A 144,179-nucleotide genomic window follows, 5' to 3' on the forward strand; every position below is an offset into this window, starting at 1 on the left:
TAATTTAAACTAAAGTGGGTTCAAAGAAGGGCTACTAAGACGGTTAAAGGAATGGAGAACTTTTTTTATGAAAGCAGATTAAAGGAGCTCGGCTTGTTTAGCTTAAAACAGAGGCAGAGAAGAGATATGATCACCCTTCACAAGTACACTCCTGGGATGAATATTAGGGAAGAATGAGAGATCTTTTTTTAGGTGGGATAAACAGCATTGGCACAAAATCAAGCAGCTACAAACTGGCTATGGATAAATGCCTATTTCTTTCAACTTCTCCTCATACAACTTACCTTTCAAGTGCATTATCATTTTGTAACCTGCCTCTGCACCCTCTGTAACTTCTCTAAATCCTTTTTAAAATGTGTAGCCCCAAACTGCACACATTACTCTAGCTGAGGCCTGACCAGTGGTGAATACAGAGGCACTATTACCTCCTGTCTTGCACCTAATGCTTCTGGTGCATTAGAATCATGGAATCATAGGAAGTTAGAGTTGGAAGGGACCTCAGGAGGTCATCTAGTCCAACTCCCTGTTCAAAGCCAGAGCATCCCAATTTAGATCATCCCAGCCAAAGCTTTGTCTAGCTGGGTTTTGAAAACTTCCAAGAGTGGAGCTGGCACAATCTCTCTGGGTAACCTGTTCCAGTGTTTTACTACCCTCCTAGTGAGAAAATTCTTCCTAATATCTACCCTAAACTTCCCTTGCTGCAACTTGAGACCATTGCTCCTTGCTTTGTCATCTGCTACAACTGAGAACAATCTAGGTCCATCCTCTTTCAAACCCTGCTTCAGGTAGTTTGAAGGCTGCTATTAAGTCTCCTCTCAGTCTTCTCTTCTCTAGACTAAATAAGTCCAGTTCCCTCAGTGTTTCCTCATAAGTCACATCCCCCAGCCCCCTCTCCATTTTTGTTGCCTTCTGCTGGACTTTCTCCAGTTTGTCCACATCCATTCTGTAGTGGGGGCCCAAAACTGAACACAGTATTCCACATGTGGCCTCACCAGTGCTGAATAGAGGGGAATAATCACTTCCCTTGACCTCCTAGCAATACACCTACCAAGGCAGCCCAGTATACCATTAGCCTTCTTGGCAACAAGGGCACACTGCTGGATTGTATTCAGCTTATTGTTCACTGTAACCCCCAGGTCCTTTTCTGCAGAGCTTCTGCCCAGCCAGTAAGCCCCCAGCCTATCCTGATGCATGGGATTGTTCTGTCCTGAGTGCAGGACTTTGCATTTGTTGAACCCCATGAGATTTCTTTTGGCCCAATCCTCCAATTTGCATTCCAAGACTGCATTTACCTCTTGAGCAGCTATATCACACTGCAGACTCCTTTTGAGGCTGTGATTAACCAAGACTCCCAGTTCCTTCTCTGTAATGCTTCCATCCAGCCAAGTGTCATCTAGGTCTTTGTATTTTTGATTCTTCTTTTTGAGGTGGAGCACCTTGCATTTTCAGCGTAGAACTTCATCCAGATAGCTCCAACTCACCTTTCCAACCTGTCAAGATCCTCCTGAATTGCATTCCTGTCTTCCAACACATTTTTTGCCCTTCCCTGTTTTGTGTTGTCTGCAAATTTGCTCATGAAGCTCTCTATTCCAGCTTCTGAATAATTAATTAACACATTGAATAGCACTGGGCTCAGGACAGACCCTTGTGGGACTCCACTTGAAACCTCCTGCCATTCTGACATGAATCCAGTTATAACTACCCTTTGTCTGTGGCTATATATGGACATAGAAATGGTTCCTGGCTAAAAAGTCTTGCTCTTCTGCTCAGGTTCATACCAATTACCAAATTGGAATTAAGGAGTAAATCTTTCCCTGAGGTCAGATTGACAAGGACTGTGAGAGTTTGATCTTCTTCTGTAGTGTGGGACGTCCTTTTCATAGAATCTTCTGGGGGTATATTAACCAAGTACTTCCCAGTCACTTCAGTGGCAGGATAATGGCAGTGTCTTTGCCACTCCTGCTTTAATCTATGGCATGGTATAGGGTGCTGTTTGTGTTCTGAGTAGTGTACCTTATAGATATATGCAGGTTAGAAGTGGTGATTTTCAGGGATTTGTGCTGAGACTCAAGGGTCCAGGAGGCCCTTTCCCATTCTGTGTTCCTTATGTTTATTTTCTGCCTCAATCACAGTTAGCTTACCAAAAAATACAGCCACTCAGAAGCACATGCTGTTACTTGTGCTGGGTTAACCACCAGAGGGGGCTATTAAAGTGACAGGAGTGAAATAGAAAAATACTATCAACAGCAAAAATCATAAAAACAGTTTATATATAAACTAAAGTATTAGCATTTACTATACTCCCTATAACTCAGACCAGTACTAGACATATTCATCTTACCATAAAAATAACACTTATTTTATTTTAAGATCATATTTTAAGAAATCCATGTGTGTTGCAGTGGTTACCAAGGGTGTTGCATGTACTAAGGTACGTCAGAGTCTGAAAAAGCTGCTTTTATTCATTTAAGTAATTCTTACCTAGGATAAAAGTCCCATTGACGTCAGTGCATTACTCATTCAAATCCAAACTACAAAGAAGAGTAAAGCTTGCATGATTGCCCCCTCAGAACTAAATCAATATAATTCCAATGTTTGGAATTGTCATGGGAATACCCAAGATTTCCCATCAAGTCAAATCTTGCATAGATAGATAGCTATGATCGTCTTTTTTTTTTTTTTAATATGGCTACAGTCACTCCCTTCTCTCTTGACTTGTTCAGGTGTAATTATAATCTGCCTGCAGAAATCCTATTAAATGTCTTTAGCTTTTGTTTGTAAATTATATGTATCATACACCTTATATACAGATGTGCTAAAACTGACAGTAGAATTCCACAATAAGAGCTAAGGCATCTCAGAATACTCTTTTAAATGACTAAAGATACAGTAAATGGCAGACGCGTCAGTCTTTTAAACTGAAGAAATGGATTCTTTACTCCAGCTCCATAGATACTGTATTTCAGATATCGTCAGGGATATAGGAGCACTGCCAAGGGGTTGTCAGTTTCCCAGCAAAGCAGCTGGCATGTGGTTTATGTATCTGGGGTTCAAGAGGTACCCCATGCAATCACACATCTTGCCTAGATTTAAAATCAACAATGAAACTATGGACCTGCAGTTCCTGATCTGATCCTAATGGTAGTTCTGATCTGTACTTAATGTACTGCTATTTTGCGACCAAAGCTGATTTACTGTACAAACTAACAGAAGAAGGAGCAAGAGTATTTGGAATTGCAGAGAATAAATAAGAGGTGAAAATGCAGTAAGGAGACAAAAAGTGTGTAAAATTCCTTTACTTTGTGGAATATTTAGCAACTAGGCTGCCTTAGCAATCTCTGCTGTTTTCTTGTATCACTGAGAGTGTATATCATTCCTCTGCACACTTCTTGTTCGGAAGGGGAGGATGAGTATTGGTTACAAGTTGTATAGCACCCAACCATTCAGCCTGTCCAGACTGCCTCTGGCTAAAATCTGGTTGATGCAGTTTTCAACTATGAATGCATTTAGGGAAGACTTGACACAGTGTTGTTTAGCATCTTGCAATGAAAAGTAATATATACCATCTCTCTAAATCAGGGCCGGGCAAAATATGGCCCGCAAGCTGAATCCGTCTCACCAGGCAAGTCCATCTGGCCCGCGGGGCCACTTGTAAGACCCTGTGAGCCCTGGCTCTCGCTGCCCCTCTGCAAGCCAGGAGGTCCCTGCAGGAGGTTGGCTCCAGTTGCTAAGCAATCACCCCCCACCCCAGCCTGGCCTGACCTGCTCCAGCCCCGAGCCAAGGAGCCTCCACCTGGCCGAGCTTGTTCCTGGCTGCCCCAGGGCTGTTTCCAGCTCCCCTGCCTGTGAGAGCGGGAATGCAGGTACGGCTCCACTGGGCCAGGGCCAGGGCCAGGGCCAGGGCCAGGACCTCCCACTGGGGAAAAGGGGCGGGAGCGCAGGGAGCCATGTGCTGTGGGGCCAGGCTGAGCTGGCCCTGCACGCTGCTACCATGTGCACCTGAGGACTGGGGTGGGAGTGTGGGAGCTGCAGCTGTGGGGCTGGCCCCGTATCCTGCCACCATGTGCAGCTGGGGACTTGGGTTGGGGGGCTGGGATGCTAGGGGGCTGGATTGGGCTGCCCCACATGCTGCCATCACTTATGGCCGGGGACTCGGGCAGAAGCTGCATGTTGTGGGGCTGGGCCCGCACCCTGCCACCATGTGTGACCGAGGACTAGGGTGGGAGTGCATGGAGCTGCAAGCTATGGGGCTGGGCAGGGCTGTCCCCACTTGCTTCCACCACATGCAGATCCAAGGCCTGGCACACTTCAAGGACTCTGAGGATCCCCCTCTCCTCTCATAAACCCACCCACCCCCTTCCACCCCCCATCATAACTCCAAATACACCCACACTCCCACCCCTCCCATAACCCCACAACCTTCCACACACACTCTCACACTTCCCCACCATACACCCAAATGCCCCCACCCCCCACCTCCCCCACCACACACACACACCTGGTCCCCAACCACCCCCTCCCCACATAAACCCCTTTACCCTCCCACACACAATATACAAGAGTAAGACTGTATTTTGAGCTATCATGTACTTGCGTCTAGCTATACTATTCAAACGCACATAAATCGGGACAAAAATATTTTTTTAAATAAAATTAAAATAAGTTCTAGCAGATGTTTGATTTTTAAATTTTTTTTTTTAAGTATATGATTTGTGTTTTTCCCAGTTTCAAGATGGCAGCACCCTCCCTCCCTCTCAAAAGGAGTACTTTCAGGACAAGGGGAGGGACTTCCGGTGGCAAAAGTCAGGGAATTAGGGGTGGGTCTTTCGGTCCCAAAATGGTGACCGGGTGGGGCACGTGTCAAGGGGTGGGGCTACACTTGCAGCCCTCGCCAGCTTGCCAAAACACATTAAGCGGCCCTCCAGCAGAAATAATTGCCCGCCCCCACTATAAATCCTAAACATTATAATCCTTAACATTATAATCCTTAACATTATATAGTGTTTACGCTGCACTGTTGCCAAGATACTCCGATCAAGATCAGTGTCGTGACATGCTAGGTACAAATACACAGGAACTCAGAGCCCTGGTCCTGAGTATTTTGTGTTCTGAACTTTTGGAATCTTGTCACTTCTTATTTAAATGCTAAATCCTTCAGGGCAGAGAACATATCTGTATTTGTAGAGTGTTGTATAAATTCATGTAATCTTTTAAGAATCAGGCCCAATAACTCTCAGAAATTTTAAAGCTGTCATCTGATGAAGGTCTGGATGCAATAAAGTACTTAAACTCACATGAAACTTTAAGAATGTGAGTGGTCCCACTGGAGTCAACATGATTATTCCCATGCTTAAAGTTATACAAATGCTTAAGTGCTTTGCTGGATCAGGGCCTAAGATTTAGAAACTTCCTTTAAACTTTGACTATGCGGAGAAATTCGAACAGGTTATTTATCAGCAGCACAATGAAATGTTGGACATAAATGTTACAGGTGACACATTACTAGATCTATTTGTAATACGAAATGGAATAAAAAAGAATGTGTTTTTTTTGCACTGAGTCTTCTTAGATTCTGCTTTGAAGCAATGATCTAAGGACTGAAGATGTCATTAGAGATGTTATGCCAGGAGTAGTTATTATATTTTTAACTTCTGGCAAGGTTTTAAATCTGAGCAGTTTGAAAGCCAAAAAAACTTCCACAAAAGGAACTTATATCTAAGGTTCTTTATGCTGATGCCTGCTCTTGTTGAACACATTCCATTAGAACTCTAAATTATCACCTAAAATTTTGCTGAGGCAACTAAAATTTATGGACCTTTACCTTCAGTCTAAAGACAATGAAGATAATATTGAAATCCACATCTTTTAAAGCATATGCCACATCTAATATGGCAATCAGTAGTGTTGAATGCTCTAAATTTCATCTACCTCAGAAGAAGAGTTTGTCTAGTGGAGCTTGGAACACTGGATCTAAGTCTCTCCCATCCACCAGTTTTAAATCACAGTAGGTCAATTAACTTCTGTGGATTTTCACTGATTTAAATAGGAAAGAGAACTGGGTTAACCGAATCTGGAACAAACGTGATATCATCCAAAAGACCAAAGTCTAACTCTACCATGGTGTGCCGCTTTCTACCTTGCTCTGTGGCTGAGAAACAGTGAAATGCTAGTGCTGGCACATCAAAGCACTGGAACATTTTCATCAACAGTAGCTTTGAGCTATTTTGCATATCAAGTGGCAAGATAAAATCACAAATAACAAAGTTCTGCAAAAAGGTTGCACAAACAGCATTGAAGCAATCCTGTAAAACCACAGCTTTACTGGACTGGACATGTCCTCTGCATAAAGGACACCAGACTCCCAAAGAAAAAAAATCATAGTAAAATTTTAATGTGTGGAAGACTGAGAAACTAACAGAGGCAGAAGTGTAAAGATGCCCCGAAAAAAAATAACCTCATCCATTGTGACACAGATAGCAGCATGCCTGTAGTTGTGGGAAAAAAAATCATTCTGGTGAGCCACAGTAACACCTGCTGCAGAAAAGTTAGAAGCTGGGCCAATATAAGATGTTAACAGGGAAGCAGAAAGAGCTCAAGAACTGCAAATGCAACCACCACCCAACCACTAGAGACAATAGCCAACAATGACAACTCAACAATGGGGCCTAAATCTAAGCAGCAGCAGCAACTCATATTATTCTCAAAACTGTACAGATTCTGGCTGATATAATCTACTGCATGACCAGAGATGTAACCTAAAAGCATTGGGTTCATTTCAGTTCTATGTAAAAAATGTAAGTGGGGGGAGGAGAGAGGAGCTGGGAGGGTTATATGAAAGAGACCTGCAATAAAGAAAACATAGGGTTATTCCATTCATTCTTCTAAGAGGAAACTAGCAATAATTGATTGCATTTCTTTAAAGAAAGGCAATTTCTAATAGATTAGGTATATTATGTATACCCAACGTTCAAAGCCATCAATGTTTGTAAAAGAAATATGTAGTCTGATTTTTTTTTTTTGCATTTTCTCCTTTTCTTCTGGCAAAGTCAATTCCATTTGTCTGTGGTGTTGCATATGAGAACTTCTCTGAATTGTATAGAAGACACACAAGAAGGACATCTCGTTCACATCATATCTGTGACCATGTTGCCATGTCAACAAGCAATACTTTGTGGTTTAATTATTGATTGACTCATGTTCCTTTAGGACATAACACAAGCAGTAACAGCACTCTGAGCAGCGTTCCTAATGTAGATACCTATTTCTGCCATACAAAAGGTGGGGCAGTTTTAACCTAAGCTTAGGTGCGGCATATGTTTAAGTTTTTCTACAAGACCCTATTGTGGGTATCGTGCACAAAACATTATCATTTTCACTGTTATTTAGATGAAGACTGTGGTTTGATTCTACAGTTTTCCCTTTACATCAGGAATAATAGTGCTTGTTGGTTATACTTTGCACATAAACTGATATGTAACAAATCCCTAGTCTTCAGACAGCAGACACCATTTTTGCATAAATCACACAAACACAGAATCAGGATTAGAGCCATTGTCCTTTATGTTAAAAAATATTTACTTTTATTATGCAAGCTAAGAACTAAGTCCACTGACTACATTTGTATAGTGCAAGGCTGTCCAGCCAGGGTTGCCATCTCTCTGTAAATGTATGGCCAGTACTCAGGCTAAAAATGCTTGTCCATAAACAAACTTGAGCCACCTGTACAAACTAAGCAGAAGGAGCTTCAGGGGTGGGAAAATTAGATGCAGTGTTGAAGAACTGAGCACAGCAGCAGCAGGGAGCTCCTTTCACATCTGTATAGACCTCTACCCCTAGCCATGTGATGCTGCTGCTGCTGTTGCTGCTGGTGTTGAGTCCCTTTGTCTAGCTATAACATTGGTGGGTTGCAGGTCAGCATCTTTGAGGATCTGTGCTGGGATGGGGGGAGTGGGGCCAGCAGTAGTAAGGCTCGGGGGTGAGGTGGGCTGGGGGGAACAGCATGGTGCAGGCTGTGGTTGGAGGCATCAGGGTACAGGGGTGAGTAGAAACCTGGGGTGGGGGGCTTATATAAAACCATTGCTGCATCAAACAGGGTTGCCAGCCCAAGGAAAACTTTTTTTACTGCAATTTTTTTATTGACAACCAAACATTTTTACTATGGTTGCAGCATCACTCAATAGCCCATAAACAGTGCTCAAACAGCTTGCATATTATAGTTAGGCAGGAAACACAGCAGTGTCCAACAGTTAGCACAAGTCTCAGGAATATGAGGCAAGACAAATGTAACAGAAATACGTGGAAGACTTCTGAACACAATAGATCTGATTGTGATAGTGTTAGTGTTCAATTAAAGATACTGGCTTCATTTTTCAAAGGTGTTTAAAATGCATACAGCAAAGACACCTTTAAGGTGCCTGTACACATGTATGATGCCTGCTCTGACACATTAGAGCAGACTTGATTAATCTGGAGCGTTCTAATTAGAATGCTCCATCAGCCTCACCATCATGTGTATTCACCATCCCCGTGTTTCAAAATGGCGCAGGGGTGCTTTAACTAAAGCTGATTGAATAAGCTTTAGTTAAGGTGCTCCCAACCACAATTTTAAAGCATGGGCCACTGATTACCTGAGATGCCGTGGGCATTTTAATTAGAATGGGTCCCAAGATATGCTCTAATTAAAACATCCCCCACCTCCACCCCAGAGCATGTGTAGAGACATCCTTAGGCATGTAAAAAACTCTCTTTAAGCCTAAAAAGTCCACTTTTCTGTGCATATATACAGTCTGTATACATTCATTAGGCAGCAATTTTTTGGCCCTCCAGTTTAGATTTTAAGCATAGTATGCAAGAAATTAGGTGTATAAAAGGGAGAGTAAAAGTTTTGGATTATCCTTTAGGTGTGTTCTGTCACATTCACATCTTGCATAGTTGGAAATATCAAACCCAAGTTGTAGACCTGTCTGTTCTCACACATGGTCACAGTTGTACCATCATCTATACTCTGGGCCAAAAGAAGCAATGTGCAGTTTGCTTCTTGTATTGTAAAATGGTTACATAAAAAACCATGAAATTTAAGACAAGGCTTCAGGTTATGTATTAGTCATAGATGTTCCCAAGCTAGATTTAATTAGGAAGGTTGTGCTTTTTGCAACATCAGGGACAGCCAGCTCATAATGTGCTTTTCTCAAGTTATTTACGGGCAAAAACATTCAAGCATATTGGGGTTACACTGAGAAATACCCTTTGTTTACAACAAGTCTTTCTTTATTCTCCTTCCAAGTTAGAATGTTAATATGTATTTGCATGGATGGGAAATGCATTTGATATCTGCTGAACTGGGAATATTTGCCCATGACTTTACTGTTCTTTGGAATATATTGTTGCTCCGTATGAAGTGTCATTGGCACTTCAGAGGCAGTACAATCTTGTGACTAAGAAACTGGATTGGAACTGAGAAAAGCTGAGTTCTCTTTCCACCTTTGCCAATTATACTGTGTGGCATTTGGACAAGTCATTTACTCTCTACTTCAGATCCTTCCTTGTAAAATGAGAAGAATAATACTTTCCTTTTCCTCCACTTGCTCTGTATTCTCTACTGAGACCAGGGCCATCCCTAGTGGGGCGAATTGGGGCAACCGCCCTGGGCCCTGCGCTTTGGGGGGCCCTGCAGAGTCGGATGGAGCGGCCGTGGCCCCTCTTGCAGGGCCCGCCTAGTGCTGGTGACTGTGCCGTGTCCGACCACTCACCCCCCCCACCGGCTTCTTCGCGTCCGGGCCCCGCACCCTGCTAAGATCGTCTCTGACTGAGACACTAATCTCTTTAGAGCAGGGTATGTGTATGCATATATACACTGCACCACACAATGAGGCCACAATTTCAGTTGGATAGTCTAGACAATACTAGTTCATCTATTTTGGTTTCAGTTTTTTACTTCCATCACGTAATTATGTAAATAAGATGTTAACTCAGCACAGATATATGTTGCATCCTCCCTTTTTCCCCCTACCCGGTGAGATATAATTTTTAGCTACTAATTGTTCTTGCTTTAGAAGTACTTCTCAAATTAATGAGCCAAATTTTCTTCTGCTCCTTCACTCCTCTCTCCTTAAACATGAATCTCCATGGTAAAGTATTGTCAAATGCGTTCTGAAAATCTAACAGTATAATGTCCAGTGTATACCCTATCTTGGCAGTTTTATCTTCAAAGAGTTCCAAAAAGTTAGTGAAGCATTACTTTCTTTTCCTGAACCATGTTGTATATCCTTAATCAAGCTGAAGGATGCTTTTACTAGATACTCCTCCTCTTAATCTGTTAAAATCCTTTCTAATATCTTCCCTACAGCTGAAATTAAAATAACTGGCCTGTAATTTCAAATGTTAAGCTATTAAACAAGACTCAAAGTGAAAGAAAATAATGATACGGAAGTAGAATCAGAACAGTCCTGGTTTGCCTCAAAAACATTAGACAAGTCAGTATGTCACGGTGACTCAGACTTTCTTGCTTGTTTTTTAAGTACTGGAATTACACTGATCACCAGCTGGCCTTGAGGGACAGGCAGTGGGAGGTAGCCCTAATGTTGGTGGGCAGAGAAGAGACTTCAAGGAGTCTCTCTCCTTTTGCATTGCCTGAAGAAGGCAGAATTCCAAATTCTGGAATTTGGCGCACAGATCCCAGTGGGTATGTGGATCTACCCCTCTCAGCACAAGCCAGGATACCCTGGGGACAGTGTGCTGTACACCATGGGTGTTTATGCACGTGCTCCACAAGTGTGTGTGTTGGGGGGGGGAGCGGGTGTCTTTAATTAAAGCGTCTCTGAGAGTGTCTTGTGTATCAGTATCCCTGCACTGAAAAATGGCAGCAGGGGCGCTTTAACTAAACCTCCTTCAATGAGCTTTAGTTAAAAATTACCGCGTTCCAGTGGACTCAATTAACTGAGTCTGTTCCAATGCGCTGTAATTGCAGTGGGTCAGAGCAGCCTTGCTGCTTGTGTATAGGCACCCCATAAGGCTAGGAGCACACAGCATGCCTCCTGATCATTCTTCTAGGTCACTGCTCCACCTTTTTGCCTCTCATGCTTCATAAGTGGCATAGGGCCAGTCTGCAGGCCAGATCTGTGGGGTTGGCATCCAGATCAGGCATCACATGCCTAGATTTTGCCTTGTGCCACCCCAATTGGGCCCCATATATTTTGATCCCATCTCACACTGCCCAGATCCCACCTCATGCCTCCCCACCCTATCTACCCAGATTAGGCCCTGCACTGCCCCAGCCCTACATGACAGAAGTAATGAGCAGGGCCACACTATCTGGCCCACAGGGCTCTACAGAGGTCTGGAAATTTGGGAGCATGGGGATGGCAATTAATGCTACCACTGCTTTTCTGCCACCAAATTTCTGGACCTGGGGGAGCCCTGCAGGCCAAATTACGTGTCTCTGTCAGCTGGATCTGGCCCACAGGCCAGGAGTTGAACATCCTTGTTCTAGGTCAGTGAAGTTTAATATTGCCCACAATTCAGGGAACATCCCAACAAAATACAGTCAACTAGAGGTGGATCCAGGATTTGGCAAAGCAGAGGGTGTGCAGGAGCAGACAACCCCACTGTAGGGGTGGTTACACCCCTGCTCCTGGCCTCCCCCCACAAAACTGGTAGGGATACCCTGCCACAACAGTTTCTGGGGACTGTTTTAAAGTCCCCAAAACACATAAGATTTCCCCCCCTCCCCTCCATGCTCAGAAGCCTATCACCTTCCCTTCCCTTCCACCTCTTCACCTCCTGCTGCTACTGCTTTGCTCTGTGTCCCTAGGCCTGGTGGAAGCTTCAAAGCTGCTCCTGCCTACTGCAGCTCCTGGGTTAGGACCAGTACCAGCTGTAACAGTGAAATGGGCAGTGGGGTGAGTTTGATCACCCTGTCTGGTCCCCTGGGGTGCAGGAAAGGGGGACCCCCTGCCCATCGACTCTTCTGCTTTCACTATTCCCAGCTGAGCCCACTGTAGGAGCAACTTTGAAACTTCATCCTGCCCCAGACTGGGGGGAAAGCAGAAGCAATGTTGGGGGGAAGGAAGGGTAGAGAAGGGGACATGCTTGAGCATGAAGGCAAAGGATGGGGATTCTTATGTCCATTGGAGACTTAAAAAAAATATCTCAGAGGCCCCCAGGCTGGATCCAGTCTGAAAGGGGAGTGCAGGTACACCACTGCACTCCCTTTGGATCCACCCCTGCAGGCAACCCTGTAGTAAATCCAGACTAAGGTTTTTCCTGTTTTACCACTCCCTTTCTGTCCTCTGTGTCACACAAGGTGATCTAACCACTTATCAATGTGAATGGACAGGAGTCACTAACCAGTCATGTTATAACAAACCAAGATTGGATAGTCACACATAAAACCTGATTCTTCCATTATCACTCATGTTCAGAATCTCAGAGTGAAGAACAGCTTGAGTAAGGGTGGCAGAATGAAGCCCCTGGCTAAGCTGGCATCAGTAGCAATAGCTTAGCTGAGGGTCATCATCACAGCCCTGCAAGTTGGGACTTATAATAAGGGTACAAGAAGAAACAAGAGCCAGAAATGAAACTGAACCATCTTATTTTCAGCAGTATGATTAGACTTTTTAAATTTTGTGACTGGACATGTATCCTACGTTTTTGTTAGCTTCAGGGTCAGTTAAAATGCAAAGCGCACAGTACATAATCATGTGTGAGATAAGACACTGTGGCACTCAATACATTTCTTTTTATTCCTTTAAGTCATTCTTGATTCTGATTAATTTATAGTCTATGTTAAAACCATATACAAATTCTTCTAGTAGAGACTGGTAGGTTCTTTTATAAAGACAGCAAGGGTTTTACAATTCTATGCACCTGGCAGGACCATCTGATCATTTCACGGTGGTTAGATCAGGACCTACCACTTCTGTTCATAACTGCTTTATTCCAAATAGTTTGAATATAAATGATATAAAAAATGTATATAAGAAGCGATGACATTATTATTTGGTAAGGTTAGGTCTGCTTACTAAGTGATCCGATATTGTATGCAGCTTGGATAACACCATAATGGTCTCTTCCCCTAAAAATAAATAAATACATACATACATACATACATACATAAAATAAATTGCATGGCATGCCAAAGAAATTATGAGTCAATTGCTGCTCCCTGTTACAGTCCCCTGTGCAGTGTTGTGGTATCCGAGAACTTCTGAGTTGTTGAAGTTGCTTTAGCTTAGAGCAGGTCTGAATTTATCACTCTAGAATGGGAGGCACAGAAAAAAAAAATTGCTTCAGGGATTCAGTTGGCCTCCCTGGGCACTGGGACTTGAACTGGAAGCAGGTTATTGGAGTTAATAATGGATTGCTGCATCAAATTTAGGGGCCCATTATATGCCAGGAGCCAGATAAGATGATCTAATGGTCTTTTCTGGTCTTGTATCTAAGAATTTATGAATGTTCCCATTGTATGTGTTTTGTCTAGTTTTCACTCAAGATCAAGGGGTCTAACAGATGTCCATGTAATTCAATATCTGAGTTCTACCCAGTCAGTACGCTGTCAGATCAGTCTTTGTACCATCTAATGCCCATTTCCAACTGGCTTGCAAGGGCCTCTTAAAGGTGCAGTTCCCCACCTTCCTTCCCTAGCAAAATGTAACAACAGTTAACATCTGACATTAGCATAACAGAGAATTTCAAATATATATCAGCAACTTACTAATAATGTTCAGTTAGTCAAGAAATCATCCCACTGTTGTCATTTGATACTAAATCGTTTAGTTCTAGTTGTATTATGTGCTGGGGCTCAGGCATCTCAACCTGCTGTGACTGTTGCCTAAGATCTTTTCAGGCAAGGTGGCCCACTAACTTTTACTTCCCTTCCTTCCTGGGTTTAGAGATGGTGACATCAATTCCTTTGTGGTATGCATCAGTCTGGGATGATTCCTTCGTATGACCACAGAGCTACCTCTTGTGCTATCACTGCCACTGTCCTCATCTTAGGCATTCATTTAATTAAAAGTAGCATTTCCCATGATCTCAAATGATCTCCCAGGACCCTATCTCTTTCCTTATACGGGTTACTTAGTGGCTATTAAGTAGTTTACTACTTAATGAAAGCAGCAACCATGAAGAAATCCACTTCCAACCAATACCATAGAATAGTAAAGATACAGCCTGTGTGGATTCCAGAGACAAGAGCACTCCTGTGCCCAGGAACTATTTGCTCTCTTCTCCAGTTGCAGTAAGGAGTGTAGAGACAAGGCCATGACTTCACCTCTTAGACATCAGCCTGCACGCTGAAAGGAACAAACTGTCATCACAGCTCTACGACCATATAGTACACTAAACTCTTGTACTCCAAGCAGCTTGGACCATTCAATAACCGTCTGAGCCAAGGAGCATGGTGGAGTTCTGCCTCATTCAGTGTTAGTGTCCTATGTAATAGCCACCATGCAAAAGCAATCCAGTTTAAACAGGCTGTTGTAATAAGTGGGAAACAGCTCAGTATCTCCACATATTGCTTGTCTGCTTTATTAACTGGTGCATTTTGGAGGTCAAAGCCATGGTCCGGCTGCCTCTCTATCCGATTTAGGACCTCAGGCACCCCCAGAAAAGTAGAAAGAATTAGAAAAATGTTTGTTACTGCAACAGTCATGGAAGGACTGTGCCCTTCTCACAAGCAAATGCCTGCATAAGGCTGAATCCTACCCTGTTTGTGCACATTTTATAACTAGGTAAGTGTTCAGCAGACACACATCCGTCCACATCTTTCTATTAACTTTGAGAAGTCAGAGACGAACATGATTAAAAACAGATACAAACCAGGGAGGGCAAAAGAATGAAAATGAGTATACCAAACATTCCCTTTTGCTTTGGGTTTTCTGTTGGTGGAGCTCGGTCATGTGAGCTCACGAACTCACTGTGCTCAAGGGGGATACCACCTGTTAGTGCTGCACATTGTGAAGAAGGAAAGTTGCTTCAATCTGCAGCCCTCCACACAAGAACTGCACATGCTCATGCCAGAACTGAATTCAACTCCTGTCTAGCTTCTCATGCATGTAAGTCCTGGCAGCTCTAGACCTAGTAAGAGTCCTTACTTGTCAACTGCTTTGTACAGTGATATTCCTGTGATGTACAGTATGCCTGTTCCATGTGATTTCAAAATTTTTATTTTATGAATGTGGGTAGGTGCAAAGGTAGCATTCTGTCTATCTCCCAGAACAGTACATCATAATCTCTTGACACTTTCTTCACTTCTGGAAGAATCTCATAGATCTTTTTCCACCTGTGTTCCAGGACGCACAGTGTATGTGATATCCTCAAAGAACAAGATACCCTCCCTATATTTAAATACATTTATCATTGCTGTCCACAGTCCTTCTATACAAGATCATCCTGTATAGAAACAACTATAAGCCATTTAACTGTTTCAGTCCATGAGCCTACCCAGGAGTCCCCTGCAAACTAGCCATGATGGACAGTAATTCCCCTCCTGATTTACACGAATGTAAAAACAGAATCAGGCTGGAGTGTGGCAAGCTTTGAATGTGGTGCAGAGGACACAGCCGGTCCAGCAGACTGATACATCTATGTGATACACATGGGGTCTTGAACAAAAGCACACAAGGAAACAGTTAGTCCCTGTTTCATGTGACCCTGTCTGGGTAATCAAGGTGTAGGCCCCCTCTTTTTTTAGACGGGACTATTAAAGAGTCCCAAGAGCTCTGCTGCTGGTGCACAACTAAAGCAGTAACAAGGGCCCGAGCGAGGGTCAGAGGCTAATAACAAGTGCTCCAAGGTGGACACGGAGCACAGCACACCTGCCAGTGCCCACTGGCCCTCGAACAAGTACAAGGAGCCAGTGGACACTGCCCGGTGAAACCCTGCCAAGCGACCTGGCCAGACGAGGCACAGAGCCTCCTTCCTGGTCATACAGCTCAGACCAGCAGGGGGTCGACCAGGAGGCCCAAGGGCTTAACGGGGCCATGGATAGGGAGCAGGTAGGCAAAAAGGAGGGGGCGGCCCTGCAGCAAGAGGCTCTGGAGGAGGTGGTGAAGGGCAGGAGGCGGACAGGAAAGGTGCTGGGTGATGGCCCGGTCCCTACCTCAGCAAAGGGGCTGGTGCCCGAGGCGCGGTCTTTGCGGAGGAAGGGAGACGGGTGCCCAGGAGCCTTTCCCAGCAGCGCTCGGAGCTCCGGGCCTCGTGGCACTTCCCCACGAGCTGGAGGAGCCCTGGGCACTGGCTTGCCGGCCCGCAGCAGGCAGGGAGCTGGTGGCCGGCACGGGGCGGCCGCGCGCGAGATGAGCCCAGGTGCGGCCGGCCCGGGGCCCCGTCCCCAGCGGTGCAAAGCGCGCCCAGGTGCGGCCGGCCGAGGGCGGGGCCGGCAGGGGACAGGTGGCCCGCGGCGTGCGGGGGTCCGTCCCCCCCTCCCCACCCCGCCGGCCGCAGCGTCTCACCGCCACGGGGCGGCCCCGCGCACCCTCGCCCTGGGGCGGCGGCGGCGGCTCGCCGGGGACCCGCGGGCCATGAGCGCGGTAAGTCCCGCGGCACTGTTGAGCCGCTTGGGGTTTGCAATGGCAGCGGGGTAGGATTTGGCCCCGAGGGTCGGAGCCCTCGCGCTGTCGGGGGGCGAGGGGGGCTCTTGCCGGACCCCGTGCTTTGGAACAAGGAAACAACCTTGCCGGCCTGCAGGGGCATCCTTGAACCCCTTCGCAGGCTTTTGAAATCGTTCAGCAGCAATTCCAGCAGTTTACCAACAGCGATAATCCGCAGTGATCCTCGACATCTATGTTTTTATTAGCTGGCTGCTGTTTCAGATAAATCCTGAGATTAGCTTTTGGCGTGCAGTTCAAACCGGTCGTTGTCACAGCAAAGGCCTCGGTGTTGTGAGTTACTGGGAAGCTGCTCCCTTCCTGCCCTACCAAGACCTGCCTTCTTGCCTGTTGGGAATCCCCCCCCCCCCGCTTCTTTTTGTTGTTGTTGCAATTACAGGGAGTCTGGGACTAGGATGAGCTCCATTTTACCAACACACTTTCTGATTATATTTATTACTCATAGCTTCATATGATGTTTCTCTGTACAGAGGTCTCAGTCCAGAACTGGAAGGGGTGGCACTAGAGGAAGTAAGCATAGATTTGGAAAAAAAAAAACTTTTATCCTCTTTTTGCTTTACTTTCCAACATAATTTCTCCTGGAACTCCCTTTGCAGCCAAATCAACACATACATTAGGCATCCAAAAAAAAAAAAAGACTGGGCTGCTTATCTCTGAAACAGGTTGTCTTAATTTCAGTATTTTCCTTTTGATGGGTGTTTCAGTTGATTACTTCTTCAGTTGCTGTGTAACTGCTTTGAGGGGTAGTTTTGAATTAATGACTTTTTATGACGTGGGGTTGGTTGCTGCTTCTTTTCTTTAAACCACTTTTACCCTCTGGCTCTCTTAGTCTTGTGAACATACAGACAAATGTATTTTAAGGTATTTACAAACTGTCAGAGTTCATACTGGCAATATTTAAAAAAAAAAGAAAAAGGGGAAAAATACAAATAAGCATCCATTGCACAGGAACCAGAGAATAGCCACAGGACACCATTGTGTTTCGAGAGAGAGTCCAATTCCACAGGACAGATTCTAAGAGAATCTTCTGAGAATCAGGTTCCGACATGCATGCCTGTAATTGAGGAAGAAGGCTGGGGTTTAATTATGTACTCAATAAGCTTTGAGTCACTTGCAGTCTGCTTTGAAGACTGTGACTGGTGGGTGCTTGGCAATATGCCACCAAATTGGCATTGCACATAAAAGCTTATGTTCATATACCTTTCAGCGTATGGTCCCATGCCTTATTTACTACAGTATGCTGTTCAACCTCCTAACTTGAGTTCTTCCCTTTTACACATAAGTCAAAGTTGAAATTAAGCGTTATTTTTTTCAAAATGCTTAGCATTTTTGTAACCCAAAAACAATTTTGTACGTTGAACAGTTGTGGGGGGAGAGTGCTCTTCACTTCTGAAAAAAATCAGCTCCCAAGTTAGGCACTCAGAAAACAAAGGACCCACAGCGGCTGCATGAATGATGAGACTTGCCTGTAACCACCAAGGAGGTTTTTGGGAGATGCTTGGATAGAATCCCGTTCTCCAGGGTGACATTCAACTGCCTTAAGCACAAGCCTGCACTCTTTCTCCCTGCAGTCTCCTGGCTCATGCAATGTACACCTTCCAACTTTTGCAGTGAGGCCCATAACTGTACTGGGTACACAGTCCAGATTAATTCCCTATGCACAGAATGAGGTAGGGCCTCAGAGGGGAAAAACTATTATGAAAGTATATTTGTCTACACAATACATCATAATATACACATAAGAGGAAGCCAAATTAAAGTGGTACAGGTCAGCTTCCAGAATTTCCCAATTTGGGAGTGCTCATTCTTGCAACCTTAATGTTCTTTTAACAGATTTCTTAATGTTGTTTCCTACCTTTAAAAAAATGCAAATTAAAAACCAGCTATTCTGCTAATAGAATCATATTGATCTCCTAGGCCGTGTGTAGATGAAATGAGGGGGGGGTGTGCATGACACTTTAAAGCGGGCTAAGTGCTTTTGCACCACTCTAATAATGTCGGTGTTTGCACACCTCACTGGTGTATTAAGCATTAATTCCAGCCACTGTAGGAAATTTGGCAGTGTAATGCGCCTCAAATAACATGGGGCGCAGCAAACTAAAACTCCTCAGAGGCGTTTTATTTTGCTGCCCCTACAGCTGTGGACTGAAGCACTGGTCTGTGTGCAGCCCAGGGGCTCTGCAGGAAGCCCTGTAGCAGCTTGGGGAAGACAGGCTCCACCCAAGAAAAGCCACAAGCCTGATCTCCCTTGCCCCCCCCCCCCCCCGAGCCTGCCTGAGCTGCACAGGGGCCCAGTGCTTCCCCCTATGGCTGCGGTGCCCCCCAGAACTGCCTGAGCTGGGTGCCTGCGGGCAGGTGCCACCGGGGGGAGGGAGGTGTGCACCACTGCCACAGAGCAAAGCACCAGCCCCTCTCCCACAGCTTAGGGACTGCTCCGTCTGCTGGCAGCTCGCCCTCCCCTCCCCACTGCCAGAGAGGCAGGTAAGTGCAGAGTTTGTATGTGACACAGGGGTTTTAAGGGCCTTAAATTGAAGCGTCCCGCCCCGCCCCACCCCCATTTCATCTACACACAGGGTTAATTTCATCTGCAGGGTTGTAGCCTTGAGAACCATATGCAGCATTCACTGTTACCATTTGGGCTAGGGACAGAAATTACACAAACTGGTTAGACATGCACCAATACATCAGTCTAATATTGGATCAGTACCAATATAAAGAAAATTGTCTGTATCAGAAATTGGCCTGAAGCAGCCAATAATTTGGCTGATAAATACCCATGTGTGCTTGTAGCTGCAGCGCAAGACATAAGCGATGAGGGGCAGGGCCTGGCAGCATGGAGAGTTGCATGCAGCTGGTAAGTCTGTTGTGGTGGAAGGGGAGGGAAGGGGTGTGGGGGGCAGATCAATGCCCCCTGTGGTGAGGGTGGGAGGGGCAGGTGCTGCCCAGCCAGGGTGGGGTGGGGTGGGGTGTGGGACAGAGCCATGGCTCATCGGGGGGTGGCCCCTGTTGCTGCGAGCACCCCAGGAGGTCATGGGGGGGCATGTGCCCCCAGATCTGTGAGGGGTGGGGTGGGGTGGGCAAGCTGGAGCCAGGGCTGCCCTGACCTCTTCTCAGTGAGGGCTGGGCTCGGGGCAGGCAGTGGCAGTGCTGGGAGAGGGGTACAGCAACCCCAAATTTTGCCATAGCCTCCCCATAGCACCCCACTCCCAGCGCTGCCACTACCTGCCCAGCACAGTCCTGGCTCAGCACCCCGCCTCCACCCATGCGCTGGGAAGAGCTGGGGCTGTGCCGGCCAGGCAGTGATGGTGCTGGGAGGGGGGGCTATAGGGAAGCTATGGCAAAATTTGGGGTGGCTGCAGCCCCCTCTGTAGCCCCCCCTCCCAGTGCTGCTGCTGCATGCCCTGAGCCAGGTCTCTGCCAAGAAGAGCCCAGCTTCAGCCCACAGCTGCAGCATGGCCGCCCGATCTGCCCTGCCCCACCCCACCCCACCCCACACAGATCCAGGGGCACATGTCTTCCCCTCCACCCTGTGCCCCCCCAGGATGTGCACGGTGGCGGGAGCTGCCTCCCCAGACGAGCCGGGGCTCAGTCCCAGTCCTCACCCCACCCCAGCTGGGCAGCGCCTCCCCTTGCCCCCCTCCCTCCTTCACCACAGGGGATGTTGATCTGCCCCCCCATGCCCCTTCCCCCCCCTCTTCCACCACAACGGACTTACCAGTCGCATGCAGCTGCATTGGAAATTGGATCAGTATTGGCTAATATGTCTCCTTTGGTGCACCCCTAAAACCAGTATAAGTGATCAGCAACCAGTTCAGATCTGTAACACAACAGAAGTTCAGTGCAAATAAGCCACTTTCAACATGGCCAAAACCAGTTTAAGACAAGCTTTGGTGGATGCAGTATCAGACTTACCTGATTTAGATTAAATCGGTTTATTGAACTTCTGTCCCAGATCCTCTCCAGATACAAGATAGCTCACAATCCCCCAGCATCCTAGGATGCTCTACAGCTCCCTTGCAAACTCCTCTGCACAGGGTGGGCAGTCTGGGCTTGGCCCAAGCTGTCTGCTCCAGCGAAGCAGGAAGGTGTACTGTAGTGCCCTCCGGCTTTTGGCCTGAGCCACCTCAGGCATGTGGCTGCATTTCTGGAATCAAAATGAATGTCTGTTCACTTGCTTATCAGTCTAATCTATGCAGTTTAGATTAATCTGCAAAAATTGAATCAAGTCAGCCTTGGGCTTTTTGACCGTACTTAGCCACTGTCCTCCAGCATCCCACAATGTTTTGCACCTCTCCCACAAACCCTCCCCTTTCAGGGTGGACAGGTTAACCTTGGCCCAAGCATCTGCTCCAGCTAGTCAGGGAAGCAGGTTCTAATTTCTGGCCTGAGCCACTGCAGGCATGTGGCTGTATTTCCAGAATCAAAAGTGAATGTCTGTTCACTTGTGTATCGGTTCAGTCTACGCAGTTTAAACTAACCTGCAAAGATTGAATCGATTCAGCCTCAGGCTTTGACTGTTTGCATTGTTGTTTGTTTATAGCAGAACTAGGCTCTTTTCCTCTCCATAGACCAGCTACTCGAGGGAGGTTTAGAGCTATTTGCTGACAGCAGAGAAATACTGGGGACTTGCAACTTCTGGTTTCTTTACCCTTCTGTCTGTCCCCTTGTACCCCTGTCCCCTGCAGTCTATCCCTGTTCTCCCAACCTGCATTCCCTAAGCCTCCCTCAAACAAGTCAGGATGCTTCTTCCTTCACACTGCCTAGATGCCAGTAGCGTAGGAGAGCACAGGAGAGACGCTTTCTCTTGTTCTGGTACCTGGTACTACAGTGAAGGAGGGAAAAAGGAGCTGTCCTACTTGAAAGAAATCCTGCAGTTTCATACCTATATGACTGAATCAAGCCTTTGTATTTTAAAATTGCTTTACATGAGACTATTAGCATCCTCAAGTACATAGCTACAAAAGCAAGTAATGTGATTCCATAAATATCCACAAAGTGCATTAGCATAGGTCATGTACAGCATGAGGGGTTTTTTCCAAGTTAAGAGGAAATTGAATGGAGTCCAAAGTTTTCATAATTCACTCTCCTACTGTTTTGCAAAATTGGTATAAAATGTTGGCAAGATTACTTTCCAATCATTTTTACATTTTTTGAATGACTCTGCAAACAGCTTTCAGTGTCTCCGATAACAAAAAATCCTAGTACACAACAGTAACATTTTATATATTGTGTAACATGGCTTATATAGATTTATTCAAGTCATAAATCAGGCTTCTTGTAATGCTGAAAAAGAAACTAAAGTGTCATTACCCTCTTACACCCAAAGGATGCTGGAACACATGCATATAAATACATATCTGTCAAAGCAGAATGTATTTTAAATGAGGATCTAAGAGTTTTGTGACTAGAAGTGACAACTCCCTCCCACACTCCTATTCTTCCAGCAAACAGGAGAAGTCCACTCACACTAAGCACAGACACAATTTGCTGCATAGTAGTTAAATATCTTGCTTCTTACCTAACTTAATGCTGCCTGAGCAGCTTATCTGTATATTACTGGTAAATACAATTTCAACTTTTTTTTTTGCTTCATAGTCTTCCTATTCCTATTACTTTATTGTAATCTTAAAAGAAAACTCTTGGTATTGGACCATACAAGTGTTTATTCCTTTTGCCTCATCTCATATACTGGTAATCTGCAAATAAAATTGTGACCAGTATTTTTTTAAGGTTCAAGGTAATGGGTGCATATATATTTACTATTTATGATCAGCTTTTTTAGCGAACACTAAATATAATTTTAATTTCCTGGTATATTCCGTATTGCTTTACGTCACCAAAGAAAGGTCTTATGCTATGACTGGAACCAAATGTTACTTCTTAATGAAAAGTAATGCATGATACATGAAGTGTCAGGCAATTCATCAGGAGTAAGAAGATGGCCCTAAGGCAAACAGTTTGCTCTTTAGAATATAATAGTTACTTAACCCTTTAGCATGAAATAGCATGTTCTTAAAGTGATATATTTTAAAATATATTTTTCTCTCAAAATACGAACTTGCTGCAGAACATACAAAGTAATATATATTCTGAATCTTAAAATGCGCACAGTCTACTTGGATATTAAACTAGTCTTGAACCCAGTATTTTTGGGACAGTTGATTTAATTATAACAAATTTCAGTTTAAGCTGTCTGCATTTTGTAGATGAAGTTAAATTTGAGAGCCTTTTTAAGGAGTGTTAGTGACATGCTGAACTTAAAAATAGTTATTTTTTTATTACAAAGTTATTTTTGCTTTCCGTTATAGAATGTTTTTAAAACTCTGTCTCTCAATATAATTACTTCCACAAATGGTAGAAAATGGAATCTTTGCAGTTGTCAAAAGGGATATTGCCAACTCTATCTAAGAAATTTTTAAAAAGCAACTTAAAAGTAATTTCAGGAAGTACCCTATTCAGGACACTGCTTCTTAGTATTGTAATACTGTTTTCATTCATTAATTTTTTCTGACTTGTTGCTTCATAAAGAAGCCAAGACAAACTGAAGAGACCAACAACATATACAAGAGACATTGAATTGGATTAGATAAAATGTCAAGTACAAATACACCAAATTAACTAAATTAAAAGAGAAAATTTCCCCGTAATAGTCATCATTTTGAATGTTACTTTTACTAACAAAATTGGGTGAAAAGATTTTAGACAGCTGATTTTTCAGATGTTGCTTATTTTGCACCAAGATAAAATTTCAAGGGAACGTCTACTTTCATTTCAATATAGCTGTGTCCAGAGTATTTAACACTGTGTAACTTTAAGCCAATATAGATACTTACAAACTTTAAATCATGCACAAGTTTAAGAACCTTGGAACCTGATTGAAAGCCCAGTATAGTTCATGTGGGAGTCTTTTCAGTAACTTCAGTGGGTGTTGGATTTAGTTGCAAAACTGGGATTCTTTCCATTGACTTTGGATTGAGCCCAACCTCTCTGTCTTAAGGTCAATCAGAAGGAGTTTTGGTTACACATGGGACATAAAATTGGACCCTAAATGTAATAATCCTAATGTAAACCTATTTGCTTTTTTAATAGCTTACAGTCATACCTATATCTAATAGCCATAACTTTTTATGGAAATCATATGCTAACACTAAGATGCATGTGTGCACGTGCATGCACGCATGTGCGCGCACACACACACTATTTATTCTTTCACATTAACAGGTAACTTCTGTGTTTGTTAAGGAAAACTTGTCCTGGTATTTTATGCAGTTCTGTAGAATTTAAACCTATAGACAACACAAGGGCAGGGACTTAACTGATTGTTTTCACTGTTTGCACAGCCTTGCTGAATTAACTAGGATCATAACAGGCTCATTCTATTTAAGAAACCTCGCTTAATAAAAGTGCACGATGAGAAGAACATTACTTCTTCCTGAAGGGGTTAACACCACAGAGCTCTTAAAGACATCTGGCAGAAGCTGTGGGTGTTGGCTGTGGCAGATCCCAGGTCCGTACCAGTCTCTACAAGGGAGCTGTCATGCTTGCTGATTTATCCTTCCCTAATGTCACGGGGTATGGGATGTTGAAACTGTGGCTAGAATGTGAAATACGAAAAACATGAAGATTATGATTTAGTGTCTGGGGAAGCTCATTGTTGGCCTGTTCACAACTTGTAAGCATTGGAGGCAGTTCTGCACAGTTTACAAAGATCTGGTATGCAGCACAAAAAAAAAAAGGCTACAGCATTTTGGCATTTGGAATACTACATGTGTGTATGCACAATGCTGAGTTATGGCTACACCTTAAATCAAATGGTATATTATATTGGAGACAGTATGGAAGTACATGGAATATATTTCTAAATATCATACGAACTTGCCTAAAGTCTGCACTGTTTCCCTGGAAACCACGTATAAGATACAGTTTAATACATGGAATTATTTTTCCTCCACCACTGGTTAATATAATTACTGATACTTTAATTAAGTTTAGCGATAAATATATAGTTTTTTATAGCTTAACATCTTCTTTTTGGTCTTAATCTTATGGGAAATTACATTTCTGCATTGTAGAAAGATAGAAAACATCTTGCACCAAATTTTTCCTTATAATCCTTTTTCCCCCCACTTTGTTACAGTAAGGTACACCAAAAATAGCTGGTTATGCTATTATACTGAAATGTCAAAGATTTTTATCAGAGGATCCTTGCATAGTAAGTTATCTAGCTGGCTAAAGAAAGCCATTCATGGTTTTTTTTCTCTGATAGAATGGCTTAAGTGACACTTTGTTTGAAATAGTTCACTGAATAGTCTTTTATTTGCCCCCAATATATTTTGCTATCTCTCAGGACTAAAAGAACAAAAAGGCGGCATAACCCTCTAACTGCCAGAAGTTTGTTGTAAAAGCAGCTGTAATGTTGCTCTGCTATTGCGTCATAACACAGTTGCAGTATATTGTTTTACCTTCTGTTGCTTTCTTTAAGGATCCTGTAAGCATTCATAATGGTGGCACTGAATGTTTATTGATAGGAACTTAATATTTGCAAATGTCTATTTTTTGTTCGGCACCTGAAGCTCTTCTGATGTGGTGTTATACTAGTTTTACACACAGGTTCTATTCTCTTTCTCCATCCTTAAGAGTAACTATGCACATTGGTCTAGGTATCTATACATACTACTTCACTTGGAACAAGTTTTATAAAATATTTCTTGCATTTTAAGTATTACTAACCTTAAAGACTAAATATTGCTTTCATTTAGCCTTGAATAAATGACAGTTTCAGCTGATGTAACCAAATCTGATTGTTAGAGTTCCAAATAAGGACTCTGCCTCAATAGACTCAAAGGCAAATTCAAGACCAGACTGTGCCAACCTATCAGTATAAATCATGGATTCAGGGAGTTAGGAAAATTGTCTAGGTTTGCACTAGTGTAAATGGGAGTGAAAATGAGACCTAAGAAACAAATCCCATTTCACTTGACAATAAAATGGTGATTGATGAAAGAGGAGCTTCTTTCCTCAATTTGCAAGCAAAATAATGTGCCAATCCACCAGTAGTTGCCAGACCCACAAACTCACCCAAGGTCCTGATAGTCAAACTAGCTTCTTTCCATCTTGGACATCAATATGAGTAATTCTGAAGGCCACTTTATACCTTGTCTACACCTGTGAAACTATTGCCATTAGTGATCCCTTTCCAAGCTTATTTAGGGCTAATGTGTTTGCCTAACTATCAATTAAAACATAACCTGAAGATTACACAGGCATTAGCTGAGGTCACATTTGAAGGTAGGATTGCCACTTAAGACATGGGTGTCCATCTTATTTCATACTTGCCTTTAGAACCACACGTGAATTCTACTTTAGACAGGGATGGAGCAGTTACCATTTAGCAAATTTTGTGGTATAGTTCTTTTGAACCTGAATTCTGGGATGCTTTTAGTTCTGGAGACTGGTAATAGAATATTTGGAATTGAAACATGAAGGACTTCTTTTGCCTGATCATCGCTTGCACCTGATTGTGGAAGATGAATGTAAAATGTTGCTACTTGATTTGAAAACACTTTGTATCACCTGCACAGTACAGGTGACAACACAAGGGGCAAAGCAGTAAAGAATTGCCCACTAAATATTTGTTATTTAGTTCATTGTCTTTCTATTATGTTACTACTTTGCAGTCTGAATCACAGCATTTGGATTACCAGCTAGATGGCTAACATAATCTCTGTTTCTCTGGGTCATCACACTGCCATAACTCTAAGAACATACAGTAAAACTGTCTTGGACAGTGGTGCCTGGATCATATAAAACTGAATTAAAGCAACACCCAAATAGTAAAAAAGAGGACCAGTCTCATCATCATGGACTTTCTCTCTCAGAGCCACATAGGTCTGCACCAGTAGTGTAAGGAGGAGTGAGTTACTGAGGAATTAGTACCAAGAGCCCATTGGGAAGGGGGCACAAGAACAGCAGCCACTGCCACAGCCAGCCCAGCATCTGCTGCTGCCACCCAGGGTACAGACCCTAGTAGTTATACCCTGGACAGTAAGAGGCTTGGAGGCAGCCCAGAGCTAAATATGACATGGATAGACAACCTAATAATTGGGCTATATAATTTATTAGATGCATGAAACAGGACATTGATAGATGCATACTATATTTAAAGATCATAGTGACATACCAATAAATAATGTCTGTGTACAGTCACTAGCTTGGCATGGCTTATCATTCAAAAAAACAGAGCTAAGCCAAACTCTCTGACTTCCTTAACTCTGATTTCCTCCTTTCTCTGTACATGGGTATATGAAAATAGATTTGAAAAGCATGTACTTTTCAAGGGACCCTTTTATTGCTTATTCTTTTTACCTGTGCATGTTAATGGAATTGCTGTGCTTATGTCTTACATTCTTGATATCTTGTCAGGCAGTGGTCCTTTTAACATCTAACACAGTGGTCCCCAAGTAATGGCTTGTTGTCATAGATAAGCAAAGCTGGAAGGGACCTCAATAGATCGTCTAGTCGAACCAGGGAATTGAACCTGCAACCTTGCTTGTTAACACCATGTTTGTTATCAACAAGTTGCTTACAGGACCCTGACGTTGCTCATGTCCACAAGAAATTTAAAAAGTTTAAGCTGATGTTTACAGGGAAAGCAGCATGTCATGTTGGCTGGAGTGTTCTTGCCTACATGCCAGCCAAAGTTGGGGACCACTTGCCTAAATATCGGTTACACTCCTTTACCAGTATTTACAAACTACTCTTTAGCTATGCCCTTTTGCATCATATCTGCCTACAAGAATGAGATTTAATTCTTTCATTTATAGAAGGTAGGTGATATGCCAGCTCTGAAGATCTTCTCTGAGCAAAAGGATCATTCTTCCCTTAGTTCTACTAATGACAGATGCTTACCATTCTGAAGGCCTTAGACCTATAGGATGGTATGTAGGCATACACCTAGGTTCACAGACAGTTGAGTTTTGTGTTTTACCGATCACTTCTTTCATGCCACCTGGGGTAGAGGTAGAGCCGTAGAGGGGATCCTTGCCCCAGTCATCTTCGGGACTAGATATCCCTCTCCCTCCCTGACCTTAATGTCTGCAGGGTCAGGCAGTTAATTTAAGATCAGGTATAAGAGCTGGGTAAAAAAAAACAAAACCAAATGGGAGAAGAGCAAAGATTGGGCATTGGAACTATTTTCTCTGTACTTTTTACATAAGCAGCATCTCTGTTCTGAGTGGAAAATACAGTACTTCACAATTGCAGCAACATTTGCATAGTTGGAAAGCCATATTTAAAATGAGCGTGATGCTAGCTTTCACTGGACCTCCCTTGTTGTGGATGCAAATAACTGTTGTTGCTGCATACAATTATTTGTTCACAGACTTTTAGTTTACTACATCTTTTTGCTTCAAAGTTAAGGAATTAAATATTATGACACCTAAACTATAAGCACTATTAAGTGCACCATTAAATGCTTGCCCCTGAATGCCCATCTCTTTTCAAGTTCTAGGTCAGGATGATGAATATAGAAAATGCAGTAGGGGTAAGGAGAGAATTGGTAAATACTGTACCTTTCTAAATATTGTTCTCACACAGAATATAGATCATCTGGTTTATTTGGGTAAAAAGGAAGGGGGGGGGGGGGAAAAGAACAGACCTTCTAAGAGCATCACTGTAGTCTGATTCAAGTCAATAGGATTCTTTTTGCTGACTTCAAAGAACCTTGGATCAATCCTTCTTATAGGATTTTTCCTTATAAATTAGCACTGTTTAGCTTTTTTTAGCTCGTTTAAATTGTTAAACAAGACTTAGGATCTGATTCACCTGTTTAATTAGATTGGCTACCAGATGTTTTCTTTTTATAGTAATGCTAAAAACAAATAATTTGTTTTTTGCTGATTAGATTAAATCTGTGGGAAAATACACATGAACATATAGTGTATAGCATATTTCAAGTCTTGACATGATTGCCAGCTTATGTATGAGATTTAAATATGACCCATCAGTTGGTTGCCACATTGTGATAACTCAAAATTGGTCTCTCTCATTGGGGTAATTATTGTGAAATTAAGCTTGGTACAAGATGTAGCACTTGATACTTTTTCATTTCATTAGCTTAACTTTCACTTTGCTTCTTTTATAGAAGCGGCACAATTCCAGTTGTATACTTAAATAACATTTTTGCTGCCACAAAATACAGCCTTTCAAGAATCTAAATGATCTTAGTCTTGACCATTATTATAGCTTTTATACCAATTAATTTACTTTACATATACCAATATCCTGTTCTTTGAATATTTACTAACCAGCGTGGCTGAGATTCACGCTCATCTTTTCCAAGAACAAACATTATTAGTGTCAGATATCTCAAGTAGTTACCTTATGCCAAGCTGAATCCCTCTGCAGTTTAAGTGGTGTATGACATTCCTTGCTTTCTGCCCTAAAATGTTGTGTAGGATTGCTGTCAGCTGTTCAATAGCTATCACTCTCCACCCAGATAGAGTTGCATTTCAATGAAGAGTGAAGTGATTCCTGTATTTCTTTTAACTGGCTTACCTCACAAGGGTGCTGTGAGACTTAATGATTTGGTTGTAAAAGTTGTTTGTAATGCTCAGATGAAATACACTTCTGTAGTAGGACAGGATTATTTACTTAATAATCTACTAATCTTAATAGGAATAAAGAGATGATTTGAACAATTTGGCTAATATACAGGACATTAACTCTCAGGAAGGTACTGTACAAATCAGTTGAAATCACACAACCCTTCATTCTATTTTCAGTTTATAGCAATATTAAGGTCTACAGATGCTTTTCCTGGGAATTAAGGACCAGCTGGGGTAAACAGACTTCTAACTATCCTCTTAGCCAGTCATTAATCTTCAGTGAAAGCCTTGTGCTTTGATCATTATGGTTAAAATACGCCTACTGCAGCCTGGTCTCAAAAACAGTAAAAGCAAAACAATAGTTTGCCTAAATAAATCAGTTATTTTGCCTTTTGAGCATCCCCATGCAGAAACAGTGGGGTTGTGGGTCGCTAGTTATGAGTCAGATTCTGTAATCATTTACTCCAGATTTACACCAAAGTAAATGAATTAGTTTTATCTTTGTATTCCTTAATTTAGGGTATGTGAAAAGCCTGATCAAGTATACTATATTTAGAAAATGCATTAAGAAATAATTTACCTATAAATAAAATAAACAGGGCTTACTTTAAATGATGCCACCTGCTATGGGCTGAAGCATCCATTGCACCAAGTAGAGATCAGGCAGAGTGACTTGCACTCTACCCACTACCCATACCACCTGAACATGTGCAGGGAGGAAAATCAGGGAGTATGGAACTAGTTATGATGGCAAAGTAGTTGCAAAGAAGATGAAACTCATGCTGAACCATCTAGCCATTAGAAATCAGGATTTTGCTATATTCATGATAGCAATCTGTTTCAAGACAATATTCATATCTAACAAAAATTGCTTTTGTTAAATGTGACAAGCCCCCAGTAATTTATAACTAATGATTTTTTTGATTATTGCTTTGAAAATATAATTTTGATATCAGCATACAAAACACATTAAAATACAGCACCCATTGCACATAGGCATATTAATACCACTTGAGTTTTCATCTTAATTTCGCAGTCAGCTATGTATTAAAAATTAGATCTAGGGCTCTGACACATGGACCATAAAGTTGCTTATCTAACAAAACAATAAGTCTTCCCAAACTCGGAGACATTACCTTCCCTAAAGTATTTAAAAAAAAATTCTAGTAATATGAATGTCACTTTTTTCTTCAATTATTTTTTTGTCTTGGGTAGCAGAAAATTGATTATATTACTTTTAAAATATTGAAAACTGTCGAACCAACAGACGAGCTCCATTCTTTGTCTTATTGTCAATTTAGGCTCTGCTTTAGGAAAGCACTGAAGTACATACATGTTTAGTTTTAATCGTATGCTTAAGTCTCATTGATTTTTGGTGATGACTGTTACCTTCTGTGGGATTTGAGCATATGCCTAATAGGGCTGTGTGAAGCCTTGGGTGGTGATTTGACTCGGAGGAGATCTGGCCTGATTCAGTGGCCGAATCTCTGAATCCGAATCAAATCAGGGGACCAATAAAAAGGTCTGAATCAATTCGAAGCTCTCCGAATCTTTGGAAAAGATTCAGAAAGCGTTGATGATTCGGGCAGTCCCCACTCGCTGCAGCAGGGAGCTGGAGCCAGACTCGGAGCTGGGGCTGGAGGAGAGGGGAGCAGACCATAGGGGAGACACCTGCCAGGCCCTGTCCCCTGCCTGCTCCCCCAGTCCCCGCATGGCTGCCCCACCTGCCCCAGCTCTGGCCCCTTAAGAAAAAAAAGAAAACTGAAAAAAAACCAGAACTCACAGGCTTTTTCAGTGGCCTTGGGGCTTCGGGGGGCTTGGGAAGTGCCCCCTACATGGTGGGGGGCACTGGGGATTGCCCCCCGCTGGGCAGGAACCGGGGAATTCAGGGGGGGGTTTCTGAAAGGGCCAGAGCTGGGGCGGGTGGTGCAGACATGGGGGGGGGCTGGGACAGTGGGAGGGGTGGGGGGCACGTGCAGAGCCCCCCATGCAGTGGGGGGCAGCGGGGATTGCCCCCCTGCCTGGGCAGCACCCGGTGAGTTTGGGGGGTGAGGGGGGTTCAAAGTGCTGGGAGCTGGGGTGGACGGGGCAGCCATTGCCGGGGCTGGGAGAGTGGGTGGGGGATGGGCCTGGCTGATTCGGAGATTTGGCTGCAGCCAAATGTCCAAATCAGATTTGGCCGAATTGATTCAGGACAGTGATTGGAGTCACCGAATCGAATCACTGTCCCCTGAATCGGCTGAATCTGAAGCGAATACTAGCTGCTTTGCACAGGCCTAAATTGCCTAAGTGCTTTCCTGCATCGGTGTGCATTCCTTAACTGGAGCCAAAGATTGGTAACTCTTTGGAACAGTTACCTAGGCATCGTTGTTGTGATATCTCCCACATGGAAATGTCTACCATGGTTTCTGATATTGTGGAAACATAGGAAATTAAAGCCTATGCCTGAGGAGTTTGCAGTCTAATTACATCACAGATTCAGAACTAAAGAGTTTACGGCTACAGTTTGTGCCTCTGATCATTTGAAGGCCAAGAAAAACCTGTTGTTCTTTTCTTGTACGCATAGTTTTTTTATGTGCATCTTGGTGCACAACAAGAAGCAGTAGTTGGGAAGTGGAGGAAATTAGTTCCATATTTCTTTCCCACCATCATCAGCATCTTTGCTCAACTAAGAATAAACACTATGGAGGGGACTGAGAGGGCAGAAAAATCCTGAAGATTCCCTATGGCCGCTTTATTACCAAACACTCTTAACGGTGATTTTGAGGAGATTGTGTGACCTTATGGCCACCCCTGAAGGTGCTCAAGGGAGTTACCAATCAACTGGGCCTTCTCAAATAAAAAAAAAAGGATGTAGGAAAAAGCAAAAACTGTGGCAGACAGAGGGCTTGTATAACTCATTTTTCTACATGATATTATAACGGGCATAGATAGAGCGTCTCATCTGGTACAGTCTCTTGCTGATGCAGACAACAGAACACAGACACCTAACAAGTAGCTAATGCCAAGCAATCAAGTTCAAATTATATATTTCAAAATGGCAAGGTTTTGCACTTGGTACAGTTGTGATTAGAGCTGTAATGATGTAGCTGGGCACCCATGACAGCTGCCACACACATGGACTGGGCAGCAGGGACTGTTGCTTACTGCCGTGCAGCTGGCATGAATGTGTGGCTGTGGCAGCAGCCTATTTTTCTCTGCTCCCTTCCCCCAAGGTGGTGCCCAGGGTGTCTACCCTTGTCACCCCGCCCTAATTACACCACTAGTTGTGGTATGTTGCTTAGCTTGAATGGACAAGGGATGAGCCCAGAGTGCTGTTAAAATTTGCTACAAAATGAAGTTGCTCATCTTCTGCATGGCTGTATTAATAAAATCTTTAAAAAAAATCTCTTCTGGCATTACTAAATCTTGTTTCCTGATCAATTTTGTACTTTTGGTGAAATCTATTAAACTGATACAGCCAGGACCACTGCTTTTAAAATGAAATTAAACTTCTAGCTTTCCAGATTTCTAACAAATTTAGTCATTTGAGGACAGGGTGACTTATTCAACCCTAAAGCAACCAGAGACAACTCTTCCATTTAATCCCACAAATAAATCAGCTGTTTGACCCTACCAGGTTCTGGCTGCAGTGCATGCAGAAAGATATGTCGGATCTGGAATGACTTTGTAAAGTATACTAACAGTTCAGTCTCTAATGGATTTTTATTGAAATTATGTATCATCATTTCTTGCTCATCCTGAGCTGAGATGAATACTTCCCATTCTCAAACTTCACTTCCTCTATGTAGCTAGTGGACTCAATAACACAGTGCTTAACCAGCCTGATGCATTCATAGGAATTTCAGCTGTTCAGGTAAATACATCAGGGTGTCCATTTGAAATTAACTGCAGAAGCAGCAAGCAGCCCACGTTGTCAGCATTCTCATTCTTCAGCCCACTCCATCATTTTCAACCTTGCAGTTACTTAATCTTTTCATTTTAATTGGCATCCCCTGCCTGGAAATCCATTTGTGAATTCCTGCATGTTTCCTATGTTACAAGAGAATTACTTACATGTTCCTCAATGCTTCAAAACCATTAACAGCACTTTCTTTGTGCTTCCTAGCAACTGCCAGGATGGCAAAAATGTGTGTGGGAGCATGAACTTCCCTGGCTGCATGTACTGCAGGAACAAGGAGTAGCCTACAGACTCATTCTTTAAAATATTTTCAGTAAATACTTAAAAGTATTTAGTAATGAGTACTCAAGAGTATTTAGTAATGAGTATTCAAGTAAGTCCATCTCCTAGCAAACAGGAGTCCATAATACCAGAGTATCAGTAAGAAAGATTAAAAAGTGAATTTTCATGGAAAATAAATGTTTTTTTCCTGATTAGGGATGGTATCTGTTGATGAGGATACAGGAGATGCACAGGGCAGCTTGAAAAGGCTACAAGTTGTGCAATATCATTTTCTGGTATCTAATTCTTCTAGGGTACATCTACACTATAGTCACAGGTATAAATGCAGCTTATATATACATCTAGCAAAACTAACTTTAAATTAGTCTGCTTGGGTATTGAAAACACCATAGTAGCAGCAGCATAGAGCTTGTTGTGGGCTAATCACCCAAGTATTGGATGAGTTTTACAGCACACACTGACCTCTCTGAGACTACACCATTAGAAGTACCCAAGATAGCTTGTTTAAGCAATATTAAGTATGCCAATGCATTCTTCAGCCCTGCTTCTGACTGTAGACTGTTCAACCTGTGACTCCTCCCTCATCTGGATGTACACTCCATCCTCCAATCCCAGGATTTAATCTGTGACCCCTCCCTCACCCTGCCTGGGGCTTGCTTGCTTGCTTTTTTGTAGTTTCTGCCTAACCATCAACTCTGCTAACACTTTTCAAAAGATATAAGTTCAAGATTTTTATATCTCAGGAATTTTCCCCTCTAAGATTTTCTTCATAGATTTTTTTTTTTTGAGGAAAAAGCAAGCTGCCCACCCTGCATTGAGGGTATATAACCAGAATTTCTTCTTTGCTTCATTTGCACACTTCAAATATAGCACTTGAAGCTTCTGATTAATTTTTCTTTTAAAATCCTGGGTTCAGATTCACTCCCCAGCTGAGAAGTTGTACGAAACATTTCAGCTCACAGCAAGTTTTTGTTTTTTGTTTTTGTTTTTTGTTAACTGAAGTTTTACTAAATATTCAAAAATAGGTTTATAATTTAAGTGTCTGCACAACTCTAATTGTAGCAATGCTCACAGACCTCTGTAATCAAAAGCACACATTTGTTCAATTTTCAGAAATAAAGCTGATCTCTCGTTTGCTAACCCATGGCTTTTATACTTTCTCTGATTTTTCAAGTTATAGTTTTGGGGTCTTTTTCCTATAAAAATTTGAAAAGGTTAATATTTTTGATTAAGTTGTGATGAATAGTCTATCTCTGCAGCTGGTGTAAATCAGCATAACTCTATCAGAGTCAATACAGCTATGCTGATTTGTACCAGCTGAGAATTTGACATGATAAATTTAGAGAGTATCTTGAGTATGTAGTAGTGCTGGTGTTCTCCAAAGCATAATGTATGTCGATTTCTGTAACTCACCTGGTTGAATTTGATATAAGCTATCAATATTTGATGTGGCTGAAATCCCTTTATCCTTCATTTGAAGTCTTAACCAGGGCTTTACCTGCCACTTAAGCCTTATTTTGGCTCTGCATGTGGGTGAATTTCACTTTGCATGAGTTTCCCTCATAGGAAGACAATGCAGCTCCCATAATCATATCTGGTTTTATGCAAATATCCATCTTTATGATCAATGAGGATGTGCTCATAACACTAAAACATATATCTTGTTAGCTGTTACATGCATTTTTCTGGGAAGTCTCAGAAGAGTAGCCCAAGGACTAACTTATAAAAACCTAACAACTGTTCTTCCCTAGAAAGGGTATCTTCTAATCTTGGCTGAGGTCATTTTAGTATGAGGAATAGAAACCTGCATTGTGAATGGTGTTTCTTGTGTTGCATCTGTTGTGCTGATTGATAAGTATTTGCCTCTAAATGTTTGTCAATCTGGCACACTTCACAAGCATTAAATTCCCTTAAAAATGTAAACAAATGGGGAAAAAAGCAAACCTGTTTCATTCGTGATGTAAGCTTACATGTATTTGGAGTACTTTGTAACTGATAATTTAAGGTTCTGCCATCCTTGATTGAACAGTACTGTACTCCCCAGGTGGTCCTTAAGTGGGCTGTACCTGTATTTGCTAAAACCTATAATGTGTGAGTCTCCCTTTAAAGAATAGGTTTTAAAAAAAAATCCTATCCATAGACATTTCTTACTGCATCATTTCTAGCAGCAGTTCTCACTTGTGTTATCTTAGATTCTTAAACTAACTTTTGGTAACCATCATGCAACATCATGACTAATAATCTGTTGTTAACACGCTGTCCATCAGAAATGTTTACTTGCAGAGTGACAGCTAACACATCTGGACTACATACTGTGTTTGATCTGAAATACCAGATGCAGTCTACTGGTAAAAATGACAAAACCATGCTCTAACTGAACTGTTCAAAGCACGAAATCTAAAGAACATTCTGATACACAATTTGATTTTTTAGTCAACAGTGTCTGCAAGCAAAAATACAGCCTGTACAACATGTACTTACCTAGCAATCATTTTAATGCACAATTAAAGCAAATTGGAATATTTCAGAGTTAAATTAGGAAAGCTTTTCTTCATAAAGATCTAAATATTTTTGTAACAGAAGTATTGTTTACGGAGTGTATAATTTGCACAGAATAAGGTAGAAAATTAATGTGCAGTGTATTTGAGACTAATTATGTTCACTTTTGAATTTAGGGCCTCTCTACTTCGGCCTCAATGTAATATTATATCAGTATAAATTGGAAATAACTAAATTGGAAATAGTGATATAACTAGTATTATATCCTCCTGATCCCAGCAAGAGTCTTCTGTGCATGAATTATGCCTTCCACACAAAAAAGAGCAAGCAGCCCCCTCCATGACAAATACTGCCTATTTGTCTTGTATGGGCCTCTCAAATGCTGTTCTGTGGGCCCATACAGTGCAGAAGGACCGGTGGGACAGACCAGTTGGTAATACCCAAAATGTTTCTTGCCTCCATTACTTCAGAATTGAGAGACAAATGATAAGCTAGCCCCAACCTGCATTGCTTTTCCAGTGGAGAATCATGGGGGCAGACTTCCCTGCCAATACACCTCCAGTAGAGTTGTACTTCAGGTGGAAGTGGGGCTTGCTAAGCTAGAGGCTCTGGGTTGCATAGGAAGAACTTTTTCTTACCACAAATGCTTCATTTGTGGATCATTCCTTCATGGCCTATTTTCTGTGTCAGCAAACGCCATCCCCCCCTCTCCCCCACCAGGACATGTGAGTAACTCTGAAAGGAAAAAACAGTGTGAGATTTCCTTCCATTTATTCTCTGCCTGTGGCTTTTCCAGTCAAAGGCAAATGTCAGGCATACATTGGAAGTTGGGATTTAGGACTCTTTCACAGTACTTTGTCTTGTAGCTGGACACTTAAATGCTTTAACATACTTGCAACAAATGCTATTTAATTTATATGTTGAGGTTCCAGTCTCTAGTTGACCTATTCAGATTTGGCCAAGAAAGTTACATAATTTTCTGCATATTAATTTTCCCTCCACAAACTATCCTACACTTTCTCACCTTTGTGAAATAAGTTCAAAGACCACTTGACTGCAAAATTACCTAAGCCTCTAAATTAGCATTAGCAGGTATACTGTATAATAAATTCTGTGCAGGTTGGAGAAACATCAATGATGCATACATTTCTTATGTATGATGAGTGAAAGAGGTAAACAGTTCTCAGTGTTCATTTTGTATAGTGCTAAAAGGCAAGACAATATTTTCAAGTGCCACATGGAAAATGATCACATACAAACTACATGACTGAAAAATATGCCATAACGTGGTTTGTAAGACAAGAAAAGATAATTACATAGATTTATTTTTGTTCATGGTTTCTCAATTCCACACTAAATGATCTTCCTGTTCTCTAGAAGAGCTCCACCTTCAGGCAAAAATGATAACTGAAAGGAGGTGTTCGCTATAGAGTAGATTTGTAGCTTCTCTCTTTTCGAAGTATTGTTTCCTGTAAACCGCAAAGTGGGTTTCAGTGGTAATTTCTCCTTTTAGATAAAATTTCAGGAATATTTTTTTAATTCAATCTCTTGCATGAAGTGGTAGAGAGGGTCAATGGAAAGATCCTATTAAAGAGGAAAACATAGTAGTCTATTGGAAAAATAAATCTGGGGTAGAAATAGAAAACCAAGCACAATTTTCCACTTAGTGTTGAATTAATAAATGACGCAATAAGCAAATGTTGCAAACAGAAGAGATGTGTGTAAATTTTCTGACAAGCAGCTGAATTAATTTCCATGGAGTAACTGGGGACCTTGACAAAACTGTGAGCCTGGTTCTGAAATCCTCTTTCAGAAAAACTTGTGCATTTTCCTTGGTTAGTGGTATAGACTGGGATGAATCACAACCCCTGGGTCATGATGAGATGGTGGGCAAGGCTTAGCATCTACCCTGCACTTTCATATCCTTAAAGAGAAGCAGTTCCTAGTATGGAAAAGGCTGAGAACTACTGGACTGAACTAAGGTGTGGGGGCCTTGTACCAGCCTGATTTTCACCACCTGGTACACAAGTGCAAGCACTGTTAGGGAGCAGTCACGGCTACTCCTGTGTGCACTCCCCTAGGCTTTTTGACAGAGGTGACAGTTTTTGAGCAATCTGCCCCCTGAAAGCACTCTACAGCTGTATCTACATGTGCATGACTGCAGAGCACTTTTAAAATGGCCAGTTGTACAGAAATTAACCCTGATTAAATCTGGTATGACATAAAAGTGTTTGGAAGCAGAGTGCCTTAGGGAGCTTGTGTTCCCTTCAGGGTTAATTTTTTACATGGGGGGGGCATGGCAGGGTGGGGCTGGTGTGGAGAATGTGGGGAATGGGTTCCCTTCATCTTGTGCCCCCACCCCCAGCTGGGGTATTGGGGGGAGCTGGGTTGGACTTCCAAGGGGAGGGGGTCCATTTCCCCCGCTTTGGCTGTTCAGCAGCCTGGAGCAGCCAGCATGGAGCTGCCAGCTGCCGAATGTCCCGGGGGAGGGAGCAGGAGGCGGGGAAGTGGAGTCCCCACACCTTGGGGGCCTGACCTGGCTCCCCACAATATTCCAGCTGGAGAGGGGATCCTGTTCCATGCCTCCCCAGTTCTGAGAGCTTCCTCCTCTCCCCCCACCTTCAATAACAGCCCTGGAGCTAGGGAGAGGGGTAGCACCCCCAACCCAACAGGAGAACGTCTGTTGAGTGGATGTTAGAGCAGGGCCCTAACATCTGTCTGTACCCAAACTGTCTGGAAATTGCAGCACTTCTCCCTTCAATCCCCTAAACTACTGTTACCTTGAAACTAGCTGACCATATGTCTCTTATCATGTCTAATTTCAAGAAATGGCCATGCATGAGGAAAGTAGAAAAACTTTCAATGACCATGAGGCTGAATCTATCCAGCATCTTGTGTGGTGCATAATACTGCCATTCTGCTTTAGTAGCATCCACTGTTCACTTGCCGTGGATGGTGATGACTAAACCCAGTGCATAATGGTGGAAAATCAGGCACTTCCTCTATAAAATGACCTCCCTCCTTTTGTAAAAGTAAATAATTGGGTGCAAATTAGCTGAACTGATATTCATTATTAAAGATATGCACTTGATAAGCATAGCCAAGGAGTTGGGAATGACAGGTCACCATGAAATGTCCAAGCTAACAAGAGTTCCTTTTTGTGTGTGTGTGTGGGGTGGGGAGGGGTATTTCCATTTTTTATTATAAACCCAGCTGTCACAGTTGGTTTCATAGCCTTTGCTGTCGCTGGAAAATGCATATGTCTTGGCATCAGTCTCCTATGGAATATCTTGTCAAATGAATAGAATATCAGGACATTCCAATAAAGGCCAGCCACATTCGACTATAGCCATTGCCAAACATACCTGATAGGTCATTAAGAGGGAACCAGTGCCCAATCTTGGCACCTATTTAGTCATAATCAGGCTTCAAAGTTTGCACCTCATTCATGTAAATGGAAAAAAGGAAAATTTCTGTTGATGTTACGGCAGTTTATCTGACTGCAGGATCCACCAGGCATCAGATTGCCATCAGATCTGCAAGGCCTGTTTTTATAACTACAAGGGCTAGAATGAAACATAGTCTCAGAAACATAGTCATAGAATTTAACATAGTTAAAACTGAAAATTACTGGCTGATTCCTGAGACAACCACAACGTCCAGAGATCACTACTGAATTTATAGATCATCCTCCCCCTAAAATAACTTCCAACAAAGACATTATGAAATAACTCCTCTGCTAGGATGTAGTGGTAAAGCAGTTAGGGCTCTTGCTACAGCTCCAGACACAAGTTTAAGTCCTACTTTGGACCCCTTTGAAGTCTGCCCCAAGTTCACCCAGCTCCTAATGGTGCTTGTTGATTCAGGCTACAGTATCAAAGATGGAGTGATGTACCAGCTCATCAGATTGTCTTCAATATGAGGGTAAGTCTTCCAGTAAATAATTATCAGGGAGTCCCTACTGAGATTGCATCTGTTGGGGACATGCTGGGTCCAGAACAAAGCGATATCCCAGAAGAGCTCTAGAGCAAGGAGGAGCAAATAGCTTTATGCCGTTCTATCACTAAGCCTGTTGGCTGTTGTCGTTTGGCAATAAGGCTTTTGGCATGCTGTATCTAGCAACATCCAGGGTTAGGTAGCATACCTGGGGAAAAAAAACTAAGGTTCAGTTCCTGTCCTTTGAAGTGCATAGGGGTTATAATTATGCCTAGGTCATGTGTAGGGGATTGAGAGTAACCTAAGAGTGTAGGTATTGTCTTTGCTTTCCACTCCACACTCTTGAGCAAATGCCATTAGACTGGCCCCAAACTGGGCTTGAGCACCCGAAAGGTAACTGAACCACAAGAACAATCAGATCTCAGCAGAAAAATATATCTCGGTCTTAAAAGATAGAATTAAAAAACTAAGCACCACCCTGGAACCACATGTTCAGAGGAGTCTTCTATATTGGTAAGAATATCCTCACTGAAGTCAGTGAAGCTATTTAGGAACATAACGGTTACTCGTCTGAGTAAAGGTTTTGCAGGATCAAGCTGCAGGGAAGAAAAGAACACAGTGCATTCAGAGTGTCACATAGAAGCTGTATTGAGAGAGACTAGCTTGGAGAAAAACCCTTAAAATGGAGTATAAAGGGTATTTCTGCCCTGGCAAAGGTGTGGACTAGATGACTTCAGCCAGCTATGACTAGTCTTTTTTTTTTTTTTTTTTTACTATAGACACGTGTAATCTCCAGATATAAATCATACAATCGATTTCCATATGGGTGAAATGGGAATTTTGTCACATTTAGATCTGATATCTGCAGGCAGCCATGTATTTTGCCAAAGTTCAAATAACAGTACTTGCCTAAGGAGAAGTCTTTAATTTTCTACCTGGACTCTGACCTGTTTGGAGACAAAGGATCCATGGCAAAAAATTGAGTATGTTGGTATTTTTATTGTTTTAAAATGACATAGTCTACACCCTTCATTTCATAAGATCAACAACTCACTTCAGATTTGTTGTAGATAACAATTACAGAAAGCAGTTCGCCCACACATATAGTAGTTTAACTCTTTAAGAACAGCATCTTTTAAGGGGGAAACAAAAAGAATTCCTATTACTTAGTGTATCTGTTGGAAAATCTCTTATTTCCTTAAAATCCAAAGGTATGTAATCTGAGGCATTTGGATCCTGATAGCACCACCACCGTGTTAGGAACCATCCACACGTTGCAAGATACAGTTCTTGTGCCACAGCTCCCAGCTTTTTTCGTCTCTGCTGACCTGGTAGACTAGGGAAATACGTGTTGCTCTCTGTAGTACAGGATTCAACAGAAAGTTGGCAGGTATCTTACAAATAAGGGGTAATTGGAATATTGGCCTAAGAAAATTACCGCAGTATATAAACTCATAAACATAAAGGCTGTGGTTACTATGGCAGCTAGATAGTAAGACCACCTTTTAGAAGTCAAACTAGAACTTAAAAGATAGAACATCCCTTTTTGTCTGCTGCTTTTTGACTGTAACCTTGTCCTTCCCTACCCCTGTCTACAGTGCTAGTTGTTCTCACAAATTTCACTCGGTCCCTGCTGAAACTAGTTTCCCCATAATGCAAGAAGCACCAGTCTTCAAGCAATTTTATGGACTGTTCAGAGGAAAACCCCCTTCTGATCAGATGCCTTCCCTACTCCCCAGCTCCTGGGGATTAACCAGCTGAATGGAGCGCCTAGAGTAGGACTCTCCCTTCCCTCTTGTTAGGAGTGAAAGCATTTTTGTATGGGGAGAGGGAGTACCCAAAGCTACTTTTTGCTACCTCCTCCTCTTTCCTTTCTTGGGAAGGAGCCCAGAAAATCAGGGTGGCTCTTTCCCCTCCCTATCCTCTCCTGTGAGAAATAGGCCAATTTGTGCTTCCTTCTCCTCTCTGTAATGCCCCAAGACCATGCATAACAAGATGAAGAGGGAAGCGCCTTTTGCACTGTCTCCATCCCATGCCACAGAGAGGGAAGAGCTCTGCTCTTCTACCTGCAAGAAGGGCAGAGCTGTGCAAGGGACAGATGGTGGGTCTGAGAGACGGTGGGAGTGCAGAGTTGCTGGTGGGATAAGGGACAAAAAAACTAATCAGTGTACGGGTGCAGAAATACAGTAGTGTAACCCTGGTCACCACCTTTGTGTGGGGCCACAAAAATTGCCACTGCTGATAACATCAGTTCCATGGCAGCTGGCTACTCAGGGCATGGATCTGCTCTGCTATGCCTCTGCGGTGACCCTGTAAATTGGTAAAAATAATTGTCACATGCACACTGCATATGTGCAGGGGGCATTCCAAATCAGAAGAAAGCCGAAAAAGGACATTCTTTAACCTAAAAACAAAGAAAAAAGTCAATGTCAGTGGAACTCGCTCATGATTTTTGAGCGTTTGTGGTTGACGATACGAGATCTGTGTTGTATCTCCCTGTTGTCTCTTGTTATGAGCTCTGGACACAGAATCTTCTTTTAATCATAAGTGAGTATCGTAACCAGGACAGTTTGGCCCTGTTCCCTGCCTGGGGCCACTAGGTGTTAATGCAGTGCAAATGCTAAGTAGCCACAGTGTGCTGTGTTTTAAATTAAAAGAATAGGGAGGCATGGGGGAGGGGTGGAGCTAGGAAGGATCCCTGTGGCACAGTGATTTTTTTTCACACTTATTCTAGGAAATATATCTCTACTACCTTAAATCTTACATAGTTTGTTAGTACAGAAGCTAGTTTTTAAATCACCAGGTATCGCTTCAAAAAGAACTTGTTGCAAGGCAGCCTTTCTGAAAGCAGGAGAGCCCTGTTTATGATTTGAGTTTGAAGTAATTGAAGTAAATTTGCCTTTTGTGGCCTTTTGGGCATAAGTGAAACAGGTGTGCACTTGCCACAGGCTATAGCACAGGCAAACCATGTCAAAGCACAAAGAAGTCATTGTGAAACATCAATATTCTTCCAAAGTCCTGGGTATTTACAGACAGAAACACTTAAGAAAGCTCTCCGTGAACTGGATACCAGGTGATGGATAGAAAAGACTCCTTTTTTTAGCAACAAAGTTTTACATCTGCCTAATTGTGTTTGCCCGTTGAGAACTACATCTGCCCCCTTATGTCTGAACAACCTATTTGGAACAGTTGCAGCTGACAGTGAACTGTCCCTGCCCACATGTACTGTGGCATGTTGGTCCTTGAAGAGCTTTGATCTCTTTAAAGCAATCCCGCTGCCACTGGAAAAAGTACATGTTTCAGCTGTAAAAATGTATCCTGTACTTCTGACTGTGTCAGAGAAATGCTGTTCCTGGTAAATGATTATTAAATGGAAAAGAAGGAGAAGCTTCTAGGCAGACGTTGCTGCATCCTGCTGCCTGGCTCTTACCTGACACCAACAGCACTGCTGGGAGTGAAAGAACATCTTGTATAACTCACTGGTTCTACCAAGCACATGGTGGTACTCCACAAATAAACTTTCTGTTCAGGTATTTTTGGAGTTGTGCCTCCAACCAAGTGGATAAGGAGCATTTATGGCTCTCACAGTAAAATTTTGCAGATGTTCTTTGTGTGTGTGAGAGATGCTATAAAAAGGAAAGCCATGTTATGCTTTGATCAGCCTGAGTCTGCATAGGTACAACTATAGCTCCAGGTCAGTATTTGTGCTTCCACAATAATATATCTTTTCAAGCTTAAACACTGAAAACCTTGGAAGAAAGTCCCATATTAAGCCCCCCAAAGTGACAATAATATGGTTTTCTTTGTACATTTTGAATGTGTGGATTAGGTCACTTAGCTCTTTTATAGCTTTAACCAGCCTCAACTTGTACTGTGGTGACACACATCTGCTGACTCGATGGATCAGTGCATTAAGCTTCAGGCTGACTGGTGGGCCATGCTTGAAAGACTTTTGGCATGTGCTGGTGCCTGCATTTTTCACCCTTGACTGAAAGCATATGCTTCACACAATTGAGACAGTGTTAGCATGTGGGTCTCAGGCAGCCTCCTACACATCTGGCAGAGCCTGGCCCTCCTTCCAGGTGAATCATCTCTCCTGGGAGGGTGGCTTGCAGCAGTGTGGCATCTGCAGAGTGGCAGGAAGTGTCTGAATTCATCTGAGAGTGATTTTTATCTCCACATGCTTTTCCAATTTCATCAGACCCCTCATGCTACATTCCAAGTGACATGATTAAACCTGCCAAAGACAAAAGGAGGCTGAGTGATAAAAATTCTCTTTGACCCTTTGCAATCTGTCATAGTTTAAAGTAGAGGTAGTGGTGGTAATAGTAGTACTGGATAATACTAACTGGATTAAATAAGTTTTATCTAAAGTGAACCCGTGTATTCTCTGAATAATGACCTACATGACTGTTTATTCAACCTCTTTTGAAACAGGATTGTTTCCTTGCTTTTTGTTTCCATTTATCCACCTAAATTAACTTGTCATGAGCATCACAGATTATATTATACTGGATTATAAATTTGTCACCGAGTTCTTTAAAGTGGCACTTTCAGACATTCTGATTTCTGTTGCTTCAGTTTTACTTTTAACCAGTTAACCCTTAAGGTATTGTGGAGTCACAGGCTGAGAGCTAAGGATCAGGTTTTTTTCACAAAGAAATTGAGTTATTTTAAGAGAATACTTTCATATTAACAAGGTGCATGTAGATCTGTTTTTCTTAATCGGAAAAGAAAATCCGTGTGAGACGGCTCTCCACATACTGTAATAGATATCGCACTAAGTGCAGGACATACATAAAAATATATTCATGTCTCACTTTGGTGTATTAGTCCATGCATTTGGATTGTATTTCCTCTCAACCAAGCATCTGGCCTAGTAGAAAAGATCTACAAGAAATAAATTAACTCTTTGTACTCTCGTGTATACAGCGTGCTGCAAGTCCCTTTCACTGGGCTGACTTTACAGGCAGTGATACCAAGGACAAAAATGAAAAGTATAATGGAAAGGTGTTCTCAGTCTTTCATTCACTTGTACCACCTGCAGTCTTGTTGCGGCTCAGAGAAAGCTGTGTATTTACCCAAGAAGGAAAAATATTAGCCCATAAAGCGTTTAGAAATTTAAAGGGCAAAAGTGCCATGTTAGTAGTGGCCACAGGCTATACTGAAAAGTTACTTGACCATATTCTCTTCTTGGTTACCCCACTGTTTATCCTGTAATTCAGTTGACTTTGGAGTTTCTCTGGACTAGTGTAAATGTAATGAGGGCAAGATCTAAGCCACCATGCTTTGAAGTGTGCTTGGGATACTTCTGCTTTGTCAGCAACTGCCAAATTCTTTTGAAAGGATGTGCATATTCTTCTGAGTTACAAGGTCATTAGAAAGATCAAGACGACCAAACCTGTGTTGTTCAGATAACTTGAGACAGCCGTAGTTTTCTTGTACTTGGGAGTGGATTCTCTGTGAACTTTCCCTCGGAGACTAGCTGTGTGTGGGAGCATGCTGTATCCTGACCAGTGCCAAACCCTGATGGCTGGGTGTGTGACAGGCAGAGATTACATGCATTTGTCATTTTCTGGGAAAGTGAAGGATTCCCACCTACAGTGCAGGAGAAATCCACTCTGCAGATTGTGTTACACAGACTGGGAAAAACTTGCTTGTTGTTCCAGGAGAGGCAAGGCAGCAAGTAAGTGTTTGCTTTGGTGTAAAGTTTCTGGACTGACGGAGGCTGGGTGGTAAGCACAGGCCTTTGCAGAGGCAAAACACATGAACACCAAGCAGTTGACTTAATGCTGTTATCCTACAGGTCCTCTTTCAGATATTGGACAAAGAATCAGTATAAGCTAGCATAGTAAGAGGTATTTAAGTACTCTGAACTCCAGGTGTCCACCTGAACCAGGAAATAATGTTGCTCGTCTAATAAGAGGCATCTTTGGCATTCTTCTTGTCAAGAGAACAGTTAGATTTTACTTGGAACGAAATGTTTCATTCCACCCACTCATCTCTTGTTGTTTTAACTTCTCAGACAAGTTGGTATCTCTAGCATTGACTATTAAATATGGTAGGCCAGATCGATAGATCTACACCAGAGATGCATTTGTTCATTGCGTGTTCTTTGTTTTTAATTAAAAACACTTATTGGACATGCTCAAAGCTACTCTGTGTACAGTTATAGTCAGAAAAAAAATCTATATCTGAAAGTACCTTATTTCTCAATCCAGATTAAGTTCTGTTTGGCTGAATATGACCCTGAGTATTGAATACTTTAAATGAGAGATTAATTAAACCACTAAGGTGGTTTTAATTTTATTTCCCTTTGTGCAGCTAGCTGGCAGCTTTCTAGCCACCTAGGTGGCATTTTTGGCATTTAAATGCAGCAACGATTCTACTTTCCCTGCAGTGGGAATGCTATGCATTGGCCAAGCAGGTTCAAAACTGTATATACACACCCATTCTGGATATCTCCATGCATCCCCAAAATAAAGCTGACTGAAAGCCTGTAATTAGTAGCCATTAGACTTGAGAGGAGAAAACCCTCCCCCATCCTTTAGCCCCAGTAGCTGAGTGGCGGTGGCCTGCACCAGGAAGCCAAAGGAAGCTTCAACCTTCATCTCTGTGGGTGCATCTACCTGAGATAAGCTGCCTAATTAGCTCAGCGGTAAAGTCTACATGTGCAGACCTATTAAAATAAAATAATAAACTCTGCCATAGAATAGTACTTGTAAATGCAAATACTATCCTACTGAGGAGTTCTTTACTGCACAGCAGCACACATGTAGATACTGATGGTGCTGGCTGGGGCACAAGGATGCTTCAGTGTGGGAGCTGCCTGCTGACTAACCCCTCACTGAAGCACCCTCATGCCTCAGGCAGCCCCTCCATGGCACATTGACCCAGGTTGGAGCATCTCCAGGCTGGCAGGCTGACCCCCTGGATCGCTGCCAGCCAGGGCTTATCCAACCTGGCTCAACATGCCGCAGTCCTGTGTGCACTTTCAAACGCAGCACTTGGAAATAATAAACTCCGGCACAATATGTGTCAGAGTTTATTGCTTCAAATTAATTGCACCTGTAGACGTGTCCTCTGACTTCCCAGCACAATGTGTTAATCACACACAACAGGTTAGGCTTATCCAGACCACCTCCATTGGTTGTTTTGAAGCCAATCCCCTGGGCAGCCAAGTAAAGGAAATATTTGGTATCAGCAAGATAAGAACAAGCTGGAAAGTGTAGCTCAGTGAGATGGCTGCTGCTGTTACCGTAGGAAGAAGCAGGTCGTGGGTTCTAGCTTAGGGCCCTTGTCCCATAGAAACTTTCCACTGCACTGCCCTCCATTCACTGAGACTATTAAATGCAATGTGTGTAGCTTATGTTCAAAAGGAGGGCTGGAGGAGGCTTTGGGTAATGCCTGACCTATGGAGTGGTAGTTGGAGCATAGTGCTAGAAAGTCAGAGTAATGCTAGTTCTACACTCTCTTGGGTGAGGGAGGTGCAGTGTCTAGAACTGGGCTTGAGAGCTCTAACGGCTGAGCTATTGAAGCTAAAGTATAGGAGGGTCCTTTCCTCCCTTGCTTCCACCCTCCCCAACCCTATGCCCTTGTCTATGCCAGGACAAGAAATCTAAAACCTGCCAACACATCTCCACCAGTCATACAATAACTACACCCCACAACAGAACCATCACCGTTCCTGGATCTTACACCTGCACCTCCAGTAATGTAATATCTCATCCAGTGCATCAGATGCCCTGATGGAAAACGTAGGAGAAACCAAACAACAACTGCATACCAGAATGAGCACACACTGAAAATCCATTAAAGAGAAAAATATCCAATCATCTGTGAGTGCCTGCTTCTCAAAAGACAATCACTCTGTCTCCAATCTCTCAGTTCTAATCCTCAAAGGGAATTTACAAAACACCTTTCGTAGACAAGCCTACAAACTTCACTTCATAAATATATAGGATACAAAAAATCATGGACTTAATATAGACATTGGATTTATGACACATTACAACCTGCCTGACATCTTACACCCGAAGTAATGGTACCTCCAACTGACCACTTGTATCACTTCACACACTTCCTTCCCTTCCCCCCCCCCCACTTATTGTCTTCCTAACTTCTACCCATTTTCATTTTCACAGACATGCTTGTTATAAATTTGCTTCTTTTCTACCTTGGAGAACACATAACATCAGTAGAATCTCCCGATGTCTAACAAAGGGTGTTTGTGCCCAAAAGCTTGCAAAGAACTTTTTTCAACTTTTTAGTTGGTCTAATAAAAGATATCACGTCTACCCAAAGAACCTGGCCTGCCAGAATTGCTCCCAGAATATCTAAAAGCCACTGTAAATTTGGGGCCTGATCATGCAGTACTTCCTGATTCAAAAGTTCTGTTGGCCTTGGTGGGAGTTTGCCTCTGGACTACAGGACTAGTCCCGCGGGAATTGAGAGAATGCTGTAATAAGGAAGACAGGCCACTCTTAAAGAGCTGCTGTAGGCTCTTGTGAGATGCTAAGTGAGAGTTGTTTTAAAGGCATTTGGACTCATCCATTTTTCCAGAGACCTTTGTGGGATGGGGGGGAGAAGGGTAATGTAAATTAGTGCTATTTGATCCTCCTGTTGGTAAACCTCTTTCATTAGGGAGTTGCTGATAGGAGCTGTCATTTGCTAGCTATAAAGCCTATGGCTTATAGATAGGCCACCTGGAAAGATTAGCTCAAACTAAATTTGTACTTCACTGAGTTTGGGAGGGGAGACCCAGGTATAGAAAGGAACATACTGCAGACCTGACATAGTAGGAGGATTCTGCTGAGGGCTTAGATGTAACAAGCAAATTAATAATAAATTAAAATAAGGTGGTAGAACAGTGACATACCTTGTCCAAACTTGTCTAATCTACACCCAGAGTGATACAACTCTTTAGGTTGGATCTGTGGAAATGTTAAAGGAACAAACACTTACAGGAAATCAGGCATATAGTGATCAACATCTTATTTTTTTAAGACTGCACTGATATATAGTGTTAATTGCAATGCATCTGTTTGTAACTACAAAAAACGAGCACGGCATTCACTATATGGAATGTCTATATAGACATCTGTAATCAAGGACATAGGGTTATCCTCCATGTATAAAAGAATTCCCTGCCCAAAAAATAAAGTAAATGTAGTTATAAAGACCACCTGTCTCAGTTTTCCCTATTATATTCTTATACTAACAGAGCTACAGTTAAGGTTGTGTCAGTATTTCCTCTTTACAATATTCCTGTCCCAGCTGTAAATTTCACTCTAAACTGAAACCCAGCTTACATTTCAGTCTAGGAGATTTATAATATCTAATGGGGGTGGAAAAGACCTTATACTTTAAGATAGCATGGTTAAAATATTAAAGTCAAGAAATGCCACAGCTGAGGCCTTCAGAAGCACCATCAACACAAGAGGTGTTGCATGTAGGTAGTATTTTCTCTAGTCTGTTTCTAGCTAAGTGCATAGCTTGTTCTAACTATAGTTTTGAAATGAGACTGAATAGCAAACAGTACAAAATGTGCAGTGTGGGTTAGTATTGGAAAATTTACCATTGCCACAGTGTTTCATGACATCTAATTTTAACTATAACATTAAATACATTAATCTGGGGATGCCAAACTCATTTGGCCCAAAGGGCTTTGCGTGGGCTGGATAAGCCACCTCTAACAGCAGGGCAAGCAGAAGCAGCATTAACCCCCCGGGCTCTGGTGCCACCGACACAGCAGCTCTGCAAGCTGCAAGAATCAGTGTTGGTACTACTTGCCCACTGCCTTAGCACTGATAGGGTCTTGACCTGGGAATTCAGTAGTGAGGTGAGCAGTGGCAGCATTTCTCTCCCCTGGGGTAGATCCAGAGGGGGTGTGGTGGCATAGTTGCATGTGTGCTGCATGAACTGTGAACTGTCTGAGCAAACCAGCATGTCAGTGCAGTTCCTGGGGGCTCCTTATATGCTATGAGCTGTCTGAGCTTGGTGGCTGGTTGTCACAGGGTCTACCTGGAGTGCCAGCTTTTGCAGGGATCTCAAGCCCAGGGGGTGAGTGCCGCTGCAGTTTGTGCCCCCCCCCCCCCCCTTCCCAGCCCGACTTCAGCAGCAGGGGAAAAGGAGATAAGCAGTGCCAATGGTGCTCAGTCCCTGTTTTCACACAGCTCCAGAGCCTGTGGGCTGAGCACTGTTGCTGCTCATCCCCTCTTTCCCCTGCTGCTGAATTCAGGGGGAGGGAAGGAGGGATGAACTGTAGCAGTGCCTATCCCCTGGGCTCCAGAGCTATATGCAAGCAAGGGCTTTGGGCAGACCCTGTGCCAACCAGTTGGTGAGCTCAGAGAGCCCATGGCACATAAGAGGCCTCCAGCAGGAGCTCACTGGCACCCAGGATCACAGAGGGGTGGGGGGGTGTCCAGTCACATCCCGTTCAGCAGTGGTGTATGCTCAGTGAGTTCTCTTGACTGCACATGCACGACTGCTCCCCTCACCACCTACAGCCCCCTGGTCCTGCTGGTGCCCCTCACTACCCGCCCACAGCCCACTGCTCCCCCGCCCTGCTGGTGCTCCTCACTCCCCCCTTCATAGCCCCACCCCAGCCCTGCTTGTGCCCCTGACCCACAGCCCTGCCAGGGACCCAAGTCCATAGCCCCCTGCCCCCCACTTGATTTTCTAATGAAGTGAAAAAACAGCTTATGTAGAGTAGTGGTAATATTTAACTGTTTATCATTAAGCTTTGCAGTACACATAGCATTTAAATGAGACAGAGGAAGGGCGCAGATGAACAGTGTACAGCTGGGGAAGATTGCAACCTCTGCTTCTAGTGTTCATCTGGAAATGGATTTCTACAAAATTGAACTGCTAGTGCAGTGGTCCTACCTGTTCATACTGAGCTATATTCTTCCTTCATTGATTTCAGTAAGCACATGTTCAAGCCCATCATTTTCACTGCAGATGAGCATTAAAATGTGGCTTTTTAAATAATGGGAAATTAGAATTAGCAGGAGGTGGTAGAATACATTTTGTAGAGAAACTTTCAACTTGTGGTTCTATACTTTTTTTCTTTTTCCTGATGTTAAGGCAATGTTTTTTTATCCATAATATTGTTTGATTTAGGTATATTATAACTTACACAATGTTGTTTCAACTGCTTGGCACCAGCTTTCTGTCCTAGTACCCACCTGAATTGCCTTGTTTGGGAAGGAATCAAGACTATGTAGTGAGCTTGAAGCCCTGCCCGCTGTGTATAAGACGAAGGCACTCTTAGGCAATCAATAGCACATCTGAAAGTAAATTTTCAGTCACTTCAATAGCTTTGGCCATAATTTAGACACCAAAAGTGGCACTTATTCAAGATTGAGGCACCTATTTCCAAAACGGTTGTCATGAAAACCCCTGCTCAGTTGCCGCCTAACCCTGGGGGTGCCTAACCTTCAGGAGCGTCTCACTCACTGTTTTGACTTTAAAGTTCCCCAGGTGCCTGCAGTTGTGACTCTGCACATGTCCAGAACTGTCTCAGTCTTGACAGGACTGAGCCTTTGGCACCTAGTTCATGTCTCAACCCTGGTATCCAGAAACTGGGCGTTCCTCCACGTAAGTCCCCTGAGGGGCTCAATCCAGCAAGCGTTCTCAGAGCACACCTAATATGCTACAGGATTGGGCTCCCTCCAAATGCAGTGGCAGCCACTGCTTTCTTTTACCAGACATCTAGAGGAGACAGTGATGACGGTGCCCCTCTTTTATATAACAGTATTGGAGCATTTGCCTAGGAAGTGAGAAAAGTAGTAGTAACTTCTCTCCTCTGCTTGAAGAGCTACAAACCCCTGCTCCCCTAACTAGGACAGTGCCCTAGCCCTAGTTAGAGGTTATCCTGTGTGGAAGAAGCGGCACTCTTCACCCTTCATCGTTGTACAGGGGCGCAGATTTAAAAGGGATTTCAAGATTAATTAAGCCAGGGAGGGAGAGCCCATTAGGAAGCAGGACTATGTACCATGCTTCTCAGGGCATTCATGTGGGAGATGGAAGTCCTTGGGTTCTGGTCCCTGCTCCTGAGACTGTTTTCTGTCTTTTATATTCAACACTTGTTGGATAAAAGGCAATCCTAGTTGCAGGAAGTAGAACCCAGGAATTCCTATTCTCTTCACACTTGACCCATATTCCTAATTAAGCTGTCACAGCTCCCTCTTTTAAAATTATTACAAGGTCTATTACATTTGCACTGTAGAGGTGCTAGTAATGTCTGTCATCTATTTCCAACTCTCAATTATTTTTCCCCTAAGACAACTGCTGTCCTTCCAAGAAATGACCCCTATGCACACACTGTGGCATGAGGCCAGCCTTCTTTTGGGCAAGGAGGTCTGCAGAATTGATAAAATGCCATGTCTGTGAGTGGGATTGTGCATTTTTACTTCCATTTGGAGCCATTAAAACTTGCTCTTGTAAGGTGCTGAACACTTTCATTCCTCACTGGCTACAAGATCATCTTATAAGAAGCATTTGTCCCCTTACTCAAACCCTTGAATTGCAAAGAAAAAGCTTCATAATCCTGAACACTAACAATAATCCTTATTTCCATCTGTGCATGATATTACTATCACAGAATGCCTGGCACCTATCAGACTGGAGAAAGTCTGGTATAAAATGTGGGTGTATACAAGTGTGTTTTATGCACTGCTGCCCTTTACTGAAGGGATTATCTGACCTGTTTTGAGTATTTCAGTTGGATGACTTAAAAGTGGTATCTGTGGAAGAGTCTCCATTAGCTCCGACAATAAAGATTGCATGGCTCTGAATACCATTGTGGATTGTTTAAACTGAAACAAGAATTTGCATGCAGTCCTTTTAGAGGTAATGCAAAGTACTACTTTATAAAGGAAGTGCTCTTGAGTTAAAAAAAAATCCTAATTTAAAATTGTAACACAAAAGTAAATCAATTTCTCTCCTTCACCATCTTCTATTCTTAACTCCTTCTTTGTACCATTGTATTTGAGGCCTTTCAAATCAGTGTTTGAAGTTTATATTTAGATTTAGGAAATTCATAACCACTGCAAGCACCAGTCAAAGGAAAATGTAAGACAGCCATTAAGTCAGATGAAGATCCAGAAATATTCCTTTTAATTTTTCATGCAGTTCTCCTGTCTGTATAAAATGATTTAAGGGCGCACTAAGCTAGGGCCAGTTGTAACTTTTAATTTCTTTGCTTTAGACAGTTAATGTTGGAATCTGTTTGTTAAGGACTTGGGGATAGGTTTCATAGACATTAGGACTGGAAGGGACCTTGGAAGATCATCAAGTCTAGCCCCCTGCCCCAGGGGCAGAAAGTCAGCAGGGATCATAGGATCCCAGCAAGATAAACATTCAAATGTCTCTTCAAGGCGTTCATAGTAGGTGCTTGAACCACCTCCGGCGGCAGTCTATTCCAAACCTTCGGGGCTCGGACAGTAAAGAAGTTCTTCCTTATGTCCAGCCTGAAACGGTCATGGAGGAGTTTGTGACCATTCAACCTTGTCATCCCTTGGGGCGCTCTGGTGAACAGACGTTCCCCCAGATCCTGGTGAGCACCCCTGATAAACTTATATGTGGCCACCAGATCGCCCCTGAGCCTGCGCTTTTCCAGGCTGAAGAGTCCCATGGCTCTCAGCCTATCATCATAAGGTCTGTTTTCCTGATCCTTGATCATGCGTGTGACTCTCCTCTGGGCTCTCTCAAGTTTCTCCACATCCTTTTTGAATTGTGGAGCCCAAAAGTGGACGCAGTACTCCAGCTGTAGCCTCACCAAGGCCAAGTACAACAGGAGAATAACGCCCTGGGATTTGCTTGAGAAGCATCTATGGATGCAAGCCAGCATTTTGCTTGCTTTACTAGCTGCAGCATCACATTTAAAGCTCATGTTCATCTTGTGGTCAATCATGATCCCCAAGTCGCTTTTGTCCGTAGTGCTTACCAGCATAGCACTGCCGAGCCTATAAGCATGCTGCGGGTTTTTCCTCCCAAGGTGAAGAACCTTGCATTTTTCGGTGTTAAACACCATCAGGTTCTCATCTGCCCATTTCCTGAGCCTGTCAAGGTCAGCCTGGCTCGCCTTCCTGTCCTCAGGTGTGAACGCTTTACCCCAGAGTTTGGTGTTGTCGGCGAACTTGGCCAGTGACTTCATTCAAAGTTCATGAAAGTCAGAGCGTGGTACAGGGGCGTGAGTTGGGCACTGTCCCAGTGTTCCCCCCATAACTTGTGAAGAACTCTCTCAATCTGGGCTGGATTCTTGTTTTAATAGGTTCTGCATTGATTGCAAAAAAGGAACACGGTTTCAGGACATATTAAGAGTCCCTTCTTCACCAGGCCCTCTAAATAACATGAAAGACTGCCTCAGCCTTTCTGTCTCTTGTTAATCTAAACACCAACTTCATTGTCTCACTTCATTTTTCCCTTGCGGGAACACTTAGCCTTTCCAAACACTGCTTAGTCTTACAGGTACATTCCCACCAATTAAAGAGGAGGGGTTCCTTACAAGTGCTGCCAATGAACCCACCTAGCTTGAGCAGAGGTTGCCAACTATAGTAAACCATGCCAGAATGTGTGGTGGTTTTGGGATCTGCTCCAGTGGGGACCATTCTCCATTAAATTATGGCTGTATGTATTCCCGTGAAATAAATGTGGGGCTATATGCCTCAAATTCATGGAGCTGCACCTGGGATACTTATGACATGGAATTTATAGACGAACTTTCCCACTGTTATGCTGTTATAGGCCTAGTGTTTAGACCTATGGTTTAATTCAGGGGTTCTGCTTCAGGTTTGAAAGTGAATTAGACTGAGGGTTCAGACTTGGTGGCACTAAAACTACACAAACATTGCTCACAAAATGTTATCTGCAAATAGCAGGAGTTTAATAGATCTTGCCAAAAGTCAGATACATCTGAACCACCAAATAGGTGCCATCCTGTCAGGAACTGAACCTAGAAGATTAAGTTTGGATGAAGATTTGGAAGGGTTTAGATTCAGTTTTGTGGTTTGGGACCACCTCTAGTGGCAGTAGATGAATGATCTTTACTGCTAAAAGCACAGCAAAACCTCATTGCTATTACTATATTTACCAATCTCCTTTTTAGTATTTTACCAAATAAGTGCCACGTCACTGCAGTGTTACAGTTGGCATCATGGAGCTCCAGGAGTGTTTTTCCCACTCTGCAATCACAGAGGAATGAAGACAGCTTGCTGTACGCACCACTCTTATTTACTTCAAAACCTTTTGAGTCAGACAGCTGTTTCCTGGTTGAATAGCAGGTTTTCTGCTTAATCTGATTGTTTAGTAAGCAGTAAAATGTAACACAGCCTGGGAAAACCTCAGGTAATGTTATGAACATAAAACATGTAAGATGGATAGTCTCCATAGAACTGGATTCATTCCAGCTCGTGCAACTTCCTTTACGAGGAAAACCCTCATGTCGTTAAAGGGTTTTCTTTCCCTTGCTCAGGGAAGATCCTGGCAATAAGAACTTTAAAATCTTCTTGGAACTCGAGATGATTTCTGCCAGAGGAGGCCGTAATGGCTGATGCCTGAGTCAGATCAGCAGGTGCTGCCTCAGCCATGAAGTGTGTGTGGCCAAAGCTGCTCACTCTTGGTGCTCCACTGGCCCCCACAAAGGTAACGGGTATGGGTGCTTTCCAGGACTGCAGCTTCTCCCTCCCTCGTTGGCAAAAGTGCTGTGTCCTGGTTTACTTTGGCAGAAACCAGCATTGCTCAGGGGTGAATTTAGCCCTTTGCTTTCTTTGGAGAGCTGACTCAGAAGAGTGCACATGAAAACTACAAACTGGTTTCCTTTTTTTTTTTCCAGTCTCCCAGATGTTCAAAGTTGCATCCCATTTTTCTGTGAAGCTACTCTTGTGAAGAATGGAGGAGTTTACTGTTAGGTTTCCTGTGATGGTCTGATGCTGTGACCAGAGAGGAAGTATAATAATATTATGGCACTGGCCTCAAACTCCTTTAGAAAACCATTATGACTCAAAGCATCCCTGCAAGATGGGTAAGGCTGTCATATATATCCATCTTGTATATGGGCAAACTAAGACACAGAGAAGTCATGTGATGTCCCCAAGGTTACAAGGCAAGTCCATGACAGGAGCAAGGATAGGCCCCAGGCAACCCTAGGTGGCAAATTCTTCGTCTGATAAGTAGCAGTGCATAAGAGAGTCTAAACTGCTGCTTGTTTGACAGTCACAGGCCACACAGGGTGATATGGATGGGGAAATACCATGCATAATTATCTCAGAATACAAAGTCTCATTAAAAGAGAGAGAGACTTCCTAGTCCTCATGGTTATGAAAAAAGCTTGAAATCACAACCCAAGTGAAACACTGCTGCATTTGCCTGAGTCTTCAGACAACCTGAAACAATAGCTATGGTGATGGGTGAGAATACCCATGCCTCTCAGTGGGGTATTAGCTTCAAGATTTAGTGCTTCTAGGAGCTCTGCCAGCCCTACTTGGTGTGCACTAGCTGGAAAGCTGAGCAGCAGGTTCAACCAACCCAGCCAAGCAAATACAGTCTGGCTTCTGAAATGTATACTGAAAATCCCCCCTTCCCTCCAATGCTGCTATGTCTTGCAGGAAGGAAGCAGGACCCCCTGATGGCACACTATAGGCAAAAGGGGGGTACCATGCCAACCTTGCCTCTGGAAGACCAAGTTGGACAGAGCCCATAGGGCCGTGTGTGATAGCGAGCCTAAGGCCTTGTTTGTCTTAATACAGCGTTGGGGTTGTACAGACCCACACAGTCCCCTTGAATTAGCTGAGGGCTAGATCAGTGATCAAATGCAGCTCCTACACAGAAGTTCATGAAGAGAAAGGCTTTCTTGTACTATCCACTTGGATGTCTGCAGCGGGCAGCATGTTTAGGATCCTTACCAGCATTTGGAGGTTACAAAAAATAACTTCTGTAGAGAAAAATAGGAGCAAATCTTTTCATACTATGGAAGTAGATTGTCCCTAAAAGTGAGGCTTTGAAAAGGATGGATTGGGGTAGGAGGGAGGAAACAGGGTAAATATATATATTTTTAATAACAGTCATCCCCCCCTTCATAAAATAGGCCTGGCTGGCTGGCGCACACAGTCACCAGCTCCATCCATGCCATCTGCCTGTGAAACCACTTCCTGCTGACTCTGTGCCTGACATAATTTATATCGGAAGCAGAATTCGTTGGGGCAAGTTTGTGATTGTGGCTGGCATTTCTGCCATGTCTCACGCTGACTGCACAGCCTCTCCCTGCATCCCTGGTGTCTGAACACATTAGATACATTGCAAGGAGGAGGGCCTCAGAAGTCAATACTAAAGGATGAGAGCCACAGGGCAGACAACTGTACAAACTGAATGAAAACAGGGAGTCACAGTCTGTTCTAGTCTGATTAGAAAAGAGGCGGGGGTGGGGGGGTAGAGTTGGGAATGGAGGAGATGAGAAAGGGGGAATGGACTTGCTCCATCATGTAGAAACTGCAGTGTAAATGCTGTCTGGCAGAGCAGTCTGATCAGAGGTAACATTAGCAAAATAGAGCTGCTGATGTCTGGTTCCCGCAGAACTACAATATGCTTTGTTTCATAATGGTGGTGCTGTCAACAACATGTGAACTGATGCATGGATGTTGTTGTAACAGCTCACCTGTTCATGTGAGTATAGGAAACTTGAAGAGGCTGAGGCATTTTAGCTGTTAATGCCACTAATAACACTTGGCTGTAGTGCCACCCAGCAATCTGAACTTCCTTTTTTCCCTTCTAATTGTCCCATTACTGGCCTTTGTTTAAGCATTGGCTTTTCTTCTCTGTCCACACTGCACAGAGTGGAACTCTCCCATATACCATATTACTACAAAAATATGAAAACAAGCAAGGCACCTTCTCGCAGAGTTGGAAGGGAAAGAAATGTTCAGCTAGTCCAATAATTTGATTGATATAAGTACTTCACTTATTTCAGTGGAGTTATGCCAGCAAATAATTTGTCCCCTTATTAGTAAAGCAAATAGACTGCAAATAATCGCAAGACCCTGTGTATAACCCTGTTTCTGTCTGTAGTCAGACAGGGTTTTGCCACTGACTTAAGTGTCAGCAGGTTCAGATTCATTATTGTGCCTTTCTTAGTGGGGAGAACAAAGTTGGACACAGAACTGGTCAGATACCAGAATTTCCATTTAATGGGAAATTCCAGTCTTTTATCTCTTCCTAAACTGGAATTAAAAACCCAAAATGTATGTTTTCTGTGGGGAAAAAGAAATCAGTTGGGGACCAGTGGATCATTTTGATAATGTCAAATAATGTTTTATGTTCAAACGTTTTTACATTCAAATTGCAATATTAGATATTATTGGAAAGTCTAAGTGGATACATAGACAAAACAGAGCATTTTTCCCTTATCAAAATGAAATGTTTTGATATTAAAACAAAAGTCAAAATAATTTATTTCAACTCATTCAAGTGAAAAATGTTGAAATAGACATATTCCTCAAAAAAGTTCAGTTTTGACTAAATTGTATTTTTCAAAGAAAAACTTTTCTGATAATATTTTTTTGACCAGTTATATTCAGATACTTGAAAATATATAAGCACTTGGACTGAGTTTTATTGCTAATGAAAGTAAGAACAAATGACAGCAGCTTGGTTCAAGTCAAAACACTGCCAAATTGTGCACATATTTCCATGCAGCCCTTTTAAGTTCTGGTCTGATACCATTCACATGGGTAAAACAGCTTGCACTGACTTCCATGGACTTTGCTTCAGGCTCTCCTTGTGTCTCAGTTGAGGCTGGCAACAACTTTGCTAACCTTTGACTGAGCTTATTTAAACAAAATTGCTCACTGTGAAATTGGCCCAGACACTGGTGATTTTGTGATGTGGGCAAATACCCGCTAGGAACTAACATGAGTTAATCAGGTTCACATCTCATGTGATCCAAGCTTCCAAAATGTGATGGTTTAGTATATTATTCCATTGGGCCACCAACCACTCCTTATGGCATACCTGGCTCACTGGAGTAGGTATTTACAATATGATGCTGGTATAAGAGTTCTCTGAAGAACTAGTCCGAAGTTCCACGACTAAATCACAAGCAAAATAGAAGGGTGTTTGACTGTCAAGCAGCTGCAGAAGACAAAATTGCAGCTTCAGTATTCTATCTTTTATTGAATTCAACCACAGGAACATGTTTTCTAATGCTGCAGGATTCTTGCTGCCTTTATGCTAGATGAGACTCCTGAGATAAGAAAACAGAGGTTACATCTGACATTAGTAGCCTCATTTAAAGGAGATGGTTTGTTGGGGGAAGTAGGGGGTGGAGGGGAGGAGAGGAGGAACTTTAGGGAGCTCTCCAGTATTGCTTGCAACTCCAGGCATATCTCCAGGCATGTTACCTTTTTATCTTGGAGAATCTGAAGAGCACAAATGGCAACCAAAAAATGGCACATTTTACAGTTGTGAAGACAAAGTTTGTGAAGGCAGTTTTTTAAAAAGCATTGATATGACTTACGCCATTTACTTCATAAATAATTAGTTGTTTAGTATACATTTATGTTCTAAAACCCTGTTAAGCAGCTGGGAACTTAGCTTTTTGATATGGTGCAGAAGTAGATTAGGTTATTGTAAGATGAGAGGACCAGGTCATTGGGCCACAGGTTTCCTTTAATTTCTTCCTTTGAGAATAGATGAGCCTTTTAGAGGGTGTTAGGAGAAAGAAGGTTTTATAAGTGAGTAAATCTGACTTCTGTAACAAGACTTATTTCATGTCACCTGTCTTTTTTTATTACATCTTTCACTTTTCAAGTAGCATTATATATATTAAAAAAAAAACAACCCTTGAAGAGGACCCTTGCCTGTAGCAGGAAGCATAATCTCCCTCTCTGTTTCGCTCTCTCTCTTGCTCATTATTATATGCTGGCATGAGCACACTGACATTGCTAATTGCCTCCACATTACACTGGCTGAGTTCCAACGTAGTGGCATAAAAATTAATGAACAAGACAGAGCTCACACATAAGGAACATATGGTGCAATACCGGTCAATTGCATTTTAGTTTAAAATAATGTCTTGAGAGAGTCGTGATCAAAGCAGTTTCACAAAATGAAAAGGACCAAATTCTGCTTGCCTACCTTATATGAGAAGTCTCATTGCCCTCTGTGAGAGTGTGCATTTTAGTAAATAAAATTTTGCCCCAAATGGTAAGTACAGAGAACACAACAGGTTGTGGTTTTATATACATTTGTCACTTTCATTGGGAGAGAGATTTTAATTTACTACTGTGAAGTATGTGACTGGAGGAAAAAGTGTTGAATTCTTTAACATATTAATACATTCATTAAAAATATTGTTATTGTCTTCATTAAACTGGATCACTTACCCTTCAACTGTGTTGTTTACAGAAAAAAGGCATAAATATTTCCCATCATAAAATGCACAGCCAAGTCTTCATCTGGATTGTTTTAATCTATATAGATACTTTGTGGAAAATCCAGAGTTAGAAGCAATGAATTAATTTCAAGTTGAAAGCTAAATGAATGGTAGAGTTTGGGTTCCTATTTTCTTGCCAAACACACTAGGTAACATTATTAACATTAGTGAAAGTTAAATCTTTTTCACTAAGAACAGATCCCAATTGTGATTGGGTTTTTTAATACAGAAATGATCAGACATTCCTACCTAATATCCTCTGCCACTATATAAGTGAATTGTTGCTACAATACTGCAAAGACCTCCTGATTCAATAGAAACTATTGATTTTTCTCCCATGCTAGTGATTTCCTATTGTTATAAATACAAGAAGTGCTCTTGACCTGACAGTCGTAGAACATCTACATCTCCCATTATTTTTCTGTGGGCTCCACCCTGCATCACTGAACTCGGTGGCCCAAATGAATCCCCATAAAAGTACTAGGTTCTGTGCAGTGTTTCAGAACAGAGGAAGGCAGCACCACATCACCTTTGTGCTTCTGGTCCCTGATACAAGTTAGAGGGGTCTCCCAAGCCCATGTCTGTCTAGTACCAGTTCCTCTGGGTCATCATGATGATTGTGACTCTGTCCCCAGCATGTCTCCTGCTACTCAGGAGAATTCTCGGGGAGCTGTCAGGCTGGGTTATAGCCCTCTTCATTGATTCTGACAGGATAAAGAATCTATAGGACAAACATGAACTGAGACCAGTGGGAATTTAATGGGGTGACTCTTCACATTTTTGGCTGAACATTTTAATTGCTAGTTTCATCTACTTTAAGGAGATCGATCTTGAAGAAGAGTAAAATCTCCTTTAATAAATGTATTTTGTTTCTTCATCCAGTATTTCCCCATATAATTAAGCTGTTGTTTGCTTATTTTGTGACTCTACAAATTGATTGTGTAAGTGCTGTTTTTCAATTTTAAAAGCTCTGAAAAGGTAATCTGGACATACAGTGTTTGAGAGAAGGTAAACAATAGCTGAGAACACCATATGAAGAATGCAATATAATGGTATCAAAACAACCCTTCTTTGGCATACAATTAGACACATTCTGTAGCAGTCAATGGGCCAAAATCCACTCCCAGTTTTACATTAGTGTAAATCTTACGGGGAGAAATGACTCCCCTCAGTTAATGCTAATGGACTTGTTTGTGTTTTACACTAATATAACCGAGAGATAGCTGAACAAATTGGTGGACTCACCCTGTGTTCGCAGGACTGTTTGAGAGCAGTATTTGGCCCATCATGTCCAGGTCTAAATATGTAGAAGCCATTTTTTCCCCATAAAAAACAGGCCCAAGGTACCAGATGATGGCATGTTACAGAGCTTTTCCTTCTAGTGCAGAATTTATTTCCAAGACATAGAATTGTGAGGATTCCTTAAGTCATCCCCCTAGAGTCACAGGTTTGGTATCTCGCCAGTGGCACGTAAAACACTTCCTGGCACACAATGTGGGAAGTAAAATTAGTTCACAACTTCTCTTCACAGTCAAGGGAGGGGTTTTTTTTCACTATGTTCTTCTGGCAAATGATTAGTCGTTAGGTTTTCAGTAACTCTTTCATTTCTGAGTAACACGGTAGCCTTACTGCTTTGGTCAATTTTGAAATATATCTCAATTATCTCTTAGTGCTTGTCACCATGGGCAAGTATCATGCAGACAGTGTCCTGGTATCTGGTAAAGCATGTGTGAGTGAGAGGACAGAAAGCAGTAGTATTTTGGAAAATATATATATTTTAAGATTTCCTTACAGAAAATATTGCTGTCCATTTTTTCCAGGAAGAAGGGCTTTGGGATGAACTTTCAGGGTTGTTTTTGTAGCTACAAAGGAAAGAAAACTTAATGATTAGTAAATCTAAGGGATCACTTATTCTAGGCTATTTCCTTTGAGGAAAAACAATTGTAACAAATATAATTTGTATTAAAAAAAGATACATTTTGTTTTACAGATTTTAATGGTTAATTAACTGGGTGTCAGAAGACAGTCTTTCTCCAGGGTGTACCAGTAGTCCCTAGAAGTACTTACACTGAAGATATTGTGCTTGAGTATTACCCTACAACACAGGTGCTTGAGAGTAATAGCCAATGGATACTGCAGATACTACATTTAAATCAACCTAACAGGAGTTAGGTCCATCTAAGTGAGGATCTGTGCAGACATTTGGGGAGGTTAAATTGGGCAAAAAAAATGGCCAGCCTGATCTTAATTAGTTCACCTGGAATGGTGGAATAAGTTTAGATAAGGAATGGGTAAGCACACATTGGGAGCACAGCCCCGAGGCTGGGAAAACCCAGCTGCTTGCCCCAGCCCTGGGGCTACACTCTTCCTACCCCTCTGCCCCTAACCATGACCGGGCTATTTTTAGCCCCCCTATCCTCTTCCTCCCTGGATGGAAAACCTCCCCCACAGACCTGCCAGTACCCCCCCAATCCCACCAGTGCCCCCAGACCTTCCCTTTCCTCTCCTCCCCAACCCACTAGTTTCCCCTGCTTTATTTGGATCGGGTTGTTGGAGCAGCTCCCAACACTGGCAAACGTGTGCACAAAGCTGCTCCTGAGCTATGAGCATGTGGCTTAAGCTGCATAATCCTTAAGTCAGGTGCGGCAAATGTCTGCACATACCTAATGACTAGTATTGTTTGAGTTCCTCCACAGATTTGAATGAATAATTTAATTATAATTTTATTGCTTTTCTGTCTGTAGAAGTTGTTGGGGACATGTACAGTTAGTGCTCTGTTAATCTAAATTATTTGTTTCTTTATTGCGTTTATTCTTTAGCAGAAGTTAGCCTGCATTCTCAACACTTTTTAAGGAGATGTCTATGAGTCATATTGCATAGAGAGGGGTTCCCTTTCCCATTTTTATTTGGTGTTGTGGGGGTAGAGACGTTCCTACGCTGCACTGTTTTTTAATTTTTTTCCCCGTCCCTTTCTCCTGCCGTAATTTCTCCTGCTCTGCTGTCTTTGGGGTCTGATGTGCTATCGTCTGAAGAATACAAGGGTTTGGACATGTTGCTTCTGGTATGTCATTGTGTTAGGTCAGTGCATATTTCTGTACCTTGGAAAGAAAATTGTTTCTATATATTTAGACGTGCTGTAATCCATGTTTCTACAATTCCTTCAGTGTCTTTAATTGTTTTGAACTCCAAAGCTAGATGACTTCTTGAGAAAATGAACTTTCAGCTCTGTCCTCTTGTGACAGATTCCAGAGCATCTCTACCTTGAGGCAAGCTTGGTCACCATTTTGCCTTTGTGACCCTTCCTAACCTGTACCACTCAGCAGGCTAGCACTAATGTCAGTACTGTTTACTCGGGCAAGACTGATAGCATCCAGGTGGAGCTCCAGTCTCTCTCTCTGTTTTATTTTTATAAAGCCATGGAATGCATATGCTAACCTAAGAGTTAAACAGCAAAGTCCTTAGCAGATCAGCCAGGTCTTTACTTTCCAACCTAATTAGCTCTAATTACTTTCCTTAGACATTTCATGGGGCCAGGTCCTCAGTGAGTATGAACTGCCATAGCCCTATTCACTTCAATGGTGTTAAATCAGTGTCCACCTACTAAGGCTATGGCTCACAGTTTCCAGTTTTTGCTTCTTATACTGTGTTACTACTTCCTTAGTACAGTTTTCCTTGCAATTTGTAAGGTGCTTAAAATGACCCCACCTGCTTACTAAAGCAATAACATCATTGCATATCTTTTACTCCGTTAGGCAATCTCAGAGTCGGTTTAATAATTTGTATGCTGGTTTCAGGACACAGGGTTGCTGAAATGTCCTTTCTCTGTTTTCCTTCCATTATCTACAACATTTTCCCCTTGATGAACAAGGCTTTGCAGATTAATATAAATCAGTCCATTTACTACTTCTGACTCTTATGATTTAAGCACTGAACTACTTCTGACAGCTGCAGGCTGTACAATTTCACTCCCTTCTGAATGTTAGAATGACTACAATGTAATTCTTAGCAATTAATAACAGATCATTAGAGATACTTTGAGAATATTTTGGATTAAATTATAAAAAATGATCTGACTCAGCCAGAACCCTGCACAGTACTAGGGGAATGCCAGCCAGCAAAGGGGCATATTACAGGGTGCAGTGTATACTTACCAGTCTATGCTAAATCTAACTGCTCTGGTCATCATAAAAGGGGAGTAGGACCAGCCCTCGAGCATGCTTTTGGGGCCCATTCCTGCAGTGCTGAGTGCATGTTACAGCAGGGTAAACTGTGCTTAACACATTGCAAGATCAAGTCCCAGAAGTCTAGGTGTGTACCCACTGTTCAGGGTGGGCTACATATATCTTTCTTTGGACCTTATAGAGGATACAGGTCTGCCTCTGCTGCCAAGTGGGGCCCTCTATCTTTTAGCCCAGGCTCTAGAGGTTTGTGTTCATTTTCAGGTGAGTTCAGTTGAGTTACTATTAGGGGGAGGATCCAGAGGGGGTTGTGATGGCACGGTTGCACCCTGTTTTTGGACTGGACCACACTACAGGAGCCTCCAGGGATGTTTTAAAGTTCCTGAAGCAAGTGAAAATACCCTTCTCCCTTCCCCTTCCTGCTCAAAGAAACACCATGTCCACGGCCCTCCTCCCCCTCTTCCTTTCCCCAGTGTCCTAAGGTCAGAGAAGCACCAGAACCATTCCTGCCTGCTGCATAGGGCTGGGCTTAGCTGGGAATGGGGACAGCAGCAGCAGGGATGGACAGGATTCCCCTTCCCTGTGCTGTGACTGGGCAGGGTAGGAGAACTCTCCAGTTGCCCATCTTCTTCCCAGCTCAGCCCAGCCCCTTCTGAGCCTGGCTGGCTCTTCCCTCCCCCCAAACTGTGACGAATGCAGCAGGGACAGGCAGGAGAGTGGAGGGGGTGGGAAAGAGAGAGAAAGGGAGAAGAGGGGGTATTTTCACTTGCTTTCGGACTTTAAAAATTCCCCAGAAGCTCCCGTAGCATGGTCTGCCTATGCTGGTGGGGCTGAGGAGGCTGAGAGCAGGGGTTGCAGCCACCTGTGCAGTGGGGGTTGCTGCATCTACATCCCCTTTTAGGAAATCCTGGATCCACCCCTGGTTGCTATGCAGGGATGGGGTTCTAGTAGGTGTTGGTCCCCATACACACACTTCTTGATCTTCTGCATGATCTAATGAGACACTAAGCTGAATGGACTATCCAGTTTTTCAAACACAGTGGCCTTTTGTAGCAATTGAAATTCCCCAGGGTAGTGGTTTTCAACCTTTTTATCATTTGTGGACCCCTAGAATATTTCAGCTGGAGGTGCTGACCCCTTTGGAAATTTCAAATGGAGGTGAGGACCCCTTTGAATTGTAAGTGTGAGTATTCACATACTTTTAATTGCTCAGTCATCTTTCACAGACCCCTTAAATATAGTCCTGCGGACCCTCAGGGGTCCACAGACCACAGGTTGAAAACCACTGCCCTAGATTTTTTTCAGTATGTTTTGTTTCATGATAGTGGCACTGAAAGTCCTGTGCCATCATTTTTTCCCCTCTTATGGGAAAGAGAGAAGAATTTTCTCTTACTCCTAACTTTTCTGGCTGCCATTAGAGCATCTTTCTTAACACTGGTATGAAAGGTTCCTGTGATGATGGGCCAAAGCTAGGGTGAAAACCCTGCAGGTATCTGTGCATCTGCAGTTCAGAAACAGACATATAACAATTAAAAGCCAGTGTCTTACATTTTCACAGAGGAAGAACCTTTCTATATGTTAGAAGTTAGACACAGGAGAATCCTCCATGTGTATATTTTGGCCTCTATATGTATGATCTGGCCCCTACCTCATGGGTAACTGTAGCATCTACAAGTTCAAATTCCCTATAGCATAGCACCATCCTATTTATTGTTACTTCTGTTTTCTTTTGACAGCTAGAAGTAAATTGATGTGTCCTTGCTTACATTTTTGCCTTATAAAATACTTACTAGACTCTTTTATAGCAATATTAAATTGCTTTATTTGTAACATCATTTCCTGCAGATCACTTTCTAGGGTCTGAGTCTAAATATACTTGGGTGGGAATTTAACATGACACTTATATTGAAGAAAACGTTACTAACTTAGTTCTTGTCAAGGAAATATGAAAAAATAAAGAACATATGGACATTTGCTAAACTATCAAGATCAGTTAAGAAACAGTTCATTTAGAAAGCTGCTTTAACTCTTTTACTGTTTCATTTAAAGTTCAGTGTTAATGGTCTACATGAGGGTGAACTAGTAGGCTGATCCAAGGCCAAAGAACAGGGCCACCAAACATGGGGCTGATGCTGTGTCCTTCAGTCCTCTAATGTATCCGGCTGCCAACCAGAATTTCTTTTACCTTATCTAAGTTGAGTTACAGCTAAATTGGTTTTCTCCTATCTAGGCTAGGCACCAGTGAGAAGACCCACATATGAGTATCATCAGCATATCAGTATGACACTGGAGCCTGAATATGACACTCCTAAAGCAGGGGCAGGCAAAATACGGCCCACAGTCCAGATCTAGTCTCCCAGACCATTTTATCTGGTCTGTAGGGCTCCTAAAAAAATTAGAAAATTAATATTTATCTGCCCCTGGCTGCCTGTCAAAGATGACAGGAGCCAGGAGCAACAGGACTCGGGGAAAGCCGCCGGCAGGACCAAGCAGCTGGAGAAGCAAGGCCTGGCTGGCTCTGCTCCCCCACCCTCAACCAGAAGCCCAGTGCTGAGAAGAAGGTTCTGGCCTGGAGCCCTGGAACTGTCCCTACCTCCCTGCACCGGAGGAAAATACAGATAAGAAGGTGGGGAGGCAGGACAGGACTGTGAGTCCTCAGGGTCGGGCCGAGCCAGCTGCTGTGATCCCACCCTGCAGCTGGGAACCACATGGTGACAGAGCGACCAGTGTGGGGTGGAGAGGAGTGGCGGCAGCTGCAGGCAGGGAAGCACTGAAAGTAGCAGCAGGTGTGGGGGAAGGGGCAGTGAGTGGGCACGCAGACTGCAGCCGTAGCTGGGTGGGAGTGTGGGGCCTGTACAGTGCGCCAGTGCCAGAGCTGGTGGGGCCCAGAGCGGAGAAGCAGGAGTGCGGGGCCCGGGCCGGCAGGGGCTCTGGAGCCGGGCTGGCTCCCCTTCTCCCTGCTGGCACAGCCTGGCCTGGCTCCACAGAGCCCTGCCAGCCCATACCCCATGTTCCCACTGCCCTGCTCTGGGCCCCACCAGTTCTGGCCCCAGAGCACTGCATGGACCTCACGCTCCTGCCCAGCTGTCATTGCACTCTGCACGCCTGCTTGCTCCCACTCGCCATCTGCCTGCCGCAGCCGTTTGCCCACCACTTCCACTGCTCCCTTCCACCCCCCTGCTGGTTGCTGCAGCACCACATGGTTCCCGGCTGCAAAGCTGGGCTGTAGGATGCAGCAGGAGCTGCCCTGGTCCATGCAATTCTCAGCTGGCTCCGTGTAGTGCCGGCCAGGCTGGCCCAGTTCCTGCTGTGTCCTGCAGTCTCTGCTGTGCAGCTGGGACATGGTATAGGAGCAGTAAGCTGCGGGGGAGGGGAGTGGCAGCAGTGGCAGATGAGGGGGGAGTGGCAGCGAGTGGCAGAACTGGGCCACGTTGGTGCTTCAGGGGCAGGAGTGGCAGAAGCAAGGAGCCTGGGCATGAAGGAGCGCTGAGGCAGAGCTCTGCCTGCTGCAGGGAGACTGTGGGCAAATCTTCCCCCTCCATACCTGCCACAACCCTCCCCAGCCACCCTCCCCCACACACTCAGCACCCCACAAACCCATACCCACACACACACAAACATGCTCCTCCACCCCACATACACATACCTACACCCTCCCCCACATACCCACACACCACAAACCAATACCAACCCACCTATACCCCCCCACAATATGCAAGAGTAAGACTTCATTTTAAGCTATTATACAATACTCTCTATGTACACTGCACAAACACATGTAGATCAGGACAAATTATTTTTTAAAATCAAAATAATGAATATTGTAGTAGATGTTTGACATTTAGAATATAATTTGGTATTTGTCTGGTTCTGAGATTGCAAATCCTTGCTGAAAGGAGTATTTCTGGGGAGGGACTTTTGGTGGGAAAGGTCAGGGGTTAGAGGGACTTCTGGCCCCTAGATGGTGATCTGAAGGTGGGGCACCTGCTAAGCAGTGGGGCTACCCTTGCGGCCCTCAGTGGTTCACTAGAATTCGGTAAGCAGCCCTCCACCTGAAATAATTACCTGCCACTGCTCTAAGGAGACTCATAAACCTCCCAAAGGGGATAGATGATGAGATACAACCTTGATAAGCTTATGGGGGATGAACAATTGCCCAGGACTCTACTCCAAGAAAAGAGCCCCTTCATTTACTCCCACAAGATCCAGAATGTGTACAGGTTACACTCCTCATGCCTGTGATCTTGCCAAAAAAGACCATGAAACAAATCCATCCCTGATGTAAATTGGGCTGCCTTCAGTAGAGTTATATGAGGACTAAATCTGATATTCTCTCTTTCCCCTCTTCCTCACCCCTCCCCTGCCTCTGCAATGTACCTCTCTCCCTCACTGCACACCTCAGCGAGGCTGTCGCCAAATAAGGTATGAATTAGCATGGATCACAAACCTGACAATTTGGTATCTACCTTTACTGATGGTAATGTGAGATAAAACAATAAAGGTGGTTAGATGCCTGTGTTTCTTTGCAGATGGCAATATAAGTTACTATAAACATATAATGTGCTGTTAAGCCAAATTCTGTACTTTGCTCATGTTTACGTTCATTCTTATTTTGTCCCAATCTGTCCTGAAAAGACAAAGACCTAGCATACTTTGAGCACAAAAAGGGACCTAATCATCCTTAAGAAAGACACTTGTAGTTAATCTACTTGCATGGTTATCTATCCATGCTAAGAAATGTGACAGTGGCTAGGGACAGATATTTAAAAAAGCTGAAGCCTGAATTGGTTCAGTCTTTGCAGGTTAGTCTAACCTGCGTAGAGTGAACCAATTTGCAAGTGAATAGACATTCACTTTTGACTCTGGAAATGCAGGCACATGCCTACAGTGGCTCAGGCCAGAAGCTGGGGGGGCACTAGAGCAAGCCCTTGGCTGGAGGGAAGCTAAGCTGAGGAAAGGGGCATGGCCAGGACCAGGCAGGCCTGAGTACAACTGGAGAGGGGTTTAAACACCCACCCTGGCCTACAGGGACCCCAGCCAGGGTCTGCCTGGAGGGGGAGGGGGGAAGCAGCCCCTGTCAGGAGTCCTCAGCCCCCCACCCCTGATCACTCATGGGCTGCCAGTAGGGTGGGGTGGGGAGAAAGGGGCAGACCCCAGTAGCCTGAAGGGAAGTGAGGGTTTAATCCCCCCATTGCAAGGCAGGGGCGGCGCAGGCACAGATAGGCTCTGCTTATGCATCTGGGGCTGCAGTGGCCAGATACCAGTAGCCTGAGGGGAAGGGGGAGGTTTAATCCCCCCATTGCAGGAAGTAACGGCATAGACACTGACATGGTGCCCTGGGCTGAGTCTCTTGGAGGAGTGGGCAGCTGGCCATAGGGAGGGGGTGGGGAGTGGGGATGTGACCTGGCTGCTGGGGGGTGGGGGAAGCCAAGGCTAGTTATGGAACCTGACTCATCACTGCCTCCCTCTGCGGGCCTGGGCTAGGGCGGCCCCATGGAGCGGGGGCCGCTGTTTGCAGGTGGGCTGCAACTGTAGTGTGGCTCCCCACCCTCCTGTCTCTTCCAGCAGCAGCAGCAGTGGAGCAAACTATCGTGGTGGATGGAGGTGAGGCAGAGTCCATTGTCTCCCCACATTGCTGCCCATGCCCCTGGCCCGCAGCAGCCATTCCTGAGCACTTGGTGCTGTCGCCAGCAGGAGGCAGGTGACTGTTGTTTCACCTCTGCCTGCTGTGATAGTTTACTCTGCTGCCGCTGCCGGGAGAGGCAAGGGGGCACGGAGACGCACTGCAGCTGCAGCCCACCTGCAAACCATGGCCCCTGTGTGGGGCTGGAGGTGGGAGACAGCAGACACTGCCTTCTGCCCCCTGGGGCCACCCCAGCCCAGGCTACACTGTCGCAGTGGGAAGCAGCAGTGAGTTGAGCGCCACAGCTAATCTCAGCTCCCTGCAACCAGGTCACATCATTCCTCCCTGTCCTCTCCCTGTAGCCAGCTGGCTGCTCCTCAGAGGGACTTGGCCCAGGGCACCATGTTGGTGCCCAAACCACTACTGCCTGCAATGGGGGGATTAAACCCCTTGCTTCTCCTCAGGTTACTGTTGTCTGGCCACCACGGCCCTGGGTACAGAGTGGAGCCTATTGGTGCCCTCACCTCCCCACACTGCAATCGGTCGGGGGGGAGGTGCCTCTCACCTCCCCCCACACTCCCTCACCTCCCCCCCCCGCTTCCCCTCAGGCTACTTAGATCCAGACCCACCCCCGCTGCTTCCGCTGGACCAGTGAGGGAGGTAGGGGGGCTGGGGATGCCTGGCAAGGGCTGCTGCCCCCTTTCCAGGCAGACCCAGCAGCCCTCCAGTGTAAGGTTTCTCACCCTCACCCCTTTCTCAGCCGGCCAGAGCAGTGATAGTGCTCCAGCTAGGGAAGAGAGGGGCAGGGCCAGCCCTGCTTGGCTGGAACAGACAGCCCAGCCCAGGGATGCAGAGTGTGCTGGGATGCTGGAGGACTCTGATTTAACTTAAACCAGGGATGGGTCTGGGACACAAGTTCCATAAACCGGATTGACTTCAATTGGTTACATCTGATGCTACATTCAACCAGGTTTATCTCAAACTGGTTTCGGCCATGTTGAAACTGGTTTATGTGCACTGAACTTCTGTTCTGTTACAGGTTTAAACCAGTTTCTGATCACTTAAACTGGTTTATGTGTAACTTTGGTCCCTAGCTGGTGAGAACAAAACCCTCTAGGTTGCTGTATTTGGTGAGAAAAATACATCTCTTGCAAATGGAAGTCACCATTTCCCCATGGGAAAAAATGTGGCTTTTTGTGAGCGATAGGTAGATCATTACTGTTCTACATGAGATGCTTTCATAGCAGAATTACATTTCACAAGTTTTAATAGGTTCATCTGAAAAGGGAACAGTTTTCTGTGCCTCGCTTGCACTTTCATAATATTTTCCTTAATCTGGTTCATATTAGAAGTGACTAGAGATTGTTTCTGTCTATGCAAGTGATAGTTTGTGGGTCTCAGTTTAGCATATGGGTCCATGCCACAGAAATCTATCAGCCTTTAGTAAATCAGATGGAATTTAGCAGTGTTAAGGAGGCCAAGGATTTGACTGAATCATGGAGACAGATCCATCCTTTCATGTGTTTTCTGAATTGGTCCCACCTGATTTGGTTTTAGGACTATAAGTAGGATGATGTAGGAAAGTTCACACTGTCATTGCACAATGCTGTGATTAAGAGAGTACTTCGTCCCCCAGAATTGTTTATTTGATAGAAAGCATAAAATCCAGGCTAAAATATAATCTTAGAAAATGAACTGCTACTTCACCCTGCCTGGGCCATGTCAGGAGTTCCAGCAGTCGATGAGCTTAGTGAATTAGATCTTTAAAATTAGTGTGTGGTAAAAGTTCTAGGCCAGAATTGTTTCAGCAAAACTGCAGATTTGACAGTTCACCAAACCTTTTGCAAATATACCATTTTGCTAAACTTTTTTGTGTTGAGAAGTGAAACATTGCATTTTTGATATTTTAAAAACAAACTATTTAACATTATTTTATTCAAATCAGCTTTTTATTTAGAAACTTATTTCAATTTCATTTTTATTTACATATAAACAGTATAAGTCTTTCAATACTCACTCAACTCTGAAATTAAAATTTCATTTAAAAAAAGAATAAAAATGTTTCATTTGACTTGATACAATTTTTTCCCCCCAAAATTGATAGTGAACTGAAAAAAATCATTTATTCATGCAGTTCTAATTCTAACTGGATTTTTAAGAGGAACCTGATAATTTTTTTATTATTAACAAACATTTTGATAATTGTTATTTTAAACAAAATGCAGTAAGGTAAACTAAGGGAAAGGTAATGAACCTTATCATCCATGGACCACTGCCAAGGTCAGACATACCATTTGGCACTGCCTGTTTGGCAAGGTTTAGTATTGTTGACAATGGGGTGTATTTACCACAAACATATCAGCCATAGACATAGATGGATTTAGGATTTTGGAAAGGGCTGTATGGGAGCCAAATCCAAAGAGTCAATGCTGATTCGGACATAGACACAGCTTTAAATGTTTTTTTCTACATACCACTTCCAGGTCTGCTGGGGAGCACACTGGGGGGCTCCCCCACACCCCCTCAGCTCAGCAATTGGCCACAGGGGAACCCTGGTTGCCCCCCCAGACCCAGGAGGCACCAGTAGCTGAGCTGGGGGGGTGGGGTTCAGGGTGAGGGCCCCCTGCATGCTCCCCAGCAGACCCGGAAGCGGACCAGAAGTGCATCTGGTCCGCTTCTGGGTCTGCTGCCAAGCACACTGGGGAGCCCCCTGAGCTCCTGTGGGATGCTCCTTGCGCCCCGGCATCACCGCATTCACGAGCCACCTACTACCTAGAGGTATGTAGAAAAAAACATTTAAAGCTGTGTCTATGTCCGAATTGCTGAATCTCTCCAAATCGATTTGGAGGGTTCTGATTTGATTCAGAGAGATTAAAGGGTCCTCTGATTCAATTCAGATTTGGAGATTCGGACACTTAATCGGGCCGAATCTCTGCCAAATCCAGTCAAGGACCGAAGCTTTGCATAGCCCTAGTAAGCATGGATCCAGAAAGCTGTGGTGGCATGCATGGTCACACCCCTCTTTCCATAGCATATCTCAGCAGCTCCAATTCCCCATAGCTCTGGATGCCTAGGTCCCGTGCAGAGTCTGCTCCATGTCATGGGAACAGCCACTGGGGACTGTAAAATACCAGGCTTGTCATTCCCCTTGTCCATATTTTCTTTGCCCGTATTTTAGTTAAGTCGGACATGCATTAGTAAAGAAACCTTGTGATTTCAAAGCAGGAGTAATTGTTTTTTACTTTGCATGTCTGTCTTTTCCCCAGATTACTGTTATTTTATCAGCTCATTTATTTTTTCAACCGCATTTCAAAGTTAGGTGGGTGTTCAGAGCTTGTAATAGAGGGTAAGATGCCAGTCAGTAATTTAAAGTCCTGTGTGCAATTGTAAGTGGCTCAGGGGATTGCAGTGTAAAATTCTTTGATAAACGCTTGTTGTTTCACACTGTGCTTATTTACTAGTGATGTCATAAAGGAGGCTTCAGATACACTTTTGATCACAACTTATGTTTACTAGATGCTCACTGTGGCAGTTTTTCTAATTGTGACTGGCTAGTCATGATGTAACGTTTTAATTGGTAAGTAAAACAAGCAATGTATTCCCTTGCTAATGGCTGGGCTGTGCAGAGAAGTTGGTTATTAGATTAAAGTAGCACCAAATATTGCCATTTCTACAGACTGGCTTTGCAACAGCTTATTTACATCACAAAAACTATACATAAAAGCACAGTGCATCCCTCCTCCTGCACAAACATAAATTTAGTGTTCAGTGATGTTGATGCTCCAGAATGAATGGTGCCCAGATAAAGTAGTTTGGAGTAGAGCGGAAACATCTTGATAAGCAGAATATACAATTTCTAAGGAAAGAAATTAGTTTTTAGAGCTTTTTCTAAAGCAGCCATTTTTTTTCAATAGGTGAATGTATCTCAAAGGAACTAGTATTTCTGTTTACTGATTAATATAATTCAGTGGTTCTGATTTTTTTAGAAGAGTCATTTTGTTTTATGTCTGCACAGATAAATAAAACTTACTGGAGTGTGAATACAATCTTTATTCTTGTATTTCTTTATATAATATTACCATATTTCCATTAATTAGTGGTCAGTGAGAAACTGTTATTCATAACAAAATGGATGGAGCACACTACTGATAGATTGACCATATGTTTTTCAATTCTTAGCTCTGCTACTGACTCACTGTATAAACTTGTGAGTCTCTCTGGGGCTTCCTTTGCCAATTCAAAAAATCGAGATGTTTAAAGTGAATTTACAACAGAACTGTAAAGTTTAAAAGGCTGTTATAAAAATGCCCTGAGATAAAATGCTTTGAGATCATCTGAACAAAATCACTATCTATGTACATACCCATTATAAATACTATGGGTCAGCTGCTCAGCTGGCTGGTGAAAAGTGACTTCTGTCAGACTACAGTGATTAACCTAATAGAGGATCTGGCCTGATATATTTTGATACACCGATTTTTTTTTTCCAGTTTTAAGCTATCAACTATAGATAAAAGTAAAAATTAGCCTAACTATTCATTATTTAAGCTAAACTTAAATAAAGATATTTCTGACTGAATTGCAAAGAGTTATTTTACTTATCTATAAACAGGATAAGAAAGGGACACCTCAAAATGATGATGATGATATTCTGTATAATAATACTTTAATCCTATTCAGATTTTGTCCAGCTAGTGCTTCTCCCCACTACTTGGATGTGCTGTGCTACAAATTTTCTGCTTAAAAAAAGTGACTTTGTAGGAAGTAAAGATAGAGCCATGTCCTGATGTAGTTATTGCAGGAAAATTTATGCCAAAGCAAGAGTTCTGGAACAAGACATATGGCCAGACTAATAAAAACATCTCTTGATGACTACCACAGGGCTTGCTCCTGCTTCCCTTGAAATAAATGCCAAAATTCCCACTGGCCTACATGAAGCAGGATTGAGTCCTTTAGTTTGTAAAGACCCTCTGCTATAGGAGAGCTTTTGAATGATTGAAAAAGGTTCCATATAAATGTTCTTGATTTCCCATTAATCCTTTTCCACGTGCAGTAGTTGACTGTCATGGTGTCTTCTCACTTGTGGTCCATGGTGCAATGATTATGGATCATAAAGAAGAGAAGCAGATGGTTAGAACTTGCAATGGATTGGTATGCAAGCAGAGCATTAAGTATTGCAGAGAATGATAGTGTGTGTATGTGTTTAGTGATATAGCACGAGGGGAAAGGAGGGAAGGACACATGATAACTGTGAAGAGGGAGGAACTGAGAGTCAAGGTTGAAATGCCTTTCTATGGTGGGTTAAGAAGGAGAGTGCTTAAAGCACGCATGGGAGGAAGGATTAGAGAAGTAAATTACAGAGGTAAAGCCATATCTGTAAAAACATGTATAACTGACAATTCCCTGCTTGCGTACCTGAAACTGCCTAATATTGGATACTATCTACTAATCTACTAGTGGATGCAATGTAAGTAATACATATGCTGCATAATCTAGTAATAAGAAAAAACTGAAAAATGAGAGGGACAAGTTATGCCTTCTATGACCTAGTTAGTTAGTACGTCTGACTGATTTCAGACAGCTGCTCTCTTCAGGAGCCTTAGACTGGGGGCATTCAGTGGCATAACATATTTTTCTTAATAACCAATACTTTAGTTTTTAACGATAGAAATAAAATATAAGAGGATGATGAAAAGCTAACAGACAACATACATTTCCAGTTGACCTTAAATCTCCCCTTCCTCTGATGGTAACCCAGGCAATCCTAATGTATTCAGGTACCGAATGAGGTGCCCTTTTCACAGTCTGGTTTCCCTGAACTGCTACCTCCTTTGTAAACCTGCTGTTGTTTTTTATCTTCTGTATAGGTGGAGGGAGAAAAAATTATTTGAGGGGGGGCCTGAGCATGTGCCTGCATGTGTGTGCATGTGCCTCCTCCCCCCACCCAACAGGTAAGTCTGTGGGGGAAGGGGCAGGGAAAGGGCTGGGGGGAGGAGGGGGCAGATTGAGGCCCCAGCAGTGAGGGAGGGAGTGGGGCAGGAGCAGGGGCTGGGATGAATGGGGCTGCGGCCAGGCTGGGTTGTGCAACAGTCAGAGCCCAGGTGGCTCATTCAGGGACACGGGGGGGCTCCCAGTGCTGTGCGCATCCCAGCAGAGGCTTGGGAGGCATGTTCCCCACCCCCACCCACAATCTGTGTGCAGGGTGGAGGTGGCTGCCTCTGCGCACTGAGCTTTGCTCCCTGCTGCAGCTGCCCTGAGAGCTGTGAGATATCATGTGCATCCCACTGCCGGGGGGGGGCAAGGGACACGGCATAGCCCAGCGGTGGCATGCATGTGACATTGCACCGCTCCTGGGACACCTGCAGCAAGGAGCAAAGCCTAGTGTGCAATGGCAGCCACCTCTGCCCCACTCACAGATCAGGGGGCATGTGCCCCCCAGGATTCCACCACAGTCTGCACAGCAGCGGGAGCCCCCCGTACCCCTGGATGAAGCACCTGGTCTCCAATTGGCCCACGACCCGGCCCAGCTGGGGCCCCATTCACCCCAACCCCTGCCTATGCCCCACTCCCTCCCTCAATGTGGGGGCCTCAATCTGCCCCAACAAGCTCCTTCCTCTTCAGAGTAGACTGGTACTTGCCTGCCATGCTGCTAGTGATCCACACACTATGCTGCGATCCTGGCTGCATGCATGCCCCTCCCCACCCCTGCTGCAGCCACCTGGAGCCCACGGCTGGGTCTCCTTGCGGCCCTACCCACTGCCTCACATTTGGGAGGGCTGAGCCGCTTTAGCCCCATCCATCTGCTGTCTATGATCTTCTGGTTCCTGGGCCTTTTCTAGTCCTAGCATTGCTTCTAAACAGCTCTAAAAAGTTTTCTGAGAAAAGAGCCCGATGTCTTCCCTTTTGCTTTAATCACTCTGTTAGACTAACCCAACATATTCATACGGTCCACAATCCAATAACCAAATAAATGTACAGTGTTCATCTATGAGTAAAGAACAGCTTCACTTTAATCATCAATTTTACCTGAGGTGGTTCAAGTGTGCTTTCAAGCAACAGTCACTAAAAATCAAGGAACTTGCCAGTTAATACAGTACTACCATTCAGACCAGCATTAATTTGCATGTGTCACCAGCCTTAGATCATGACATTCAAACGCACTCGCAAGTTACTCAGCTCTTGCAAATTTCAACATGCGGCCGCCCACCACGCACAAATCCACTTCCTCAAAGTCACTCTTAAATACACAACTTGAGCTCTAAGCTCAGCAGGTTTAAAGATCTGCCAATACTCAGGCTTGCAGTATAAAAATCTATGCTGTGTTATTATGACCTGAGAAAATATGAGGTTGCAGTTAGGTGCTGTTTGTCTATATAAGCAGCCTACAATCAGAATGACCAGCCAGTCAAAGGACTGCTGACCACAGCTTGGCATCAGATGAAGGAAACAGAGCTGGGAGGTCAGGGTGCAAACAAGCTGTTGAGCAGGACTCATTGCCAAAATGGTTCTCTATCTCCCCAGAGTCAAACACTGGCTGGGGTATGGATGAGAAGTAGGAATGGGAAGACCTTAGAACGAGGCTGGGAATAGGACTAGGAAGACAGCACTGGAAAGAAATGGATACTCGTGTCAGATATGGATTCCTTCATCAGTTTCTCTTAGTATAAGTAAAGGGTTAATGTGAAAAGGAGCTGCCTGTACCTGAGATGTCCTGATCACACTAAGTGGCTTGTGGACAAGGCCAATGTTAGCTACACCATGCTTATGTCCTGAAACCCTCATATGGCTCAAGTCCCATTGGACTAGGAACTTGTAGAAACAAGGGGCCAAATCCTGTTCCACCTGGACTTGTGCATCTAAGTGTGATTCTGTTCCACTCTTCTCAAATCCCTGAAAAACAGTTCATGCAAAAAGTGGAAGATGGGTCCTCCTCAGGCATTCTGTCTTCTGTGGCTAATATTGAGGCTAAGATAATGATACATCTCAAAAATTGGTGTGTATAATATTTTGTCAAATACCTGAGCAGAGTGGAACAGGATCACACTTGAGTACCTAAGACCACTTAAGTGTAATAGGTAGAATAAGATTTGGATTAGTCTATAGGGCATACCTACACTGCAGTCAGAGCCTGGGTGCCAGTAGCAGTCTAGCTGTGACAGCATGAATCTCAGGGTGGGCTGTAAAACTTGCCAGAGGAGCAAGGTAAAGTTTAACAAGCATTAAACAGGTGGTCATTAGCGATATCCCCTGTTAGGGTTTCTCAAACAAAATCTCAAAAGAGTTAACAGTTATATGAGTCTGGGCAGTTTTTACCTTAGTCTTTCTGGTTTAATGTTCTCACTTACTTTGAGTCTACATATATCCATTGCAGTGAGCTTTTAAGATCTGAAAGGGCATTTCTCACCAGAGTTTGAATTTCTATCAACCAGTGTACTGCAGCCACATATACAGTAAAAGCTCTGTTATCTGGCATCCCCCAAGAATGGGGGATGCCAGTTAATCAAATATTCCAGTTAATCAAATGTGCACTGTCTGGTGCACTCCCTGGCGTCAGTGTGCCGGGGGACAGGGAGGGGGTGCCCTGCGCAGGCTGCTTTGCCCCGCACAGGCTGCTTTGCCCTGGGCCGTGAGCCGAAGAAGCGGAAAAGAAAAAATCTGCTCACGGCAGTGAAACCTGGAAGTGGTACTTCCGGTTTCGCTTTTGCCACGTCCCTCAGATACCGGTTAATAGTTTTCCAGCTGATAAAGTGCCGGTTAACACATCTTTTTCTGTATACGCCATTTACAGGTACAGCACAAGCAACAAAGCACAAGGAAGAGGGAACTTTGAAAACCTATGCCAAAGGCAGGATTCCAGTGTTTTTAAAAGAACAAAAACCAGTACCATTTATAAATGTAAATGAAAGAGGGAATTTTAAATCTGTAAATAAGAATCTTCCCAGGATTTGAATGCCACTTTGCCAAAAGAACACCATGAAATTCATATTTCTTCAATGCCAGGCATCAAGGAAAACCATAAAGTAACCAAAACATTAAGGAATATTCTGAAAGATTTAATGGAAACAATTTATTGATGTTGTGTTGGGTCTCTCTTCATATTTTCCTCTGAGGGTATTTGTTGTTTCTCGACCTGCTGGCTAGGATGGATTTTTACGGTTGGGTTGCTGAGCCAAATATTTGATATAACAAATTCCACAGAGATGACTAAGCAGTTAGTATTTTCATCCAGCTAGATTCTGGTACAGTCACTCACATTGGGCACATCTACACGTGCACTTTAATGCGCATTAGCCTATTTTAATGCACATTAAAGTGTCACTAAAAATATAGTATTTAGTTAATGCACATTAAAACAGGCTAATATGCATTAAGCGTCACTTAAAAACCATGGTGCTCTTTAGTTAATGTGCATTAAGACAGGCTAATGTGCATTTTCCCAGTACCTCACAATGGAGGTACTAGATTTAATGCACATTAACTAAAGTGTATTAATACACATGTAGATGCACTCACTGTGTAGTAGCTTACTTTACAAATAATTCTGTTGGCTTCAATTGGCTATTACAGAGTTAAGTGTTTCTACTCATAAAACTGGGAATATCAGAATCAGGCTCATGACAGATATTTTTATTATTATTATTCAGCATTCAATTCATAACTTGCTACAGCAGATTCTGAATATGTGCAACGCAATAATAAGATAACATCAATTACATGTAATGAAACTTTGGGAAAACTTCACAATTTAGAAATATATAAAATGAGTATTTTGGTTTAGTCAGTTAGACAGGGTTTGCCGGTGAAGCATGCTGACACTACTTGTATTGTCTAGGTGCATTCTGGGAAATTGCCAGTTAACCCTACAACTTCATCACTGCAAATTTTCTCATATATTATCATTCTGTGCTCTTGGTCTCTGAAGTCTTATCTCCCCTGCCCATTGCCAAAAGCTACTCACTTGGAACAAAGTTCAATCAAGACCCAAACATAATGAAGAAGGGGAAATCACAAGAGATGGAGTTAATGGCTATAGCTACTGCTGTGGATCCTTTTGCCACAGGCTCTGGAAGGCCTGGAAAATTAATCAAAGTTCAATCAAGGATGTATGATATTGCGGCTGCTGTAGTGATGTCTGGAGTCACCTGGGAGCTGTCTATTTAAAAAAACAGCTCCTTGAAAATCAGCTGGTCTTGATGTGGTATCCAACTTGGAGAGGAAAATATAATGCTGCACCAAGAGAACACTATTCTCTTTTCCCATACCACTGGGTAAACTCAAAATTTCAACATCTATTTCAGTGAGAAACAGAATTAGAATACTTTCAGCAGGTATGTTTGATTTGGAATGAGTGAGGTAGGGTTATTCAAAGGAGCCTATTAAGTGGAAAACAGGTACCTAACTCCCTTAAACTCCTTGGGAAATCTCAGCCTGAATATGACTGTGCTCTCTGTATCCAAAATAATCTTTTGCTCGGCCAGTGAGAAAGGCTCTTAGCTGGATCAGAGAACAACTGCAAGCAGTAGCCTTGGCTCAACTTCTCTATTGTGAAGTAATATTGGGCTTCTGTAGTGTGCAACAGTTAGTAAATGTCCATCCATATTAAATGTTGATTTTATTCTGGTTGGTAGGATTACCCATTTGGGAAATCAGAACTCTGTAACTTAGAAGCAGTCAAACTGAAATTTAAGAAAGTTTGAAAATGTTTCCTGCAAATGGTTCCCAGTCATTCTCATAGCGACAGTTTTTTTCACCCAGATTTTCTATTTAAAAATGTCAAGTATTCAGTGGTTTGCTTTCATTTTGCTACCTAACCAACAAAAAACCTTTCTTGTCGCTAGAAAGAAACCTGCGTAGTTTCATGACTAAAACTTGGCACCCCTCTTAGGGAAAAGACTCATTTCTGTCAGTCTGCCACTGAGGCATGTCCTAGTCATCCGTGTAATATCCTAACACTCCCAAGAAACAGTAAAATTGCCACCACTGGCATTGCTGTCAAGTTACTCATCATTTAATATACACCATTGTTTAAACTCTTAGAAGCCACTAACTGATATTAAAGAGAGGAAAAATCCCAATGAAATGCTAGAGGCTGTGAAAATGAATATGAGGTTTGTTAATGTAGGCAATGTGTCTGCTCTGGTGAGACACACTGGGAAGTCTCACATCACCTTTGCTGGAACAATATCAGTTTTAACTTTCAGGGTACCATATTCCCCACTCTCTTTTTCTTGAATTGTGCGAGCATCAATGGCTACCAGTTTTCTAGCAAACTTTGTTCTTTGGTCCACCCATTGACCCAGTGTCACACCCTTTGGCCCTTTATAATAACCAAAGTGTCTCTAGAATTCTGTCTTGGCAGCTTTTAATTGGATCCCACAGACAGGATCACCAAGCAAGCGTCTCTCAAGTATATTTCTGCCTAATTTACTGTAAGTTAACTTACTCAAATTTTTGATAAACCATTAATGTTAGGAGGTTTTTTGTTAATTACTAAACACTTGGTGACGGACAAAACCTGCCTGTTAAAACTTGTGTTGTAATTTGAGGATTAAATGCCACACCTCTGGGAAACAAAGCTGATTAGTTGTAGGAGACATGTGGTGCTAGAAGCTGCAATTTGACAAAGTAGATTCCTTAGTAATACAGTTAACAATTAAATTCTGTGAACTGCTTAGTTACAAGCTTTGTGAGAAGTTGGATTGTAAAACTACAAAATGCATAAAGTATATACTCAGCTTCCTGCCTTCCCAAATATATCACTGAGTAACTTGAACTCTCATTCCCTCTTGGAAAGGAATTTTTAATTTTTTAAGGACTACTAAAGAAGAGTGAAAGACGGTGTGCTGCATTGGAGGCACTCTTAACTTAGCTACAGTATTGTTGGTTAAATCCTATAACACTACTCAACCTGAAGCCCAGTTCTAGTGGTGTAAGAACGAGAGAAAGCCAGGCAGCAGAAGACATTTATATAGCCACTTTTATTCATTGGATCTACTCAGAGGTGGGTTGTAGGGAGACGGGGTCAAGCATTGCGGAGCTATGGCTGATTGATCTTAGGGTCTTCAGCAGAGACAACAATGGTTTCTGCTTCTAGAACCAGAGGTCCCCAGGTTCAATCCCTGATGTAAATTGACCCAACCATAGGCACAGCAATATATGATCCTTTAGCAACATCAGCAAGATTACATTTCTTACCCTCATTTATGGTTGCTGTTGAGGTGGAAGCTAAAGATTTCATGGCATTTTTTAGAAACATGCCAACAGCAGCCAGAGTTCTCTCTCCTGCCCAGTTCTAAGAAAGAACATGGGTTTAAATCATGCTTCACTCATGTGTTGTTGTACTTCTTCATTTGAGCCTAGGTAAGCAAATTTGAACTTCTGCAACTGAATACATGTGGTATTAATAGTTCCATAATAACCTTCCTGCTTGCTAAAGTAGTTCCTGTAAAATCATTATTTAAATCAATTCTGTGTTTACTGTCCCTGAATTCAGATCTAGCTGTCATTACAGGTTAGGGGTTTCAAATCTATGGTTTTAGTTTGGTCTGCTTGCAAAATTTTGGTCCTAGGTTCAAGTTTAGATTTTGGAGCCGCCTAGCCCATAGCTCAGGGGTGTTTGGATACAGGGTCTGTTTACAGGTTTTTTCCCCACAAAGTAGGTGATGTATCTGTTGTACAAAGCATTTGAAGGAAGATTACTGTGCTCTAAAGGCTCTTTATATATTCTGTTCCTGTACTCCTTGGAGGCACATACTGAAATCCAAGCACAGAAATCCAAGCACAGAAGTCAGTTTTTGCAATGACAGAAACTATTAAGGTTATTAATCATGGGATGAGAGACAATGTACTTCTAGGATTAGAAACTGGCTAAGAGACAAAAGAAAGATTAGAAAGAAATGGTCTGTTTTCCATTTGGTAAAAGGTTAAGTTGGAGCTTTAGGTTTCATACTAGGTCTACTGGAAAGGTTGTGGTGAGTGAGCACTGAAGAGGTATAATTTGCAAAATAGATGTACATTATAGGTTCATTAAGACTGAAGGAAACTGTGAGAAAACCCAGAATGATCTAATAAGACTAAGATTAAATTCATTGTTGGCAAATAAGAGAAGTCATGTTGGGAAGATAAATTTGAACCATTTGTACATGTTGTAGAGTTCTAAAATGATCTGCAGCCACTCAAGGGAAATGCCCTAGTTATCACTGTGGGCTGTTCAATGGAAACCTCTTTGCTCCATGCGAAACAGCATTCCAAGAAGCAGGCTACAATCTTTGGATGCAAAATAAATGGAATAAAATGACACTTAAGATATTTTAATGCCATTTAAAAAAATCAGTGGTATATCACCTGGGATTCTATGTCCATTCTGATTATTCTGAGATCTCCAAAATGTTATAGCAGAAATTGAAGTGTCCCAAAGATATGTGAAAAATATTCTTGTACATTGGAGGGTCTTGTATCGGAAGAGAGACTGGAATGTCTAGTCAATAGGGAAGATGCATGAGAAAAATGGCAGAGGCACAGAAAAACCAAATCAGTTCCTTCTGGTTTTCTGTTGTGCAATGAGAACAATGTTTCATTCAGTGAAAGAAAGGCAACAAAAATAAAACTGACAAAAGACACCTTTTTGTTAACATCAGAAATAATTATCTTGTAGAGCTTAACCTGTATCATATCACTTAGCCAAGAGCTTAGTAAGAGTTAAAAAGGGCCATGACTCAAAATTTCACAGAATAAACATAATTTTTGAAGGGACATAAGCTTTTGTGCTTAAGGCATAAACTAGCAGCTGATAGAGGTTAGGAAGAAATTTCCCCTATGGGTAGGTCATGCCATAATTGTTCATTACAGGGTGTCTTGCATCTGCCTTGGAAGCCTCTTGAAATGGGAGCTGCTGGAGTCAGAGTAGCCCAGATGGGTCAGAGGTGTGTTCTGGTATGGTAGTGCTTGCCTTTTGTTTTCCTAGGCATTGTATCTCAACCTCCTTAATGCTGTTGCTTTTATAATGGCCAGCTCATGCTTTTTAACTTTTATCATCAGTTTGATTATTAGCTCTTTAACTTTATCATTAGAAGGAAAGAGCAATAATGTAGCAAAATTGCTGAAATTGGAGTGACTAGAAATAACAGCCACAAGCTGGCAGAGGGTAGATTCAGGCTAGACATCAGGAGGCGCTACTTCACTGTCAGGGCAGCTAGGATCTGGAACCAACTTCCAAGAGAAGTGGTGCTGGCTCCTACCCTGGGGGTCTTTAAGTGGAAGCTGGATGAACACCTTGCTGGGGTCGTTTGACCCCAGTACTCTTTCCTGCCATGGCAGGGGGTCGGACTTGATGATCTGTCAAGGTCCCTTCCTACCCTACAAACTATGAAACTATGAATGGAGAGGCAGGGTCGAATGAATTTCAACAGGTTCCCTAGGTTTTTCATGTTCTCAAGCCCATATATCTTGGCTCTTAAAGCAAATTAGAGATCAGTATTTCAAGTTAGGTTGGACATGGTCTAGGCTACAACAGCTTCGGACACCACTTGAATAGCTAACATACAGGCAACCAAGTGACAAAAGAAGAGTGATTAAAAGTTATATTTTCCTAAGTTAGCCTAGGAGCATTTGAACAGTTTTGATTCCCATCCATACTGACTGGTCAGACTGGTAGAAACTAGAATGATCTCTGCTTAGTCAAAGATCCTTAACTGGGCTTAAAATCCAGTGGTGAAAGGGCGCAAATTCTATTTCATGTAAAGAGAATAGTGCTTCTGTTTTTTGACCCTCTATTTTCCTTTCAAAGAACCTCTTGTCTCTAATCTGCCTCTTCCACATCACCTCACTACTTCCCCCACCTGGACCAGAAAAATAAACCCAACAAAATCTCATTTATATTGACTTCAAGACAAAGTTTGATATTGTTGTGTACTGGTGTGTAAAAGTGCAATGATGCTTGCCATAAAATACTGTTTGAAAATGGTTCCCATTCTGTTTGGGGCAGTTTTGTAACCCTGGCATATCCCGTGTCAGCATCATTTCAGAACAGTAGTTCTGAACTATATTAAAATGAGCTGCGGGAATAATTTTCACTTGGAATTTCACAAAATTGCTTGCAATATCCCAAGCAGAAATGGTATGACTACAGCTATCTTTGAAATGCTGCTTTTGTGTATTGATGTTGAAGAGAGAGGGTTCAAAAGAGACAAATTTATGCTGCTGCTGACTGCTGCTACTGACCCCTTTCACAGAAGAAATTCTCCACTGTCTTTATTCCTGTTTTCCTCCCTGCACCGTACTACAACTCCGCTCAGCCAGCTTCTCATGTTCCCTCCTCACCAAGCCATGCTGAACACAGGAGGTAGCAACTCTTACCCCTGTTTCCTCTCCTAAAGGAGACCCATTGCTCACCTATCTCGCGTGTCCTTTTGTCAAGGGAAATGTCAACCCACAAGCCAACAAAAGAGCAGACTGCTGGCAAAGATCTTGGCACTAGTTTTACAATGATTTAAGTGAGAAGGACACAGGGTATGTGATGGAATTTAGGCCAGGCAGGGGGTGTGCAGAGGTCAGCAGCGCTCCACAGCAGTTCCTAACAGCAGGAATTGGAGGCAGGCAGTATTCAGTGAGAAGATACATGCACACTTGCACACTTAGAGCAATGGCAGCAGTTAAACCAGTCCTGTCCCAGCTGTGTAGTCCCAGCAGTAGTGATTTTTCTTTTAGCTTTAGGGTCACCTCACAAAATTAGGATCTTGAGCTAATATCTCAAAAACCCATTAGGTCAGTGGGCTTTGTATCTGGAGATCTGGATTGCATCTTTCATTGTGCTGTGTACACATGGTATTAATTAGTCCAGTCGGGTGCATCTTGGATGACTCCTTACCATTGGTGAAGAAGTAGCGGCAAGTCCTTCTCAGTCTCACTTCACAGGCACTTGTGCATTTGGGCCCACAGGCCAAGACATGAGGTAAGAAAGAGGACATAGTACAGTGCGAAAAAGGTTGGGGCAGAATTTCAGAAAGGAAGAGGTTGAAAGGAAGAGAGCCTCCTCCTGACCCTCATTATACTTGGATTCAAATAACCTATTCTACTATTTGTTTTAAATTAACACCTAGAGCAGGGTGGCCAACCTGCAGTACGAGTGCCACAGGTGGCATGGGCAGCCTCTGGGTGCAGCAGATCAGGGAGGGGGCAAGAAGCACAGCGCCAGAAGGTAGGAAGCAGAAAGCAAAGCAGGAGATCAGATGGGGAGAACAGTGCAGCTAGTAGAAAGTGGGCAGAGCAGAGCAGCAGATGGGGCAGAGGAAGGGGAGGGCTCAGGGCTAATTTGTGGCACATCTGCCAAAAAGGTTGGCTTCCACTGACCCAGCCCTAAACAGCAATCAGTGGCAGAGCAAGGAATGGAACCCAGGTCCCCCGACTGAATCTAGTGTCCTATTGACCACACTTCGTTATACTCCCGTTCTGTGCGTTTGGCCTTTGTTGCCAAAAGAGTTTTGGAAGCTACTTCAACATCTCTTTGGATGCTTCTTTCCCATTCTGGTTAACTGTTGAACAGAGTCCAGCTTGACAATTTCAGTGAAACATAGGAGAGTGAAATTATTGCAAGTGCCTGTACATTATCTAGTAGTTAATTCAAAGTTGATATACAGATGAACATTCTCTCTAGTAAATGAGAACCTCATTTGCTTGGTGTACAAGGGTCAGATGCTAATACGGTGGACATCCAGTGTCCTAGCCATATGGAAAGAGCAAGGCTGGAATGTGGTTACAGAAAATGTTAGTTGAACAATTGCAAATAATGAAAATATGCATAAAAAATTTAAGTACTTGTAGCTAATTTATTAAGAGCAAAGGCTGAATTAGTCAAACTGTTCTCTGTGGTTAGCTTGCCCATTTTAAAATCAGAAGTAAGTCTCTTCCAGGTGAGTGGCAGATAGTTCATAAATAGCTTCTTCCTCTAAACTGACTAGAGGGAAGACCAGCTCTCCACAGATCTAAGTTTTAGTCACTTATCATTTTGAAGTAAATTCAGTCCTCCTGGCATTTTATATGATCTTAAACCACCCTTCTAGCTTTTGTTGCAGAATTTCAATCAGGTAGATGCATCCCTGGTATAACATTCTGCATTGCTGTTTATTATGTTGAGAATGAAATATGATCATACCAGTAAGAGACACTGTTGGCTTTATGGAGTGTCATTACAGGTGTACAGTTTTGGCCTTGTCTTCATTACCAGCATTACTGTTAATTAGATAATAAGATGCTAACTATGATATTGAGCCTCTTTCTTGTCGGTTAAGAAATTATTTTCCCACCAAGCTCACAAGCTGGAAGCTAGCTGGCCATGCCTGTCACAGGACATTTCATTCAGGGGAATGCCCCTTCACAGGGGAAGAGGACCAAAGTGACCCTGGAACCCCACGTCATTTGAAGACCGATGTAGCCCTACGCGGTTGACTCCTCCCATGCAGATACATTGTTATAGCAGACATAACCAGCAGGCAGTGGCATGAAGCAAAATCACTCTTGTTTTCTGCTCACCATACACAAGAAAGGGTGGAGAAAGCAAGGGTTTTAAGGACAGTTTTCTCCTTGCTGTGAGATCCCTGAGGTTGGGCATGTGGGCCTGATTCTGCATTCACTTTGGTTTCATGCGGGTGTATGCCTGTTGTTTTTAACGAAGTCATCACAGGTCTTACACCAGTATCAAACGAGAGTGAATCAGGTTGTGTGTGTAAGAACCGCACATGCATCTACAGATCATAAATAGCATTAGAGAAAAAAGTAAAAGTACTTGCCAGTAATTAGTTCTTTTAGATGTCTTCTCCTTGTAGCTATCTTACTTCCTGCCACCTCTCCAGTGGGATTACTGGAATCCTTATGGGAAAATATTGTCCACAGATGTTTGTAAAGGTTTCCAACAGAGTTGTGCGGGTTGGCCATTTGTATCTCAGGACGTGGCCCAATTTGCCCTGAGTAGGATGCAAGACTGCAAAAGATAAAAGAAAAAGGGGTATTCAGGGAAGGTTCAGTGTTTTTCCCTTTAAGAGGGGAGATGACTATGACATAGATCCTGGATCAAACTGCTCTGAATCTGGGTCACAACAATACATCTGGGTAACTGGAAAAAGATTTTGGTCCTCTTACCGGTCAGTAATTCTCCACCCATCTTTATGACATATTTTTTTACATACATAAGATGCTCCGGTCCATATATTTTTAGTGGTGTCTTTTAAATCTTTCTGTTGTGTTCATTAAAAAAAAAAAAAATTAAACTCGATCTTACTGAAATTCAAGTTGATGAAAAAAATTGTAATCAATACAACTTTAGGGGGGGACAAACCACTCCATTTAAAACAAATTAACATTTAAAGACCTCTCAATGTTTTAAAAAAAATCTGCAGCTCCAAGTCTGAAAAACAACGCTCTAGTGCTAAAAATAGGTAATTTAAAGCATAAATGCCTCCTAGCTTATTTACAGATAGTTGTACGTCCTTAGAAAAAAAAAATTGTAATGGGCCTTAGGTCAGCTGCATTGATTTAATGCGTTACTTAGGCTGCCAGAGCAGAGGTAGATTCTCCTCACACTGCATTAGGAGTGCCTCAAGCCTCTGCGCCTCCTTTTGATCAAATCTCTGTGAAAGATGAGTGTCATGCCCTCTTCAAGCCAGCTGTGAGGGGACTGCCCTGTGACTGGAGGGGCATGCGGGAACACAGCACTCTGGGGCATGGAGGTGAGAGCTCGCAGAGGTGAGAGGCAGACACAACTTAGTACTGTAGGTCTGGAGAACACCAAGGGGGAGGATCTTGTTTCACTCCCCTGTGCACAGGCTGAGCATACATCAGACCTTGAGGTGCTCAGATTCAGACAAGAGTAAAGAGGCGTGTGATGGTTCTGCCTTAGTACTTGTACAGGCAGGAGTGTTTCCAGTACTTCTTTGTACAACTCGCTGAGGGAATGGGAAACTGTTTTATAGCTCTGGAAACACACGCACAGTAAGAATGTCGGAGGTAAGAAAAGTTCTTTGCAGTTATGTATTCATGTGTATTTTCACTCTGCAACTTTTATTTGTGGCTCTAAAACCAGAACATTTTGGTGGTGTTCTGGATAATGCACAATAGTGGGGTGAAAGCTTTAGTGAACTGTGCTTTCAATTTCTGCCTTAATTACTAAATGATGCTCGATTCCTTTATTTTCAAAATCCTGTTCTTTTGCCCCAAATGCATTGTAAACAGCTGCACAGCTCTGCTATGAAAGTAAGTCATTCAGAATTATAAGCTGACTGTAATAAAGGAGAACCATCGCTTGGCTAATTGTTTTCCCATCAAAGTAGTGGCATCCGTAAATCACAAATACTTGACAATGTTTAATTGTTCAAGTCCTGAATATACATTAATAGCAATAAAATCTGTGATTTGTGACTTAAATGTATTCTGAGTCAAGTGCTTCAAGCAGTTACATTATCGTTATTGTGACGTATAAATGCACTGGAGACCAGACAACAATACAATTTCACGATGAAGTTCTTTTGGAATTAGCACTAAAGTAAAGCCTAATGTATGCCCTTTATATACAATTCACTGCTGACTGTTCAGCATCCAGAAAAATAAGGCCAGTAATCTTTTGCTTAGAGACCAGTTTGCTTGTCTGTATTGCAGTTTGTTGTATGTTTTTACAGTGAAATAAGAGGCTAAGTATTGAATTAGAATTTAAAACCGGCATTTCATTTCTTTTGATTTTTTTTTTTTCATCCTGAAGAAAAACAAACAGAACATCATCTGCCAGTTTAATCCAGAGCTATTTTGTTAGGTGTGTTTAAGGAAATAGTGTTTTACTTTCTGCTCTGCTAATTGGTCAAGTACCCCAGCCCTCAGTTTAACGAATGCTTGCTTTAAAAATGAGGAGTCGGCAGATTGCTAACCCAGGGAGAGGGTTTCTGACATTCACGCAAACTATGGTTTGCCCTGTTTAAAAAAGCTAGAGATAATACATGAGACATGCTTTTAAAAACAATGTTCCTTTTAGGTCAAAGAATTTGGGGAGTCAGGCAAGATGTTAATATTGGGAAGGTGGAAGGAAAAATAACAATTATTTGTCATCGTTTTAATTCTTTCGGAAAAAAAATCAGTGTTTTAAAAAGCAACTAGCAGTTAAATTGTACAGCTAATTTGAAGTTAGACTGTGCTGTGTTCATGTAGTTGAGGTTTCTGTTCAAGTATTTTATACATTTTTTTCTATTCATGTAACTACTTGGCTTCCTGAACCTCGGGAGCTGATTGTTTGTCTTATCTTTTGGTGAGCTAACTCTGTCTTATGTTGCAAAACCTGGAGGCATGTTGTGTTTCTTCGTGTTCCTGCAGTCTGCAAGTGAAGTCAGCTTCATTAGTTTCATGATGGCACATCAGTGCATGGCTGGTGTTGCCGCTTCCTTCAAGCTAGTCCCGGAGCATGATCTGGGCTGCCTTGGTTTGGATAAGCTTGTAAGGATTTGTCAGCCAGATGTGACAAGATTGTCAAGAGGCAAGTAAAGAAGGAGATCTGATATTAATCAGTGCATAGCTTGGAGCCAAACTTTCTCAAATGCAGTGTAGTAACATGTTCTTCTCATTTACTGCTTCTCTTTGTGGCTATAGAACTGCCACTGTCTGAGTTTGACGGTTAAAGGGATGCCAGCTAATAGTCTTTAATTGTAGGGATAAAATTCTAGGTGGAAAAAAGATCACATGATTCTATTTTTAACATATTTTCAAAATTATAGTTCTATTTTCTGCCACTGAATGAAAAATATGTAGGCACTTGAATCAGGTTAGAGTCTTAGTCTCTATAGAAGGGTTTTCAAAATATTGAAACTGTGGCTCAACTCTGCATACTAGGGAGCATGAGCTGGGGGAGCCCCACTTTATTTTAGGTCACAGTTCAAAGAAAGATTCCAGGGATATTTTTGAATACTGTTGATAGTGTTGGGGAGGGGGGCGGTTCTTTGTTTTAGTAATGGTAGCAATTAAATATATTAAAGATCCTTTTCCTTCCTTCCTCAGTAGGAAAAGGATCTTTAATTTATTTAACCGAGCTTCAAGAGCACACTCTGTAATACTACATTAGGTCTATGTTACGCTTGGTTTATCATGCCACTAAGTTTACTCTAACAAATGCTGTAATTGTGCTTTTAAGTTTGAATTAATCTTTGGAGGTTTTTAACAGTTGCAGTATTGCTAAAATACAACTTTATTTAAGGAGTGGGTAAAGAGATGTGAAAAGTTATTTGGATTTATTTTTTTTTGAGGACCTCAAATAAAACTGTTAGGAACAGTAAGTGTGACAAAGTTTAATTGCTTTGCAAATTCTTTAAACTGTAGAATCCTGTCAACTTTAATAGGAATGACAAATGCAAACACATAGATACTGTGAACCTTTACAATAATAGACAAATTTAATCCAAATCTTGGGCCGCATCCTGCACTCACTGCATTTGACGTAAAAACCTGCCTACCCTAGTGAAAGTGGACTGGGCCTTTCGGTACCAAATGACTTGGGGGAAATATTTTGTATCCTCAGTGACTTTCAACAGCAATATACACTATCTCTTCATAGAACAGCGAGTGTATCCTTTCATTTCTGATACTGTAATCCCTAGATTTAGTTTATGCTTTTAGCAGTAAAGTACTAATGCTATCATCTAATTAACATTAAGAGTTTAGATCAACAGAATTTGGGTCCTTTTGTTTTAAACCATGGTTCCTACCATGTACCTTTTTTTAAGCAATATTTTTTTTCGTGGTGTGGTATGTATTGCCATGAAGTATCAAAATGAAATTCAGGCAAAAATCTTGACATCCTTGCTTTAGTAAAAAACTCAGAATCCAGCGAGAAAGGAATATAGGACTGACCGTGCAAGCCTTATCCTGCTCCGGGCTGAAGTCCTCTTTCTAACTGGTCTTACATTCCCTCTTTGCAGTTACTGGTTTTTGCCCTAGTAAATACTATAGTTAAGGCTGTCACTATTGTCTGCTCTGTTTTTAATTGCTTATAGTTACTCAAAAAAAATTGTGGACTGAAATATGCCATCCTCAGGCTCAGCCCATGGGTGATTTTATGGCAAGAGAAGGTTATCTTTATCCCCATTTTAGATTTATTAAAATCACTGTAAGACATTTTTTTTAAATGTCCAGATTTTGACATTTCAAGATTTTGCACTTGACTAGTCTTCACTAAGGATTAGTGACTGCATGCTTTTGAAAACGGATAACAGAATAAGACATGAGTTTAAAAATGGCTTCACTCATTCCTGTAAAAAAATGTATTAAGTTTTGTTGTTTAATTGCCTGTAGTGTAATAGAATTGCGTAAAATATTGTGTAACTTCATAGCCCTATAGATAGCATCTTCTGTTTAAGCCTATACATATGCCTAAATTTAAAATTTATGAAATTGCATAAAACAAAATTGTGCAACCAACTATTCCAGTTCACAGGTATTTTGTTTCATTTTTTTCCCTTTCCACATTTAAAAAAAGGGAGAAAATTAAATGTAAGAAAAGGTTGACACAACGTTACGGTTTTGGACTTAAACAGAAAAAGCGTAGAACGGTAAAAGTAAGGATTGCCTTTGCCAATTTAACTCACTCATACTACACATATGATGCTGTTAAACACTCTGACAAACAGTTAAGTGTGCACTTAAAATATAAGGAGTATGTGTATGGCAAGGTTTATAAATTTACATTAACATAGACTAAGGGGAAAACATTTATTTTTTTAAGTAACTAGTTCCCAGGTAGGTCTGAAGTGTAAATGTGTTCAATTGTATGTACAAGGAGGGATAAAATATACTACATGTAAATATTAAATAAGAAACCATCTGTAGTTTTTCTTAATAACTTTCACAAAGTTCAAATCCAATGACCTGTTCCTACCCCAGAAACTTCTATTTATTTATTTTTAATAGTTGCTATATCTTATGACTATGTAATGATCTATGATGCATTATGGAATATACAGCTGGAAATTTTCTTACGTTAACAGAAATGCGTTCCCTTACAGGGTTACTTCAAAAGAAACTACTTTTACTTCATGCAATAGGTATTGGACGATCTCTTAAATTTTGTGGGGTATTATCATTTGTAGGTTCTACTAGGAAAGGCGGTTATGAAATGCACGTGATAACATTGTTACTGATTTAGCACACGAGAAAATAATTTCAGTTTGTCTATAGACTCCAGTTTACATAACATCCATGAGACAATGGCAGTGTGACTTTTCCATCCCCTAATTCTTTTTTCTCTGTCTTATGCTAATTAATGCTAAAAAAGAATGCAAAAAAAAGTCTAATGCTAAAAAAGAATGCAAAAAATTGAGGATATGAATGTTTCCTGATTTGAGCAAACAACTCTCTTTCAATGAACACCTGTTGTTTATAAATTTGTGACATTAATTATAATGTAAGATAATGCATCTACGAACGTGTTGTCTAACAGAAAAATAAGGTTTACTGTCCAAGGTGTTTTGTTTAAAAAATACCAGTTGTATGTGTGTTTTCTTTTGCCTTTATAATTAGTTTGACAGTGGCCATTAACAGCAGTTGCCCTGAGGGGCCCTATAAGGTAAATGACTTGCATGAGGAGTGGTTTTCATCCCACAAGTTATGTTATCGCTTGAGTCTGGTCTTCTGGTATGTTGTTACCTTGTTCAGATACTCCCTGCTTCTGCTTACACAGTTGCACTCTCTCAACCTCTTGTTCCTGGACACCTATCCCTCAGCTGTGAACTTTCCTGTTAAGCAAGAGCAATTGCTAGTGTTTCAGTTTTGAAAGCCTTTGATATAATCACTTGACCTGGGCTTTGTTTTTTTCAGTCCTAAAACCTTTTATCAAAGGGACTGCAGATGAACTAGAGGCCTGCAATTCCTAACTCAGGCAAACCTCCGTCTGAAACCAACAAACGTGGGTGTTTTGACTGAGTGGGCTCTTTAGCACAAGGCCCACAGTTTGAAAATATAGACAGTACTAACTCAAGCTTCAGCTGGGCCTTCTTTGCATCCTCAGTTTTTTGGGTACATGCAATTTGGAAGAACGGTTTAAACATTTCAGTACCCAAGTGTCTAGATGCACCCACAAATGAGATGAGTGGGGCAAAACTCTGCACTTACTACACCTTGCTCAATCCACCAAAAGGTGATGTGATAGCGTGGGACTGTAAACTGCCATAAAATTTGGCTTGTGCACATTCAAATGATCTAAACTGTATCTTCATTGATATTTGCACCCTGAAATTCTAGGTGTTTTGCAAAGAGGTCAGGTTTGAGTATCTGACCCTACTTCCCCTCCCTCTTCGGTGTCCCTGACCCAGGGCAAGGCTGCTCCCCGTCTCAGTGGTTTGGCTTTAGCCCCCATGTAGCCTCCTAGGCCCTGGATGGGCTGTATTTGGGCCTTAGTCTTTCCTGCTGCAGGGTGCTTTCTAGGCACCCTGACCTGTGGCCTTCATACCACCCTAAATAGACACACGCGGTCCTTCAGTGCTCTGCCAGCTATAGATAAACTCTTTCTGGGTCTCCTGGGGTCCCTAGCCACCTGTAGCTCCCTGGGCCTGTAGCAGCTTGTCAGGTACCTGGTTGGTTGAGTTCCCCTCTGTTATCTCTCAGGCCAGCAGGAATTCTGCTTGCAGTGGGGTGCTAGGGCCAGACTGAGCTCTGTGGTTTAGGAGCCAGGTTTCTAGTAGGCTGGGACCCTATACCCCTTCAGGTCCCATGCTCAACCTGCTCCTAGGTGCTGCAGTTTAGCTAAAAGGCTGCAGCCGCCATCGCTCTCTGCCCTTTGTGGGTTCCCCTGGCTGCATATTGTGCTGCAGCAGGCCTTTACCCAGCTGCCTACCTAACTACAGCCCTTTGGTGCTGGCTCCCTACCTTTAAAGTAGCAGGGATTAGGGGTCCCTGCAACAGATGGGAAGCTGTTTCCTCCATCACTCTAAATATCCCAGCGAAGAAGCCTAAACAAATGGCTGTTAAAAAGAATAGAATATTGAGTTGGAGTAAGTGTCCAGAGAAAAACAACAGAGATCTATTTAAATTAGGACTCAGTAGGACAGATTCTCAGTAAATATAAATTAATATAGCATGGTGACTTTAGTAACTTATACTGTTTTACACCAAATTACATGAGGACCTAATCTGTCAGTTTCATTAATAATTGAGAAGAGGGAGCAAATAGCATATTAATGGTGTTTGCATGTTATAACCTAATTCGGAGGTATTTTGAGACCCGTGAAATAATATATAGTAGCCTAGTCCTATTCGGATCATGTACTAAAAGAAAATAGCAGTGAGATTCAGCTTTGCAAAAAATCAAGAAAATGGTGAGCGGGGAGGGGAGGGGAGGTGGGAGGTAGTTGGAAACATTTATATTATTTGGATGGAATAACCTGAAAAGCTGAACTGAGAGAGACTGAGGAATCATAGCAGTGCTGAGCAAATAGTGCAATGAAGTATTAGTGGAAAATTCATTTAAAAAAACATTTTTAGTGCAGATGTTTTTAGAAAATTAAGACAAAAGATCTTTAATTACCAAATGATTTTTGTTTGTTTGCATGAATGTTAGTGGAAGATGATAGGTACTCAGAGCATAATTCAGCATTCAGATATCTGACTTTACAAAAGTTTGTGATGGAACCATTCCTTCTGCTGCCTTAATCTCTTCTATTTCTTGTACAGAAAGGTTTCAGTCATCTAATATTAGTCAAAAAGAATACTTAGTGGCTTCAGTGACCAGTCCTACACCACATATATCAAAAATAGTCAGTACATAGAGTGAGTAAATACCTGTTCAAAGAACCCATGGACTACCATGTGGGGTAGAATTCACTCCTGTGTAGAGGATCATCATGAGACATATATATCCTTCCAGGGGTGTGGACCTTGTTCTGGCCTCCTTCAAAGGCCAGTTTCACAAACAGTGCTTGCAGAGTAATTACAGTCAGCTGAAACATTTTACATGAACATACCACATTTACAGTGGCATTGTTTACAAATAGGAATTAATCTATATAGAAGATTCCTGATGAATAGTTTGGGATAGAGTCTGCCAGCTGATATGGCAACCAAAAGACTGGTGCAGTTTTGTATAGGGAGAGGTAGTTAGCTGTGTCTGAAGTCAGGCAGAAGGGAGGGTTGATATGCACTTTACAGATTAAGTAAGACAGGCTATGGCTGCTTATACCCATTCTTGGGGGTCGGGGGAGGGGAGAGTTTTAATTAGAGCAGTTCCCAGGCCACCACTATAATTAAAACACCTTGCCATCATGTGTATTAAGTCCCTGTGCATTTAAAAATGGCCACAGGATCCTTTAAACCTCATTCGCCACCCCATAGCCATTTGAAAATATACGGGGACTTAAAACACGTGAAGCTGTGGCCACACTGCAGTGTTCTAATTAGAACACCAATGAGCACATGTATAGCCAGCCGTAGAGAGTACAGGCCCAAGTTCACTTCAGCAGATGCAGTTTTGTGCGCCATATGTAAAAATATCCTGTAATTAGGGAAGTGAAAGTTGATAGCTTTTTGTGAGGATACTTGAAATACTGGGGTCAGTTATGACAAACTGCAAGGAGCTCAGCAGAGCAACAAAAACTAAAAGGTGGGGTATAAGTAGGGGAGAGGTAAGGAAGATTACAGTAGGTAGTTGTGTATAGCTTGAACACAAGTAGACAGGACAGATTCTTATAAATAGTGAGCATCCGGGAAGTATAGATATTATTAAAGTAATGAACTAACTAGGACTACAGTCTGGTGAAATTAAGATAGAAAATGTAAATTGAGAATTTGTAAACAGACTCTGACAGTGATTCTAGTCTGGGCAGTAAACTCGCATAGGAAGTGGAGGAAGCCCCACTGCGTGGCACATTTTATATCTGAACTAAACAAAGCTTTAGAAATGCCATTGCTGCAGGACTGCATCTTAAACAGAGATGGGTTAGATAACATAATAGGGTTCTTCCGGTCTCTAATGTGAGTGATTGTCCATAGGGAGTGAAATGCAAGTAAATAAACTTAAAAAGTGAAGAGGGGAATAGGAGATTTCTCAGACATTTCAACTGTAAGATGCTCATTTGTTATCAGTAACATGGGTGTGGGAGGGACCAGATTAGTTAGGAGAATCTGGTTTGGTCTGGGATCCCCATTCAGTATTGCCTGCTGCAGTGATAGACACATATGCAGATAGAATTCGGAATGAGGGCTTTGATTTAGTGCTTCAGTGTTTCTTTAAAAGCTTACTCTACCATTCCTTAAAGTTGTAAATGTTTTACAAGGTGTAAGCAGGAAAATATTTCTTACTAACCAAGCACACATCCAACTTTTCACCTCACTTTTACATACTAAAAAGAGCGTGCTTACTCTCCATGGATCCTTGTAAGAGGTGATAAAATTATTACCCACTCTAATATGGAGGCATGTGATCCTTCAACTTCTAACTTTAGGAAGAGCCAAAAACATGTTTCACCTAATGGCCTGCCGTTGCCTCTGTTGTAAAGCCTTCCCCTCCTCCCTAGTTAAAGAGATTGCTGGCACAATGCACTAAGGTTCTACTGTGCAGAAGAAAGGTTTCAGGTCTCCTCTAGGGAGCATGTGCATTTCCTATACTTCATTTGAACTCAACTCATCAGAGGATTACAGTAACTTGGATGGGATTTTTTTCGTGGGGATGGTAGGAGATGCATAGGGCCACTGGATGGAAATCCCCCTATAGATGGCACAAACAGCAGTCACTTTTCTCATACTGAAATCTTCTTCCAAATTGTGTTCTATTATGCCAACCTCCCCTAAGCCCCCACACCCTCACACAAAGCCACATTTAAAGCTGAATTGGAACTAGTAACTACTAGGCATGTCTACACATGCATATATGCCGGCTTAAATTTACTGTGCAGTAAGTTACTGCACAGTAAGGTGTCTACACATGTGTTACTGCACAGTAACTAATGATGAAGGTATGTATGATTGCAGGTATCAAATTTATGCTCAAGCTGGCGTAAGTCATCGTATTTACAGTACAGTACAAGCATGCACGTGTAGACACGCACAGCTTGTGTACTGCACAGCAATTTCAGTTACTGTGCAGTAAATGTGCACGTGTAGACATGCCCATTGTGTCTGCAATTTTGGTGGAAAAAACGGTGACCAGAAAGAGAGATGTTCTGGGGCCCCAGTGCATTGGTAGCAGGCATAGAGCAATATGAAAGCAGGGTTAGCTTTGTATCAAGCAGGAATCTCTGGTTTCCACAGCTTTCTGATAAGATGAGCAAGCCTGGGTCTTGACCTGTGCACTACACAGGCTGAACTGTATGAAAGAGTGAGAGGCCCCTTAGCTATATTCCTGTAAACCTATACTAGCTTCTGTGTCCCTGGTGGAGCTGAAGATTTGTCATACAGCCCTGCTAGTTTTTGCACATATATAATAACTTTGTTTTCCAAATCTGGACCTTTCTATAAACTAGATTTCTTTAAAACTTTAAAACTGACTGTGGGATAAGACTTGCTACAGATGAAAAGGTTCCTCCCTATATCTACATACACACATGCATGAAAGCTGTTTTATTTCTTTTATTCTTTGTGATCTTGCTTTAAACCCAGTTGTGTTGTATAGTGAATGTATTGGCCACAAACAGTTACCAGGAACACACAGATAGCCGGGGCTTACACAGTGAAACAAATCTTGGGTATATAATCAGTACTAGAGTGAACTTATTTTATTATCCTGTGCCTTTCTTTAGTTACAGAGGCTGAAAACTAAAATGAAAATGCATTTTCAACATAACCTCATAAAGCATAAGTAAAATTCCATCAATATCTAAAGTGACAAAGGTCAAAAGTTATGGTATTTAGGCAAAAGATATTTGGACATGGTCTGTACCTTTCAGTGGTTAGTCATTTGGTAGGTTTTTTTTAGCTAGTTTCCATGTAAACGTTAATCTATATAGCTCTCTTGTAATAGAGAAACATTCTTATTAAAACCATGTGGGTCAGATCTTTGTCTCAATTCAGCCATTGTAATTATCATATATACTCAAATCCAAGACAAGACACCCCCCCCCCCCCCCATTTAACATGAAGGGGAAGCCACTGATCTTGGATTTGATGCAAGCCAGGGAGGGGTACAAGCAACTGCTGCAGCTCACATTCCAGTCTCAACTCAGGATCGGAGTCAGAGCCACAGCAGCTGTCTGCCCCCATACCTATCCCTGTTCACCACCACTTATCCCACTTCCTGCTGCCACCTCTGCCCCTTGTACCCAGCCCTCCTCTTCCCCCACCAGCTACCACTTACCCTCCACAGATACATCTTCAGCCCCACTCTGGCATAGAGCACAAGGTCACACCACAATCACTGCTGCCTGGTCGGGGGTGGGAAGAAGTGAAGTAACCATGTGCTCCATGCCCCAGGCCAGAATGGAGTCGAAGCCACCGTGGGTGGGTGGCAGCAGGGGGACAAGCCTGGTGGGTGGGACAGAGGCAGAAGCAAGGAGGGGGAAGCAGGGGGAGACCAGGCAGGGAGGAAACAGGGATGAGGCATTAATGGTGGGGGACAGGTAGTGGGGAGAGGGCAGAGGAGGCAGGCAGCAAGGGGATCAGGAACCAGAGAGGCAAGTGCAGAGGGCAGGTGAGAAGGGGGCTCGAGTGCCGGGGGGACAGGTGCAGTGGGGTGTAGGCACCACACAGGAAGCAGAGGCTGGAGTGTACAGGGACTTGGGAGGGCAGGCAGCAAGGGGCAAGAGTCAGGCCACTTGACTCCCCCACCTCCTGTCCCCCTACTGCCTGCCCCTCTGCTGCTGCTTGCCCCACAGCAGCAGTGGAGGGGGATGAATTTTTAAGTTGATCCTCCAATAATTAGATTTTATATGTGGAAAATTGGAATAAATGTATACATTTTCTATGTCTAGAATCTAATTATTACAGGGTTGTCTTAAATTCAAAGCTGTGTTGGGTTTGGGTAAATACAATAAGATAATCTTCAAAACTAGTTTAAAAAGCATCCAGGTTGGTGACAGTGGTTCTAGAAAAGACAAGTTTAGGAGGAAATAAGTGACTGGAAATCGCTCATAATATTCTTGATGAGCCCAAAAGATTTTCACATCTGCTTTATGTTTCTTGAAAATGGAACAAAATACTAAAGATCTGAGTGAAAGGATTATACTTAAGAAAATTTCTATTTTAATTTCCATCTGCACTTCCAATCCTTTAATTAGGATTTTGAAGTTTTATATGTATTAAATGTGGAAAGTTATTCCTTTGTTCTGCAGAAAGAAATGTTATGTACATTCTGCTTGGTGGATAACACAGCACATTAGTAGACTTGATATCAAAATTGTTGTAAGGCACTGTAATTACCTCAGTTTCTTCACAAAAGAATTGTGTGTTATTTTCCTGGATGTTTGCTAAATTGCTTTGGTTATTAACTCTTCTCAACATTAGTTAATTTGGAAGTAACCTAAGTTCTGCTTCCCAAAAATATCTTTATTAGGTCAACGAATATATGAAACCTTTAAGACTGTGAATCTCAATTGGGTCATGTTAACATCTAATTAAGCCTGTAATCTATTGTCCTTCCATGTAGGTATTAAGAGACTGACAGAAAGCTATGTAGGGGAGGTTAGAATAGGTTTGAATCCACAAGCAATGTATTGAGGTAGTTAACAGAACAGAGAAGAAAGTCAGACCTGGTTCTTTTCAAATATATCAGGAAAGCTTCCTAACGTTTAATATTTTTTAAATTTAAAATTAAAAGGAAATCACATCTTTCTGAAAATGCTGTACCTTTTTGTATGTTTAGAAAGAATGCTAAAGCTGACTGTCACTGAAAGACATCTATGGCCGTGTGTAGACGACATGAGGGGCGTGTGTGCACAACACTTTAAAGTGGGCTAGATGCTTTTGTACCACTTTAATGGTGTCAGTGTTTGCGCGCCTCAGCGGCATATTGCACATTAATTCCAGCCGCTATAGTAAATTTGGCGGCGTAATGTGCCTTAAATGACTTGGGGCACAGCAAACTAAAACTCCTTCGAGGAGTTTTAGTTTGCTGCCCCTACAGCTGCAGAGCAAAGCACCGGGCTCCATACAGCTCCACGGCTCTGCAGGAAGCCCTGCAGGCAGCCTGGCAGCAGCCCAGGAGGGCAGGCTCTGCCCAAGAAAAACAGCGAGCCTGATCTTCACCCCGGAGCCTGCCTGCCTGCCTGAGCTGTGCGGGGGCCCGGTGCTTCCCTCTGTGGCTGCGGTGCCCCCCGGGACCGCCTGAGCCGGGTGCCTGCGGGTGGGTGCCACCTTGGGGGAGGGGAGGGAGGGAGGCACCGCTGCCACGGAGAGAAGCACCAGCCCCCCGCAGCCCAGGAACCACTCTACCTGCTGGCAGCTTGCCCTCCCCTCCCCACCGGAGAGGCAGGTAAGTGCAGGGTGTGTGCACAACATGGGGATTTAATCAGCCCTTAATTGAAGCAGTGTTTTTTTAAATCCACCGCTTCAATTTAGGGCCACCATTTCATCTACACATACCCTGTGGCATGACATTTGAGTTCTTTTGTTAGGTTTATTTCTTTAACTTGTGTATTTGACAGTATGCAGGGCCTGATCCAAAATCCAATGAAATAAATGCAAGTCTTTCTATTGATTCCTTGGCTCTATATTATCAGCTAGGCCCAGATCCTGTAAACAGGGCTCCATGGGCACTCCAAGGTTATTGCTTCATTTGGTAGATTGAGACCATAGTCTGTTTCTTCTTTGCTGAAAAACTCATGGTGAATATCAAGCAGAATGGAGAAAAACCTTTATGCTTAAAGGTATTTTTAAAAATGAACTTCAGGCTATATTATTTGAGTATACTTTAATTTTTTTAATTACTTAAAAAAAAAAATCTTTGGGTTTAATAAAATGTGATTTGAGAGGATAAGTTTTATAAATTACCAGGGCATGAACAACTTTATAACCATGTCTAGGTATGACTACAAGAAGGAGAAATAGTTGGGGTTTTTTAATTATTATTTTTACATATGATAGTTGGAGAGGATGTAACGCTTTTTCCATATCTGATAACACTTACATGCAAGTGAAAGGCAATGTCCAGATTGTTTTCCAATTTTTGTTTCACTGAAGAAACTTTTTATATGTACACAATATAGACAACAGGGCAAACAGACCAGATGTAGGCATGTACCTTTCAAAAGAGAGTTATACAAATCTATGTGCAGAATTCCGCACAGGCGGACTGTCTCATCTAATGACATAGAAAAGAGAAAATAGTTTTGCATTGGTGTATAGAATGCAACAGGGAAAAGCTGCAAAAACTTGTGACTTACCCTCAGTTAATTTACTATAAGCTGTAGCAGTATTATTGTTCATCTCTGTTCTTCATCGCAGCAAGAGAATGTCTTTCTTTCTGACCAAAGGGGCTGCAAAGGAGATGATCATGGAATTCTGCTCTTGAGCGTAACAGAATAACCTAACAGAGGAGAGTTCAATCTATGCCAGTTACACCACATTATGTGTGCACTGAGGTAGAAGAATTAAACTACAGTTAAAGCTTGACATCTTGTGATGTAAAAGAATCATCAATCCAGCATAACAAATGTTTTAACTTACATAAAAGAAATGTATGGCGCTGCAGCTCTATTAAAGGATTTCAGCATCTAAGCTAAAATATGTGCTACATTAAAGTGAAGCACTTTGCATTGCTCATGTGCTGATATGTCCTTTATGACTTGATAAAAAGCTTTGAGCTCCCTGTAAAGAATTTAGTATTTTGCAATGGACTCTTTTTAAAAGATTAAGCAAAAAATGATCCATTTAGTCAAAAGGCCCTGTTGCCACTTGTTCCAGTCCTTCAAGTGAAAATGAATCTCAGCCTTGAGTCACCAGAGCCTAGACATTTCTACGTGGACTTGTATCCTGTCATATTTCAGGATAAATACTGGAGATAAACCAAAAATTGAAATTTAACATTCCAAGTTCAACCACATAATGGGTAGGATTCTAAACATTCCTGTGCTCTGGGAAAAATCTAGTTGAAGTCCATGACTGACAAAATGCATGTGGTAAAAGCTCAATGAAAGTGCCTCATCTCATATAGTATACTTTGAGGTGTATGCTTTGTGAATATTCATAAATATTCAAAATGAGTACTGAAGTTCCCAGCTCTTCCTAAAAATTGAAGGCATGGCAGCATGGCACATAATGGGCTAGAAGGGAGCTTTGCCTAGTTGGAGGATGGCTACCACAAGCTCAGTATGGATAAGGAAAAAGTAGTAGGTGCCAGTCTTACAGAAATATTTGCATGTAAGTAACAATGTTTCCAGGATTTGGATTCAAAAAAGAACAATGGCAGGTATGAAACAGGAGTCCCAAAAAGGGGTTGACATTCACTTTGTGCATTTTGTCAGGTGTGGGGCATATAAAGAATGGGAGGAAAATGGGAAATGTTTAGGCAAGTCAGCTACAGAATTACGTATTACTTGACTTTCAGTATTCTAAGGAAAACTTTTAGTTTCTTCTTCCTCTTTTTAATACTGCCTTAGAGGGGTACAAAATCCCCCCCCCCCCAAAAAGAAGAAAAAAGAACACTCTGTAAGTGAAACAAAGAAATTCCAAAAGGATTTTAACTGCGGAGCTGAAATTGTTTCAAAATTATTGTCCATCCATGTGAATTTGGCAGGTATGGAATCCCATGGGATTCCAGTTCGATGAGAAGTGCAACGGGGAAAGCATCTTCATGGTATTATGTGTACACATACAGAAAGACCTGAACTGAAGCGTGAGACAGGGAACAGCAATATATTTCTATAACCCTCTGTAGGTACGATTGTTATTTTTCTAGTTTGGAGAGAAGCCTGTTCTGTTTTCTGATTTAGAACATACTTAATGAAAGCTGTAGAAAATTCCCTTTTTTTTTTGGCTTCAGCTCTGAATTATGTATTTTGAACACATTGGGGTGACATAGTCTGATAACATCACTTCATTGTTTTAATACAATTGTGTTATATTATTATATAGGGTGTTTTAAAGAGAGTGAGGCAGTTATTTTCAGATTCAGTCAAGCAGCTATAAAGTATTTTATATGACAGCAGAGATTTCCTGTTCGTTCATTCCTTCACATTCTCATCCTTAACATTCCATTTATGTGCAAGTATTATTCATGCTGCACTTAGTATGTTGAATATAACAGATCTAAGAAGTACTCAGTCATACAAATGCCATGCGCCGTAACAGTCTCTGTGGAGATTTAACTAGGACCTCCAAGTTGTCTGTTTTGCTTCCTGGAGAAGATGGGTCTGTGCAGAAGAAAGTATATATTCCTGGAAATACATTTGCATTGCCCTGTTGATTATGAGCAACTGAATGCTAATTTGGATTTCCATTATAGATGACCTCAGTGAAAGCAAAGTGGTGTACGTTAAACTATGCAACAGGTTGCTAATCTGTCTGCAGTTCCTCTTTCATCTCTAACCTGCTGACATGTCTGTTACAAAACCTAACTACTGTAGCAATGAGGATTTGTAGTTCTTATTTTCAATTTTAATGCTCCTCTGGAGAAAGAAGTGTTGGTAGACTATGCTTCTGGTAAAGTACACCTCCCACCCGCCCCACGCTCTCTTCACTTCCCCCATGCGGATGCTACCAAATAATCCCTTCCAAGGATTATTTTTACCCATAGAATTTAATGATACTCTGAAGAGCTAAAACACTACTTGTAAGATTCAATAGATGGCACTGAATGTCTTTAACTTATTCCAAACTTCAAGGACTAGAACTTTTATCTATCTGCACTTGTTTCTCTTCGCAAACTCTGCTGGAAAATATTGTAGCTGGCTGACAAGATGAATATGAACATAACTGAAAATAATTTTCTACTGCATAAGAACAATTTATTTTAAGCATGCATCTGAGCTATTTATTTGATATGCTTCTAGGAGCAACATTAGCAGCACTGTTGCCACTAATCAGCCAGCCAGAAACCAGCCACAAAAGTGTTACTGAATATTTTGCTGCCCATAATATTCTGCTGCTTTAGAAGGTGACAGAGGTTCATATGATAGAGGCCACCCTGTTGACTTGTACAGGTTGGGTTATGAATGGACTGTCTAGCTGACTATATATATATATATATATATATATATATATATATATGTGCCATCTATATCCATTATCTATATGTATTTTATAGCCTTTATTAAATTATTTATGTACAATGTGCACTTTCAAAATATTACTTCATTGCTATCTATAAACCTGTTTCTTAATTTGCAGGCTATCCGATGCACCCTGGTGAACTGTAATTGTCAGTGCTTCAAACCTGGAAAAATAAACCAGAGACAATGTGACCAGTGCCGACATGGATGGGTAGCACATGGTAATACTGTTTTTGTAACTCTGTTTAGGTTCTCATATAGTCCTCCTCACCCTGATATCTAAGTTCCTACTTGTCAATATACTTCACACCCTATTTTGTGTGATCCTTGCCACTAATGCTTTCTCCACTTTTGGTTTTCAGCCCTCAGCAAATTAAGGATCCCCAACCTCTACCCAACTACCCAGGTAGAGATAGTCCAATCCAACGTGGTCTTTGATATCAGTAGCCTTATGCTGTATGGAACCCAAGCTGTTCCTGTGCGCCTAAAAATTCTGTTAGATCGGCTTTTCAGTGTCCTGAAGCAAGAAGAGGTGATACAGATTCTCCATGCACTGGACTGGACACTTCAGGATTATATACGTGGATATGTACTCCAGGTATTGTACTGAAAGCTAAGTCAATATTAAAAAAGGGAGGAAAGATGAACAAAATTGATCTTTTTAAATGTTTGGTAACTTAATCTTGGTATCGATGGACCATATTGTGCCGCATATTTCTAACTGAATTGAGAAGGGTATTCTGTTTGAAAAGTTGATGCCATAATATGGTCTAAAGTCAATAGCAGACTTGTACAAGTTTAATGTGGTAATTGCAAGGTCAGGTCATGTGTGTGTATGGGTGGGGGGGGAGGTCCTTACTTGGTTGTTATTTTATACTTAAATCCATCACACACATATCTAACTGAAGTCAACCATGATAAAGAAGTTAATAGGAACCCATCTAAGCAAAAGTTTCAGAATTTGCTGAAAGTGTTGTTTAACAAGTAGGTTTTATTTTGTACAGTAGGATAAATACATTTACAAATCAACTTGTCGACATTTAAACACCACAGACTACATTCACCTCTGATGTAACTCTCCAGATTTAACTGGAGCTACACCAAGGGTGAATTTGCCCCTATGTGCTTACATAGATGCTAGTCCTTCCTACTGTCTGGAAATTACCTTTTATGTAAAGTAACATTATGATCTTACATTATGACACAAATCAATATTTAATGGTCTTGATAATCTTGCTTTTTAGTGTTAGGATTAAAAATATGGAATCAATTACCTTGAACCTCTACCACATGAAAAATTTATGATGTTACATTCTTCATCATCTTAGAAACTCTTACATGCACTGTGAAAAATCTCAGTAGGCCATCAAATACATGTTCTGTGATAAAATATTTATTGTAGTTATTGGGAAAAGTTAGGCATAGCTAGAGTTTGAAAGAACTCCAACACTCTAGTGTAATTACAGCTGTGCTCTGTGAACACTGGCAATAGATCAATACAGGTTCATTTGTTCTCTGATCTTAGTTGCTTGGAAGATTATTAAACTTGCAATGAAAGAATACTTGACTTAAATGAGGGGCTAAATTTTGGTCTGATTGCTCCATCTCTGCTATTTGTACTTACACGTTGCTAACTGCTCAAATGACATGTGTCTTAATTTTTGTGGAAAAAAAATAAAAAGTAGTTTATTAGAAAGTAGCATTACAAGTTCAGAAAGAAATAATATCACCAGTGTGTTGAAATCTGAAAGAAAATATCATAAAATTGCCATCAAACTATCTTTAAGTAGAGTAATTTTATAGACTCGTTAGAGATGAATTTCTTAGCTCTGAGAAAAGACTCTATAATCTGTTTAAATTAATGTATTATTCTTTTAAATGTGTTCTCTTTTAGGATGCTTCAGGAAAAGTGCTAGATCACTGGAGCATAATGACCAGTGAAGAAGAACTGGCTACTTTGCAGCAGTTTCTTCGTTTTGGAGAAACAAAATCCATTGTAGAGCTAATGGCCATTCAAGAGAAAGAAGGGCAGTCAATTATAGTACCAACCCCTACGACTAATTTGGATATTAGAGCATTTATAGAAAGTTGCAATCCAAGAAATCCTAATCTTCCTGCTTCCTTGGACAAAATGAGTCCCACCAATATTCATCCCTTTGAGAACATTGTAAATAATATGGCTTTCATGTTACCCTTTCAGTTTTTCAGTCCAGTGCCTCCACCTTTGATAGGTTCACCGCCAGAAAGACATTTGATTGAGCAAGGTCAAGACCGCAGCAAGGAAACTAAACAAGATCCTCAAATACCATTTTCTGAAAGCAGCTTCTTAAGTTCCGGTTCTGCTCCATTTGAAGCTGAAAATGAGAAGGGCACCAACAGCCCAGATGTCACTCTTAAAACAGAAGAGGATGCTCCTCTAAGTGATTCTAGCTCCTATAACACAGTAACAAAGCTTGACATGACACCGTTATCCCCAGAAAATAAAATAAAATCTGAAAAAAATGGCATTGGCCCAAGGAAAGGACGTGTCTTCTGTACTGCGTGTGAAAAAACATTTTATGACAAAGGAACACTGAAGATACACTATAATGCTGTTCATCTGAAGATCAAGCATAAATGCACAATTGAAGGCTGCAATATGGTGTTTAGCTCTTTGCGTAGTCGAAATCGTCATAGCGCAAACCCCAATCCAAGACTCCATATGCCAATGAACAGAAATAACAGAGATAAAGATCTGAGAAATGGACTGACCATTGCTGGACCAGGAGATAGTAAAAGGACAGACTTTTCCATTTTAACCCCAGAAAGCAGACCAATTACTAGTTATGCCAGCTCTTGTACAGATTCAAAGGTGCAATCCAGTTTTCCCAGCATTGGGCAGAATGGTGTTCTCTTTCCAAACTTAAAGACAGTACAGCCAGTTCTTCCTTTTTATCGCAGTCCCGTCACCCCAGCTGAACTTGCTAATACACCAGGTACTCTTCCTTCTCTACCTCTTGTTTCTTCATCAATACCTGAGCAACTTGTTTCTAATGAACTGCCATTCGATGCACTACCCAAGAAGAAATCCCGTAAATCAAGTATGCCTATCAAAATAGAGAAAGAAACTGTTGAGACAGCTAATGAAAACAGTGACATTGCCAGCTCCGAAGACGATATGCATCTACAGGTGGCAAGTGATGGAGAGCTGGAGGCCTGTGAGCATAGGATAGACAAGCGGGTGAGCGAACACATGGAAAAGCACCCTCATTCAGGTAATTCATGGAAATCTCTCTCTGGGGTAGAGGGCCCAAAATATTTTGAATCTGTCATTGAGCCAAATAACAAATACATCAAGGAAACCTCTGAAAATGAAATGCATCACTTTGAGAGAGAGGTTAAGCCAGAAGAAAACCAAGCATTAAAAATAGTTTCCCATGAAATTGTGTGTGAAGATCCAAACCAACACTACAGTGATGTTAAAAAAACAGTGACTGAACCCCCTGTCTCTTTTAAAGAGCAGTCAAAGCCCAGGATTTCTAAAAACAACTGCCCCGAGTTGCAACACCATTTGCTGATGGGGGGCTTTTTCAGCACGTTGTCCCATAGGGGTGCTGCCTTTCCTTGTTTTGAAGACTATAAAGATATGGATCATGTCAGTCAACATGAAATAGGGATTCAGAAGGAAGAAAGCCGCTTTCATTGTGACATCTGTAAGAAGACATTTAAAAACCCTTACAGTGTAAAAATGCATTTTAAAAATGTACATCTGAAAGAAATGCATATTTGCACAGTTGAGGGCTGTAATGCTGCTTTCCCTTCTCGTAGAAGTCGAGACAGGTAAGGAAATAATAAACAAAATTGTATTTATTTTACCATCACAATGGAGCCTAATTTGAAATTTCAATAAGTATTTTGAAGAATGGAGATGCCAAGATTTTTCTATGTAACCTCCCATAACAGGTACAATAACTTATCAGTGCATTCATAAAATGAAAATGAAAGAAAAATTTCCTTCCCACTAGACTACAAAGTATTAAATAAAGCCATGAACATTTCATAACTGATAAAGACAGCAAAGGTTGAAAGAATCCTTTAAAATACAAAGAAAAGCCATAAGGGTGTGAATTTAACAAGTTTTCAGCATTTGCATGTGTGCCATCATGTGTTTCAATATATTCTTTCCTGTGGATATTAGTGTACTTTAAAATGTAAAAACTTAGAGGCCAAATCATAAAATCTTCACTTGCCTTTCACTCTGTTTTGCCTTCACTCAGGCAAAACAAGTCACTAGGATTTTGAATGATGAGATGGGAGGGATGGACAGGGTAAGGACGGCAAGATTTTCCTGTGCTGATACAAAGTCAGCATTGCCCTTTATAATGCCAGTGTTGACCAGCCAACGTCATCCTTTGTGTGTGCACATTATGACACCCTCTATAACAGGGGTGTGCAATTATTTTGGCTGGAAGGTGAGCTGTTTTAGGCTGGGGGAGGGGGTGCTAACCCAGCCCACTGCAGGGATGGCAGGGAGCAGGGGGAACCATTGGTCCTATCCAGCAGGGGCATGTGGGGAGCAGATTGCAGCTCTGCCCCAGGTCCTGGCCCTGTACTGTCACCACCCCATGATCTCAGCTGTGCCCCTGGTCCCCACCCACCTGTCCCACTCCCAGAGGCTGCTCCCTACCTGCTCACAGCACTATCCCATCCACCCAGTCGAGCATGCCTTGACTGCGGGGGGGTCCCAGCCAGTCTCCGCAGAGACCCTGCTTGTCCGCTGCATCTGGCACCTGCAGTGGTGGGTGCATAGCAAACAGGCTGGGGTGCCCGGGCAGCAGGGCCAGGGCCAGGTCTAGCAGGGCCAGGTCTAGCAGTGGCAGCAACACTAGCAGTGGCAGCCAGAAGTAGTCGCTGTTGTTAAGGCTGCCAAGAAGCAGAGTCTAGCAGCTGTGCTGCCCCCAACCCATCGCATGCCCAGGGTGTGGTAGGACTGGCTGAAGTACCCACTACAGGCCGGATAAAATCCCTCAGTGGGCCAGAACTAGCCCATGAACGATATTTTGCCCACCCCTGCTTTATAATGAGAAGATCATGTAATAATTCCCAAGTAATAAAATAACATGGGTCTGATTCATTCTCTTCTACTCCAGTTGTATGTACCTGCAAATTTATTGACCTCAAGCCCACTATGCATGAGTTATCAGAGACATAGGAATAGAATAGTGATTCTCAACCTTTTTGAAATCAAAGCACATCTCATTGGACTTGAGGCACCTTCCATAACTTTTGTGAATTGAGTGGCACCCAATTTCAAAAACTAATTTGTATATATATTTTAGTGCTTACTTCCTTGCAGATGTATAGGGCAGTGGGAGTGGGGAGATTATCCAGGCAGAGACAAACCTAAGCCTGTACTTACCTGATTAGCTGACCACCTATCTCCTCACACCTCAGGGCACCCTTCAAAGGACCATACCCTGGCACGTTGGGTGAGAATCACTGGAATAGGAAAATGCTCTCTGTGTTCTACTTCACTGTCAAAACCCTCACTTCATATCTTTTATTCGGAGATAGTCTGTGATAACATTGTTAAAGTTGATGTGCCTCGGTTCCACTTTGTAATACCACTGTAACTTAGAGTTTCAGAAAGCAGAAAATCTGCCTGGGTGTTATTCATAGTGCCTTACTCTACATGTGAAGCTAAAGGTGCAGTGGGATTTAATGCACAATTCACACAGTTGCCTCTCCTGATACGCTACACATGCACAGCAGGAGTCACAACTGTGGGATCACACATTAGATCTCATTGCATTTTATTGCAGGTGTAGGGGGAGCCAGTTGAGGGTCTCCCAGCTGCAGAGGTGCCTCATTCACTGGAGGATTGCCACAGGGGTGATCCCTATGATCTGGGGGTGTGGGAAACCCCTGGGGCCAGAGGATCATGGTGACCCCTGGGGCCACCATGATCCTCTGGCCCCAGGGGTTTCCTGCACCCTGAAGCCCTGGGAATAATGGGAGCTGCAATCCCCAGGTTCCAGGAGCTTCCTTTACCTCTGATCCCTGGGGATTGTGACTCCTGCAATCCCCAGGGCTCAGAGGTGTGGGGAACCCCTGAACCCTGGGGATCATGGGTTCGGGGATCCCTAGGGCTTGGGGGTTTTACGTGGGCATGGTGCACCCCTGCAGCTGGGAGCCCTGTCAGCTGACAGGACTCCCAACCTCAAAGAAGACCCTGCTCCATATACAAATTAAAGCTCAATAACAAGCAACTATAAAGTTAGTACACATTTTTGAGGTCTAACTTTATAGCTGATTGGAGTTTTCATTGTGTGATAGCTGCTTTGCATGTGTAGCTGGTCTCCAGGTAATTCTGCAATTAACTAGTTAATTGTGCAATACCTGTAACATGTAGAGGGGGCCAGTGACTCAAGACACAGATAACTTATATTCTGTTGGAAGGCCTAGAGCCAGTCAGTGCAGTCCAAGAAAATGATGGGGACATTTGGAACAGTGTGGTTTTACAACTGAGATGCACAGGTTGATCAATGAAAACCCTGATCTTCTGCTTGTCTTTTCCCAGAGGTGAATTCTTTTCCACTGTTGTTGTGACTAAGATGTCAGTGAAGCCTAATCCGGGCTGTTCAAATACAGGCTCTAAATTATTTCCCAGACCAGTTCACTCTTTTAGGTTTTAACTTGAATTATGATACCACCATCCCCAATAAATACCTATTTTAAAAAGAGAAGCATAGAACCATTCCACAGGAAAACTCCTGAACTATGCATAGAACAGTCTGCAGGGAGTTCTACACCTGCGCAGGGAATGCTATAGTCCTAAGAACGTGTTTTCATCTGTAACTGTGTTTGCATGTGCTAGTGACCTTCTGACCAAGCAGTCTGTTTGGAAGGAACTTTCTGTGCACAGTGGGTGCTTCAGCACAAGACGCTTCATGCACAGTAGCCTAATAACACTGCACATAGCGTGCCATACAGAAACCATGCTAATACACTCCTGTGCGGTAGTATTAGGCTATTGCACAGTAAGCATCACTAAAAAAAAAGTTCGCTGGTGCTACTGCACAGCAACTGTAGTTACTGTGCATTTAGTTAGCACTTCATTGAGCAAGTACTAAACTAAATGCACAGTACCTACTGCGCATTAATGAACATGTAGGCGCACCCAGTGCATATCAAGTAATATTTTCTCCTTATGTCTGGAAGACATCCTTTCAACCATTTTTCATCTGAGTGATGGAGAGGAGGAGAAAAAAGTACGTTTCCTGTTATTAAAAAAAAGTAAAAGATCCTAACCACCTGCTTCTCCTTATATAAGAAATGGCCACGGTCTCAAAGTTTATAGTAGAATTGTAGCTAGCCCACAGAAAGGAGCACTGACTTCCTATGTTTAAGAAATTAAGTTGAGATTGAGCAAAATTATACTCGTTTGGAAAATTGCATACTGTGTAAGTACAGCCAAATGTTCTATTTTGAGTGCAGATATATGCCCTTCAGGGAGATGTACCACACTGGTGTGTGCAGCTGCAGGATAGCACAAGTTTATAGTAGTCAGTTGTCTGTCGTTAGCATGTCCAAGCTAAATCTTGTTCCTTTATCTTGGTGGGAGCTAGCTTTTCAGTTTATTGTTGGGCTTTCACCCAGCCCACTTTCAGCTCTCTCTCACTCCAGATGGAAAGGGGTACAGTCTGTTCCCCAGCCCTGTAAGGCCAAGCTTTAGGTCCAGCATCTTAATGAAGTACAGAGCTGCCATACCACAGGAGAGAATCTGGGCCATTGGTATCCATCCTGAGTCATGCTGATACAAGTGAGTTTCTGCCAGGCCAGATATCCATACACATGTATGCATCATCTTCTGTGTACACTTTTGCATTGCTGAAAGTGGTGTTTGCTTAAAGCATAAGTATACATCTCATGCATGATACCAAATATTGGTTATTCTTTCTTCATTTTGAAACAGCTCCTAAGTGTTGATGCAAAAAAAAATCTTTTTCATAAGCTTCTCTTTGTTCTTCTAGACATAGTTCAAACCTAAATCTTCATCATAAGCTTCTGACCAAAGATGCACTGGAATTCAACAACAACCATTTCAATGCAACATACCTCTTGAAAGACATGGCTAAAGAGGTTTGTCAAGATGCGTCTTTAAAACATGTTGGACAAACTTCTGTCATCTTCAAAGGAATGAACAGAACAGGCAGCTTGGTTTTTCCAATGAGCAAAACTAGAGAATCATATTCTGAGAGTTATGGATATGATCCAGTGAATGATGGAGCTGTTCTGGATTTAAGCACTACTTCCAGTATTAAGTCTGAGAGCAGCGCACACTCCTCTTGGGATTCTGATGGAGGAAGCGAAGTATGTACCATGCCATTGGATGATAGTGATGAAAGCTGTGAAGGACCAAGTCTAATGCCCAATGATGAGCTTTATCAGGACTGTTCCTTACTGGAAAAGGCTAATCAAACCTTTATGAATTTACCTTCCAGTCTACCAATAACTTGTCATATATGCCAAAAATTGTACAGTAATAAAGGAACCTTCAGGGCCCATTACAAAACTGTGCACCTCCGCCAACTTCACAAATGTAAAGTACCAGGTTGCAACACAATGTTTTCATCTGTTCGCAGTCGAAACAGGCATAGTCAGAACCCTAACCTGCACAAAAGTCTGGCCAGGTCACCAAGTAGCCTACACTAACATCCTTCTAATCCGAATTTACTTCCACTAAACATTAATCATTTCAGACAAGAAAGTGTTACAATGATATTTTTAATTCACTTGACACCACGACCATTTAACACACAAGGTCAAATTCTGCTCATACACGGGTGCTTTCCATCAGCTTCACTGAGCAAAATTTGGCAACATTGTTTTTAAGCAGTTATTTGGTTTAACATTAAATAACAGCAAAAACTTATTTAAGGAAGAAAGCAATATTGGAATGGGGTGAACATGGCACCACTAGCTAGTATTGCAGAGTGTTACTAACAATGTGATGCTGAAATAAGTTACCTCCATTCCATTGTATTCTGTTGTGTTTACATGGTAAATGAGAAGAGTATTTTAGGGAGTCAGTGAAGACTGACCTCAGTCAGTGTGTGCTTTGGTCAAGCTGGGGATTTAGGAACTGTCATTTCATTCCTAAAACCATTGTCTGAGGCTGACTTACAGTATTAAATAAATGTGGTATTTTTCACCTTGCTTAATCCTGAATACCAAAAGCTATCATATGGATTTTGGAAAACTTAGCACAAGATGAGAATTCTCAACAAATCCTGCAGTCATTGATTTCAATTGGAATTTACTTGAATACAAAATGCAGAATTCTAGCCCTCTTAGAGTAGATTAAATCTTGATTTGGAGCAAGAACCGTTCCTTTCAGAGGATCATCTGTTTAAAATCTGAGAGCTCTTCAGTGTGAAAGAAAGCTAGCCATGTTTTGCCTTCGGTTTTTGAACCACAGCAAATGCATCCAGGAAGTATATAAAAAAAAAAAAGTAATGCACTTTTTTTGAGCTCAACTTTCAGGAAAAATAAAGTTTTGCAAAAAGAAATCCAAATGTTAAAGGTATGACTTCAAGCCTATAGAAGATATGGAGGACTAAACTGTGTAAAAGAACAGTCTCTCATAATTTGATTTTTTTTTCTCTTTGGGGAAAAAAAAAACATTATCTTTAATTTTTGTAAAAGAATACATTTATTCCAATTCACACACTCTTTTAATATTAGAACATTGCTTGATATCTATTAAAATGTTGAATATCTTTGTATTTGTCACTGTAATTAACAGTATTCTGCATTATGTTCTATGCACTTAAAAAAAACTGGTCTTGCATTGTACTTAATACACTTTTTTGATAATATTTAATTTGTAGTTTGTCATACCAGTCCTGCGTGTGTATTTCTGGTGCAACAGTGTGTTGGACAAAATGTCTAAATAGCAGGAAGAAATGCTAAGGCAGGATTTACAAAACCAGTTTTTTTAAATTTAGTACATTTCTCCATTTTGAGTCGAGTTGGTTGGTTTCAGTTCACAGGCATAATACTGGCAGCACAATTTGTACATATTATACCAAAGTGCTTAGAGTATTTGTGGTTTCTAGAACTAGGCTGGGTTTCCAGTGTAACTGGATCATAGTCTTCATTCATTTTTGTGATCGAATAAGATTAGACTGAATTTTTTGATTTAGTTTGTAGAAAGAATAGTCCAAAGCTGTTGGCTTATGTCTTGATGTTTAACTTATTCTAAAGAACGCTACAGTATTGTAACCATTTCATATTGTATAAAGGTGACTAAAGCATTCTAAATATTTCACTAATTCTTTTCCAAATTTCATTTGCGCGCATGTGTGCGTGTATGTGTGTGTGTGAAAGCCTACCAATATGTTTGTGTTCATTAAAAATGGGCTTTATACAGTGTAAAGTAATCTTATTTTATATTTACAGTAGGTTTATGTCAAATTATAATAATCACTAAAACAACATGTTTAAAGCTGTTAGAAAAAAATGTTTATAAGCCTGGGGCCAAATTGCACCATTGCTATTTAAGCAGAAATTAATATCAATGGAGATTTTTGCTTAAAAAACAAAAGTGCAGTCTTTAATGGTACATAAGTCCCTGGTCTTTTGGTGTTACAACCCAATGACTTGTGAGCTATTATTTCAACCTTTTTTATTACTGCTTTTTCTGATAAAATGTGCTTGCTTAATTTTTAAGGGTCTGTTTGAAACAAAATGTGATGTAAACAAACATTGTAATTCCAGTTATTTAGTTTTTCACTGTTTCCATAAAGGCAACACAATTTGTATACCCTCATCATTTTGTATGTGTTAATAAAAACATATGAAGATGTTTACAGTTCATTGAAAGCAAATAGGTTTCTGGAAAACTCTCCTTCCATTTAAACTTTTATTTTTAAATATTCTGCAAAATCAGTCCCTTTACTAAAAAAACCTTTTGTTTTGACAGTGGTGATAACTGATGCCCCACAAGGAAGTGTGATTATTTGAATGAGCTATTATGAAGTAAATGCTACTAGATAGTGTACTGATTTCTCACCTTGCAATGTGCAAGGAGGCACAAGTCATTTAAATATCATTGCCTACCATGCACAGAGGGAAATTACTTAGAAAATACTCAAAACTTATTTAGGCCTTATCTTTATATTTATTCCTGGCAACAGTTTATATTTCTGGAGACTCTTTTTTGTTATTTACAGTCAGAAGCTTGATGAAGATTTCTAAGACCTCATCTTGTCTCCTTGTATCATATTTCAACTGTAGAAATGTGTGATGCTTCAAAGTGATTATTCCCCTCTGTTCAACACTGATGAGGCCACTCCATCTGGAGTACTGTGTTCAGTTTTGGGCCCCCCACTACAGAAAGGATGTAGACAAATTGGAGAGAGTCCAGTGGATGGCAACAAAAATGGTTCGGGGACTGGGTGACATGACTTGTGAGGAAAGACTAAGGGAACTGGGCTTATTTAGTTCAGAGAAGAGGAGACTGAGTGGATTTAATAGCAGCCTTCAACTACCTGAATAGTGGTGTGAAAGAGGATGGAGCTGGACTGCTTTCAGTGGTGGCAGATGACAGAACAAAGAGCTGAAGTTGCAGCAAGGGAAGTTTAGGTTAGATATTAGGAAAAATTTTCTCAGTAGGCAGGTAGTGAAACACTGGAACAGATTACCCAGAAAGGTGGTGGAATCTCTACCCTTGGAGGTTCTTAAGACAAAATTTTGGCTGGGATGATCTAGTTAGGGATGGTCCTGCTTGAACAGGAGGTTGGGCTGGTTGACCTCCTGAGGTCCCCTCCAAGCCTAATTTTCTATGGCTATGTGTAGACAAATCAACGGGCATGTGTGCGCAGCACTTTAAAGTGGGCTAAATGCTTTTGCACAGCTTTAATGGTGTCGGTGTTTGCATGCCGGCGTATTGAGCATTAATTACAGCCGCTGTAGCAAATTCGACAGCATAATGCACCTTAAATGACTTGGGGCTCAGCACACTAAAACTCTGAGGCATTTTAGTTTGCTGCCCTACCAGCCACGGAGCGAAGCACCAGGCTCCATGCAGCTCAGAGGCTCTGCAGGAAGCCCTGCAGACAGCCTGGCAGCAGCCTGGGAAGGCAGTCTCTGCCTAAGAAAAGCAGCAAGCCTGATCTCCCCCCACCCCCGAGCCTGCCTGCCTGCCTGAACTCTGTAAGGGCTCCGGTACTTCCCTCCATGGCTGCAGTGCCTCCCAGGACCACCCGAGCCTGGCACCTATGGGCGGGTGCTGCTGGGGAGGGGGCTGCAGCTGCTGCAGAGGGAAGCACCAGCTTCTCCCCCCCGCCAGCCCAGGGACCGCTCTGCCCGCTGGTGTCTCACCCTTTCCTCCCTGCCACTGGAGAAGCAGGTAAGTCGGGTGTGTGCATGACATGGGTGTTTAATTGGCCCCAAATTGAAACGGTGTTTTTAAAAACCAATTGCTTCAATTTAGGGCCCTCTTTCATCTACATACACCCTGATATTCTGTGGTTCTGTGACATGAGATATGTCCACTACCAAACATAGATAGCAGAGGCAATGCTGTAGAGCTGTAGCCCTACTGATGTTGGAGCTTGTCACTGCACACTTAAAGAGGTTCTACAGCCATATAGCTCCTGGGGTAAGTATGCCAGATCCATTGCTGGTGTCATCTGCATAGTTCCATTAAAAGCGCCTGCCTGAAGCCCAGCACTAGCTCTTCCTGAAACAAACCGCAGACCGCTGTGCTGACAAACCTTTCCTGAGCCTTCAGTTAAGTTACAGCAGGGTGAAACTGCTGGAGCAAAATGGAGTTGGAGTACAGAAGTAGGGGAACCTAAAAACAGTTAAGATTGCATCAAAGCCAGAACTGTTTAATCAGGCTAAAAGCCCTTGCTAATGCAGTTTTGCTCACAATTCAACTCCTATCTCAGTGATAGGCTGGATCTGAACTGCAACATTAATTAAACCCGCACCAACCTGACAAGAATTCCAGTTTGGCCTATGAGAGAGAGAACTAATTGCAAAATTCCAGCATGTGGTTTGGGTCTGTGAATCAGAGAGACTCCAGCAGTCTGAGGAGAAAGGTGGTTGGACCAAGGACTCTGTAGAGAAGAGCAAGGCAAAGGTTTTGTTTGAAAGAAGAGAACTAGGAGGAAGGGTCTTCTGAGGCAGGAGAGTTTGCAAAACCATAATGCTGTAGGTGGGAGTGGTGATGTGAAGTGTGGTGAACATGACTTTCTTTAGTCTTAACCTAACTTTGAAAATGCCATAAGACTGTTTTCGCATGGTTTGTAGGTTACCCACAAATTTCACTAACCTTAGAAAGTATGCATCTGAGGTCAGATTTTGGCTTTTAATCCTTTTTTTCCTTCCCCCATTTCCTTTAGCATTCTTCAGGCTACTAGATTTTTCTAGCTTGCAGAAATACCTTAAAAAAAAGACACTTCTTTGTTGAACACTAACCACGTCAATTCAGGTCTGTGCCCAGTGGAGACCTTACAATTTCCATATTTGTTTTCTTGCTCCAATTACTTTTTAAAAGTTCCTGACAACTGCTGTTTAGTGAAATGTTATCTAACGCATTCTGCATCACTTGAGAGCTCTGCAGAAGCACGCAGGTCAGAATTGCTTACTTGGTATAACAATAGCTGCCATCCTTGAAAGAAGAACAGACAAAATGTCTGTGATCTGCATACTACTTCTCTCTGAAGGCATGAGTATTTTGTCAGCAGAAATGTTCCTCTCGAGTGCTCTTCAAATGCTGCATGCAGCTGTGTAGGTGCTCACTGCTCATGTGTGAACTTCGTAGTGCCTGAAGTCAACAGCAAAACTCCCATTCACTTCCACTGAAGTCTTTTCTATTAGCATCCCTTTGCAATTTTTTCTTAACTCTTCATTTGTAATAAATTAAGGCACAGTCCAACTTCCACTACTGTGCAGGTCCTTAACTTTTAAACTATTACATTTTACAGCTTTTATTTTTGTTTCATAGATAACATATTTGCTAATAACGTGTTGCTCCTTGCCCCCAACTCTAACCCACTTTATTTTAAAGTTCACAAAAGTAAGTACATGTTGGAGGTACACACTGAACAGCAGAGTATCTTTTAATTAGTACTTGAATGTTCAAATCATTGTGCAAATGCTTGAGGCTGGATTATACCCTCAGTCACAGTCCTAAATAAGTCCTGGCATGGCCATGCATTGCCTGAGAAGGAGCCCCAGGAGTTGTCATGCCTTTCAATGACACTCCTTCTCCCAGGACTACTCAGTTATGTGGTGGCATGGATGGGAGGCATAAATTTACTGATACAGCCCAAGTTGAATTCAAAGCCTATTGAAGTCAATGGGACCCCTTCCTTAGCCTTTGTATGAGCTACTGAATCAGAGCCTAAATTCTTTGTAGGGATGGAGCAGTCTTCCTCTCCCTTCTCTGCTCTGCACATCTGGATAATGGCATCCTTATTCCTTCCCATCCACTCACATCAGGGCCCTAACTTTTGCTTTTCTCCCTGTGCCTAGAACCACAATCCAGGCAACCATAATGTGACCTAGCTGGGAGGCTCTGGCTCTGTCTCTCCCTGCACCCACAGCAGATGAGGGTTCAACCATCCCCAGCTAATTAATTAAACCACACAAATGGGATGCAGCAGGTAAGTGTTACCCTAATGTTAGATAGGAGACCGAAGTTACATGAGTAACCTACACAGTCTAAAGTACATTTCTACACTTCCTGGGAACTGCCTCTGACTAAACCAGAGGTTTTCTGTTCTGACTTGTGAAAATTTCAGCTTATAAAAATTACAAAAACCTTTTCATATTTATTTATTATATCTATCCATCTATAAATAAACAAAAATTATTTGGTATGTGTTTTATAAAGGCTTTTATACACCAGTCTTCCCAACAAAAGGTCCAGAAAGCTTATGCTATGAGACAAAATAACTTGTACAAGCAGGTAGACTTTTAAAATAAGGTATAAAACTAGACTCTCTAAACATTGCATAGACATGTATATGTGTGCACATATTATGCAAATATTCACCAAGTTTTTTAGCATGCAAATTAATATGTGGTTGTAGATGGATACAAATTTTGGCCTCATTCTCTTCTTGGCTGTAGCACTATAAACCAAGAGTGCATTATGTCAGTAAATGACAAGTAAAATCAGAATCAGGTGTTGATATGGAGTGATGAATCATTCCCTAAATGAAGAATGTTCTTTCTGGTCCATAAGATTTAACCCTGAACTATGTAAAAAATTGTAATAATTTTGAAACGTACAGATAAGCTCTGCCATGGTTCCCCTCTCTACATAAATAAGCAAAATTAAGAATATATCTTCCTTAATTCATACATCAAAGCACCAAGGACTTTTACTACTATAGGAAATGGTTTGAGATCCTGAGCAAAATCCAAAATCTTCATGTTGGTAGGCTATCATGAGATAAATCCTTAGGTGGCAATTGGCATAATTCCTTTGAATTCAAGGGAGCTATGCAAGTTAAAACTGGCAAAACCTCCTGGCAAAGATCTTCAAAACTATCTTCACAGAGCAAAAGTGCACAAGTGTGTGGCCTGCGTAAATGTGGGAGAGTTTAGGAAGAGCCAAAACTACTTCAGAGGAGACCCTAAAAAAACAACATAACTTAGGAGAGAGGAGACAAGTTATTGCTGCTTTGGGAAGCAGACATCTGTACCTCTGTGTGGGAAGATATAAGCCTTGCTGTGGATGCCTGTGCAGAGAGGGCCCACCTGCAGACAGTGGGTGTGTACAGATTCTTATACTGCTAGCAGGCTGAATAGCTCACTCCTAAATTACAGATATCCTAGCCCCAACTGTTCAGGCTGCCGTATACATAGCAAGACAGTCCCTACCTGCACCTACAAACCAACCACTTCTCATACCTCCTCAGTAGATGCTTGTGCCATGGCAGCCCACATTATGGAGTTTCCTGGTGACTGTAAATTCCAGACCCTGCTAGAGGTCTTCAAGAAATGCCTGTGTGGCCCTTACCCATCAGTTGCCTTCCCTGTCCCACTATCCCCTCCTGGTAAAGAGTCTGCAAAGAGTCTCCAGGTACCTCCCACTTCTCTTCCATCTTGGTCAATAACAGTCCCACTTCCATGTCTACCATTTGTATACAAAGATCTGATTCTGACCCTGATGCTTGTTCTGACAATATGTCTCCTGACAATATAAAAAGGAGGATTGGCCACTCTTCACGGAGTTGGTCTGGGAATGAGAAGAGTTAAAGGCACTTTTGTGCTTCACCACTGACTTTGTGTTTGACTTTGAACAACTCAGTTCTAGATCTTTTTCAAAGGGATTACGGTCTGACCCTTAAACGCCTTTGTGGATCTGGGTATTCATCTCTTTGTATTAATAGTAAAAATAGCACAGTGCTTTTCTAAGTCCTAGCACAGTGTAAGGGCAACTGAATAGGTGAAAGACTGTGAGACTTGCCATGGCAATGGAGGCCAGGTTAGTACTTAAGGCAGATGGGAATTATTTTTGCATACTCAGATTGCCACAAATGTGGATTTTGCCTAAATATATACAAAATATATTTTAAAAATTGAGCTTTCTTATAAGCAGTCCCTTCCCCCACGGGCTGCCCTTTGTTGGTATCAAAATAGAGCAACAATAAAAGGAAGCAATTCTGGAATCAAAAATAGCAGCAAGAGCAATTGGTGAATTTGAGTGTCCCTGGGTGACTGAAAGAAAGCAATCATGTTACATTTGTATATGTTTGTTTTTTCAGGACAGGCTGTTACTCCTAAGGAATTGGCACTGTTTTATTAGTATTTTGTCTCTCTCTCGTATGTTGTAATGGACTAGCTATTGTTTATGTGAACTGCTCCTTTATACTGGATGATATCAGAGCTGCTGACATCAGGCCTTAAACTGCTAATAACTAATGGAGATTTTCTTGTTATCATATGGTAGAGGCCTGTATTCTTAGAGAAAGGGAATCTAACTTCTGTTTCTACTCTTGTCATGAAGTTCATATGAATGATACCAACATAGTTTCCAGACAGTACAAATTTATTGCTGTATAGTGTGTTTTGTGTTACTGAATGTATTGGTCATTTTATAAATGAAAATGTGCAGAGAAGATAACTGTAGTCATACTTGGAACCACACAACTAAAAAATAAATAAATGCACACCAAATTGATTAGCAATCTCTGTAATGGAGAAAGATCAAGTGTTGCACATCTGGCTGCAGAAGTGCATACAACCTAGACAAAGACAATACTCATACAAGATAAAGGAAAGTAGAATCATTTCCAGGTCAGTAATAACAACTGTTAACAACACCCGGGGGAAATCAGGCATGTATGCTTGCAGTCAAATATGTATAGCAAATCTCAGTAAGTCTGCCTAGTCTTTCACTAAGGGATATCAAAGCTTATGCTGCATTTTTATTGTAATTTTTCATTACAGTTTGAAGATATTTGATAATGGCCAAAAATCACCAGCATGATGGAATACCAGCCATTGTTGCTGTGTCTAAAACAGGAGTGTCAAACACCCCAGCTCCCAGGATGGATCTGGACATGGTGGTGGTAGTGGGGCAAGTGGCAGCAGTGGCTATGAGGGCTAACACAAGCGTTGCTTACCCCACACCACCAACACGCCTCCCCAACAGAGCTCCCTGCCACAGATTTGAGTAGTGGACCCCACCCCTGAATTGCTGGGCCCCCTGGGAGCCCACAGCCCAGTCCAAAGTAAACACTACAAACAGACCGGTAAATTGGGGTGAGCACAAATGCAGACCATGCAAAAAGCTTACTGTTATTGTTCTCTAGTGTGGTAACCTGCTGGTATCAGAGGATGAAAAGAAATGCCCTTGGCCAGGTCATACCAAGGAGGAAGAAATACTTTTCAGACTCCAACTTTTCATCATCTTTTGTATTTATAATCTTAATAATCAAAGAATCATAGTCCTTACCTAGATATTTTTCTCAAATGCAAAAAAGCCAATGCACATGAATGAAAGTGAGGAACTGAGATGGTCCCTTTTAAATAAAATAAGCTCCACTATTTTTGAGAGAGAGAGACCCCTTCATGACTTCACATCAAAGAGGAGTCTCAAGGCATTTCAAATAAAGATAAAAGTGTTTAATCTGAAATACAGAAAGTATCTTGAAGTAAAAACAAGCATCATGGAAAAGAAACCTCCCCAGTGTCTTGGCTCTGAAGCGCCGCAGAGGCCACAAGGCTGAGCACTGGATCACAGATAGAACTGGCAGTATTTTCTTCACTCTCACTTCATTGTCCAAAATTATTGTTTGTTTCTCTCTTAGGTAAGGAAGTTACTATATGGGAGAAACAACCAGACATAATATGATATTCAAGGCATGTGAATGCTTCAATAAATGAATCAATGCTTATCATAAAAGCATGGGGAACATTCACTTTTGTATGTTTTTTCCTAAATAAGACCAAACAGCAAGACTATGCCAACACTCTAGCTATGCAGTCGGTATAAGTGATTTCACAAACATATATCCTGTAGAGCAAGACTGACTATGCCAGACTGCTGATGCTAAATGGTGTAAGAACATTGCCCAGAGGGCAATTTCTCAGGCAGGTATTATCCTCCTTGGATTCATCTTTTATTTTTTTCAGGGCATATGTACATTCCCATTTGTTAAAAACAACCGTATTATGAGCTACCTTTATTACTGCTGAATGGCGTGGAATGGAAGGATGGAGGGAATTTCTATCCTTGGAAGTTTCCAAAATCAGGCTGAATGCTTTTCTGGAATAACTATTCTCTTTTTTCTAGACAGGGAGGATCTGGCCCTGAGCAGGGGTTGAACTAGATCACACGAGATCCTGAGGTCCCTTCTAGCCCCATGTTTCTATGATTCTGGATCAATCTAAAATGTTTAATTTGCTCCCAAACAAAACATGTTGTTCATTTTAGGGCTATTTAGTCTTTTTTGACTTTTATCCTTCTAATTTAGGACCATTTTTAAATGAAGGGGAAACATTACAAAATAAAGTTACAAGGTTTCATTTTGAGAATATCAAAATACTACCCTGCAGCAGGTAGCCTGATGAAAGCTTGAGGAAAATCCCACTGTCTTCTTCAATACACATTTTGCCACTCGATGTAGTGCAGTAGTCACATACCTTGCCCTGTATGGAGCTCCAGAAGGCAGTGTTTCTCCAAGTGTTACCAGCATACTGGTGTGAACTGGCCCAGCAATATTCCCTGCATTGGTTTGTGCCCAACGTTGAAGGTTATAGGTTGCACAGATGGGATACAGTGGGGAAAAAAAGGGTGGGGGTCATGCTCTTTATGTTAAGGAGCAATATACATCTTCTATAATCGAGATGGGATCAGAGGAGGGCCAAATTGAGGTACTGTGGGTCAGGATACAAGGAGGCTGAGGGGAAAGGGACTTGGTAGCAGGGGTCTACTATAGACCGCCACACCAGGAGGATGGGCTAGCCCTGGAATTCTCCAGGCAGCTGTCAGAGGCTGTGCAGTCAAGAGATGTGGTTGACCTAAACTACCCTGACATGTGCTGGGAGGAGCAGTCAGCCAGAACTAATCGTTCACGTAGGTTCTTAGCCTGCATACAGGACCTCCACCTAATGCAGGAGGCATATGATGCCACTAGGGAGAACACCTTGCTGGACTTGGTGCTAGTTACAAGGGATGACCTGGTGGGGGATCTGCAGGTACAAGGCAACCTAGGGGATAGTGACCATCAATTGATTGAATTCACTATCCAGTGAAGGGTGGGAAAAGTAACCAGCAAGGCAGAAGTGCTAGAATTCAGAAAGGCTGACTTCAAGGTGCTTAGGAGATTAGTTAGTGAGGCATTAAAGCGCAAGAGCATTGACAAAATGGGGGCCCAGGAAGGATGGTTGTTCCTCAAGGAAGCAATCCTTCGGGCACAGGAGGAGGCAATCCCACTGTATAGAAAAGGGGGCAAAGGGGCTAAGAAACCCTCCTGGCTAAACAGGGAAATCCAGGAAAGCCTAAGGGCAAAAAAGGGGCATACAGGCTGTGGAGGCAGGGGGTAGCTACCAATGAGGAGTATACCTCCCTGACTCGCTCTTGCAGGGAATCAGTTAGGAAGGCCAAAGCAGCATTAGAACTCAGGCTGGTGACAAAAATTATGGACAACAAAAAGTCCTTCAGGCATATAGGGAGCAAAAAGAAGGTGCAGGGCAGCATAGGACCCCTAAAGGATAGACAAGGGCAGTAGGTGACAGATAGGAGGGACAAAGCAGACCTCTTCAATGAGTTTTTGCCTCTGTATTCTTGAACTCAGATCTAGACAAATCTCCCAAATGCATTACTGACAGAAACAGGAGAAACACCAGCCCACCAGCTGTCAGCGCCGACCTAGTAAAGAGACAGTTGGAGGGACTGGATGTGTTTAAATCAGCGGGACAAGTGAGCACCACCCAAGGGTGCTGAAAGAATTAGCCACTGTCATAGCAGAGCCACTTGCATAACTGTTTGAGCACTCATGGTGCTCAGGTGAGATCCCTGAAGACTGAAAAAGGGCCATTGTGTTCCCTATTTTCAAAAAGGGGAGGATGGAGGATCTGGGTAACTATAAACCAGTTAGTCTCACTTCTATCCTTGGGAAAACCCTTGAAAAAATTATCAAGGATCACTTTTGTAGGAGTCCAGCAAGTAATATAATGCTGAAGGGCAACCAGCACAGGTTTGCAGGTTGATCTTGCCTGACTAACCTTGTTTGTTTCTATGACCAGGTCACTAAAGACTTAGATGCAGGTGTCGGGGTAGATGTTATCTACTTGGACTTGAAGAAGACCTTCAACACGGTGTCCCATCCTATTCCTATAAACAAATTGAACAGCTGCGCCATAGATGACTACACAGTCATATGGGTGGCAAATTGACTTAAGGGTCATACCCAGAGAGTGGCAGTGGAAAGGTTGGCATCGACTTCAAAAGATGTGGGCAGTGGGGTCCCCCAAGTCTTGGTCCTTGGGCTGGTGCTATTCAATGTCTTCATCCGCGACCTGGATGAGGGTGTGGAAAACACTCTGTCCAAATTCACAGATGACACCTAACTATGGGGCAAAGCAAATGCACTGATGGGGAGAAACCAAATCCAGGCAGACCTGGACAGTTTAGAGAAGTGGGCAGAGAACAATAGGATGCAGTTCAACAAGGACAAGTGCAAGGTGCTGCACCTAGGGAGAGGGAATCATCAGCACACCTATAGGCTGTGGGATGACCTTCTCAGCAGCACAGTGGCAGAAAGGGATCTTGGAGTCATTGTCAACTCCAAGATGAATGTAAGTCATCAATGTGATGAAGCAATTAGCAGAGCTAACCACACTTGTCATGCATTGGCATGTGTATCACAAACAGGTCCAGGGAGGTGATGCTTCCCCTCTATGCGGCACTGGTCAGACTGCAGCTGGAGTACTGAGTCCAATTCTGGGCACCTCAATCCAAGGACAACCTTGAGAGGGTCCAGAGGAGGGCCACTCGCATGGTTAGAGACCTGCAGGGAAGGCCTATGAGGAAAAGTTGAGGGACCAGGACCTTTTCAGCCTCCTCAAGAAAAGGCTGAGGGGGGGTCTTGTGGCAATATAGAAATTCACCAGGGGGGCAGCAAAGAATAGGAGATGCTCTGTTTACCAGAGCACCCCTTGGAATAACCAGGAACAACGGCCACAAGCTGATGGAGAGTAGATTTAGGTTGGACATCAGAAAGAACTTCATGGTCAGGGTTGCCAGAATCTGGAACAGGCTTCCAAGGGAAGTGGTGTTTTCCCCTACCTTGGGGGTCTTCAAGAGGACACTGGACAAGCACCTGGCTGGGGTTACGTGACCCCAGGACTTTTTCCTGCCACGGGCAGGGGGTCGGACTCGATGATCCTTTGAGGTCCCTTCTGACCCTAGCATCTATGAATCTGTGCAACCATAACAGGTGTATCTGTCCCTAACAGAGGCAGCCACTACTAATATTACTGCCGTTCAGTTGGTCATGTGATTTTTTTTTCCTTGACAAGGTAGTGGGTAAATGAGAGAGTGCTGTGGTTTTTCCAAATAATGCTCCATTTCAGGAACACATGCCCTGTAGTGTAGGACTATGAGTGTCAATCTGTGGGTTTGGTGCTGCACTCATATGTGTGATATGAACTTCCCAGCTCTTTCCATTTGCACTTCAACATGGAAAGGGGTTTGAATATATTTTTTCCTAAATATATATTTTTTCTAAAAAATGGTTAATAAATTTAAATTGATTAAGTAGGCTGATCCTATTAGAGCATATCACTGAAACTGTTGGGATAGACATACTCATTCAGAAAAAAATGTTTTCTGAATTGCAGTAGCTTATTGTGCAGAGATCTCTAACTGCTTTGGGGGATTTTTACAAATGTGAATTCTGTCTGTATAAATAATGTGAAGGGTTCTGGTCTAAGAAGTTAACTTTGCTATCTTGCATACATGCTTAATTAATATGAAAAAAATCTTTAGCAGGGAAACTATTAATTTTTTTTCTCACCATGCAGTGTAAATAAAAAACCATTCTCCAGAGGTTTCATAACTAGGTAAAAAGCATCTAGACCATAAACTGGAGTTGCAGCTGCTCACAGTAGGGCTCAGTTTAATTTTACTGAGTTTACCACTCCTGTAATCAGAATAATGCTCTTACATTTGTATGGCATGTTAGCATCTCTTTATTAGCATCATGAAGTGCTTTAGACATAGAATGTAAATGTATGAAGGCAGTACATTTATTCTTATGCTATACTCCCTCCCTAGATAGGTCAGCAAAGGCAAACGCATGGTTGTCTGGCTAAGCCAAGATCACAAAATGTGTCAGGGCTGAAGAAAAACCTTTGAGTTCTGTGTTCTAACCAAGAGTTAATACTAATCTCTGGTCCAGAGGGTATTTTCAAAATATGTTGGTTTAAAGGGAAAAAACCCAGAAGTTCCTCCTGCTTTTTGTATGTCACAAATATAAAATATGTTTTTTCCTGGAGCCTCTCAAAAAGAGAATTCAAAGTAGAAAAGTTAAGCTAGGTACGGTTAAGTTAGGGTGATGTTGCATCCTTGGAATAAGTAAAGTTTGTTACTTATCCCATGGTAAAGACTGGTGTAAATCAGGAAGCTTGTGGGTACAAGGGTATACAGTATCTTAATCCTCTACCACCCACCCAAAATGTTGGAGTATCCGGATACTGCATATTATGACTGCATATGCTAGTGTTGATCAAGATCTTTTGGCTTTGACCTGTTGCTCATAGTACAAAAACTAATTCCTGATGCAAAGGGTTCTTATTTCAAATCCTATTGATTATGCTGTGGGTGAAGATTACTCATATGAACATTGTTCCATTAGACCTCTTTCCCTGAAATATGACTCCCATTTTTAAAGTGCTAACTTTGAATAGCTGTATAAAGCAGATATAATTTTATACAAGTGCAAAATTGATAGTGACTGTTGATCTGATACTATCTAATCTGAATATACGCCTACAAGTAACTGAACGAATCACACTCAGATTTGTAAACCCTAGCTAAGGAGCAGCAGGAAAATATAGAATCTGTGACAGGTGGAGTATATAGGGGCCTGCATTTCTTGCCCAGAAATTAGAACACAGACCAAGTATGAAAATACTGAAAATGTTTAAATGTCCATCACTCCAAAAATCCTGAACAATGGACTATTGTGTCTCATGAATTTTCCCTTTCTCCATGGTGTTCAGCAGCATTCTTCTGAGAGTTTGGCTTTCTGTTTTGTGCATTGGAATAGTCACGATTTACATTTCATGTTAAGAAGTCAGGATCCTGTATATATGTACTTTTCTGCTTGTTTCTGTGCGGGCCGACTGGGGGCGAGCCGGGGCCCGTCTTTGTGCACGCGGGCTGTGGCCAGCAGCCCGGGCACGCGGGACCGGAGAAGACCGCAGTGAACTAGAATTGATTACGGACGCGTAGTGGTTGATTAAAAGATTGTTTACTTACACCAAAAGATGGTAGTGGTGTAGGCTGGACAGCTTTCCAGGCACAGCTCCGCTTGAATCCCCGTTGGAGGATTACGACAAGTCAGCTCTTTTCCCCGGAGTTGTTAAGGCTCCGTGGGTTCGGTTCCCTTTGGAGTGGCTGAATCTCCGTGGGTTCGTACGGTACTAATCTTCCCCGGAGTTATTAAAGCTCCGCGGGCTTGGTTCGGTTCCCCCTACCACGGAGATGTTAAGGCTCTGCGGATCTGGCGTGGGTTTATAGGAAAGGGATACGTCTAGGATTGCACTCGGCGACGGGGAGAGCCCAAAGGCTATTTAGACCTCTGTTGCCTTCTTAAGAGAGGTGCGTTGGGTCCGTAAGGGTCCACATCGCTTAGAGATCTTCACACAGCACGAAGTCTCCTCCTCCTGGCGAGTTTTCTCTCTCTCCAGTTTTCCTCTCTCTCTGACTTGGGTGGAAACCACCTAAGCCTTTTGTACGGCTAGCAAGCCAATAGCTAGCCGCCACATGTGCCTTTACTCAGAACTGGCCAATAATGTGGCACAAATCTGAATACAAATGACGGGAACTCTTTGCACAGAGCCCTTCTCAAATGCAAAAAGAAATGCACCACGCAAAGAAAGCTACAAATCTGGCGGGAAATACTTCGTTGCACCAGAGCTCTCCTCTGCAGCTGAGAGCTCCACCGTGCAAAGAAGCTGCAATTTAGCGGGAAAAATAATTTAGCGATGCTGAAGCACACACAAACAACAAATCACAACTTTGGGTTGTGACAGTTTCCTTTCACTTCCAGATTCTGCTCTTATTACCACATGCACAGCTCTGCTGAAGTCAGTGTCAGGAGAACCCACTTTTCCAGCCAGCAAGGAGCCCAGCAACTGATAGAAAAGCTCCTTGTCCCAAGGTGGCTAAGTGGTGGCTATAAGTAACAGCCCACATTTTAGAGGAATGCAGAAATGACTATACATCAGTACTACAACCAGGACTCATTCTTTCTGTCTCCAGCAGAATTCCTCCAGGGAAAGCCCATGCCAGAACAGGACCTTTTTCTGGCTTGTACTGAGAATTCCCCTCTGCCATCTACTGTAAAAGGGCATGTCACCCACCTTACCCTATTCCCTTTGAGAAGACAAGGACTATTGATGGAGTTTATCTTTCCCAGTCCTTTGCAGTCTCTTGGAGCACAAGGACAAAAAGAAAAATGGTCCTTGCACTCTCCTTATACCGCCTCAGTTTGGCTCAAAACTAGGTTGATAGGAGTGGGTGGTTTATATGGTGTGTACCTCAGCTGTCTTCTCATTAGGATTTTTTCTCTCCCATTGTGTATCGGTAGCACTATCTTTCTGTGTTTTCACTCTGCTTGCTCTGTACTGCCTTTTTCCCCTTTCTTTCCTTTGAATAATACTGGTGTCCGGCATGCTCTTTTTTTTACAGCTCCTCTAAGCAAACTAAATGTCTGAGTATAAGTCAAATCTTCAACCTGTGATTTTGAAATCAGGCAGGAAAAGTTTGCCCTGTCTTTATTTGTGTATCCACAAAGGTGGCACCTGGGCATCAGAGCAAGGGCATATCATACTCCCTGCTCCTCTTCAGACTTTTGCAAACCATTAGTATGTTACATGCTCTTGGTCTAGAGCAGAGGTGTCAAAGTTATCAGGGCCCACAAGCTAGATGAATAGGGTTCTTCTGGTGCGGGCGCTGCATGCAGCCCACACCCCAGGGCAGTATCAGTGCGACCACCCCACCCGGGGTGCACCCACCCCAGCGCCATGTTCTGTGTGTGCCTGCCCCAGGCCCATGCACCACATACAGCACAAGGGGCAAACCAGCATGCTGCATGCAGTGTGTGGGTCCACTCTCAGACCTCCGGCAGCACCACAGGCTGGATGACAGAGTTCCACTGGACATTTCTGGCCTGTGGGCTGTATCTTTGACACCCCTGGTCTAAAGCAACTGACTCAACTTGTGCTTCACAGGAATATTTTGGGAAAACCCAGGATGGTTGCAGAAAGAGTCACTTTGAACCATAACATCCTCAGCCTGGAGAGGAGATGGCATCTGGTCAGCACCACGGTAGTATCTTCATACCTCAGCAGCATTCATGAACCAGCCTTCCCAATGTCCCATGGTGGTAGGGCAACATAATGTCTTCACTCTAGAGATAGAAGGACACAAAGAATAAAGACTACGTGTTTAGAATTAGCCTAATTCACGGGATGTCCAGTCTGAGACATCCAGAAAAACTTCACTACTGGAATAGTGAGGCAATGGAATAGACTGCCTAGGGAAGTTGTGGACTCTCCATTATTGGAAGTGTTCAAGAAGAGGTTGGATGGGTCAGGGATGATCTGGGCATAGCTATGCCTATGTTCTACCATGGGTATTTCCTGTGCTTCTGGGCTTTGCTGGTTGCCCTTCCCCTACCTGCTTTTTTCTGCCATATGTGTTAGGGTGTTTTTAAGCCTTCCCAAAGGTATTGGGTATTGGCTACAGCAAAGCCTGGGGACTTCAAATGGCGTATGCCAGTGCTTGTGCTGGGAGCAAAGCTGGAGGTTCCTAACTAGAGGGTCTTGACCCTCTGCTCAGGGTCAGACCGATCACCATATTTGGGGTAAGGAAAGAATTTTACTCCATGGTCAGATTGGTATGGACTGTGGGGATTTTTACTTTCCTCTGTAGCAGGGAATGGGCCCTCTACTTGGGACCTCTTGAGCATATATTAATATCATTTAAAGAAGCTGGGCATTGGCTGTTGTGGTTCCCCTGCTTTACCTGTGGCAAGTTAGGGTGTTAGATCTATGTTGTGTCACCCTAACAGTAGTCCAGAGCTGGAGAAGTGAACCGGTAAGCCCAAGGAACTGGAAATGAGGCTAGGCAGATCTGGGTGTCACCTGCCAGCTCATTGCTTTCAAACTGCACCCATTTTCCAGCCAGATCCATAGGAACTTGAGAGGGAGAGAGACCGGGATGGCTGGGAGTACCTAAAGCATGTCACAACACCCTGGAGGAAATAGGTGAGTTTAACTGAGCAAGCGTTGCCCTGCTGATGTGTAGATATTTGCCAGGAAACACACTGAATCTTGAATCAAACTGTCTGTACCCAGGAGTTTGTGAATCAAAGAACTGCTGAATTGTGAGTGAGTTCTTCTGAGGACTGCAAGAATATCTACTAGAGCAGCAAGGGACCTCTACTTATAATTCACTAGCAGAGAGAAGACAGGTACTGAGCATTGATTTAGCTAAAACATGCAGTTTGGAGACGTAGTGGAAGCTTGTGATGTGTGCTTTCTGATTAACATTCCTTGTGCCAAGGCACAAGTGTGCCTCTGCTTCCCTGAGTCCCAGAGGACCTGCTGCAGCTACAATAAGGATGCCAACTTTGACTGAGTAAGCTTCCACTTAGTCTGTCAGTTTGGTGTATAGCTTCTGGGTACTTGTGCGCTAGGGGGATTGGCTTGAATCTGAGTTAATCTGAGAATTAGGCTGCTATTGCAGCCCAGTGGTAAAACTTCAGATACATGCTGCCCTGATTTTGTTCTCAGCTTGACCCTCCTTAATTTTAGTAGGGTTATATGGGTGGAAGAAAGGTGAAGTCATCTGGACTCTGAAAAGATGGCCTGCTACCTCTCATGCTGCTTGTTGCAGGTGGCTTTGCCCAGGCTTTTGTTCTCAGCTAGCTGGCCGAGTTGTTAAACTGAGAGTGATTTTTTAATGTTATTCTCCCCGTCTGTTGCATGCAGTCCCTGGGACAGTGCAAGTGCCCCACCACCTATTGCTTGGAGGTAATGACACAAGTGTAGAGAGAGGAACTCAGATGCCTTTCTGGGTCAAGTGCCCTTAGAACGACAAGGGGTAAGTAACCCTGCATTCCACACCAGGAAGGGTTTACATGTTAAATTCATCACAAGTTATAAGAAAGAGGATTGTGCCCTCATAGATCCTCCCCATCAGAGTCTATTGGATCAGCGCCTATCTGTAAGGAACCCTAGCATTAAGCCCCACATGCCCAGGGTGAGTCGGGCCTATGCACCACCTGATTGGCTGGAAAGGGAAACTACTGAAGCACACCTGTGGCAACTGGCACAGGTGGCTCAGTCTCACATTGTTGAATGTGATGGTTGCATTTTCTGTTTTCAACCTCTGATTCCTGACTTCAAATCCCTGATTGCTCCTGGTCTCAGAAGCCTCCACTGTCTGCCAGATCCCAAACAGCTAGGTTGGATCACCTGCACCCCAGTCATACCACAACTTAAATAGTGCATGGTGAGTGGTCATGGCTGCACTTAAATTGAGGGCCTGATGTTCCTCCTAGCAAATCAACTGGTGTACAGGCATAGCCAGCCTGATGTATATGCCAATTGGCCAGTCAGGCTGTTGGGTTCACTGCTTGGGTTTCTGACTCCATATGTATTCTGCTGTGCAACTCTTTGCAGAGATTGGTGATAATGACTGTGGGTGGCTGATGCAGTCTGTGGGCCCTAACCAATTCAGATCTAGTGTTGTTTGTTCTTGCAAAGCTGTGCCCAGTGGGGTGCATACTATCCCATGGTCCTAAGAGCACAGCAAACGTGCTGATTTTGGAATGCTGAAAGTGAAACATTTATCAGGTTGTCATTTTGGCTGGGTTATTTTAATGTTAATACATGAGGAATTGCTGTTGTTCAAATATTACAACTGCAAATAAAATGATCCTGTATTTAGTTCAGATAAAGGGAAGCAGCCTCTGGGTTAAATGCCACAACAGCTATACTCCTAGCCAGGGAAAGCATTATCATTTCCCTATTGCAGGAGTTCTATTAACTGCTCCATTCACACTGGACAGGATCCTGGTGTGACAGAATGCATATAGCCAGCAAAGAGCTCAGCACAGAGCCAGCTGAGCTTCTTCCCTGGGGTGAGGGAAGGGAACCCGCCCCACCCTGCTGATGCCTTTTGAGCTGTCAGGCATGAAGGTAAGAGCTTCCATTTCAAGCTTGTTAAGGTTGTTCAGCTGATCAGGAAGCTGAATGACAACATCAGTGAGTAGATACAAAGGAAAACTCAGGTAATAATTGACAATTTGTATTTTCAGTGCTTCCCAATCACTTTGGGGAAACAGTAAATAGAACTAGGTGGGGAGCAAAACACAAGCTCATTTGCTCTGAGTGAGCCTGTGGAAGAGCCAAAGAGCTCCCAGCTTCTAGCTACTAAATTTCACTACTTCATGTTGCAGTTGCCTCTAATCCCAGTGAGGGGTTTCGAGTCTAGTCTGAGCCAAGGAGAATGGTTTTTCCTCCTAAGAAAAGACCTGCTTGTTTTGCACCCAGGTCATGTGCAAGCTTTACAATTTATCCCTTCCTTAATGGATGGAACAATAAAAAGCTACAAGAGCTTTATTTATTTATTTATTTATAACCTCCCTAGGCTTCTTGGTGTTGTATTGTTTTCTGTAGCCCAAAATGCAGGTCATTCTGAAATGGGTCCATACCAAAAACCAGAGTTTGTGTTGAACAAGGAACTGCTACTGGCCATCTCCTTCCAGAATAGCTGCTGGTTTGAAAATGTAGATATTCACATCTTGATTTTAGTTCTTAACCAGGTCAGAGGGAATGGCAATGATTTAACAGACTTGTTTTGTTGGTCCCTTTGCTGTGCATGCTTTCCACCTACACTTTAATTATTGGTAGGCAGAGACCTCTGCTGGAAACCAGCTGGTAATACAGGAGATTTTAGATACCTGCTAACAATTAGAACAGAGCAGTAAGAGCTTAGAAAACACGCCTGGTAGGCAAGGTCACAAGCCTAGGGAGGCCTAAATTAAAGGTGATTTAGACATTCTTCTTGTGGCCTTTGTCAGTCTGTCTGCTGTCAGAGTTCAAGAGAGTAAATGCTCTCATTTGGATTTGCTGTTCCGCTTCACTCTGACCTCTACACATGTGCCCAACAATGGTGCAGCTACCTCAGGGCAAAAACAGCCATTTATGAGTCACCACATGTATGTGGGTAAGGGGCCCTTTCATCAGTATGTGTCCCCACAGTGCAGAGTAGTACGTGGGAAATTAGACTGGCCATTGCTAAGGTTGTTATTCTCTGTAAATTTATAGATGGGCCATAAAATGCTTGTCTATAAAGTGAGAGAGAGAAAGCTGTCTATAAAAAAAAAAAAAAGACATCCTGAGCTTAACTGAAACTCTGATGTTGGAATGAGACTGGAGGTGAGCATCAGTGGACAGGCCAAGCAGAGCAGTACCACCTGGCTTTTGAGCAGGAATGGAGTACCCTGAAGGAAGTATTCTTTCAGGGCTTCATAGTCCACAGAAGCCTTTGTAGCCCTCTTCCCATTCCCTTCCCCTCAACCATGTGCTGTTTTTGCATCTTCCTGTGCAAAGTAGACAAAGTTGTGGGGTCAGGAAGAGGGGATAGATGGTGAGAGGGTATCCCTGCTGGATGGGGAGATTGGGGGTTAGACTGTGGAATAGGATGTGGGAGGCAGCACAGTGTGGGATACAGCCAGGGGCATCAGGGTTTGTGGATGAGTAGGAGACCCCTGGGGCTTGGAGCAGCATGGCATAAAGACATTGCTTCAGTCAAGTAGCATAGTGTTAAAATTTAATTTTAAAGCCCTAAATTTGAATCTGGCTCTTGGTGCTGCCATCCACGCCCTGGCAGAAGGGTTCCATTTACATGATGAAAAACATATGTCAGTAAAAAAGTTTGGTTGTTAGTAAAAAGTTTGCAGATTGTCAATTTAACAAAAACTCTTGAATTGGCAACCCTGACCTGGGTGCACATTGTGGTCTCAGGGTTTATAGTTACTTGGAGGAAGGGTGAGCAAAGCTTGCTAGTGCAATAGGTTGCTGTCAGCAGAATGTGCTTAATGGCTTTAGAACAGTGAGCAGTACACTAATGTACTCCAATGACCTTCCCTTGACCTTTGTGCCCTGCAAAGCAGGACATCTTTTTTATTATTCTGGATTATTGTTTATTAATGATTTAAATTACTTTTGTCCAAAAGCAAAGCTGGCAAAGTACCACCAGCAAAACAGATTTAGATTAAATCTTGGGCAGGAGGGAGAATGACTTCCTTACTGTGAGACACTGGAACAAGCTGCCCAGAGAAGTTATGGTATCTCCTTCTTTGGAGGTTTCCAAGAAAGGCTGGACAGATGCCTGTCTGGGATGGTACAGGAAGCACTCATAAAGCAGGGTGGACTCCATGATTCTTGTGGTCCCTTCAAATTTTATGATTCTAACACCCTGTCATTTTGGTACAGGCTGGATGTCTTTAGAGCAGGCCCATTGGCTTACCGGGCACAGGAGCCACTATATTGTCTTCAAGTATAATTGTTTCCATACGATAATCTCTGTTCATAAGAAAAATCAGCTCTGTTCTTGGGTAGATGCTCCTGAGTTTTATTTAGTGTTCTTTAGACATAATCCTAAAAGAACTGAAGGTAGTCTTGTAATGATAGAATTCAAGCTTCAAATAAAATACAAGTATCTCATAGGAAACTCAACTCATGGACATGTTTCATTACCCTTACTTCCCCCCCCCCGGTATCCTTTACAAATAGATGTGACACACTGAATGAATTTGGAGAAATCTGAATTATCTAGAAGCTGATCTGTCAGTCACCCCTCTGGTCTAACCTAGCAGGGAGCTGGGAAGAGAGTCCTGGATACATTTCAGACTGTGTTACATTGTAATATAACGTGCCAGTTTCTCAGCCTGAAGGGTCTAATCCAAAACTCACTGAAGTCAACATTTCCATTGACTTTGGTTTGGACCCAAATGGAGCATCTCCAGAATTAAAATGACTGTTTCTATTAATATTTAAGATGTACAATAAATTTCATCTCAATACATCCTCACAATCTTGGTAGCACATCTAATCATTAGCCTATAGCACCTCTCTTCACTTTCAAATAAGGTCTAAGCAAAGTGGAACTGATGGTCATGTGTATAAAGAAGTATAGCTCGCAAAGAATAATTTTTCCAACTATTTAGTTGGTCTAATAAAAGATATCACATTTACGCAAAAAACCTTGCCCGCCTATGTCCTTAGACCAACAAGGCTACAAGCAACATCCCTGAAAGAATCATAGTTATGGTTTTTCCAAGGCTGACAATTGATGCACATACAAATGATTATTACCCTTTTTGACCTCAGTGGCAAATCAAAATCCAGGGAATTGTAAATTATTCCAGATAGGAGGAGGAGAAATTGATGATGGGATTAGTCTTCTGAATTGAGCTCTCCTCCCAGAATCACATATCAGTGATGGTTCAGGCTTCCTTTCCAGTCTGCAGTAGCACCTAGCAGTCCAGCGGTTGATCTGACTCCACTATGTTATGTACTGCACAAACATGGAAGGAAGAGAGTCCCTGAAGAACCTATGTGCAAAATATTCCAGTCTGTAGCATTGTTCCACACACCATGTGTGCTTTGCTTGAGGTTGCTCCTTCCACAGGAGCAGATCAATTGGAGATGACATTGTAAATTATCTAAACATTGTGGTTGCTTAAACAAGTGGAAGGAGCAAACAAAATGTGAATAGGTTAGTGTGAGTACTTAGCTCTCATGGCAGTCTGCAAAATGCTCTAAAGAAGGCAGTGCTTTGAAACAAAATATTCAAAATATTTGTTGGAAACTTAAACAACCTTCTTAAAGAAAGACATGGCCAAGTTTGGGGTAGGTAGGTAAAGCTGTAAGTCAACTTTGAAGACCTTATAAAGGCAGGCTTCAATCCTGTTACTTTGTTCAATACACGTTGCCATACATGTTTGGAAGTACCAGATTCATATATGTTAGGGGCTGGAAGGGACCTTTTTAGATCATCAGGTCCAGCCCCCCTGTGCAGGAAAGACTGCTGGGATCAAATGACCCCAGCAAGGTGAGCATCCAGGTGTTTTTTGAAGATATCCAGAGTAGATGATTGTACCTCTTCTGGGGGGAGTCTATTCCAGATCCTGGACACTTGAGTTGCAAAGAAGTTTTTCCTTATTTCTAATGTAAAGCGGTCTTCTAGCAGTTTATGACCATTAGTCCTAGTCTTCCCTTGGGGAGCCCTGGTGAACAGATGTTCTCCCAGTCCCTGATGTGCACCCTTTATATATTGATAGGCTGCCACCAAGTCCTCTCTGAGTCTTCTCTTCTCCAGGCTGAACAGACCCATGTCTCTCAGCCTTTCATTGTATGGCCTTCTCTCCATACTTCTAACCATACATGTAGCCCTCCTTTGGACTCTCTCAAGCTTCTCCACATCCTTCCTGAAGTGTGGTGCCCAGAACTGGACACAGTACTCCAGCTGCAGCCTCACCAAGGCTGAGTAAAGTGGGAGGATGACATCCTTAGTCTTATTTGAGATGAATTGGTAGATGCTTGCCAGTGTTTTGTTTGCTTTGCCAGCTATGGCATTGCACTTGTGGCTCATGTTCATTGTATGGTCTATCAAGACCCCCAGGTCTCTTTTGGTTGTGGTGCTGGTAAGTGTAGCACTGCTGAGCCTGTAAGTATATTGAGGGTTGATTCTCCACAGGTGGAGCATCTTACACTTTTCAGCATTGAACATCATCAGGTCTTGATCCACCCACTTTGTGAGCCTGTCCAGGTCAGCCTGTGTCCCCAGCCTATCGTCCAGTGTGACCACAGTCCCCCATAATTTGGTGTCATCTGTGAACTTTGTCAGTCCACTTTTAGTACCTGAGTCCAAATCATTAATGAACATGTTAAAAAAACACTGGTCCAAGTACTGAACCCTGAGGGATCCCACTGGTCATCACGCACCATGTTGACTTAATTCCATTTTTTATTACTCTCTGGGTCCTACCTCAGAGCCAGTTCCCTAGCCACCAGACTGTTGGGTTATCAAGACTGCAGTTCTTCAATTTTACCATGAGCACATTGTGGGAGACCAAGTCAAAAGGCTTTTTTGAAGTCCAAGTATGTGATGTCAACCTCACCTCCCTTATCCAGGCGGCGTGTTACCTGATCATAGAAGGAAATGAGGTTGGTCAGGTATGACCTGCCTGCAATGAAGCCACGTTGGCTATCTATTAAAATGTTGCCTTCTGTTAGTCTATTGCTAATGGATTCTTTGATCATTTTTTCCAGGATTTTTCCAAGAATTGAAGTCAAACTGATTGGCCTGTAATTCCCTGGATCCTCCTTCCTTCCCTTCTTGTAGGCAGATACTTAACTGGCCCTCTTCCAGTCTTCTGGAACCTCTCCCAAGCACCGTGATTTACTGTGCTGTGCACGTGGTGGACAGTAAAATTTTGCTACTATGTCCAGGGGAGTGTGCTGCTACGGCGATGTAGCTGGCAATCACATGTAAAGCCACGTGATCACCATGTCACTGTAGCTCACCATACGGTGATGAAGCATGTTGCTATGTCACCACAGGGCGACATGCAGATGCACCCACCAAGCTGCAAAATATAGCTGAAAGGGGAATATGGCCACTGTCTGTACACTGTCTTATAGTCTTTCTTTTTATTGTTATTTAAATACTGCTAAAGTTGTGCAAGGCACTTTATAGGCTGATATGGGAAGACAGGGGTTACAGCACAGAAAGATTTGAAGATAAGCTCATTGTTTCATCTGACTCAAATAAGTTTTCTTTTATATTTTAAGGAAAAGAGGACTATTTTCATCAGAAAATTATTTTGGAAATCTCCTGCTTCCGTGGCCATTTTTATAGCAGCATTTAACCTATAACCACTGAAAAGATGTGCGTGTAGGAAAAATGATATGCATGAGCTTTGAATATGTAGAGGTCTGAGCAGACGAATGCAACCCTTCTATTCCTAGTCAGTGCAGCGACTTGGTTTTAAGCAGCTTTAAGGAGTTTAGGAACACTATAGTATTCTGTTACAGAGCTTGGATGCTTTCATGTGCACTCATCTGCCTTTTATTGTAAAAAACCACCAGGACCTCCCAGAGCAGCAATGTGTCTATGTAGGGAAGTCTTAGGTATTTGTCTAGAGTAAGCAAACTTAGCTTTGTGGAATCAAACTGCACAGGTGCAGCTCATGCACATTGTGAAGGTTGCAAAGCAGCAGTGCTCAACCTCCTCCATGGGCTGGATCCAGCCCCAGCTCTATATCATCAAGCCCATTGGGCTCCCCACAGGTCTGAGAATTGGGTGGAAAAAATTTTCTGCCAAATTTCCAGACCCATAGGGAGTCTTAGATCAGGTGCACTGGGCTAGGCAGGGGCAACAGGCCCCAGGACCTGATCCCAGTGTGTGGGAGCCAGCTGAGATGGCATGAGTGAGGCGGAGGCAATGCAGGATGTGCAAGGCTTGCCTCTGCCATGCGAGGCTGGTCCTTATCCAGCATGGAAGGACCCATGGACTGGCCCCTCACTACTCATCTGGCCTGCAGGCCCAGAAGCTTGAGCTCCAGTGTTGTAAAGACAGCACAGACACATATCAGCCCTTCTCAAACTAATTAACTTAAAATGTACTTTAAAAAAATACAAATAAATTAACTGAAAAATAGATCTACCTTCTACTCTTAAGCAGCATGTTTTCCCCAATAAGGGAGACATGCCACAGACTTGAAGTTCACTACAGACTTTGCTACTGCCATTAATTTTACATAGCAGTCACTAAGATACTACTATGATCTGTGGCAAAAGAAAACCCTAAGAATAATAACATCCTCCCTCCCTGTCTCAGTGATACTGCTTGATTATCTTGCTTATAGCAACAGGCTGACATAACACTAAATTCATTTTTTTTCCCCTTAATTCTTTGTAATTCTCAGAGTGATTCCATTTGCACATGAACAGAACATAATAATAATAAAGCTCCATTTTTGGTAGCATGATGGTGGTGCTCAGATGCCAAGTTTAGGTAGCAATGCAATGGATGTACACAGGCAACAATACAGGTAAGTTCAGATAATAGACAGTAAACATTTATAGGTAATGAAAACAGGTAAACCTAGATAAACCCCCTTAAGAAGTACCCATAACTGTATTAACATCTACAGTATGAAGCAAATATCAGTTGCAAAATATGGGGTGCACTCAGCACCCCGTGGGGTGCTCCCTGGAGCCCCTCTCCTTTAGGGCCCCAGGATGTGGACATGCTTCCTCCACAGTGGAGGAGGGTGGAGGCTGCAGATCCCTCCTCTCCCAAGCCCACCTCCCCTGTGGGACCCTCTTCCCCAGCAACTCATGTTCCCACTCTGAAGCAGCCAAGGCTTGTGCCCTGGTGGCCAGTCCCTCAAGGGCCTCTCTCCAATGGCACCTCTGGCTCCTCTTGATCGCCTGGTGCCCTGCATTGGGCACCCAGGGCACTCCTACAGGAGCCGAGGTTTTACTGGTTCCAGTTCCCCAGCCACATGCCGGGGTCTTTTGCCTTCCCGGACCCTACTCTGGAGACTGAGGCTCTTTTAGTTTAATGCTGAGCTACACTGGGGGGCTCTGGTTACCCGGCCTACAGCTGGGGCTAACTTGAGCAGCCTTGAGCTGTTCTTGAGGTCAACTCTCCCTGTGCTGACCTGCACACCCTATGGGGCCCGAGCAGCCTCGAGCTGCTCCCTAGGCCAGCTCTCCATGCACCGCCCACCAAGCTCCTTGCCGTGTTTGCAGGCTCAAGCCTCCTGTAGTGGCTCCCAGAGCCTGAGTGCTGCGCGCCGATCCGCACACCATCGAGGCTCAGGCTGGGTCCTAAAGACGGTCTTCCCTGAAGCTTCTTTCTCCTCACCGTCTCTTGCCACGTCTGCCCCCAGTGTGCTGAACACGCTTTCCTTTTATACACTTCAGGGGCTCTGCCTCTGAAGTCCAGCGGACCTGCCATGCTGCAGTCCACAGGCTGGTCGGGGAGCTCCTCTTCCCTCCCTTCGGGAAAGGGGGGGTGCCCGCTTTCCCCCAGCTTGTTCCTGATTGGTGGATTGGTTCCACCAATTGGAAATGAGGATTCTCAAGCCCCTGGACATGTTGGAGCTCAGTCGGGTAAGTCTGTCACACACAAAATTTGCAATTCATGTATGAAACCATCCCTTTACATGGTTGTGAGGAAGCTTAATTTCTGCTGCTGAAAGAAATGGGGAGGAGCTTTTGCTCCAAGATACCATACAAGTCCTGGGCTGTGCTCGATTCTCCCTTCCTTCAAACTGGAAGTCTACAGGGTAGGACAATTCATTTAGAAGGCTATAGTGCCTTACGGGGCAGCATGTTACCACACCTCCAGTTCTTGTTCTTCCTGGTAGAAATACATTGTTAGACCCCTTTGTATAACCTAACATAGGTTTGATCCCTCAATCATTGTGTTCTTCTCTATAGGGAATATGTGACACATATGAACTGGATTTCCTGTATGAAGGACAGAATATTTGATTTGCTTTCCCCCTTGTGAGATGGATTCTGCAAAGTGTTGAGAACCCACAACCCCCATTGAAATGGAGATGCAGGGTACTAAGTACCATGTTATCACATGTTCTGTAATAGCACCCAACTGGCTGAAGGTCTGGCTATTGAACCCAGTCCTAAAGTGTGTAGTCAGCCTCTAGACAGGCAACATTCCCATTGAAGTGTTCAGTCAGAGTTTTGCCAGAATTAAGACTGAAGGATTAGGCCTTAAGGGAGCAGCCAGTTTATAAATGTCTGCTCCCTTATAAGGTTAGCATTGTCCATTCTGTTTGGATGCTTCATTTCATAATATTCTCTTTGGTTTGTTTAATACAAACCAGCCTAAATATTTTATACTTGTGCCTTGCAAGTAGCATGCTGAGCCCTTTGTTACCGCTGAGCCCTTTGCTACTGTGTGAAGACGGGTATAATTTTGCTGTTTATTCTGAAACATTACAGTCCTCTGAACTATAAAGCTGTGAGGTGGTATTTATTTTTGATAAGCCGGGACTTGCTTAATCATAAGTGAAAATCAAAAAAATTAACAAGTGGCCAATAGCAAGCTATTTTGTTACCAAGTCATTATGTTCTAATTAAAGAGTAATGTGATCACTTCTCTGGCAATATCTACACTTCCTGCTTTATAATAACTGGCCTAAAGAATCTATTAAAATGTATATTTATTATTTAGTAACATTATAGCTGAACAGAAAGTTACCAAATGTATCTTGGAGTCTCTTTTCAGAGTGTTGTAAACAGGAGTGACTTCATTGTATCCAAATACATAAATTGGCATAAGCAAGAATAATGTAAATCCTTTAACTGAAAAGTCTAGGTGTGTATTAGCCCTAAGTATAGTAGCCCCGACCTATTATTATTGTTTATAAGCAAATAACTTCCCAACATATGAAGTATGAAAATCAGTCCCTACCCCAAAAGTGTCTGGCGTAGAAAGACAAAGTCATGTTAAGAGGCAGGGGAAGGGATTAATGAGATGACAGGCATGTTTCCTATAGGTTACAACTCGTAGCTTGTATTGTTATTAATCACAGGTAATTTCTCTTTTCTGACTATGCCGCACTGGTTTCCGTATCCCAGCAGTCTCCAGGGTTAACTCCAGTCAAGAGTCATAGAATCGTAGAGAATTAGGTTTGGAAGCGACCCCACGAAGTCTTCTAATCCAACTCCCTGCTCAAAGCAGAACCATCCCAACTAGATCATCCCAGGCAAGGCTTTGTCTATCCGGGTCTTAAAAACCCACAAGGCTGAAGAGTCTACAACCTCTCTGGGTAACCTGCTCCAATGGTTTACTATCTTCCTAGTGAAAGAATTCTTCCTAATATCTAACCTAAATTTCTCTTGCTGCAATTTGAGACCATTCCTCCTTGTTTTGTCACCTGCCACCACTGAGAACAGTCTAGCTCCATCCTCCTTCAACACCCCCCCCCACCCCACACACTTGAAGGCTGCTATTAACTCCCCTCTGTCTTCTCTTCTCCTGATTTAAATAAGCCCAGTTCCCTCAGCCTCTCCTCAGAAGTCATGTCCCCTAGCCCCCTCACCATTTTTGTTGCCCTGAACTGGACTCTCTCCATTTTGTCCACCTCTTTTCTGTAGTAGGGGGCCCAA

The 144,179-nt window shown here is 42.6% G+C and overlaps 1 protein-coding gene and 1 long non-coding RNA gene across 6 annotated transcripts; one reads left to right on the forward strand and one right to left on the reverse strand.

The window, feature by feature from the left end:
• The first annotated feature begins 16,445 nt into the window (after window positions 1-16,445).
• BNC1 (basonuclin zinc finger protein 1) lies at window positions 16,446-116,069 on the forward strand. 4 transcript variants are annotated; one of them, XM_059714633.1, is made up of 5 exons: window positions 16,446-16,529; window positions 105,328-105,430; window positions 105,572-105,807; window positions 107,104-108,463; window positions 113,222-113,335. In XM_059714633.1, exons 1-5 carry the CDS (start codon window positions 16,521-16,523, stop codon window positions 113,236-113,238), a joined length of 1,725 nt encoding a protein of 574 aa, XP_059570616.1. In that variant the 5' UTR covers window positions 16,446-16,520; the 3' UTR covers window positions 113,239-113,335. The 4 variants fall into 4 exon arrangements, with proteins under 4 accessions (XP_059570616.1, XP_019333350.1, XP_019333349.1 ...); XM_019477805.2 differs by having other exon boundaries at window positions 16,447-16,529; window positions 107,104-109,028; window positions 113,222-116,069; XM_019477804.2 differs by lacking the exon at window positions 16,446-16,529 and adding an exon at window positions 55,816-55,857 and having other exon boundaries at window positions 107,104-109,028; window positions 113,222-116,069.
• LOC132243981 (uncharacterized) lies at window positions 17,400-29,109 on the reverse strand. Of its 2 annotated transcripts, none has more exons than XR_009455575.1 (4): window positions 28,986-29,109; window positions 20,520-20,751; window positions 20,323-20,424; window positions 17,400-17,661 (listed from the first exon to the last, which is right to left on the reverse strand). It is a non-coding gene; the product is annotated as an uncharacterized LOC132243981 (long non-coding RNA). The 2 variants fall into 2 exon arrangements; XR_009455576.1 differs by lacking the exon at window positions 28,986-29,109 and adding an exon at window positions 25,686-25,721.
• Window positions 116,070-144,179: the final 28,110 nt, after the last annotated feature.

The sequence above is a fragment of the Alligator mississippiensis genome, chromosome 11 (assembly GCF_030867095.1).
Source record: "Alligator mississippiensis isolate rAllMis1 chromosome 11, rAllMis1, whole genome shotgun sequence".
Classification (NCBI taxonomy): domain Eukaryota; kingdom Metazoa; phylum Chordata; order Crocodylia; family Alligatoridae; genus Alligator; species Alligator mississippiensis.

Excerpts from the sequence above, each read along its gene's own strand:
- BNC1 (XM_019477804.2), top strand. The coding sequence starts at position 55,831 with ATGACTCAAAGCATCCCTGCAAGATGG. Across the intron at positions 55,858-105,327 it reads AAAGCATCCCTGCAAGATGG|GCTATCCGATGCACCCTGGT; the intron begins GTAAGGCTGTCA and ends CTTAATTTGCAG. Across the intron at positions 105,808-107,103 it reads TACGTGGATATGTACTCCAG|GATGCTTCAGGAAAAGTGCT; the intron begins GTATTGTACTGA and ends GTTCTCTTTTAG.